This window comes from Salvelinus fontinalis, chromosome 21 (genome assembly GCF_029448725.1).
Source record: "Salvelinus fontinalis isolate EN_2023a chromosome 21, ASM2944872v1, whole genome shotgun sequence".
NCBI lineage: Eukaryota > Metazoa > Chordata > Actinopteri > Salmoniformes > Salmonidae > Salvelinus > Salvelinus fontinalis.
Window position 1 is genome coordinate 32190250 of NC_074685.1, and position 144179 is coordinate 32334428.

General features: G+C 43.3%; 4 protein-coding genes and 4 non-coding genes across 9 annotated transcripts; all 8 read left to right on the forward strand.

The window, feature by feature from the left end:
* Nucleotides 1-15278: 15278 nt before the first annotated feature.
* Nucleotides 15279-18211, forward strand: LOC129818679 (3'-5' exoribonuclease 1-like). Its single transcript, XM_055874823.1, has 7 exons — nucleotides 15279-15893; nucleotides 16014-16186; nucleotides 16354-16576; nucleotides 16748-16831; nucleotides 16954-17063; nucleotides 17174-17288; nucleotides 17397-18211. Exons 1-7 carry the CDS (start codon nucleotides 15816-15818, stop codon nucleotides 17637-17639), a joined length of 1026 nt encoding a protein of 341 aa, XP_055730798.1. The 5' UTR covers nucleotides 15279-15815; the 3' UTR covers nucleotides 17640-18211.
* Nucleotides 18212-21454: 3243 nt separating this feature from the next.
* On the forward strand, nucleotides 21455-60688 carry LOC129818672 (malignant fibrous histiocytoma-amplified sequence 1 homolog). The gene is made up of 3 exons (XM_055874811.1): nucleotides 21455-24815; nucleotides 58953-59295; nucleotides 59500-60688. Exons 1-2 carry the CDS (start codon nucleotides 21860-21862, stop codon nucleotides 59081-59083), a joined length of 3087 nt encoding a protein of 1028 aa, XP_055730786.1. The 5' UTR covers nucleotides 21455-21859; the 3' UTR covers nucleotides 59084-59295; nucleotides 59500-60688.
* A 5289-nt stretch (nucleotides 60689-65977) lies between these two features.
* Nucleotides 65978-72270, forward strand: LOC129818687 (60S ribosomal protein L17-like). The gene is made up of 7 exons (XM_055874836.1): nucleotides 65978-66034; nucleotides 66501-66550; nucleotides 66801-66841; nucleotides 67143-67277; nucleotides 67722-67820; nucleotides 71538-71729; nucleotides 72113-72270. Exons 2-7 carry the CDS (start codon nucleotides 66511-66513, stop codon nucleotides 72158-72160), a joined length of 555 nt encoding a protein of 184 aa, XP_055730811.1. The 5' UTR covers nucleotides 65978-66034; nucleotides 66501-66510; the 3' UTR covers nucleotides 72161-72270.
* Nucleotides 66642-66711, forward strand: LOC129819252 (small nucleolar RNA SNORD58). The gene has a single exon (XR_008754083.1). It is a non-coding gene; the product is annotated as a small nucleolar RNA SNORD58 (small nucleolar RNA).
* LOC129819191 (small nucleolar RNA SNORD58) lies at nucleotides 67541-67612 on the forward strand. The gene has a single exon (XR_008754037.1). It is a non-coding gene; the product is annotated as a small nucleolar RNA SNORD58 (small nucleolar RNA).
* Nucleotides 67931-67991, forward strand: LOC129819192 (small nucleolar RNA SNORD58). The gene has a single exon (XR_008754038.1). It is a non-coding gene; the product is annotated as a small nucleolar RNA SNORD58 (small nucleolar RNA).
* Nucleotides 71943-72012, forward strand: LOC129819251 (small nucleolar RNA SNORD58). The gene has a single exon (XR_008754082.1). It is a non-coding gene; the product is annotated as a small nucleolar RNA SNORD58 (small nucleolar RNA).
* Nucleotides 72271-85557: 13287 nt separating the features above from the next.
* nkx6.1 (NK6 homeobox 1) lies at nucleotides 85558-89121 on the forward strand. 2 transcript variants are annotated; one of them, XM_055874824.1, is made up of 3 exons: nucleotides 85558-86702; nucleotides 87037-87233; nucleotides 88071-89121. In XM_055874824.1, the coding sequence occupies exons 1-3, from the start codon at nucleotides 86150-86152 to the stop codon at nucleotides 88314-88316; spliced, it is 996 nt and encodes a 331-aa protein (XP_055730799.1). In that variant the 5' UTR covers nucleotides 85558-86149; the 3' UTR covers nucleotides 88317-89121. The 2 variants fall into 2 exon arrangements, with proteins under 2 accessions (XP_055730799.1, XP_055730800.1); XM_055874825.1 differs by having other exon boundaries at nucleotides 85595-86702; nucleotides 87061-87233.
* Nucleotides 89122-144179: the final 55058 nt, after the last annotated feature.

The window sequence follows — 144179 nt, forward strand, 5'->3', positions numbered from 1 at the left end:
GTACAGGTGCAGTAATCTATGAGCTGCTCTGACAGCTGGTGCTTAAAGCTAGTGAGGGAGATAAGTGTTTCCAGTTTCAGAGATTTTTGTAGTTCGTTCCAGTCATTGGCAGCAGAGAACTGGAAGGAGAGGCGGCCAAAGGAAGAATTGGTTTTGGGGGTGACCAGAGAGATATACCTGCTGGAGCGCGTGCTACGGGTGGGCGTTGCTATGGTGACCAGCGAGCTGAGATAAGGGGGAACTTTACCTAGCAGGGTCTTGTAGATGACCTGGAGCCAGTGGGTTTGGCGACGAGTGTGAAGCGAGGGCCAGCCAACGAGAGCGTACAGGTCGCAGTGGTGGGTAGTATATGGGGCTTTGGTGACAAAACGGATGGCACTGTGATAGACTGCATCCAATTTATTGAGTAGGGTTTTGGAGGCTATTTTGTAAATGACATCACCGAAGTCGAGGATTGGTAGGATGGTCAGTTTTACAAGGGTATGTTTGGCAGCATGAGTGAAGGATGCTTTGTTGCGGAATAGGAAGCCGATTCTAGCTTTAACTTTGGATTGGAGATGCTTGATGTGAGTCTGGAAGGAGAGTTTACAGTCTAACCAGACACCTAGGTATTTGTAGTTGTCCACATATTCTAAGTCAGAGCCGTCCAGAGTAGTGATGCTGGACAGGCGGGCAGGTGCAGGCAGCGATCGGTTGAGGAGCATGCATTTAGTTTTACTTGTATTTAAGAGCAATTGGAGGCCACGGAAGGAGAGTTGTATGGCATTGAAGCTCGCCTGGAGGGTTGTTAACACAGTGTCAAGAGAAGGGCCAGAAGTATACAGAATAGTGTCGTCTGCGTAGAGGTGGATCAGAGACTCACCAGCAGCAAGAGCGACATCATTGATGTATACAGAGAAGAGAGTCGGTCCAAGAATTGAACCCTGTGGCACCCCCATAGAGACTGCCAGAGGTCCGGACAACAGACCCTCCGATTTGACACACTGAACTCGATCAGAGAAGTAGTTGGTGAACCAGGCGAGGCAATCATTAGAGAAACCAAGGCTGTCGAGTCTGCCGATGAGGATGTGGTGATTGACAGAGTCAAAAGCCTTGGCCAGGTCAATGAATATGGCTGCACAGTACTGTTTCCTATCGATAGCGGTTAAGATATCGTTTATGACCTTGAGCGTGGCTGAGGTGCATCCATGACCAGCTCTGAAACCAGATTGCATAGCGGAGAAGGTATGGTGGGATACGAGATGGTCGGTAATCTGTTTGTTGACTTGGCTTTCGAAGACCTTAGAAAGGCAGGGTAGGATAGATATAGGTCTGTAGCAGTTTGGGTCTAGAGTGTCTCCCCCTTTGAAGAGGGGGATAACCGCAGCTGCTTTCCAATCTTTGGGAATCTCAGACGACACGAAAGAGAGGTTGAAAAGGCTGGTAATAGGGGTGGCAACAATTTCAGCAGATAGTTTTAGAAAGAAAGGGTCCAGATTATCTAGCCCGGCTGATTTGTAAGGGTCCAGATTTTGCAGCTCTTTCAGAACATCAGCTGACTGTATTTGGGAGAAAGAGAAATGGGGAAGGCTTGGGCGAGTAGCAGAGGGGAGGGCAGTGCTGTTGACCGGGGTAGGGGTAGCCAGGTGGAAAGCATGGCCAGCCGTAGAAAAATGCTTATTGAAATTCTCAATTATAATGGATTTGTCGGTGGTGACAGTATTTCCTATCTTCAGTGCAGTTGGAAGCTGGGAGGAGGTGTTCTTATTCTCCATGGACTTTACAGTGTCCCAGAACTTTTTTGAGTTTGTGTTGCAGGAAGCAAATTTCTGCTTGAAAAAGCTAGCCTTGGCTTTTCTAACTGCCTGTGTATACTGGTTTCTAGCTTCCCTGAAAAGTTGCATATCACGGGGGCTGTTCGATGCTAATGCAGAACGCCATAGGATGTTTTTCTGTTGGTTAAGGGCAGTCAGGTCAGGAGAGAACCAAGGGCTATATCTGTTCCTGGTTCTAAATTTCTTGAATGGGGCATGCTTATTCAAGATGGTGAGGAAGGCATTTTAAAAAAATATCCAGGCATCCTCTACTGACGGGATGAGATCAATATCCTTCCAGGATACCTCGGCCAGGTCGATTAGAAAGGCCTGCTCGCTGAAGTGTTTCAGGGAGCGTTTGACAGTGTTGAGTGGAGGTCGTTTGATCGCTGACCCATTACGGATACAGGCAATGAGGCAGTGATCGCTGAGATCTTGGTTGAAAACAGCAGAGGTGTATTTGGAGGGCAAGTTGGTTAGGATGATGTCTATGAGGGTACCCGTGTTTACGGAATTGGGGTGATACCTGGTAGGTTCATTGATAATTTGTGTGAGATTGAGGGCGTCAAGCTTAGATTGTAGGATGGCTGGGGTGTTAAGCATGTTCCAATTTAGGTCGCCTAGCAGCACAAGCTCTGAAGATAGATGGGGTGCAATCAGTTCACATATGGTGTCCAGAGCACAGCTGGGGGCAGAGGGTGGTCTATAGCAGGCGGCAACAGTGAGAGACTTGTTTTTAGAGAGGTGGATTTTTAAAAGTAGGAGTTCAAATTGTTTCGGAACAGACCTGGATAGTAAAACAGAACTCTGCAGGCAATCCTTGCAGTAGATTGCAACACCGCCCCCTTTGGCCGTTCTATCTTGTCTGAAAATCTTGTAGTTAGGGATGAAAATGTCAGAATTTTTGGTGGTCTTCCTAAGCCAGGATTCAGACACGGCTAAAACATCTGGGTTGGCAGAGTGTGCTAAAGCAGTGAACAAAACAAACTTAGGGAGGAGGCTTCTAATGTTAACATGCATGAAACCAAGGCTATTACGGTTACAGAAGTCATCAAAAGAGAGCGCCTGGGGAATAGGAGTGGAGCTAGGTACTGCAGGGCCTGGATTCACCTCTACATCACCAGAGGAACAGAGGAGGAGTAGGATAAGGGTACGGCTAATAGCTATGAGAATTGGTCGTTTGGAACGTCTAGAACAGAGAGTAAAAGGAAGTTTCTGGGGGCGATAAAATAGCTTCAAGGAATAATGTACAGACAAACGTATGGTAGGATGTGAATACAGTGGAGGTAAACCTAGGTAATGGGTGATGATGAGAGAGATATAGTCTCTAGAAACATCATTGAAACCAGGTGATGTCATCGCATATGTGGGTGGTGGAACTGAGAGGTTGGATATATAGTGAGCAGGGCTAGAGGCTCTACAGTGAAATAAGCCAATAAACACTAACCAGAACAGCAATGGACAAGGCATATTTACATTAAGGAGAGGCATGCTTAATCGAGTGATCATAAGGGTCCAGTGAGTAGAGGTTGGTTGGGGGCACGGCGATCCAGACAGCTGGCCGGGTAGCTGGCTATCGGTAGCAAGATAACATAGGATGGAGGTCTGTTTTTATTTTTTTATTTTTTTGTCACCTCGTTCGTTTCCGTCGGTAGATTAGTGGGGTTCCGTGTGGTAGAGGGGATCGATCCAATTGGCAAAATAGAAGAAAAAAAATTGTCCGGTATATTTATTTAGATAGCAGCCGATAAGACAGCTAATAATTAGCAGATGGGTATTCAGAAACGTCGCAATGGAAAAGCCTGTTGAAACCACCTCGGACAATTACGTCGGCAGACCAGTCGTGATGGATCGGAGGGGCTCCGTTTCGGCAATAAAGGGTCCAGTCCAATTGGCAAAAGAGGTATTGTAGCCCAATAATTCGCTGGTAGGCCTCTTCGGCTAGCCGGCAGATGGGCCTAGCTCGAGGCTAGCTCAAGGCTAACTGGTGCTTGTTTCGGGACAGAGGTATTAGCCAGTAGTAGCCACCTGGTTGCAGCTAGCTAGCGACGATGATCCGGTGTAATTGTCCAGAGCTTGCGTCAGGAATCCGGTGATGTGGTAGAGAAAAAGCAGTCCTATATTCTCTGGGTTGATATCGCGCCTGCAGACTGGCAGGTATTTGCCCGAGCTGAAGCTGGCTGGTGTCCGAGTTAAGGGCGAAGACCGCAGCAGTGGCTAACTGACTACTAGCTAGTAGCTAGTTATCTGGCTAGCTTCTGATTGGGGTTACGGTTCTAAAGTATAAAAAATAGCAGATCCGTACCACATTGGGTGAGGCGGGTTGCGGGAATGTATATTCAGTTCCAAGATGGAAAGTGAAATTAAAATATATACGAAATGTATACAAAAAATACGAGGACTATTTACGCGGGACAAGACAAGACAAGACAAACACACGTCCGACTGCTACGCCTCCTTGGAGCAGACACTGGACAGAGGAACTCTGCCTAGAAGGCCAGCATCCCGGAGTCGCCTCTTCACTGTTGACGTAGACTGGGGTTTTGCGGGTACTATTTAATGAAGCTGCCAGTTGAGGACTTGTGAGGCATCTGTTTCTCAAACTAGACACTCTAATGTACTTGTCCTCTTGCTCAGTTGTGCACCGGGGCCTCCCACTCCTCTTTCTATTCTGGTTAGAGCCAGTTTACGTTTTTCATGGTGGCGAAGTAAATACAATATAGCAAGTAAAAAAAATAACACTGGAATGGTTGGTTTGCAGTGGAAGAAGGTGCAAAGTAGAGATAGAAATAATGGGGTGCAAAGGAGCAAAATAAATAAATACAGTAGGTAAAGAGGTAGTTGTTTGGGCTAAATTATAGATGGGCTATGTACAGGTGCAGTAATCTATGAGCTGCTCTGACAGCTGGTGCTTAAAGCTAGTGAGGGAGATAAGTGTTTCCAGTTTCAGAGATTTTTGTAGTTCGTTCCAGTCATTGGCAGCAGAGAACTGGAAGGAGAGGCGGCCAAAGGAAGAATTGGTTTTGGGGGTGACCAGAGAGATATACCTGCTGGAGCGCGTGCTACGGGTGTGCGTTGCTATGGTGACCAGCGAGCTGAGATAAGGGGGAACTTTACCTAGCAGGGTCTTGTAGATGACCTGGAGCCAGTGGGTTTGGCGACGAGTGTGAAGCGAGGGCCAGCCAACGAGAGCGTACAGGTCGCAGTGGTGGGTAGTATATGGGGCTTTGGTGACAAAACGGATGGCACTGTGATAGACTGCATCCAATTTATTGAGTAGGGTTTTGGAGGCTATTTTGTAAATGACATCACCGAAGTCGAGGATTGGTAGGATGGTCAGTTTTACAAGGGTATGTTTGGCAGCATGAGTGAAGGATGCTTTGTTGCGGAATAGGAAGCCGATTCTAGCTTTAACTTTGGATTGGAGATGCTTGATGTGAGTCTGGAAGGAGAGTTTACAGTCTAACCAGACACCTAGGTATTTGTAGTTGTCCACATATTCTAAGTCAGAGCCGTCCAGAGTAGTGATGCTGGACAGGCGGGCAGGTGCAGGCAGCGATCGGTTGAGGAGCATGCATTTAGTTTTACTTGTATTTAAGAGCAATTGGAGGCCACGGAAGGAGAGTTGTATGGCATTGAAGCTCGCCTGGAGGGTTGTTAACACAGTGTCAAGAGAAGGGCCAGAAGTATACAGAATAGTGTCGTCTGCGTAGAGGTGGATCAGAGACTCACCAGCAGCAAGAGCGACATCATTGATGTATACAGAGAAGAGAGTCGGTCCAAGAATTGAACCCTGTGGCACCCCCATAGAGACTGCCAGAGGTCCGGACAACAGACCCTCCGATTTGACACACTGAACTCGATCAGAGAAGTAGTTGGTGAACCAGGCGAGGCAATCATTAGAGAAACCAAGGCTGTCGAGTCTGCCGATGAGGATGTGGTGATTGACAGAGTCAAAAGCCTTGGCCAGGTCAATGAATATGGCTGCACAGTACTGTTTCCTATCGATAGCGGTTAAGATATCGTTTATGACCTTGAGCGTGGCTGAGGTGCATCCATGACCAGCTCTGAAACCAGATTGCATAGCGGAGAAGGTATGGTGGGATACGAGATGGTCGGTAATCTGTTTGTTGACTTGGCTTTCGAAGACCTTAGAAAGGCAGGGTAGGATAGATATAGGTCTGTAGCAGTTTGGGTCTAGAGTGTCTCCCCCTTTGAAGAGGGGGATAACCGCAGCTGCTTTCCAATCTTTGGGAATCTCAGACGACACGAAAGAGAGGTTGAAAAGGCTGGTAATAGGGGTGGCAACAATTTCAGCAGATAGTTTTAGAAAGAAAGGGTCCAGATTATCTAGCCCGGCTGATTTGTAAGGGTCCAGATTTTGCAGCTCTTTCAGAACATCAGCTGACTGTATTTGGGAGAAAGAGAAATGGGGAAGGCTTGGGCGAGTAGCAGAGGGGAGGGCAGTGCTGTTGACCGGGGTAGGGGTAGCCAGGTGGAAAGCATGGCCAGCCGTAGAAAAATGCTTATTGAAATTCTCAATTATAATGGATTTGTCGGTGGTGACAGTATTTCCTATCTTCAGTGCAGTTGGAAGCTGGGAGGAGGTGTTCTTATTCTCCATGGACTTTACAGTGTCCCAGAACTTTTTTGAGTTTGTGTTGCAGGAAGCAAATTTCTGCTTGAAAAAGCTAGCCTTGGCTTTTCTAACTGCCTGTGTATACTGGTTTCTAGCTTCCCTGAAAAGTTGCATATCACGGGGGCTGTTCGATGCTAATGCAGAACGCCATAGGATGTTTTTCTGTTGGTTAAGGGCAGTCAGGTCAGGAGAGAACCAAGGGCTATATCTGTTCCTGGTTCTAAATTTCTTGAATGGGGCATGCTTATTCAAGATGGTGAGGAAGGCATTTAAAAAAAATATCCAGGCATCCTCTACTGACGGGATGAGATCAATATCCTTCCAGGATACCTCGGCCAGGTCGATTAGAAAGGCCTGCTCGCTGAAGTGTTTCAGGGAGCGTTTGACAGTGTTGAGTGGAGGTCGTTTGATCGCTGACCCATTACGGATACAGGCAATGAGGCAGTGATCGCTGAGATCTTGGTTGAAAACAGCAGAGGTGTATTTGGAGGGCAAGTTGGTTAGGATGATGTCTATGAGGGTACCCGTGTTTACGGAATTGGGGTGATACCTGGTAGGTTCATTGATAATTTGTGTGAGATTGAGGGCGTCAAGCTTAGATTGTAGGATGGCTGGGGTGTTAAGCATGTTCCAATTTAGGTCGCCTAGCAGCACAAGCTCGGGGCGACATCCGGTTTGGGGCGAGCGGTCGCATTTGCATTCGCTCTGCAGGTAGTATAACTTTTATAACTTTTCATTACATTTCATTATAGTACAACGATTTAATTTGTCCAACCTTAGCAATTTCTTCTTAACTAGCTACATAGCCGTCTGTGTATCAAAGATAACTGCGTAATTATCGTATTTCGTCGTCTCGTTGTCCACTGCTATCTGCCCAGCAGCTAGCAAACGTCCACCGTCTACCGAATAGTAGTATAACTTTTCATTACATTTCATTATAGTACAACGGTCTGATTTTCATTTTCATTACAGTACAACGGTTTGATTTGTTTGATCTTAGCTAGCTACATAGCCGTCTTTTATCAAACATAATTGCGTCGTTATTGAGGTTCGCTAGCGAGCTATTTTCGTTCGAAATTAACGCAACGTAGCCATCACTGCTAGCTAGCCAGCTTGCCACCGAAGAGCATTGTAGAAACGATTACAATACAACGGAACGACTTGTTTTGTGTAGTGTTAGCTAGCTACATAGTTTTCTTTGCTAGCTTTGTATCTAAGATAATTGTGTAACTTTGAGTAATTATCGGTTAGCTAGCCAGCTAGTTTCGCCTGCCGCGCTGCTGTCCTCCTACCTAGCCAACACTGCTAGCTAACACTGCTAGCTAGCCAACTTCTACCGAATAGCAGCACTGTAGAAACTTACATTACAACGGAACGACTTGATTAGCGTAGTGTTAGCTAGTTGTCTTTGCTGTCCTTGTATCCATGATAATTGTGTAGTTTAGAGAAATTTAGAGAAACTGTCGAGGTCACCTAGCCAGCTTCACTTTCAACAACGCAGCTACTGCTAGCCAGGCTACTTCACCAGCCAGCAGTACTATATCATTTTAGTCAATAAGATTTGTAATTTTATTGATTTTTTGCTACGTAAGCTTAACTTTCTGAACATTCGAGACGTGTAGCCCACTTGTCATTCTAATCTCCTTTGCTTTAGCGTAGCCTCTTCTGTAGCCTGCCAAATATGTGTCTGTCTATCCCTGTTCTCTCCTCTCTGCACAGACCATACAAACGCCTCACACCGCGTGGCCGCGCCCACCCTAACCTGGTGGTCCCAGCCCGCACGACCCACGTGGAGTTCCAGGTCTCCGGTAGCCTCTGGAACTGCCGATCCGCGGCCAACAAGGCAGAGCTCATCTCAGCCTATGCCTCCCTCCAGTCCCTCGACTTCTTGGCACTGACGGAAACATGGCTCACCACAGATAACACTGCTACTCCTACTGCTCTCTCTTCGTCTGCCCACGTGTTCTCGCACACCCCGAGAGCTTCTGGTCAGCGGGGTGGTGGCACCGGGATCCTCATCTCTCCCAAGTGGTCATTCTCTCTTTCTCCCCTTACCCATCTGTCTATCGCCTCCTTTGAATTCCATGCTGTCACAGTTACCAGCCCTTTCAAGCTTAACATCCTTATCATTTATCGCCCTCCAGGTTCCCTTGGAGAGTTCATCAATGAGCTTGATGCCTTGATAAGCTCCTTTCCTGAGGACGGCTCACCTCTCACAGTTCTGGGTGACTTTAACCTCCCCATGTCTACCTTTGACTCATTCCTCTCTGCCTCCTTCTTTCCACTCCTCTCCTCTTTTGACCTCACCCTCTCACCTTCCCCCCCTACTCACAAGGCAGGCAATACGCTTGACCTCATCTTTACTAGATGCTGTTCTTCCACTAACCTCATTGCAACTCCCCTCCAAGTCTCCGACCACTACCTTGTATCCTTTTCCCTCTCGCTCTCGTCCAACACTTCCCACACTGCCCCTACTCGGATGGTATCGCGCCGTCCCAACCTTCGCTCTCTCTCCCCCGCTACTCTCTCCTCTTCCATCCTATCATCTCTTCCCTCTGCCCAAACCTTCTCCAACCTATCTCCTGATTCTGCCTCCTCAACCCTCCTCTCCTCCCTTTCTGCATCCTTTGACTCTCTATGTCCCCTATCCTCCAGGCCGGCTCGGTCCTCCCCTCCCGCTCCGTGGCTCGACGACTCATTGCGAGCTCACAGAACAGGGCTCCGGGCAGCCGAGCGGAAATGGAGGAAAACTCGCCTCCCTGCGGACCTGGCATCCTTTCACTCCCTCCTCTCTACATTTTCCTCTTCTGTCTCTGCTGCTAAAGCCACTTTCTACCACTCTAAATTCCAAGCATCTGCCTCTAACCCTAGGAAGCTCTTTGCCACCTTCTCCTCCCTCCTGAATCCTCCTCCCCCTCCCCCCCCCCTCCTCCCTCTCTGCAGACGACTTCGTCAACCATTTTGAAAAGAAGGTCGACGACATCCGATCCTCGTTTGCTAAGTCAAACGACACCGCTGGTTCTGCTCACACTGCCCTACCCTGTGCTTTGACCTCTTTCTCTCCCCTCTCTCCAGATGAAATCTCGCGTCTTGTGACGGCCGGCCGCCCAACAACCTGCCCGCTTGACCCTATCCCCTCCTCTCTTCTCCAGACCATTTCCGGAGACCTTCTCCCTTACCTCACCTCGCTCATCAACTCATCCCTGACCGCTGGCTACGTCCCTTCCGTCTTCAAGAGAGCGAGAGTTGCACCCCTTCTGAAAAAACCTACACTCGATCCCTCCGATGTCAACAACTACAGACCAGTATCCCTTCTTTCTTTTCTCTCCAAAACTCTTGAACGTGCCGTCCTTGGCCAGCTCTCCTGCTATCTCTCTCAGAATGACCTTCTTGATCCAAATCAGTCAGGTTTCAAGACTAGTCACTCAACTGAGACTGCTCTTCTCTGTATCACGGAGGCGCTCCGCACTGCTAAAGCTAACTCTCTTTCCTCTGCTCTCATCCTTCTAGACCTATCGGCTGCCTTCGATACTGTGAACCATCAGATCCTCCTCTCCACCCTCTCCGAGTTGGGCATCTCCGGCGCGGCCCACGCTTGGATTGCGTCCTACCTGACAGGTCGCTCCTACCAGGTGGCGTGGCGAGAATCTGTCTCCTCACCACGCGCTCTCACCACTGGTGTCCCCCAGGGCTCTGTTCTAGGCCCTCTCCTATTCTCGCTATACACCAAGTCACTTGGCTCTGTCATAACCTCACATGGTCTCTCCTATCATTGCTATGCAGACGACACACAACTAATCTTCTCCTTTCCCCCTTCTGATGACCAGGTGGCGAATCGCATCTCTGCATGTCTGGCAGACATATCAGTGTGGATGACGGATCACCACCTCAAGCTGAACCTCGGCAAGACGGAGCTGCTCTTCCTCCCGGGGAAGGACTGCCCGTTCCATGATCTCGCCATCACGGTTGACAACTCCATTGTGTCCTCCTCCCAGAGCGCTAAGAACCTTGGCGTGATCCTGGACAACACCCTGTCGTTCTCAACTAACATCAAGGCGGTGGCCCGTTCCTGTAGGTTCATGCTCTACAACATCCGCAGAGTACGACCCTGCCTCACACAGGAAGCGGCGCAGGTCCTAATCCAGGCACTTGTCATCTCCCGTCTGGATTACTGCAACTCGCTGTTGGCTGGGCTCCCTGCCTGTGCCATCAAACCCCTACAACTCATCCAGAACGCCGCAGCCCGTCTGGTGTTCAACCTTCCCAAGTTCTCTCACGTCACCCCGCTCCTCCGCTCTCTCCACTGGCTTCCAGTTGAAGCTCGCATCCGCTACAAGACCATGGTGCTTGCCTACGGAGCTGTGAGGGGAACGGCACCTCAGTACCTTCAGGCTCTGATCAGGCCCTACACCCAAACAAGGGCACTGCGTTCATCCACCTCTGGCCTGCTCGCCTCCCTACCACTGAGGAAGTACAGTTCCCGCTCAGCCCAATCAAAACTGTTCGCTGCTCTGGCACCCCAATGGTGGAACAAACTCCCTCACGACGCCAGGACAGCGGAGTCAATCACCACCTTCCGGAGACACCTGAAACCCCACCTCTTCAAGGAATACCTAGGATAGGATAAAGCAATCCTTCTGCCCCCCCCCCCCCCCTTAAAAGATGTAGATGCACTATTGTAAAGTGGCTGTTCCACTGGATGTCATTAGGTGAATGCACCAATTTGTAAGTCGCTCTGGATAAGAGCGTCTGCTAAATGACTTAAATGTAAATGTAAATGTAAGATAGATGGGGTGCAATCAGTTCACATATGGTGTCCAGAGCACAGCTGGGGGCAGAGGGTGGTCTATAGCAGGCGGCAACAGTGAGAGACTTGTTTTTAGAGAGGTGGATTTTTAAAAGTAGGAGTTCAAATTGTTTCGGAACAGACCTGGATAGTAAAACAGAACTCTGCAGGCAATCCTTGCAGTAGATTGCAACACCGCCCCCTTTGGCCGTTCTATCTTGTCTGAAAATCTTGTAGTTAGGGATGAAAATGTCAGAATTTTTGGTGGTCTTCCTAAGCCAGGATTCAGACACGGCTAAAACATCTGGGTTGGCAGAGTGTGCTAAAGCAGTGAACAAAACAAACTTAGGGAGGAGGCTTCTAATGTTAACATGCATGAAACCAAGGCTATTACGGTTACAGAAGTCATCAAAAGAGAGCGCCTGGGGAATAGGAGTGGAGCTAGGTACTGCAGGGCCTGGATTCACCTCTACATCACCAGAGGAACAGAGGAGGAGTAGGATAAGGGTACGGCTAATAGCTATGAGAATTGGTCGTTTGGAACGTCTAGAACAGAGAGTAAAAGGAAGTTTCTGGGGGCGATAAAATAGCTTCAAGGAATAATGTACAGACAAACGTATGGTAGGATGTGAATACAGTGGAGGTAAACCTAGGTAATGGGTGATGATGAGAGAGATATAGTCTCTAGAAACATCATTGAAACCAGGTGATGTCATCGCATATGTGGGTGGTGGAACTGAGAGGTTGGATATATAGTGAGCAGGGCTAGAGGCTCTACAGTGAAATAAGCCAATAAACACTAACCAGAACAGCAATGGACAAGGCATATTTACATTAAGGAGAGGCATGCTTAATCGAGTGATCATAAGGGTCCAGTGAGTAGAGGTTGGTTGGGGGCACGGCGATCCAGACAGCTGGCCGGGTAGCTGGCTATCGGTAGCAAGATAACATAGGATGGAGGTCTGTTTTTATTTATTTTTTTGTCACCTCGTTCGTTTCCGTCGGTAGATTAGTGGGGTTCCGTGTGGTAGAGGGGATCGATCCAATTGGCAAAATAGAAGAAAAAAAATTGTCCGGTATATTTATTTAGATAGCAGCCGATAAGACAGCTAATAATTAGCAGATGGGTATTCAGAAACGTCGCAATGGAAAAGCCTGTTGAAACCACCTCGGACAATTACGTCGGCAGACCAGTCGTGATGGATCGGAGGGGCTCCGTTTCGGCAATAAAGGGTCCAGTCCAATTGGCAAAAGAGGTATTGTAGCCCAATAATTCGCTGGTAGGCCTCTTCGGCTAGCCGGCAGATGGGCCTAGCTCGAGGCTAGCTCAAGGCTAACTGGTGCTTGTTTCGGGACAGAGGTATTAGCCAGTAGTAGCCACCTGGTTGCAGCTAGCTAGCGACGATGATCCGGTGTAATTGTCCAGAGCTTGCGTCAGGAATCCGGTGATGTGGTAGAGAAAAAGCAGTCCTATATTCTCTGGGTTGATATCGCGCCTGCAGACTGGCAGGTATTTGCCCGAGCTGAAGCTGGCTGGTGTCCGAGTTAAGGGCGAAGACCGCAGCAGTGGCTAACTGACTACTAGCTAGTAGCTAGTTATCTGGCTAGCTTCTGATTGGGGTTACGGTTCTAAAGTATAAAAAATAGCAGATCCGTACCACATTGGGTGAGGCGGGTTGCGGGAATGTATATTCAGTTCCAAGATGGAAAGTGAAATTAAAATATATACGAAATGTATACAAAAAATACGAGGACTATTTACGCGGGACAAGACAAGACAAACACACGTCCGACTGCTACGCCTCCTTGGAGCAGACACTGGACAGAGGAACTCTGCCTAGATGGCCAGCATCCCGGAGTCGCCTCTTCACTGTTGACGTAGACTGGGGTTTTGCGGGTACTATTTAATGAAGCTGCCAGTTGAGGACTTGTGAGGCATCTGTTTCTCAAACTAGACACTCTAATGTACTTGTCCTCTTGCTCAGTTGTGCACCGGGGCCTCCCACTCCTCTTTCTATTCTGGTTAGAGCCAGTTTACGTTTTTCTGTGAAGGGAGTAATACACAGATCTAGTACACAGATCGCGTACACAGCTTTGCACGATATCTTCAATTTGCTTTTTTTTCAAAAACAAGGACATTTCTAAGTGTATGTAAATGTGATATTTCCATTTTTAATTTTGTATACATTTGCAAACATAAAAAAAAAATGTTTTTGCTTTGTCATTATGCGGTGTTGTGTGTACATTGAGGAAGAAAAAAACGATTTAATACATTTTAGAATAAGGCTGTAATGTAACAAAATGTGGGAAAAGTCAAGGGGTCTGAATATTTTCCGAATACACTGTATGTACAGTACCAGTCAAACGTTTGGACACACCTACTCATTCAAGGGTTTATTATTTTTTACTATTTTCTACATTGTAAAATAATAGTGAAGACATCAAAACTATTAAATAACACCAATGGAATCATGTAGTAACCAAAAAAGTGTTAAACAAATCAAAATATATTTTAGATTATTCAAAGTAGCCACCCTTTGCCTTGATGACAGCTTTGCACACTCTTTGCTTTCTCTCAACCAGCTTCATGAGGTAGTCACTTGGAATGCATTTCAATTAACAGGTGTGCCTTGTTAAAAGTTCATTTTTAATGCGTTTGAGCCAATCAGTTGTGTTGTGAGAAGGTTGAGGTAGTATACAGAAGATAGCCCTATATGGTAAAAGACCAAGTCCATATTATGACAAGAATGAGTAGTTGTGTCCAAACCTTTGACTAGTACTGTATGTGGAACAATCTCTTACAATTATGTTTAGTTATTCATTTAATTTGAGAATAATTCACATCCCACTGTTAAATCAACTTTCCATGCACAGTGAAAGCACCAGTATTCCTGCCTGAGTTGTGCTGTGACCAATGTACTGTAGCTTCACCATTATTGTATACTGAAGATCAATATTAACGCAACATACAACAATTTCAAAGATTTTACTGAGTTACAGTTCATTTAAGGAAATCAGTCAATTGAAGTAAATTCATTAAACCCTAATCTATGGATTTCACATGACTGGGAATACAGATATGCATTTGTTGGTCACAGATACCAACAAAAAAAGAGGTAGGGGTGTGGATCAGAAAACCAGTCTATCTGGTGTGACCACCATTTGCCTCATGCATTGCGACACATTTCCATAGCATAGAGTTGATCAGGCTGTTGATTGTGGCCTGTGGAATGTTGTCCCACTCCTCTTCAATGGCTGTGCGAAGTTACTGGATATTGGCAGGAACTTGAACACGCTGTCGTACACGTCGACCCAGAGCATCCCAAACGTGCTCAATGGATGACATGTCTGGTGAGTATGCAGGCCATGGAAGAACTCGGGTATTTTCAGCTTCCAGAAAATGTGTACAGAACCTTCCGACATGGGGCTGTGCATTATCATGCTGAAACATGAGTTGATGACAGCAGATGAATGGCACGACAATGGGTCTCAGGATCTCGTCACGGTATCTCAGTGCATTCAAATTGCCATCTGTAAAATTAAATTGTGGTCATTGACTAGTTTATGCCTGCCCATACCATAATCCCACAACCACCATGGGGCACTTTGTTGACAACGTTGACATCAGAAAATCTCTGGCTCACACAATGCCATACATGTGGTCTGCGGTTGTGAGGCCGGTTGGACGTACTGCCAAATTCTCTAAAATTATGTTGGTTATGGTATGGTAGAGAAATTAACATTCAATTCTTTGGTAACAGCTCTGGTGGACATTCCTGCAGTCAGCATGCAAATTGCTCATCCCTCAAAACTTGAGACATTGTGTTGTGTGACAAAACTGCACATTTTAGAGCTGCACCTGTGTAATGATCATCCTGTTTAATCAGCTTCTTGATATGCCACACCTGTCAGGTGGATGGATTATCTTAGCAAAGGGATGTAAACAAATTTGTTTACAACATTTGAGAGACATAAGCTTTTTGTGCTTGTGGAAAATGTCTAGGATTTTTTATTTCAGCTCATTAAACATGGGACCAACACTTTATATTTTGCGTTTATATTTTTGTTTCGTAAATTAGATTGGTTGCTTATTACTTTCTAGTGCCTCCTTGCTTAGATTCAACTAAAAAGAGGAGTCTGGTAGTCGATTTACTGGTGTAATGGTCTTCCATGTCAGCAAGTGGCGCTAATGTATTTTAGGCGTCAAGTTTAACCGGAACTGCAACCGGAGATTACGTTTGATTGTTTATATTTTCCCACAATTTTACGTTTTAGCTTGCTTGCCACCTAGCTATCCAAATGTATATGTAAAATGTGTATTGTCTGAATATGGTTGGAAAGATATGAATAAAGGGAAGTGTCTAATATGATGTAACGTTAACGTTGTTCCGCGACAAACTTCGGATAAATATTTTTTTTAAGCGCTGACCACTGGCACGGACACGCGGGAAGAACGCGCGGAAACAGGACATGACATGACAGGAGGATTGTTTGCTACAAGAGACATCTACCAGTTAGCTAGCAAGTAGCACGCAAACATTTTATTTCCAGTCAACATACTTGGATTAGTTGGTTGAAACAATCCTATCCCTCAATAATGGAGGAATACAAGGAGAATATTCAAGACAAGGGGGACAATGTGAAATTGTCTTCTAAACCCGAGGAAGATGACAAGGTGAGTAACTTACTGTACAGCTAATGTTAACTCTGCTACAGTAGGAATAACAGCCAGGTGATGTTTTAAACGAGTTACCTACTTGTGAGACTAACGCTATATTCCTTTCTCTATTTCAAGTCTTGCAACAAGGTGTGTAGTAACATTGGTGAACCTGTCCCTCAAGTATCTTCTACTAGTGGCGAGTTTAGTGATCCTGTTTACAAAGAGATTGCTCTTGCAAATGGACAGATCAACCGCATGAACAAGGATGAGCTTCGGTCTAAACTGGCAGAGTGTAAGCTTGACACAAGGTATGTAGGAACACTTGTTTCAGCAGGAGATTGCTACAAACGTAATCCATTGGGGTTCAGGATTTCTACGTTAGGAAATCCCAGAGCTGCTTGACATGTCACTGGAAAAAGATCTGTATCACTGAACATGATCCCAAGTGTGTCTCTCTCTCTTTCACTGTGTGTAGAGGTGTGAAGGATGTGATGAAGAAGCGGTTGAAGAACTACTACAAGAAGCAGAAGCTGTCTTTGATGCAGTCTGTGACAGAGGGTGGACCAACTGATGCCTACTACGACTTCATCTGTGTGGTGGACTTTGAGGCAACGTGTGAACAGGACAACCCCCTTGACTTCACGCATGAAATCATTGAGTTCCCAATGGTCCTGTTCAACACCCACACTTTAGACATTGTGAGTAAGTGAGGAGGGGACATTGTTAGAATCAATGCATTGTAAAGCTTGTGTGTACTATCAGATGTATGGCCCTTTTGAGTTCACATTATTAGTTGATGCAAATAATACAACTTAAACACACACACACAAATGTTTTGTTATCATGAATGACACTGGATTTCATTGTAGGAGGACAGCTTTCAGGAATATGTCAGGCCAGAAGTCAACACACAGCTATCAGAGTTCTGCATAAAGTTGACAGGGATAACACAGGTGAGACACCAGACAGATGTTGTCTAAACCAATTTTGAAGGACTAGAATACTATGATCCACAATACTTCACACATTGTAATGTAAATATAAGAGTTTTCTAACTGTGCTTTTTTTGGTCCAGAAAATGGTGGATGAAGCAGACACATTCCCCAATGTTCTTAAGCGGGTGGTGCTTTGGCTTCAGGAGAAAGAGCTTGGCACAAAATACAAATATGCCATTCTTACAGATGGGTACGTACGTGTTGTCAGAGGGTACTAACACTGCTTTTGTGTATCAATGATAACTAGCGAGATATTACATGTTCTCATTAGTACAACTATGTGCTTTGTTATTTCCACAGATCTTGGGACATGAGCAAGTTCATGAACACCCAGTGCCGTTTAAGTCGGCTCAGATATCCACAGTTTGCAAAAAAGTGGATCAACATCAAGAAATTCTACGGAAACTTCTATAAGGTTGTGATAATAAAATTATCAGAAATATCTCTCTAAATGTAGAGACATGTTAGACAGGATCTGTTGAGTAGAACAATAGAACTAGAATCCTCACTTTCTTTTTCACAGGTCCCTCGTACCCAGACCAAGCTGAGCAGCATGCTAGAGAAGCTGGGACTTCAATACGAGGGCCGCCCTCACTCTGGCCTGGATGACTCGCGCAACATTGCTCGCATTGCGCTGCGCATGCTGCAGGACGGCTGCCAACTGCGCATCAACGAGCGCATGCACGAAGGACAGCTGCGGACTGTGCCCAGCTCTGCCCCCGTGGAAGGAGCCCCACCCCCACATACTCCTCGCAGCAGAGACTAGCCCCCCACCTCGACTTCAGCTCCACATCCCCTGGCTCTGACTTCCACATTGGGGCCTTCAAGCAGGCATCCCGTGTCTGTTTTACTCCCATGACTTGAAAATAATACATAGCATTTTTCCCACTCAATCTGAGTCTACTTTTTGTCCCAAATTGTGGGACTCTGTGGATAGTTTTTTAATGTTATTAGTAGTGCAACTTACCACAATAAAAATGTTTCTGCCTTTTGACTACTTCTGTAGATTTCCACAGTAGCACTCAGACATTGTTTGTTACGAGTTTCTTTAAAGAATAATTGTTATTTCGCTGGGCTTTTGTATTTCATATTGTCTGAAAACAAAACAACCTTGCTGACCCTCAAATGTACTGTGTCTGTTAGAGGCCTGACTTCAGATTTTTATTTTACAGAGCATGGCCTTTGTACTTATTTAACTTGGGTCCACTCTAAAACAGGTTCAAGAAAATTGAGGATATGTTTGGTGTAAGCAATGCACAAACTCGTGGGCTAAGAATGTATGAGCTATTGTCTTAAACTATTTCTCGTTTAATACTAATAAATATTTCCTTAGTTTTAGCTTGTTTTCTTTACTTTCTGGGGGGATGAATATTTTAAATGGCTTTTGTGGGAAAAATACCCAATTGTCATACTTGAGTAAAAGTAAAGATACCTTTTTAATAGAAAATTACTCAAGTGAAAGTCACCCAGTAAAATACTACTTGAGTGAAAGTATTTCGTTTTAAATATACTTAAGCATCAAAGTAAATGTAATTGCTAACATATACTTAAGTAGTTAAAAGTATAAATCATTTCAAATGTCTTATATTAAGCAAACCAGTTGGCACCATTTAATTTTTTTATTTTTATTTACGGATAGTCGGGCACACCAACACTCAGACATCTTTTAAAAACGTGCGTTTGTGTTTAATGAGTCCGCCAGATCAGAGGCAATAGGGATGACCAGGGATGTTCTCTTGATAAGTGTGAATTGGACCATTTTCTTGTCTTGCCAAGCATTCAAAATGTAACGAGTACATTTGGGTGTCAGGGAAAATGTATGGCGTAAAAAGTGCATCATTTTCTTTAGGAATTTAGTGAAGTAAAAGTTGTTAAAAATACACTGCTCAAAAAAATAAAGGGAACACTTAAACAACACAATGTAACTCCAAGTCAATCACATTTCTGTGAATTCAAACTGTCCACTGAGGAAGCAACACTGATTGACAATAAATTTCACATGCTGTTGTGCAAATGGAAAAGACAACTGGTGGAAATTATTGGCAATTAGCAAGACACCCCCAATAAAGGAGTGGTTCTGCAGGTGGTAACCACAGACCACTTCTCAGTTCCTATGCTTCCTGGCTGATGTTTTGGTCACTTTTGAATGCTGGCGGTGCTTTCACTCTAGTGGTAGCATGAGACGGAGTCTACAACCCACACAAGTGGCTCAGGTAGTGCAGGTCATCCAGGATGGCACATCAATGCGAGCTGTGGCAAGAAGGTTTGCTGTGTCTGTCAGCGTAGTGTCCAGAGCATGGAGGCGCTACCAGGAGACAGGCCAGTACATCAGGAGACGTGGAGGAGGCCGTAGGAAGGCAACAACCCAGCAGCAGGACCGCTACCTCCGCCTTTGTGCAAGGAGGAGCAGGAGGAGCACTGCCAGAGCCCTGCAAAATGACCTCCAGCAGGCCACAAATGTGCATGTGTCTGCTCAAACGGTCAGAAACAGACTCCATGAGGGTGGTATGAGGGCCCGACGTCCACAGGTAGGGGTTATGCTTACAGCCCAACATCATGCAGGACGTTTGGCTTTTGCCAGAGAACACCAAGATTGGCAAATTCGCCACTGGCACCCTGTGCTCTTCACAGATGAAAGCAGGTTCACACTGAGCACATGTGACAGACGTGACAGAGTCTGGAGACGCCGTGGAGAACGTTCTGCTGCCTGCAACATCCTCCAGCATGACCGGTTTGGCGGTGGGTCAGTCATGGTGTGGGGTGGCATTTCTTTGTGGGGCCGCACAGCCCTCCATGTGCTCGCCAGAGGTAGCCTACCTGCCATTAGGTACCGAGATGAGATCCTCAGACCCCTTGTGAGACCATATGCTGGTGCGGTTGGCCCTGTGTTCCTCCTAATTGCAAAACAATGCTAGACCTCATGTGGCTGGAGTGTGTCAGCAGTTCCTGCAAGAGGAAGGCATTGATGCTATGGACTGGCCCGCCCGTTCCCCAGACCTCAATCCAATTGAGCACATCTGGGACATCATGTATCGCTCCATCCACCAACGCCACGTTGCACCACAGACTGTCCAGTAGTTGGCGGATGCTTTAGTCCAGGTCTGGGAGGAGATCCCTCAGGAGACCATCCGCCACCTCATCAGGAGCATGCCCAGGCGTTGTAGGGAGGTCATACAGGCACGTGGAGGCCACACACACTACTGAGCCTCATTTTGACTTGTTTTAAGGACATTACATCAAAGTTGGATCAGCCTGTAGTGTGGTTTTCCACTTTCATTTTGAGTGTGACTCCAAATCCAGACCTCCATGGGTTGATAAATTTGATTTCCATTGATAATTTTTGTGTGATTTTGTTGTCAGCACATTCAACTATGTAAAGAAAAAAAGTATTTAATAAGAATATTTAATTCATTCAGATCTAGGGTGTGTTATTTTAGTGTTCCCTTTATTTTTTTGAGCAGTGTATAAATAGTAAAGTACAGATACTCCCAAAACTAATGCTGTACTTTAAAGTATTTTTACTTAAGTACTTTACACCACTGGTCCTTAACATGTATCGTTTATCTGCGTTTTTTAATCAGTTTGAACTTCATGGACTCATGACTGTTCAATGTACAGTTCCAATGCCAAAGGAGGGAGAAGGATAATTGCAATACAAACTAGCGTCGCATTTGCATAAAATATAATTTACAAATGGTACATCTAACATTCCTAACATTTCTGTACTTCATGGTATCGGTTTCACGAGAAAAGCATTATGCCCTTTTTATGTTATGTACAAATCCAATCAAATTTCAACTTTGGGCTCCCGAGTGGTGCAGCGGTCTAAGGCACGATAATGTGTTCTTAACTGACTTGCCTAGTTAAATAAAGGTAAAATAAAAATGTCTAATTTCAACACATAATCCAATGTGATATGGTGACGTAATGGTTTTACCAAACCCCGTGCATTCACATCATATCCGTTAGATGGAGACAAATCACATGTAACTCACGGTAAAAAGAACACGCAGTTTCCCGTCAACGTATACCAAGAGAAAGTGGTACAGTGTTTTGTATTTGCCCCCAATGAGACATCAAATCAAATGTTATTTATCACATGCGCCGAATACAACTGGTGTAGACTTTAAAGTGAAATGCTTGCTTACGAACCTTTCCTTACGATGCCTAGAACTCATTACATCATGTACGTTTCAGTGTCTGCTACTAAAAAATACCTTTGGAAGGGGGACATTAAATATGTTGCTTGATAAAAATAACATTCCAGAAACTTAATTCTGTACTATTTGGTCTGTATTTCTTATAAGCATGTTATATCCCATCTATGACCAGAATAATTATGTGGAAAATTAGCTCAATATAGAATCATTAATTCAACTTTTTCAACTCATCAGTTGGTGGGGAAAATATATCTAAATAAAATGGAAAACATTTGTCTTCTCTGGATTAAACATACATATTCCTTTATTTATTATTATCAATTTTCTTTCCAATCAATAATAATAGCTTTTCCTCATCATGGTCAATAGAATAAATAACTTAACGAATAAGGTGTGCTCAAAAGCTGACGCAGTGTGTTCTAGGCGTTGGTGCTCTTTCCACACGTCCCTGAGCAGGAAGGACTGCAGTTCACGAGAGAACACGGGCAGAGAGAGTAGCAACTAGCGAGACAAAAGGAGTGACCGTTCCCGTTGTTTGATTTCATGAATTGTTTGTTTGAATAAGGGACGCGATTGGATGCTACGATACCAGATAATGCGATGGAGGGGCCAGCCGAAACGCATGGGTTTTAAAATAGACTTGAAATTGCGGTAGGTTTCCCTTTTCATTGTGTGGTTCGCGGCCGTAGATAAAAGATGCGTGAAGCGCTGCTGCCCAGGTCCAATCGTCTTGATAGGATTGAAAAGCATGTTTTCTTGCTCCTACTCGAAATGGAGTTGTCGTTTTCCCCGTTGTTTGTATTGTTGATGATAAGAACAATAAACGATGAAACAAGCACCTAGACCACCATGCGACCAGGATAACAAGGAGGGGTCGGTCTGCAAAGCCATGGAGGACAAGGAGAACAATCTCAAAACGGCTACGCTGTGGAGAGATGCTGCTGTCCGCTCTAGGAAGCTGCGAAGCAACCTGCGTCAGCTCACTATCTGCTCCAAAGACAGGGAGAGGATAATTCTACCTGAAAATATAAGCGAGATAGAGGTGCTCAATCTGGGCAATAACTCGCTGCACGAGCTACCAGAAGGATTGGGGGCTACCCTCACAAACCTGCGTGTCCTTATCCTCCGCAGGAACAAATTTGTCACAGTTCCTTTTGTGGTGTTTGAACTAGGTCAACTTGTGGAGCTGGACATGAGCCACAACTGCTTGAGCCACTTCTCTGAGGATATAGGCCTGCTGAAGGGGCTGAAAAAGCTCTGCATCAGTCACAACAAGATCCAGTACCTGCCGTCACAGATTGGGGCACTGCAGTGCTTGGAGGAGCTGGACATAAGCTTCAATGACATACGTGATTTCCCCAGGTCCTTCTCACAGCTCAAGAGGCTCCGTACTCTGGATGCCGACCACAACAACCTGGACCAGTGTCCCCCGGAGATTCTTGCCTTCAGTGACCTGGAGGAGCTCGACTGCTCTGGGAATACGTTTGCGTGTCTACCAGGGGACATCATGAAGCTGCAGTTCATCAAGATCCTGTGGCTCAGCAGCATTCACATCTCCACGTTACCAGACACCTTCTGTCAGCTGCACAACCTGGAGAGCCTGATGCTGGACAGTAACAACCTCTCAGCTCTGCCTCGTTCCTTTGGCAACCTGCAGAGACTTAAAATGGTCAATCTTTCATCTAATGAGTTTGAGGAGTTTCCCCAGGTTATCCTGAACATCACAGGACTAGACGAGCTTTACCTGAGCAGAAATCAACTGTCTTTTGTCCCAGATGAGATAGGCCAGTTGCATAGGCTGGCAAACCTCTGGTTGGACAATAATAAGATTACTTATCTGCCTGACTCTATTGTGGAGCTAGAGAGATTGGAAGAGCTTGTTTTACAGGGTAATCAAATAGCCATACTTCCAGATAACTTTGGAAAACTCTCCAAGGTAAACATTTGGAAGGTGAAGGATAACCCCCTCATCCAGCCTCCCTATGAGGTCTGTATGAAAGGAATCCCCTACATCGCTGCCTATCAAAAGGAACTCGCACATTCCCAGCTCGCTGTGAAGCCCAGATTAAAACTGGTCCTGATGGGAATGAAAAATGCTGGGAAAACACGGCTCAGACAGAGTGTGGTGAGTGAGCAGCAGGATGCCAACTCTGCTCAGGGGAACAAAGGGATTGATGTGACTAACTGGGTAGCGGACGCCGATCGCAGTCTTACATTTTTAGTGTATGACCTGTCAGGGAAGCCAAATTATGACCTCATCAAACCGTTTTTTCTCTCACCCGGTGCTCTGTATATCCTTGTTGTGAATCTGAAAACGTACTCACCCAAGAGCTTTTACGCCCACGTGGGGTACTTCCTCCACCTCCTCAGTGCCAAAGTGCCCCACGCTGTGGTCTGCATGGTGGGCACACATACAGACCTGTGTGGAGACATGGAGGTGGAGGAGAAGAGCCTGGATATTCACAGACAGATTGCCCTGCAGGAGAAGTGGGACAGCCATTGCCTGCGGACCCTCGCCCACCAGGTGGACCAGGCCCTGGATCAGGGCTACAACATCCGCACCTCCAGCCCTCACATCCTCTTCTACGGCGTCACCGACAAGAACCTGAGGCGGAAGAAAGCCCAGCTGCAGTACATACTGAACCACAGGCTGCAGCTCCTGTCCCCTGTCCTGTGTGTCAGCTGCACGGAGAGCCAGAGGAACATCCAGAGGCTGAGGGAGAAGCTCATGTCAGTGGCTGACCATCGTGACATCTTCCCCAACCTCCACCGCTTGCTGCCCAAGTCCTGGCAGATGCTGGAGGAGCTGCACTTTAAGCCCCAGGACCTGTGGCTCTCGTGGTGGGACTCGGCCCGCTTGGGCCTCCAGGCAGGACTCACAGAGGACCGCCTGCAGAGTGCCCTGTCCTACCTGCACGAGAGCGGGAAGCTACTCTACTTCGAGGACAGTCTGACACTAAAAGAGTACGTCTTCCACAACCTGCCACGCATCATCGCCATCCTCAATGTCTTCTTCCAGAGTGATGAGTCCACGCTGCTGGAGAGGCTACTGTCAGATGGGGAGAGGGGGGACAAAAGGAGGGCCAGTGTGGTTATGGAGGGGGAGAAGGAAGAGGACCTCCGGGCTACCCATCTACAGCACCATGTGGAGGGCTTCCTCAGCCACGGCCTCCTGCCTTCCAACGTCATCCGGCTGCTCCTGAGACCTCTCATCCAGACCCAACAGGACCTCCACCTCATCATGGAGCTGCTGGAGAAGATGGGGGTCTGCTACTGCATCAACAAGCCCCGCAGCAAGCCTCTGAACGGGGCCACCGTCTGGTACAAGTTCCCCAGCTATGTCAGCAATGAGGAGCCCCATGCCGAGGCCTGGGTGAACGGGAGCTCAGTGGCTGCTAGTCCGTTCTTCTCTGTGGAGCAGCTGAAGATTGAATACAGCTTCCCCTTTCTCTTCCCACCTGGACTGTTTGCACGCTACAGTGTGCAGATCAACAGCCATGTGGTTCAGAGATCAGATGGGCGGCACCAGATATTTGCCTACCGTGGTAAAGTGCCTGTGGTAGTCAGCTACCGTCCGGCTCAGGGCAGACAGCGGTCCGAGACACTGTCCATAGCCAGCCATGCCTCCCTGCCAAATATCTGGACTGCTTGGCAAGCTATAACACCACTGGTTGAGGAGCTGAATGTCCTTCTGCAGGAGTGGCCCGGGCTCTACTACACTGTTCATGTTCTGTGTTCAAAGTGCCTCAAAAGAGGGTCACCCAACCCACACACCTTCCCAGGTAAATATGCTTTCCCCTCTCTCTGACTCTTTGATTCTCTGTCCCTCTCTTTCTCTATCGAGTCCCTTGTCAAGCCTCCTAGAAGTAGGCACATTTGCATTGGCACCCTTCTAATTTAGCAAAGATGTGTAAAGGACTTTAGTTTGCATTGCCCCACCCTAATTTTCATTATTTTAATGACAATATTGAGGGTTATATGTGGTGAGAGCAACTGGAAGTGTAAAACTATACTCAAGTATATCAGTTACCAGTGGTTTAGAATCATCATGGCATTATGGAAATATCTCATGGAGGGGACATCTGATACAGGTGTTTTTCATGACATACTCCTCTCCTGGGATTCATTTGAATGGATGAAAGAGAATAATGAACTGCTGATAACAACAGATTTGAGTCAGCATCACGCCGTGGAATTACCCAACAGTAATATGTTCTGACCTATTATGAATGTGTCTAACAATCTTTGGAGGTTTGAGTGAGAAAGTGAAAGCCGTTCTGTACACTCATTCACTGCTCTTGTGCTATAGTCAATCAAAATAGGGGTTTATTGCTGTGTTTGTGTGAGGATGACTCATTAGGTTTAAGTTCAGTCAGTCAGTGGGGGATGGAGGCTACACAAAGGCTACAGTGCCGCTGTAGGTGACATTAGCTCAGCTAAAAGAGGGAGGAGGAGCTCCGTGGGCTCAAGCCCCACCTCTGATACACAAATTGACCTCGGAGTTGTCTATTCTCGGCCTCTGGTTGAGTCCATGGACAAGTTCTGACGTGGTGTAGACTGACGGTTGCCATGGCAACACACTGCCTTTATTGTCTTGGAATGTGACTATAGTAGATGGATCATACAGCGCGAGCAAGCCCAATGTCGGCTCTTTTGTTATGATGCACAATGCCATCCAGACATCAGTAGACCAGTGCAAGCTCATATGGTGAAATCAGTAAAGGTCTCCCTTCATGCGTTCAGTGGGAAGAAGTGTAGGCCAACAGTACATTCTCGTTACTGCTGCTAGTATGAGATTGATTTTGTTGTGATGTCATTATATTACCACCTCGAGTGCACTCTTTTGTATGAGAATCGAGCGCCTACTCATTTTCCAGCTCCTATGAATGACAGAAAATCTGCCAGACTGATATCTTTCCCTTTTTTTTAAATAGTGCTTTTAAATGGGCCTTTTCATACTGCAGATCTTGTTTGTATCTTCTGCTGAAGCAGTCTGTAGTGCTGGAGCTATGCGCCAACCAGGAGTGTTGATATCGTAAGTTAGGTGAGGTCTGGAATTGAGCAGACAGCTGGGTCTTGGCTGGATGGGTAGCTACCCCAATCCCTGGCCCTCCTACCCTCATTTTATTTCTCCCTCTTTTCTTCTCTCTGTGTCAGTTCCCCACACTCGTGTTTTCACGCTTCAATCCCCACATCCACCTCTCCCTCTCTGGCCCAGGGAGGGCTTTGGTGGTCTTTTGTGGATTAGTTCACGTCTGTGGCGTGGCTGGTTTGAATCATTAGACATGAGACCGTGCTTTTTCAGAGCTGTTTCACTGGCATGCCTAGGCTTCCGGAGCAACCGTCTGTCTGACATTGCTCGGGAGCCGGGACACAGACCAGCGCCTGCTATACTAATACACTGGAGCTTAGCTAGGCACAGAAACTGGCCGGTAGATCAAAATAAGGCAGTTCTCTGGCAGATAGACTAATGTCATATACTGTAGTAGAAACCTAGGAGGAACATAGGAGCTGTTGTAGTTTGCCACATTTCGGAAGGCACAACATATAGGGATTAAGTTTAGCAAGGTGATTGTCCTGTAAATACCAACAGTTTATTTAACTGAGTAGTAACTATATGGTGACTGCTTCGTGCTTATGTAAATCTGTCACATTTCATTGCAAGCGTCATTCTAATTTCTGCTAGATAGGAGTGAGTGAGTTACTCTACCACAAGCTCGTCTTTCTGCTTGGGTATTTATTGAAGCAAGGCTGGATGTGATATCATGCTTGGGAGACTTTGACAAATTGAATGGGGTGGGAGGGAAGGGAGGAGACGGTTTTGTTTGCGTGGGTGGGGGATGTAATGTGTTGCAGGTTAGTGATTTGGAATTCAATTAATGGAACTTTAGCCCTGTGCATTGTAGCCTCCTTCTGACCAACCCCAGCTGTGCGCTTCTTAATTTCGACTGGCCAATAGCTGAACTTGAACTACTCACTCAAGTAGTTACTTTGCAGGTGACTGGCTCTCAGCTGCACCTGCCTGTTTCCATGGGAATGTAACCTCTTGTTGTGTTCACTGGAGCAACTCAATGGTAGCTATAGGTTTGCTCTTCTGTAAAAACATTGGTGATTCAACTCCTATAGAATGTCCTTTTACCCCTGCTTTGTCCTTGTAGAAATGAAAATGTTCTACCTTTTTCCACAACCTGTGTTCCTCCTCCATTTAGCTGCACAGCTTTTCATATGTCCTAATATGGCCATGTTTTTGGCTGCTGCAGCTTGTTGACTCGGTGTTGGGGCTCCTCTCTTTCCGGCAGACTAAACATGGAGGACTCTTGAATATAATCTTTCTTCTGTGGAATCTAGGGAGAAGACCTCCATCACAATAATCTTTTCCTTGCATCTGTTTTGGCCTGACATCTCTGAAGCAAAGGCATGTACTCCCCTTTTTATTCAAAAATCTCAGCCATGCAGACCAATTTCCCCCCTACACGATGCAACCCCACAAACCTTGTATTGTGTGTGTGTTTGTGTACGTGAGAGTCTGTTTGTGCTTTTGCTTGTGTTGAATGTATGTGTAAAGTGATAGCGGATGGTGAGTGAGTAATTACTAATGTGCAGTTAATTGTCATTTCCTCTTCTACACACATCCAGATTCGTTTGTTGCCTTCTGCTGATCTGACAGATAATGACACTTGTTGTAAGCAGAAAGGATGTGATCCTTCACGTTCCACAGGGGTTAGTCACACAGGTTATCCTTAAAATTGATGTGCCCACTCGCTCCTGACCACACAAATGGTGTTTTTAAAATACTGTTCAAATAGCCCTCGTTTTGGTGGAACTCTTATTGACCTCTTGAGTTTTTTGCGGGGGTACAGTACATGTTCCTGAAAATCGTCTCAAAGCTGCCGTCAGTCGACCCTGCGTGGAAGACGTGTGAGAAACCAGAGCATGATCTCTGGCTGGGCGCCCAGGGTCTGCCCTTCTCCTGTACTTTGCTGTACCTCGTGTAGCAACCTTCTCCCCTGCCCAGTGCTTAAGCCTACTCTGTGAATTGCAGTACAGTAACAGCACAACAAATAAACCTGCTGGCCCACTGGCCTATATATCTGGTTAATCAACCTGTGAACTTTTAAACATGCTTGGTGCAATTTACATTCCAAGTTGCTAAGTGCATTAGATATATTTCAGGTGCCTACCAAGATGCCTTATCTCACAGATCATTCGTGCCCATCATACAAGTTCAAAGGAACAGGATAGTATTTTGTCTACATCTGCTCTTTTCAAATCAAATTTGATTGGTCACATCCAAATATTTAGCGGATGTTATTGCGAATGTAGCGAAATGCTTGTCTTCCTAGCTCCAACAGTGCAGTAGTATATAACAATACATACATCTGAAGTAAGACAATGGAATTAAGAAATATATAAATATTAGGACGAGCAATGTCGGAGTGGCAATGCCTAGAATACAGTATATACACATGAAATGAGTAAAACCGTATGTAAACATTCAAGTGACCAATGATTCCATGTCTATGTACGTAGGGCATCAGCCTCTAAGGTGCAGGGTTGAGTAACCGGGTGGTAGCCGGGTAGTGACAGTGACTAAGTTCAGGGAAGGATACTGGGTGGAGGCCGGTTAGTAATGGCTATTTAACTGTCTGATGGCCTTGCGATAGAAGCTGTTTTTCAGTCTCTCTGTCCCAGCTTTGATGCACCTGTACTGACCTCGCTTTTTGGATGATAGCGGGGTGAACAGGCCGTGGCTCGAGTAATTGATGTCCTTGATGATCTTTTTGGCCTTCCTGTGACATCTGGTGCTGTAGGTGTCCTGGAGGGCAGGCAGTGCCCCCGGTGATGCGTTGGGCAGACCGCACCATCCTCTGGAGAGCCCTGCGCTTGCGGGCCGTGCAGTTGCCATACCAGGCGGTGATACAACCCGACAGGATGCTCTCGATTGTGCATATGTAAAAGTTTGTGAGGGTCTTAGGGGCCAAGCTGAATTTCTTCAGCCTCCTAATGTTGATGAGGCGCTGTTGCGCCTTCACCACACTCTGTGTGGGTGGACCATTTTCAGATTGTCAGTGATGTGTACATGAGGAACTTGAAGCTTTTCACCTTCTCCACTGTGGTTCCGTCCATATGGATGGGGGTGTGCTCCCTCTGCTGTTTCCTGAAGTCAACGATCAGCTCCTTTGTTTTGTTGACGTTGAGGGAGAGGTTATTTTCCTGGCACCACTCCACCAGGGCCCTCACCTCCTCCCTGTAGGCTGTCTCTACTGTTGTGTCGTCTGCAAACTTGATGATTGAGTTGGAGGCATGCATGGCCACACAGTCATGGGTGAACAGGGAGTACAGGAGGGGGCTGAGCACGCACCCTTGTGGGGCCCCTGTGTTGAGGATCAGCGTAGTGGAGGTGTTGTTTCCTACCTTCACCTGGGGGAGGCCCGTCAGAAAGTTCAGGACCCAGTTCCACAGGGTAAAGTTTAAACCCAGGGCCTGAGCTTAATGATGAGCTTGGTGGGTACTGTGGTGTTGGAAGGCTGAGCTGTAATAATCAAAGTATCTGTTGTTGAAGGGCAGAGATCTAGGGAGTGGTGTCCAAAGCCGGCTTTGATTCTTAGTGTCGAAGGCGAGTCCTCCAGCACTTTCCCTCTCTGTGTGCATCCTCAAGTCCAGTTTGACTCTGTACCACTGGACAAACCCCTCTAATCCAGTTAGGGGATCTGCTAGGATCAGGCTGCTAGTGATAATGGTCATTCAGGGGACTGGCCTAGAAGGCAAAGCTGAGTTGGTTAGATTATCACAGAAACACAGACGCATAGTCACACAGACACACGACCAAACACATTCATCATTTCACTTACCCTCAAGCTCCTCACAGCCTCATCCACCCATATCTTTAGAGGTATAGTAGTTACATTGAACTTTACCCAGTTTTTCCTGTATCATTTCATCGTTCTTTTGTATTCTAAAAATGAAAGGGGTGAGATGACTGAAAGCTCACGACTTTAGGCTACCTGCCCAGCAACGACGGTATGAAGACATTTCATTTCACTGGAACATTTGTTGGGACATGTTCCCACATAATTTTAATTTCATTCTGACTTTTTAGTGAATAAGAAACTGACTTTTCACTGTGGACGAGCTGCCAGCAGCTTGCTGAGGAATTGGATGAGTAGCGGTGAGCCGTAAGTGCCCATAGGGCTCCCTGCTTGCTAGTTATTACAGTCGGTACAGGCAGTCTATCCTCTTCCTCCCAGTAAGCCATGGATATACTGTATCAAGAAGGAGCATAGATCAGTCATACAATCATGTATTGTTTTCTCACCACATGGCGGTCAATTTAATTGGACTCCTTAAATGTTATTTAGATCCCCTGGGGAATATCTGGAAAATTCTTAGGCCAACTTAAGATAAATGATTGTGCTTTACCCCAAGAGATAGAACTGGTGGGTGCTCCAAATATAGCCAAAGGCCTCCAAGGCTAACTTTGCGAGAAAGTAAGACGAGCCACTACATTGATACCTGTCACAGGAATCACAGAGAAGATGTCTATGTGGTAGTATCGGCTAAGTTTCATTGTTTAAAAATGTAGCAAACCACCTTTCGAAGTCTTGAGCAATATGGAGCTGTCATTACCAGTAATTGAGTACAGAGATTGGCGATGAAGTCTAAATGAGGAAAAAGTTGAAAACCTGTCAGTCTGTCTCTTGCAGCTCTTCAGCTGGAACTTCTCTGTCCGGTTATGACTGCGTGTTTGGCCCATTAAAACATTCCGCTGGTGGAAGTGCTGGGAAATGACGCAGCTTAGACGTTCTGGCCAAGGACTGACTGCAGGGTCAAGAGGAAACTGAGAGGCTGGTGATGATTGTTACCTCAGTAACAGCCAAGCACAAGGAACTCTGGAAGAATGAGCCAGAATCTAACAACCAAAATAGAGCTGTTTTCAGGAACGGTTCGGAGACTGGAGATCTGAGAGGCACAGACTAAACTACAAATGCAGTGTGTTGATTAATACAAACTTAGTAAGCTGTTGAAGGGCTTGACTTGTGGCTGTATCTAGTGAATGTGGGCCAGTCACAACTGTTGAGGCAGGGAGAGAGTTATCATATTAGTGATTGTGGCAGGAAACCTGGGGCTGGTTCTGTTATAAGGGAGAGGTTCAGATGTCTTGCGTTTCCTGGCTCAGGGACAAGGCTGGAAGTGAAAGTGATAGAGCTCATATTGCCCCTCTGACTGATGTGCTGCTGTGGCCTTCTGAATTGTCTGTCTGTTCAGTACAGTTAGCCTAAAGTGTTCTTCTCGGTCGTGTATGTCTGTGTTGGTGACGTGAATGAGCCGTTGACCTGAAAGAAGGTGAGCCTAAAGGGTATTTTGTTTTGTTTTTAACTCTGTGGATATCACATGGGAAATGGTCTTATGGATGTGACCCTCTGATGACCTTATATGAAGTTAAATAGGGCTGCATAGGCCTACCTATGATTGTCTTCCTGTACAGCTCATGCTGAAATGGTTTTATTTTCTACCTGTGAATTCTAATTCTTGCTGTAGTCTGAGGAATTACTCCTGTCCGCACCTACCTGTGTACTCTTAACCACACACTAACTACACTTAGGTGGATAAGACACCAGTGAGCTAAATTCGTTTTCAGAGTTGCTGTGGGTTTTGGATGGTTTGGTCTGCTCTAAATGTTTTCAATATCACCTACTTGTTTTGTTTTTTATTGCGCTGTATGAAATCTGTCCTCAACGCAGCCTAGTAGTCTCTAAGAGAGGACGTCAATCCTGTTATGTCACCAGTTGGCTGCCCAACGAGTTGTGTGCAGTAAGCCTGTCCACTGTATTATCTCTTAGACGTGACAGACAGTGGCTGTCGGGTTTGGATGGGTTCATAGCTTCTATCCCGTGGGAAGGCAGAGTCAATGGTCACTTGGCCTCTGCCGAGTCCCCAACAATCGTCTGTTCAGGTTTTGTTGCTGTATTCATAATGTATGGGTTTTGCAAGCCTGGTCACCAGCCTTCGTTTTGTGTGATTGAATTATATCAAGCCCTTTTCAGCATAGCTTTCCCCTTTTGCCCGCTAGCAAATAAAATTAGGGCACTCTCATTTATAGTTCTTCACATTCAGGCCTTTCCTCCGGTCAGCGCACACTCCTTTGACGTGGTCAGATGTCTAGAGCTGATAGCAATGGTGGAAATGGGCTGTTTTGGTCACCGTTGGACAGTTCACGTCCTGGATGAAGCATGAGCACAATGTTCCTCTAGGCCAGGGATAGACAACGTTGATGGGGGATGGAGCCATAAAAAATCTGAACTGATCATGAGGGGCCGCAGTTGCTCACGGATTTGCCTATCCACCCCCCCACCCCCCACTGCGAGCAAAACATTTTAGTGACCCCCTTTTTTGCAATTACACACATTTTGCCATGGGGTGTCGAAGTGTTTGGTTTACAGCTAATTTCCTGCAGTTCTACACATTTTGCCATAGAGTGGATAGAAATGTTTGCAGTTTTTAATACGATATCAGAGTCAGACTAACAAAATCAATAGGGGCCCCCTAGCTGGTAATTCAACCATGCTAACAAGGAGAATGAACCTGTCCTCCGATCATTTCAGTCCCTGGCAGAATTACTCAGCTCCGCCTGAGGAATGATACATTTATCCACTTTAAACCCAACCAATGAGTGTACGTATTTATAGTATGTGGGTTGTTTTTTGTGGGGGGGGGGGGGGGGGGTGATGAGCCGGCTGTCTGTTTTAATGACCATGATAACCTAGCTATTACTGTTAGCTGCTAATTAATACACAGGGCTGTTCAGCAGCATCCTGCCCCAAGGAAAGGACAGCTATTTTAGGAGCCCCTCTTTTGTTGATTCTACTCTGGGTTTATTTTCACCATTGGTGGACATAAACAGTTGAAGTCGGAAGTTTACATACACCTTAGCCAAATACATTTAAACAAATTTTTTCACAATTCCTGACACTTAATCCTCGTAAAAATTCTCTGTCATAGTTCAGTTAGGATCCCCACTTTATTTTAAGAATGTGAAATGTCAGAACAATAGTAGAGAGAATGATTTATTTCAGCTTTTATTTCTTTCATCACATTCCCAGTGGGTCAGAAGTTTGCATATACTCAATTAGTATTTGGTAGCATTGTCTTTAAATTGTTTGACTTGGGTCAAAGGTTTTGGGTAGCCTTCTACAAGCTTCCCACAATAAGTTGGGTGAATTGTGGCCCATTCCTCCGGACCGAGCTGGTGTAACTGAGTCAGGTTTGTAGGCCTCCTTGCTCGCACACACTTTTTTCAGTTCTGCCCACAAATTATCTATGGGTTTGAGGTCAGGGCTTTGTGATGGCCACTCCAATACCTTGACTTTGTTGTCCTTAAGCCATTTTGCCACAACTTTGGGAGACCGAACGCGTCTCCTTCCTGAGCGGTATGACGGCTGCGTGGTACCATGGTGTTTATACTTCCGTACTATTGTTTGTACAGATGAACGTGGTACCTTCAGGCGTTTGGAAATTGCTTCCAAGGATGAACCAGACTTGTGGAGGTCTACCATTTGTTTTCTAAGGTCTTGGCTGATCTCTTTTGATTTTCCCATGATGTCAAGCAAAGAGGCACTGAGTTTGAAGGTAGGCCTTGAAATACATCCACAGGTACACCTCCCAATTGACTCAAATGATGTCAATTAGCCTATCTAAAGCCATGACATAATTTTCTGGAATTTTCCAAGCTGTTTAAAGGCACAGTCAACTTAGTGTATGTAAACTTCTGACCAACTGGAATTGTGATTAGAGGTCGCCCGATTATGATTTTTCAATGCCGATACCGATTATTGGAGGACAAAAAAAGCCGATACCGATTAATCGGCCGATTTATAAAAATAAAAAAACTATTTTTTAATATATATATATATATATAGATAGATAGATAGATAGATAGATAGATAGATATAGATATCATACACACACACATTTTTGTAATAATGACAATTGCAACAATACTGAATGAATAATGAGCACTTTTATTTTAACTTAATATAATACATAAATACACACACGCACACAGCTCTGAAGTGACAATGATACTGAAGAGTCTGCTTAGGAGACAAATACTCTCAACTGTTTGAATAAAAATAGAGTTTAAGTTACCTGTGATGAATGTTGAAAACAAAAAGTTTAATTTCTATATGCAGGAAATCCTATTTTAATAATGAGCATGGTAAGAATTGACAACCAAAGTGCGAGTCATAATTCCCATGACACCTCTGAAAAGCGGTTCCTTCATTTATTCCATAGGATATTTTTAGATTCACTTAAAATAAGGTCTGTGTTTCGTGTAGGCTTACATCACCGTGCCAATTTTATAACTGTGTAGATATCCATAGGACAAGGTAACTCTGATCAATATTGGCTAAATATAAGCTAAGACTAAAAAAAAATTGTAGCGTGGATTTATGAAAATATGTTGACAAACGTTACCTTATCCTAGTGAGATTTACACGGGTATCAAAACGTCGAGGCGGTTTAAGCCTGCACGAAACACAGACCTTATTTGAAGTAGATCAAGACATTCTCTATGGAAGAAAAAACGGTAAAATAACGAAGGAACCCCTTTCAAGTTCAGCCGCAAGTTATTACAGGAATTATAACGCGTCGAATATTTCTCTCTAAACCATATACCTTTGACTAATCCGGAAACTACCACCTCGAAAACAAAACGTTTATTCCGTTCCGTATTTTATCTAACGGGTGGCATCCATGAGTCTAAATATTCATGTTACATTGCACAACCTTCAATGTTGTCATAATTACGTAAAATTCTGGCAAATTAGTTCGCAAAGAGCCAGGCGGCCCAAACTGTTGCATATATCCTGACTCTACGTGCAATGAACGCAAGAGAAATGACACAATTTCACCTGGTTAATATTGCCTGCTAACCTGGGTTTCTTTTAGCTAAATATGCAGGTTTAAAAATATATACTTGTGTATTGATTTTAAGAAAGGCATTGATGTTTATGATTAGGTACACATTCAGTCATTGACAGTCATTGATTGATTGTTTTTTATAAGATAAGTTTAATGCTAGCTAGCAACTTACCTTAGCTTACTGCATTCGCTAACAGGCAGGCTCCTCGTGGAGTGCAATGTAATCAATGCAAGATTGGATCCCCCGAGCTGACAAGGTTAAAAATCTGTCGATCTGCCCCTAAACGAGGCAGAACGTTCCTAGGCCGTCATTGAAAATAAGAATGTGTTCTTAACTGACTTGCCTAGTTAAATAAAGATTTAAAAAAAGAAAAGGCAAATCGGCGCCCAAAAATACAGATATCCGATTGTTATGAAAACTTGAAATTGGCCCCGATTAATCGGTCGACCTCTAATTGTGATGCAGTGAATTATAAGTTAAATAATCTGTCTGTAAACAATTGTTGGAAATATTACTTGTCATTCACAAAATAGGTAACCGACTTGCCAAAACTATAGTTTGTTAACAAGATATTTGTGGAGCGGTTGGAAAACGAGTTTTAATGACAGCAACCTAAGTGTATGTAAACTTCCGACTTCAACTGTATCTGGTTCTCTCATGTTGTGACATTACCGTGTAATTTAATGTATCCATGCTCAAGCTGATTTTTAAGAGGATACTGGACTGTCCATTTTCAGTGTTGATATGGGCTACATTTGAATGTGACAGATTTTATGAAAGACATTTACACACAGGAAAAAAATGTTATTGCTCGAGTGGACAATAATTGCATGAATTTTGCTGTGGGGAATCTTATTTATTTATTTATTTTTAAATATCCCCCGCTCTCTCTCCCATTTCCCTGAGGCAGACTGAGGCATATTTGCTAGTCACATCACATGGTGTATTTTCCTGCGTTATACAGTCGCCAAGTGTTACAGGTGTTACCATTTAAACCCATATTTAGTAATTTTCTTGTTTGCATATATGACCTTGCTACAACAACCCGATATACAGCACACAGTGTTTTTAAACGGATATCCGTTTAATATGCATTACTCTATATTAGCATTCCTTTAGTTAAGCCCAAGGATTGTCTCATTCAAAATGAACATGATTGTGATGTAGGGCCTTAAGTCATCCGCACCAGCCAGGCCCATCAGTGTGAGTGGGCTGATAATGTGATTGGACAGCTTCAGTGTTAAAGGGAGAGGAGGGCAGTGGGGCTGGGGCTGTTTTTGACTGCTGTGCTGCATCAGGGTGATCATCTCATTATGCACCAGATGTTAACATCTGGCCCTGCAGCACGCACACACGTTCGCTCGTGCATGCACACACCACTGTCCGGACAGATGAGCAGCAGCTGTCTCTGTGCGCACAATATACAGGAGAGAATATAATGGTCTGCTAGTAGTTATTCCATATCCTGCCCTGGTTATGATAGGAGCCTGTCTGCGCTATGTTACTGCCCTGGTTATGATAGGAGCCTGTCTGCGCTATGTTACTGCCCTGGTTATGATAGGAGCCTGTCTGCGCTATGTTACTGCCCTGGTTATGATAGGAGCCTGTCTGCGCTATGTTACTGCCCTGGTTATGATAGGAGCCTGTCTGCGCTATGTTACTGCCCTGGTTATGATAGGAGCCTGTCTGCGCTATGTTACTGCCCTGGTTATGATAGGAGCCTGTCTGCGCTATGTTACTGCCCGGGTTATGATAGGAGCCTGTCTGCGCTATGTTACTGCCCGGGTTATGATAAGTGCCTGTCTGCCCTATTCTACTGCCCTGGCTGTGATAGGAGCTTGTCTGCGCTATGCTACTGCCCTGGCTGTGATGGGAGCCTGTGTGCACTATGCTGCTACCCTGGCTATGATGGGAGCCTGTCTGCACTATGCTGCTACCCTGGCTATGATAATGCAGACAGGCTCCTATGTTACTGCCTCCTCTCTCTCTCTCTCTTTAGTGCAGATGTGTTCATGTTCAGGATAATGCCGCTGTGATTAAACTCTCTTCTCTCCCTGCCAGGATTAAGCTCCACTTTAACCACAGCCATCTTAAACACACAAGTGCTGCTGGCTGGTTCTCCCGTCTTCACCTCTTCATCCTAAATTACCTCAGAAGGCTGCCTTTGACACTGCCAGATTCTCGTCTGGCCTACTTGCTGTTTGCCAGGCAGGCCCAACTCAGTCTCCAAGGCAACCCACTGTGGCATGGCCAGAATGGGTTATTTTTGTGCCATCTCCTCTGGCAGAGAAATAGGGCACACATTCCTCAGGCTGTGGGCCTGTCCGTGTCAGGAGGCAGGAGCCACTCGCTGTTCAAAAGGGATTAGTCTAATTTAACGTGTTTGAGAGACTGGTCACGATATCTTCCCGTCTCTTTGTTAAGCTGCCTCTAAGATAGTCATGTCTCCAAACGAACTCCCTCTGTCTGTGTACTCTTATCAGACTAGTCAGCGAAGTGTTTCTAGTGTTTGTTTTACCCCACATCTTGTTCTATAGCGGACTACAGTGCTTTATATAACTGATAGGAGCAACTATTTTATGATTTGGTCAATATTTCCCTCCTTTGGGATTTATGGAGTTTGTTAGAACTAGACTAGAATGCCAAGCAGCAAACTCTGTGTAATTATCCTCCCCCACTTTCTGGCAATGTGCATTGTTCATAAACAAACAGTCAGTTACCTCATCAGACAAATTATGATCTCATCGAGGTGGTGGTCCAAAGTGATGCAGCAACTAAAACTGGAACACTTACATTTGCTGGCCAAGGAAAGCCACTCCAACACTCAAAGCCAATCAAATTGCAGGATTTTTGTTGTTGTTGTGGAGACTGAGTAGGTCTTGGCTGAGGCTACCAAGACCAAAGTTTATGCTCCACACCAGACGTCACAGACGTAGGCTAGTAACAACAGAACGTTGAGTGATTTAAAACCCTTGTTATGCAGTACGTGTAACGTAACGACCCTGGTGATCAAAATGTGTGTTACTTAAAGTAGAAAGAAAATGGTTTTCGTTAGGACATTTTAAATGGCGTTCTGTTTGGGCCTCGTCCTCGGCCTCGTCCTGGGCCTTCTCACCTGCACAGCACAGAGTGGGCAGAGCAGACAGCTGCCTGTGTGGAAATCTCATTCGCACCCAGCCCTGACTCAACTGCATCTGACCACCAGACGGCTGCTGAACTCTGTGTGTGTTTGGGTATATGTAGCACTGCTATATGTCAGTCTGTGTCAGTGAGACAGAGTGAGTTGTCTCTGGCCATGTTTGTTGTTCATGACCGGCTGCTTCATGTGATGTGCTTGGCCTGACTGTTGTTTTAACACACTGTGGTGTTAATCCTCTGACTGAGCTGCTGGCCTCTGGATCTGAACTCAGAGCAGCTACCTCTGCCCTATGTCTACCACTGACTCACTGCTCTCTCTCTGCCTGCCCTGGGCACTACCACGTGGTCTGATGCTGCACTGGTGGCAACCTGAGCGCTGTGTCTACTCTACTGTCCAAGATGTCTGATCTGTTTACTAGAAACTCAAAGGTCAGAGTATGCCAGTACTCTGGCATCCAAACATCCTGAGGTCCTGACTGTACGAGCGACACTGTCTTTACTCAGTCCGATCAGTTCAGGTTCTTCCTATGTACAGGCAAGCTGAGCTCTCTTTCCCTGTACTAGTGTAGATTTCCGTCACTGTTCTCTGTGAGGGGTCAAATGATAGGCTGCTGATGAGGGACATATAGTTGAAGTCGGAAGTTTACATACACCTTAGCCAAATACATTTAATCTGTTTTTCACAATTCCTGGCATTTAATCCTAGTAAAATTCCCTGTCTTAGGTCAGTTAGGATCACCACTTTACTTTAAGAATGTGAAATGTCAGAACAATAGTAGAGAGAATGATTTATTTCAGCTTTTATTTCTTTCATCACGTTCCCAGTGGGTCAGAAGTTTACATGCTACCAAATACTAATTGAGTGTATTGCCTTTTTAAAGTGTTTAACCTTTCACGAGCCTCTACCCCGGGTCCGGGAGCACCCCCCCCCCCCCCCCCACACTGATTAGCATCGCTAGCATAGCGTCACAATTAAATAGTAGCATCTAAATATCATTAAATCACAAGTCCAAGACACCTAATGAAAGATACAGATCCTGTGAATAAAGCCACCATTTCAGATTTTTTAAATGTTTTACAGGGAAGACACAATATGTAAATCTATTAGCTAAACACGTTAGCAAAAATCACCATTTTTCTTTGTCCACCATTTTCTCTCAACACCAGTAGCTATCACCAATTCGGCTAAACTAAGATATTGATAGCCACTAACCAAGAAAAAACCTCATCAGATGACAGTCTGATAACATATTTATGGTATAGGATAGGTTTTGTTAGAAAAATGTGTATATTTCAGGTAGAAATCATAGTTTACAATTGCACCCACCGTCACAACTAGACTAGAATAAATACATAGAGCAACGTGTATTACCTAATTACTAATCATCAAACATTTCGTAAAAATACACAGCATACACTAATCGAAAGACACAGATCCTGTGAATACAGACAATATTTCAGATTTTCTAAGTGTCTTACAGCGAAAACACAATAAATCGTTATATTAGCATACCACATGTGCAAACATTACCAGAGCATTGATTCTAGCCAAAGAGAGCGATAACGTAATCATCGCCAAAATATATTAATTTTTTCACTAACCTTCTCAGAATTCTTCAGATGACACTCCTGTAACATCATATTACAACATACATAGAGAGTTTGTTCGAAAATGTGCATATTTAGCCACCAAAATCATGGTTAGACAATGACAAAAGTAGCTCAGCTGGTCAGAAAATGTCCTGCACCATATTAGACAGTGATCTAGTCTTATACATAAATACTCATAAACTTGACTAAAAAATACAGGGTGGACGGCGATTGATAGACAATTTAATTCTTAATACAATCGCGGAATTACATTTTTTAAATTATCCTTACTTTTCAATACAGGTTGCGCCAAGTGAAGCTATAGCAAACAAGATGGCGGCATAAACGTTTAACATTTATCGACAGAAACACGATTTATCATCATAAATTGTTCTTACTATGAGCTGTTCTCCCATCAGAATCTTGGACAATGAATCCTTTCTTGGGTCTAATTTTCTTTTGGTCGAAAGATGTCCACTTGTCCGTCGAAATGCCCACTAACGTACGACCGGGACCCCGAAACGTGCCCGGAGCTTCAAAGTCTATTACAAAGCAATGCCTCAAAATCGCACTAAACGGATATAAATTGCTATAAAACGGTTTAAATTAACTACATTATGATGTTTCTAACACATATAACAAGTAAAAAGATGACCGACGCTATATTACTGGCTAAACCAATGCTTGGAAAAAGGCCAGTCAGATATCCTTCTTGCGTTGAGCGCAGTGTCCAAAGGAAGGCTACTTCCGGTATTTTGTCATTTATGATTGCGCAATCGACTCCATTCAAATTGTCACCACTTACTGACATCTAGAGGAAGGCGTGGGCAGTGTTTGTATCTCATAGGATTAACAGAGACTTTTAAAACTGATCTGGAACCAGAGGCCAAGATGTCTAAATCTCACACACTGGGAGGAAAAGTGCTGTAGAATGAGTTCTGTTTCACTCAGAGACATAATTCAAACGGCTATAGAAACTAGAGAGTGTTTTCTATCCAATAATAACAATAATATGCATATTGTACGAGCAAGAATTGAGTAGTAGGCAGTTTAATCTGTAGAGACAATTATGCTAATTTGAAACAGCACCCCCTATAGTTGCAAGAAGTTAACCTGGGCCAAATGTTTTTGGTAGCCTTCCACAAGCTTCCCACAATAAGTTGGGTGAATTGTGGCCCATTCCTCCTGACAGAGCTGGTGTAACTGAGTCAGGTTTGTAGGCCTCCTTGCTCGCACACGCTTTTTCAGTTCTGCCCACGAATTATCTATCGGTTTGAGGTCAGGGCTTGGTGATGGCCACTCCAATACCTTGACTTTGTTGTCCTTAAGCCATTTTGCCACAACTTTGGAAGTATGCTTAGGGTCATTGTCCATTTGGAAGACCCATTTGTGACCAAACTTTAACTTCCTGACTGTCTTGCTTCAATATATCCACATACTTTTCCTCCCTCATGATGCCATCTATTTTGTGAAGTGCACCAGTCCCTCCTGTAGCAAAGCACCCCCACAACACGATGCTGCCACCCCCTTGCTTCACGTTTGGGATGGTGTTCTTTGGCTTGCAAGCATCCCCCTTTTTCCTCCAAACCTAACGATGGTCATTATGGCCAAACAGTTACATTTTTGTTTCATCAGAACAGAGGACATTTCTCCAAAAAGTACGATCTTTCTCCCCATGTGCAGTTGCAAACCATAGTCTGGCTTTTTTATGGCGGTTTTGGAGCTGTGGCTTCTTCCTTGCTGAGCGGCCTTTCAGGTTCTGTCGATATCGGACTCGTTTTACTGTGGATATTGATACTTTTAAACCGGTTTCCTCCGGCATCTTCACCAGGTCCTTTGCTGTTGTTCTGGGATTGATTTGCACTTCTCGCACCAAAGTACGTTCATCTCTAGGAGACAGAACGCATCTCCTTCCTGAGCAGTATGACTGCTGCGTGGTGTTTGGTGGTGTGCCATGGTGTTTATACTTGCGTACTACAGTTTGTACAAATGAACGTGGTACCTTCAGGTGTTTGGAAATTGCTTCCAAGGATGAACCAGACTTGTGGAGGTCTACAATTTTTTTTCTGAGGTCTTGGCTGATTTTTCTTTTGATTTTCCCATGATGTCAAGCAAACCGGCACTGAATTTGAAGGTAGGCTTTGAAATGCATCCACAGGTACACCTACAATTGATTCAAATGATGTCAATTAGCCTAACAGAAGCTTCTAAAGTCATGACGGAATTTTCCAAGCTGTTTAAAGGCACAGTATGTCCTAACCGACTTAACAAAACTATAGTTTGTTAATAAGAAATTTGTGGAGTGGTTGAAAATTACGTTTTAATGACTCCAACCTAAGTGTATGTAAACTTCTGACCTCAACTGTATGTGTATATATAGTTGAACTGTAGGACAGAGGACACTCCAGCTGAATAAGTAAAAGGAAATCTTCTGAAGTAATCCGAGGTTGTTGAGATACAGGCAAGTCTACTGTCATGATAAATCACCCTGAAAATGCCACAATTATTTAGGCCTGGTGCTGTTTGCCTCAGAAAATATGTCTCTCTTCATGATCAGTGTTGGCTAACTGTGAGCTGAATTTAGACAGAAAATTGTTTGAGCAACTGTATTCCAGTCATACATACGGTACAGCTGTTTGTTGTGTCCCTTGAACACTCAAGGTACCCTCTGTAGTACCTTGCGGTCGGAGGCCGAGCAGTTGCCTACCAGGCAGTGATGCAACCTGTCAGGGTGCTCTCGATGGTGCAGCTGTAGAACTTTTTGAGGATCTGAGGACCAGTCTCCCGAGGGGGAAGAGGCGTTGTCGTGCCCTCTTCACGACTGTGTTGATGTGCTTGGACCATGATAATTTGTTAGTTATGTGAACACCAAGGAACGTGAAGCTGTCAACCTGCTCCACTACAACCCCGTCAATGTGAATGGGGTTGTGCTCGGTCCTCCTTTTCCTGTAGTCCACAATCATCTCCCTTGTGTTGATCACGTTGAGGGAGAGGTTGTCCTGGCACCATACAGCCATGTCTCTGACCTCCACCCTATAGGCTGTCTCATCGTTGTCGGTGATCAGGCCTAACACTTGTGTCATCTGCAAACTTAATGATGGTGTTGGAGTCGTGCCTGGCCATGAAGTCATGAGTGAACAGGGAGTACAGGAGGGGACTGAGCACACACCCCTGAGGGGCCCCCGTGTTGAGGATCAGCGTGGCGGCTGTGTTACCTACCCTTACCAACTGGGGGAGGCCCGTCAGGAAGTCCAGGATCCAGTTGCAGAGGGAGGTGTTTAGTCCCAGGTAGAGGTCGACCGAATAGGATTTTAACGCTGATACCGATTATTGGAGGACCAAAAAAGCCGATGCCGATTAAAAAAAAAAAAATGTCTTTGTAATAATGTAAATTACAACAATACTGAATAAACACTTATTTTAACTTAATATAATACATCAATAAAATCAATTTAGCCTCAAATAAATAATGAAACATGTTCAATTTGGTTTAAATAATGCAAAAACAAAGTGTTGGAGAAGAAAGTAGAAGTGCAATATGTGCCATGTAAGAAAGCTCATGTTTAAGTTCCTTGCTCAGAACATGAGAACATATGAAAGCTGGTGGTTCCTTTTTAACAGGAGTCTTCAATATTCCCAGGTAATACGTTTTTGGTTGTAGTTATTATAGGAATTATAGGACTATTTCTCTCTCTACCATTTGTATTTCATATACCTTTGACTATTGGATGTTCTTATAGGCACTTTAGTATTGCCAGTGTAACAGTATAGCTTCCGTCCCTCTCCTCGCTCCTACCTGGGCTCGAACCAGGAACACATCGACAACAGCCACCCTCGAAGCAGCGTTACCCATGCAGAGCAAGGTGAACAACTACTCCAAGTCTCAGAGTGAGTGACGTTTGAAACGCTATTAGCGCGCACCCCACTAACTAGCTAGCCATTTCACATCGGCTACACCAGCCTAATCTCGGGAGTTGATAGGCTTGGAGTTGATAGGCTTGAATTCATAAACAGCAGAGCTGCTGGCAAAACGCAGGAAAGTGCTGTTTGAATGAATGCTTACGAGCCTGCTGGTGCCCACCATCGCTCAGTCAGACTGCTCTATCAAATCGTAGACTTAATTATAACTTAATAACACACAAATACGAGCCTTAGGTCTTTAATATGGTCGAATCCGGAAACTATCATCTCGAAAACAAAACATTTATTCGTTCAGTGAAATACGGAACCGTTCCGTATTTTATCTAACGGGTGGCATCCATCAGTCTAAATATTCCTGTTACATTGCACAACCTTCAATGTTATGTCATAATTACGTAAAATTCTGGCAAATTAGTTTGCAATGAGCCAGGCAGCCCAAACTGTTGCATATACCCTGACTCTGCGTGCAATGAACGCAAGAGAAGTGACACAATTTCACCTTGTTAATATTGCCTGCTAACCTGGATTTCTTTTAGCTAAATATGCAGGTTTAAAAATATATACTTCTGTGTATTGATTTTAAGAAGGGCATTGATGTTTATGGTTAGGTACACGTTGGAGCAACGACAGTGCTTTTTCGTGAATGCGCACTACATCGATTAAATGCAACGCAGGACACGCTAGATAAACTAGTAATATCATCAACCATGTGTAGTTATAACTAGTAATTATGATTGATTTGTTTTTTATAAGTTTAATGCTAGCTAGCAACTTACCTTGGCTTCTTACTGCATTTGCGTAACAGGCGGGCTCCTCGTGAGGCAGGTGGTTAGAGCGTTGGACTAGTTAACTGTAAGGTTGCAAGATTGAATCCCTGAGCTGACAAGGTAAAAATGTCGTTCTGCCCCTGAACAAGTCAGTTAATCCACAGTGTGTAAAAAGAATAAATAAAAATCGGCTTCCAAAATTTCCCATTTGTTATGAAAACTTGAAATCGGCTTCCGATTAATCGGTCGACCTCTAGTCCCAGGGTCCTTAGCTTAGTGATGAGCTTTGAGGGCACTATGGTGTTGAACGCTGAGCAATGAATAGTATTCTCAGATAGGTGTTCCTTTTGTCCAGGTGTGAAAGGGCAGTGTGGAGTGCAATTGAGATTGCATCATCTGTTGGAGCGGTATGCAAATTGGAAGGGGTCTAGTTTTTCCAGGATGATGGTGTTGATATGAGCCATGACCAGCCTTTCAAAGCACTTCATGGCTACAGATGTGAGTGCTATGGGTCGGTAGTCATCTAGGCAGGTTACCTTAGTGTTCTTGGGCATAGGGACTATGGTGATCTGCTTGAAACATGTTGGTATTACAGTCTTGGGACAGGGAGAGGTTGAAAATGTCAGTGAAGATATTTGCCAGTAGGTGAGCGCATGCTCGGAGTACACGTCCTGGTAATCCATCTGGCCCTGCGGCCTTGTTTATGTTGACCTGTTTAAAGGTCTTACTCACATCGGCTACGGCGAGCGTGGCCACAGTCGTCTGGAACAGCTGATGCGAGCGTAGAAGTAATTTAGCTCGTCTGGTAGGTGCATGTCACTGGGCAGCTCGCAGCTGTGCTTCCCTTTTTGTAGTCTAATAGTTTGCAAGCCCTGCCACATCCGACGAGCGTTGGAGCCGTTGTAGTATAATTCAATCTTAGTCCTGTATTGATGCTTTGCCTGTTAGATGGTTCTTCGGAGGGCATAGCGGGATTTATTATACATTTCCGGGTTAGAGTCCCGCTCCTTGAAAGCGGCAGCTCTACCTTTTAGCTCAGTGTGGATGTTGCCTGTAATCTGTGGCTTCTGATTGAGGTATGTATGTACAGTCACTGTGGGAAAGACGTCATCGACGCTCTTATTGATGAAGCCAATGACTGATATAGTGTACTCAATGCCATCGGGAGAATCCCGGAACATATCAAATAAATAAAAATATTTGTCACATACACATGGTTAGCAGATGTTAATGCGAGTGTAGTGAAATGCTTGTGCTTCTAGTTCCGACAATGCAGTAATAACCAACAAGTTATCTAACCTAACAATTTCACAACAACTACCTTATACACACAAGTGTAAAGGGATGAAGAATATGTACATACAAATATGTGAATGATTGATGGTACAGAACGGCATAGGCAAGATGCAGTAGATGGCATAGAGTACATTATATACTTATGAGATGAGTAATGTAGGGTATGTAAACATATAAAAGTGGCATTGTTTAAAGTGGCTAGTGATACATTTATTACATAAAGATGGCAAGATGCAGTAGATGGTATAGAGTACAGTATATACATATGAGATGAGTAATGTAGGGTATGTAAACATTATCCTGTTTGGGCTGCAAGCCCGAAATCGGACGAAAATGACAACAGCTGCAGGGCGCGAAATTCAAAATCTATTTTTTAAAAATATTTAACTTTTACACATTAACAAGTCCAATACAGCATTTGAAAGATAAACATCTTGTCAATCCAGCCAACATGTCCGATTTTTTAAATGTTTTACAGAGAAAACACCACATATATTTATGTTAGCTCACCACCAAATACAAAAGTGGACAGACACGTATGGATATGATTATGAAGTATGAATTATGATTGAAGTAGCATGCACAAGCCAACCGAAATAAACTAAAACCAACCTAAAGAGCCCAGAAAAAACTACCTCAGATGACAGTCATATAACATGTTACACAATAAATCTATGTTTTGTTCATAAAAAGTGCATATTTTAGCTATAAATCAGTTTTACATTGATGCTACCCAAAAATGCTAACACATAGCTAGAGTCTGAATCCAGACGGGAGTAGCCAGAGAAAATACATACACCAACGTCGGCTACTAATTACACCTCATAAAACATTTCAGAAAAACATATGGTGGATAACTAATGAAAGACAGATATCGTGTGAATAAAGCCAACATTTCCGATTTTTGAAGTGTTTTACAGCGAAAACACAATATATCGTTATATTAGCTAACAACATAAGCTAGCATAAGTCAGCAATAGCATTGGTCAAGCGCTAGCCTAGCACAGTTAGCCCACTTAGCACAGCACAGCTCAACAGATATATGAAAAAGCATCCCAAATTGGGTCTTATCTTTCTTGATATTCCATCAGAATGTTGTAACGGGGTCCAATGTCCAGTAGAGTCTTTAGTTGGGTTCCAGAACGAATTATTTCCCTCTTTGGTTAGCTAGCACAATAGCATTGCGGCGCTACACAGCGTTTCTTCAAAAAACTCTTCCGTCGTATCACATCTAAAGTCCAGAATAAATCGCAATAATATAATTAAAGTATATTGAAAAAACATACTTTAGGATGATTTTGTGACATGTATCAAATAATATCGTAGTCAGACATCCTATTCACCGTTATCTAACTTGTTCCAGAAGCCGAGACCAAATTATACTTCGTGCCCGGAATTTTTTTTTAACTGCGCAGGTCTCACAAGAAGGTGTGTTATTCAGTCCATGGACGAGATATTCGACTCCTTTCAATTCTCACTTCCGCATTACAGCCTGAGGAAGGCGTGTGAAGTGTCCCTATGGTCCTAAGTCAAAGGGCCTTTTATAGAGAAGGTCTTAAAGAGACACATCGCATTTTGAAAATCTCAATTCGGCTGGGAAAATGGCTGTAAAAATATTTCTGTTCGACTTAGAGAAACAATTCAAACCTTTTTAGAAACTATAGACTGTTATCTATCCAACAGTAGTAAATATATGCATATTGGAAAATAAAAAGTTTCTTAGGAGGCCGTTTGAAAATGTGCACACATTTTCCAGTTTTTTCAATATTCAGCTTGCAGCCCAAACAGGTTATATTAACTTCTCTGGGATACTGTAAAAAGTTTGACGCTAACGTCCCACTTGGCCAAAAGCCAGAAAAAATGCAGCGCGCCAAATTCAAATATATTACTATAAAAATCAATCTTTCATGAAATCATACATGAAAGACACCAAATTAAAGCTACACATGTTGTGAATCCAGCCAACATGTCTGATTTCAAAAAGAATTTACGGCGAAAGCACACCAAACGATTGTTAGCTCAGTACATAGCCACAGAAAAACACAGCCATTTTCCCAGCCAAAGATAGGAGTCACAAAAAGCAGAAATAGAGATAAAATGAATCACTAACCTTTGATGATCTTCATCAGATGACACTCATAGGACATCATGTTACACAATACATGTATGTTTTGTTCGATAATGTGCATATTTATATACAAAAATCTTAGTTTACATTGGTGCCATGTTCAGAAATGCCTCAAATATCTGGAGAAATTGCAGAGAGCCACATCTAATAACAGGAATACTCATCATACACTTTGATGAAAGATACATGTTTTACAGAGAATTAAAGATACACTTGTTCTTAATGCAACCGCTGTGTCAGATTTCAAAAAGACTTTACGGAAAAAGCACACCATGCAATAATCTGAGACGGCGCTCAGATAGTGGGGCAAAAAAGTATTTAGTCAGACACCAATTGTGCAAGTTCTCCCACTTAAAAAAATGAGAGAGGCCTGTAATTCATCATAGGTACACTTCAACTATGACAGACAAAATTAGAAGAAAAAAAATCCAGAATATCACATTGTAGGATTTTTAATGAATTTATTTGCAAATTATGGTGGAAAATAAGTATTTGGTCACCTACAAACAAGCAAGATTTCTGGCTCTCACAGACCTGTAACTTCTACTTTAAGAGGCTCCTCTGTCCTCCACTCGTTACCTGTATTAATGGCACCTGTTTGAACTTATTATCAGTATAAAAGACACCTGTCCACAACCTCAAACAGTCACACTCCAAACTCCACTATGGCCAAGACCAAAGAGCTGTCAAAGGACACCAGAAACAAAATTGTAGACCTGCACCAGGCTGGGAAGACTGAATCTGCAATAGGTAAGCAGCTTGGTTTGAAGAAATCAACTGTGGGAGCAATTATTAGGAAATGGAAGACATACAAGACCACTGATAATCTCCCTCGATCTGGGGCTCCACGCAAGATCTCACCCCGTGGGGTCAAAATGATCACAAGAATGGTGAGCAAAAATCCCAGAACCACACAGGGGGACCTAGTGAATGACATGCAGAGAGCTGGGACCAAAGTAACAAAGCCTACCATCAGCAAGGGCATTGAAGATGAAACGTGGCTGGGTCTTTCAGCATGACAATGATCCCAAACACACCGCCCGGGCAACGAAGGAGTGGCTTCGTAAGAAGCATTTCAAGGTCCTGGAGTGGCCTAGCCAGTCTCCAGATCTCAACCCCATAGAAAATCTTTGGAGGGAGTTGAAAGTCCGTGTTGCCCAGCAAGAGCCCCAAAACATCACTACTCTAGAGGAGATCTGCATGGAGGAATGGGCCAAAATACCAGCAACAATGTGTGAAAACCTTGTGAAGACTTACAGAAAACGTTTGACCTCTGTCATTTTTTTAAATTTATTTTACCGTTATTTTACCAGGTAAGTTGACTGAACACGTTCTCATTTGCAGCAACGACCTGGGGAATAGTTACAGGGGAGAGGAGGGGGATGAATGAGCCAATTGTAAACTGGGGATTATTAGGTGACCATGATGGTTTGAGGGCCAGATTGGGAATTTGCCAACAAAGGGTATATAACAAAGTATTGAGGAACTTTTGTTATTGACCAAATACTTATTTTCCACCATAATTTGCAAATAAATAAATTAAAATCCTACAATGTGATTTTCTGGATTTTATTTTTATTTTTTTTGTCTGTCATAGTTGAAGTGTACCTATGATGAAAATTACAGGCCTCATCTTTTTAAGTGGGAGAACTTGCACAATTGGTGGCTGACTAAATACTTTTTTGCCCCACTGTATAACAACATTTCTCCGCCATGTTGGAGTCAACAGAAATACGAAATTACATCATAAATATTCCCTTTGATCTTCATCAGAATGCACTCCCGGGAATTCTAGTTCCACAATAAATTGTTGTTTTGTTCGATAATGTCCATAACTTATGTCTAAGTAGCTACTTTTGCTAGCACGTTTAGTGCACATGTCCAAACGCTCGCGCAGATGCAGGCGAACTCGGACGAAAACTTCAAAAAGTTATATTACAGGTCGAATAAACTGGTCAAACTAAGTAGCGAATCAATCTTCAGGATGTTACCATAACTATCCAATAACGTTCCAACCGGAAAATTCCTTTGTGTCTCTAGAAGTAATGGAAAGCAAGACAATATCGTTTGGCATGCACATAGCCAGGAACTGGCATTCTGCCAGACCAATGACTGAAACACCTCCAATCCGGCGTAGGAAGTGCAAACAGATCCATATCTTACAGGGAATTGAATAGGCGATGAGTTGAACATCGACCAGCCTCAGAATTGTCACTTGTTGTTTGGATTTTTTCTCAGTTTTTTGCCCGCCATATGAGTTCTGTTATACTCAGACATCATTCAAACAGTTTCAGAAACTTCAGTGTTTTATATCCAATAGTAATAATAATATGCATATATTAGCATCTGGGACAGAGTAGAAGGCAGTTCACATTTCCCAAAGTGAAAATGCTGCCCCCTATCACAAGTTCAGTGGCATTGTTTAAAGTGGCTAGTGATACATTTTTTACATACATTTTTCCATTATTAAAGTGGCTGGAGTTGAGTCAGTATGTTGGCAGCAGCCACTCAATGTTAGTGGTGGCTGTTTAACAGTCTGTTGGCCTTGAGATAGAAGCTGTTTTTCAGTCTCTCGGTCCCTGCTTTGATGCACCTGTACTGACCTCGCCTTCTGGATGATAGCGGGGTGAACAGGCAATGGCTCGGGTGGTTGTTGTCCTTGATGATCTTTATGGCCTTCCTGTGACATCGGGTGGTGTAGGTGTTCTGGAGGGCAGGTAGTTTGCCCCCGGTGATGCGTTGTGCAGACCTCACTACCCTCTGGAGAGCCTTACGGTTGTGGGCGGAGCAGTTGCCGTACCAGGCGGTGATACAGCCCGACAGGATGCTCTCAATTGTGCATCTGTTAAAGTTTGAGTGCTTTTGGTGACAAGCTGAATTTCTTCAGCCTCCTGAGGTTGAAGAGGCGCTACTGAGTGGTACCTTCTTCACCGCGCTGTCTGTGTGGGTGGACCAATTCAGTTTGTCCGTGATGTGTACGCAGAGGAACTTAACTTACTACCCTCTCCACTACTGTCCCGTCGATGTGGATAGGGGGTTGCTCCCTCTGCTGTTTCCTGAAGTCCACGATCATCTCCTTTTGTTTTGTTTTGTGTGAGGTTATTTTCCTGACACCACACTCCGAGGGCCCTCACCTCCTCCTTGTAGGCCGTCTCGTCGTTGTTGGTAATCAAGCCTACCACTGTAGTGTCGTCTGTAAACTTGATGATTGAGTTGGAGGCGTGTATGGCCACGCAGTCGTGGGTGAACAGGGAGTACAGGAGAGGGCTCAGAACGCACCCTTGTGGAGCCCCAGTGTTGAGGATCAGTGGGGTGGAGATGTTGTTACCTACCCTCACCACCTGGGGGCAGCCTGTCAGGAAGTCCAGTACACAGTTGCACAGGGTGGGGTCGAGACCCAGGGTCTCGAGCTTGATGATGAGTTTGGAGGGTACTATGGTGTTAAATGCTGAACTGTAGTCGATGAACAGCATTCTCACATAGGTATTCCTCTTGTCCAGATGGGTTAGGGCAGTGTGGTTGCGATTGCGTTGTCTGTGGACCTATTGTGGCGGTAAGCAAATTGGAGTGGGTCTAGGGTGTCAGGTAGTGTGGGGGTGATATGGTCCTTGACTAGTCTCTCAAAGCACTTCATGATGACGGAAGTGAGTGCTACGGGGCGGTAGTCGTTTAGCTCAGTTACCTTAGCTTTCTTGGGAACAGGAACACTGGTGGCCCTCTTGAAGCATGTGGGAACAGCAGACTGGGATAAGGATTGATTGAATATGTCCGTAAACACACCAGCCAGCTGGTCTGCGCATGCTCTGAGGACGCGGCTGGGGATGCCGTCTGGGCCTGCAGCCTTGCGAGGGTTAACGCATTTAAATGTTTTACTCACGTCGGTTGCAGTGAAGGAGAGTCCACAGGTTTTGGTAGCGGGCTGTGTCAGTGGCACTGTATTGTCCTCAAAGCGAGCAAAGAAGTTGTTTAGTCTGTCTGGGAGCAAGACATCCTGGTCCGCGACGGGGCTGGTTTTCTTTTTGTAATCCGTGATTGACTGTAGACCCTGCCACATACCTCGTGTTTGAGCCGTTGAATTGCGACTCTACTTTGTGTCTATACTGACGCTTAGCTTGTTTGATTGCCTTGCGGAGGGAATAGCTACACTGTTTGTATTCGGTCATGTTTCCGGTCACCTTGCCCTGGTTAAAAGCAGTGGTTCGCGCTTTCAGTTTTGCCCGAATGCTGCCATCAGTCCACGGTTTCTGGTTTGGGAATGTTTTAATAGTTGCTGTGGGTAAGACATCGCCGATGCACTTGCTAATAAACTCTCTCACCGAATCAGCGTATTCGTCAATGTTGTTGTTTGACGCAGTGCGGAACATATCCCAATCCACGTGATCGAAGCAATCTTGAAGTGTGGAATCATATTGGTCGGACCAGCGTTAAACAGACCTGTGCGCGGGAGCTTCCTGTTTTAGTCTCTGTCTATAGGCTGGGAGCAACAAAATGGAGTTGTGGTCAGCTTTTCCAAAAGGAGGGCGGGGGAGGGCCTTATATGCATCGCGAAAGTTAGAATAACAATGATCTAGGGTTTTACCAGCCCTGGTAGCACAATCGATATGCTGATAGAATTTTGGGAGTCTTGTTTTCAGATTAGCCTTGTTAAAATCCCCAGCTACAATGAATGCAGCCTCAGGATATGTGGTTTACATAGAGTCAAATAAAGTTTGTTCAGGGCCATCTGTGTCTGCTTGGGGGTGAATATATGCGGCTGTGATTATAATCGAAGAGAATTCTCTTGGTAGATAATGCGGTCGACATTTGATTGTGAGGAATTCTAAGTCAGGTGAACAGAAGGACTTGAGTTCCTGTATGTTCACACCACGTCTCGTTAATCATAAGGCATACCCCCCCGCCCCTCTTCTTACCAGAAAGATGCTTGTTTCTGTCGGCGCGATGAGTGAAGAAACCAGTTGGCTGTACCGACTCCGATAGCGTGTCTCGAGTGAGCCATGTTTCCGTGAAGCAAAGAACGTTAGTCTCTTATGTCTCTCTGGAATGCTACCCTTGCTCGGATTTCATCAACCTTGTTGTCAAGAGACTGGACATTGGCGAGTAGTATGCTCCGGAGCGGTGCGCGATGTGTCCGTCTCCAGAGCCTGACCAGAAGACCGCTTCGTCTGCCCCTTTACGGTGACGTTGTTTTGGTTCGCTGGCTGGGATCCGATCCATTGTCCTGGGTGGTGGGCAAAACAGAGGATCCGCTTCGGGAAAGTCGTATTTCTGGTTGTAATGATGGTGAGTTGACGTTGCTCTTATATCCAGTAGTTCCTCCCAACTGTATGTAATAAAACCTAAGATTACCTGGGGTACCAATGTAAGAAATAACACGTAAAAAAACAAAATACTGCATAGTTTCCTAGGAACGCGAAGCGGCCATCTCTGTCGGCGCCGGAAGTACCGGAATATTCCAGTCCTGTAGCTTAGCATCTGCTTCATCTGACCACATTTTTATTGATCTAGTCACTGGTGCTTCCTGCTTTCGTTTTTGCTTTTAAGCAGGAATCGGGAGGATAGAATTATGGTCAGATTTGCCAAATGGAGGGCGAGGGAGAGCTTTGTACACCTCTCTGTGTGTAGAGTAAAGGTGTTTTTTCCCCCTCTGTTTGCACATGTAACATGCTGGTAGAAATGAGGTAAAACGGATTTAAGTTTCCCTGCATTAAAGTCCCCGGCCTCTAGGATCACCACCTCTGGATGAGCATTTTCTTGTTTGCTTATGGCTTTATAGAGTTCGTTGAGTGCGGTCTTAGTGCCAGCATCGGTTTGTGGTGGTAAATAGACAGCTACGAAGAATATAATGAAAACGTCTTCGTAAATAGTGTGGGGTCATCACAGTATCATGTGATACGCTACCTCAGGCGAGCAAAACCTTGAGACTTCCTTAAATTTCATGCACCACCTGTTGTTTACAACTATACATAGACCGCCACCCCTTGTCATACCAGAGGCTGCTGTTCTATCTTGCCGAAAAAGTGTAAAACCCGCCAGCTGTATGTTATTCATGTTGTCGTTCAGCCACGACTCGGTGAAACACAAGATTTTAATGTCCCGTTGGTAGAATATACTTGCTCGTTGTTTGTCTATTTTATTATCCAGTGATTGTACGTTGACTAATAGGATTGATGGTAAAGGCAGATTACCCTCTCGCCGTCAGATCCTTACATGGCACCCAGACCTACGTCCCCGATATCTCCGTCTCTTTCTCCTGCGGTAATGAGTAATGAGGGCCTTGTCGGGTGTCTGGAGTAAATCCTTAGCGTCAGACTCGTTGAAGGAAAAAAAAGATATATCTTCCAGTACAAGGTGAGTAATCGCTGTCTTGATATCTAGAAGCTCTTTTCAGTCATAAGAGACGGTGGCAGAAACATTATGTACAAAATAAGTTACAAATAACGTTTAAAAACATTCACAATTGGTTAGGGGACCGTAAAATGGCAGCCATCTCCTCCGGTGCCTTTCTCAGATTAACATAATGTGTTTAAGTTACACGTGACGTGGCGAATTCAGTGTTTTAGGTCGATTCCCTGTCCGAATATTCTGTTTGTTTCAACAGAAAACTGCAGTCAGTCCCGTGTGACTAATTAGAGCACGGGAGCTGGTGGAAATCCTCCTCTGGTGTGTGTGCATGCAAATGATGGTGAGTGTGGATACAGCGGCGGGGGTTCCAGGATCTCTCACACACAGCCCCACCCAGTTGTAGCTCCATTGTGTCCACTCAGCCACCCCCCCCCCCCCCCCCCCCCCCCCAACAGGACTGAGGCTGCAGGGGTGTAGCTTGAATACAGCCACTGTCCTCCTTTGTCCCCCTGCCTCAGAAAGGCTGGTGCTTCCTCCCTGTTTCAATCCACTTGAGTCCCAGCGGTATCTTTGTGTGCACAACACACACACACACACACTAGTTATACATCTAGAAGGCTAGACATGTGGGGCATGTTGTTTTGTGAAAGGGGCATGTTGTTTTGTGAAAGGGGCTGGCAGTGGCAGGCTGTAGGCTGATAGGAGGTTGGTAGTGTTGTTCTGTTACCCTTTGTATGGATATGCTCCAAGAGCATAATAATGTAATGCTGCAGTAGACGGGTGGGGCTGGGACATGTGCAGATGCTATCACGAGGACCATCATCCATGGGGTTGGGGATTAAACTGTGGAATTGGTTCCTAAAATCCCTTCGCTGTGACCTAAGCTGATTTTTAGTATTGAAACCAAATATGATCTTTTGTGCTTTGTCCAATCCCCCCTCTGCCCTGTTTAGCCTTAAAGGTGATTATGAATATGGCTATGACATGCTCACTGTGTTTGTCCTGTGTGTATTCTTCTGTTTAGTGTAGTGTATAGGAGTTCTCCTCTTTACCCTTCATTAATATGGAGTAACCTAATGTAGTAGGCGTAAAAGAAATGCCTGAGCGGGGTCGTCAGAACCCGTACACATCCGGTTTTCAGGCTTCACCTCTACTCTCATTTCCCCCTGAACTGGATGCTTCCGGCCTCAACCAACCCCCTGAGGGTGAGTGTGGATACTGGGCAGAAGGCAGCTAGCTGCCCACCCTTTTTGCTTTAGGCCAGACCTGGGCACATTGCCAGCTTTGTCACGGCATTGGCTGTTAGTCTGCGAGGGAAAGTCGCCTCTTCTCGGTGGCATTGCCTTTTCTTCACAGCTGTTCTAACAGAAACTCTCTGGCTTTTTATCGATCTTCTCAAACCCCAGTGTGAGTTCTCACCTTCCAGTGTGGAGCGTGGCAGATGTGGAAAGAGGGAGGGACCCCTCCTTTTTGTTGTATAATGAATGATGTAACCTGAGGAGGAGTAAGACGGAATTAGTGTGTAAGAAGACGATGATTAAAATTTTGGGAAATGTTGATGTTGTGACAGAATGGAAGAGGGACGAGGCCTGTAAAATCAGTCCTGATTGGATGCTGAGGGTCATTCCCTTTGCAGGGGATGGAGGCTGACTACAAGTGACCCATTTGATCTTCCTACAGAAACATTGTGTACAGAGAAAGATGTATGAACGAGAAAGTCATTGAGTCCGACACCCTCACCAGGCCCTTTCATGTGTTCACATGCCCCTCCTCCATCCCTCTGAGTGTGTGTTGTTATCGATCATTGTCAATAGCCTTCTTTGACATGAACCCCCTTCTACGACCCCCCCCCCCCCCCCCCCCCAACCCCTCTTCGCCCCTCTCCCTCTCTTTCCAATGATGCCCAAAGCCAGGGAAAAAGGGGAAGTAGAAGCGAAGGACTCAGTCTATTGTGAAAAGACCAGACGTGGACATTCTCAGCTAGACTCCTCCTGTGTTTTTCCAAACACATCCAACATCCTACTGGGACATTCTTGGAAACAGGGAAAAAATATATATATTTCTAGCAAGCCTGGAGAAATATCAGTTTTCCTTTTCTGGTGGCAGTGGTAGAGTTCAGTGGAGAGGAAAAAGAGCAGAAATGGACAACCTGGCAGAAAATCAAGCCTAGCAGAGCAGGGCAGCAGCACAGGAATGTACATGCTCATTATCCTACCTGCTTGCTGATGCTATTGTGAGGGGGGAGTGGAGGTGAATAGCACATTCCTAGTCCTTGATGTCAGGGCCAACAGAGTCCTCTGTCCATCTACATACTGTATGACTAGTCTACACGCAGTGAAGGAGGTGAGACTGGAGTGAGTGTTTTTACTGTCCTCTGTCTGACTCTCTGACCCAGATGAGGGGAGCGGCAGAGATAACTAACTGGCTGTGTGATTCGGCACGTATGCTTCCTGTAACAGACTCCCCACTGTTTCCACACAGAGCGATCTGGTGCCAGCAACATTCTCAGGAATGAACCACTAATACATCACGTCAGGACGTCGTGTATAGCAAAACTGTGATGTTATACATTCCGACTGTATTGCAGTGAACGGCAGCACTACAAGCACAATACTGTAAAAATCACATCTTTTTACCAGGACAAAAAACACCATGACTTTAACTTGTATTCCAGTCTGTCTGTTTCCGGTGCTAAACAACTCCAGCATGCTAGTTGGACCCCCTGCTTTGTCCTGGTGAGAAGAGAAAATCAATAGGTTAAGTGCTGCTTAGGACAGGCTATTAGATTGGGTGTGTAGAGCAGTAGCCTGAGGGAAGAACAGGCATTGGGATGAATCCTATACATTGTGTTGAGTGTAGGGAAGAAAATCTGTGTGAACTAAGTTTTCAGGACTAAAGACACACAGAGAAATGAACAGCGCTTGAAATGATTAGACATACCAAGACCAGAGCAAATATCACCCATGGTAACAAACTAGCCATATCCTTGGTAACTAAAAAATCCCCATTGCCTTTTGGATAGGGTTGCTAGGAGGGTTTTAGTTTTACAGCATGGTGACAGTCATGGTCACACAGCCTCGGAGACAGTACTGGAGCTGAACAGTATTGATCCAGCAGGTCATGACGATATGAGGTGCAGATAGTAAAACCAGGTCAATCTTTTACTGTAGCAGATAAGCCCAGATCAGACCCTGCCGGTGATGGGCCAGTACAATATTAGTCAGCTATCTAGGCAGACTAACAAAGACAAACAAGAGGGGTGCATCATTGGTTAACCAAGGAAAAGGATCATCGGGCCTAATTCATTCCTATAGCTAAACCATTCAAATCATGTGAGCTCTGAGCATGGTACAAGCCAGTGAGTATAGATGATTCTGTCAAAGTAGCATGCAACATCTGTCTCTCTCTCCACCCCCCAACAACATATTGATTTGGTTTGCCTTTAAATCACACAACAGAGATTTTATAATAAAACCATTAATGATAGAGAATGTAGTGACATAGTATTACTGATGGGATTTAACCACAGTTTGTCTCATGGACTTCCAAGCACTATGCGAGTACATTATCCAGTTGGCTATAGTAGCAGTGCGTGGTCAGACTGTCTGTGTACAGACAGAGCATGTACTAAACCCACTCGCTGTCTGATGGGTGTAGTCTCGTGCTGCACTGCATTACTGTCAGAGGCAGCCAGCCAGCCAGGCAGGATGACCGTAATCTTATTCAGTGACGGATGATGTAACAACATTGTTTCTGCCTGCCTCAATCGGACCGATACCCCGCCATCATCACAAACAGACCTACGCACAGCATCCCACCATGCCCTGTTAGTTGCGAACTGGCTGACAGCGTTTGGAGGAACCCTGGCTGTGCCACACAGGACTTCTCTTAGAACCACAGTCTCTTTCCATTAAGGATGCAGCAGAGAATGAAGGAGAATTGGGATGTTTGTTTTTACCTTTAGCTGGGTTTCTGATTCTGTTCGTGCTGCACCTGCTCCGTTTCCTGCTATTGTTCTGAAAACAGAAAGAAGTCTTTTGAAAATGTTCTGCATAGATCCCTCCATTCAAACAAACTAAGGCTTTAAGGGTAATATTTAAGGTTTAGTTTTCTAGAAGATGACGAGTAAATCTACCAACAACTGAAGTCTGTTTTACATGTTGCTCGTTCGATATGAAGTGGTCCTGGATAGAGAATGAAGTTCAGGCATGTTTTTCTGTACATTCACGATCACACAACACAGTGGTTAAAGGCCTGCAGATGGCCTGTTAGTGAGACAAATGGGGCGTTTTTGTTTTTCCTATAATTAGAAGGCCATAACATGTGACGTACAGCCTGTTCTGTGCCGATAGTCAGGAAACGGCCTTGGTTACAGAACATGTGGTGATAAACACCCATGCACGCGCATATTCAAACACACGCACAAGCTCTTTCTCTCACTAACATACATTCCCCAACAAACTGCCAGTACCTTGTGATTTTGCTGACGAAGACACACCCTTTGAATATGAGGGGATCTGCAGCTATTAAACAAAGCCTGTTGGAGCCCTCCACTCCAGAGGTCTCAAGGGAAATGAAGATGCAGTTATTTTTCTCTGTAGCAGCCTCTGGCAATCAGTGGTAATGCAGTGAAATTGCCATCTAGTGGACAAATAAAGAATTATTTTGTTACAGCTCAAATTTTGGATCTTGTACAAAATCCACTATATCCTGATATCATTGGATAAATCATCTCTGTTGGTTGGATAATTAGAGTATTATTTTTAAACTAACTCTAACCCCCCCCCCCCCCCCCCGTCTTGCTCTTTCTTAGGTGAGCTTCTAAGCCAGCCGCGCCCTGAGGGGCTGACTGAGATAATCTGCCCAAAGAATGGTTTGGAGCGGGTCGACGTGGCGCTGGTTTACCCACCTACGCCCACTGTGATCAGCCCCTGTCTCAAATGAGCCCTGCGGCCTGGCCTCTACTGTCCTGTCTGACTGTACCCTCACGCCCGACTCTCTAGCCAACACCTGCTGCACACCTGAGTCTGAACCCCACACCCCAGCTCTCCCTCTGAATCCCCTCAACCCACCCAGGCAGCAGCCAGACTGGACACATAGCCATGCAAGGTCACAGGGATATGCACCGTCAGCTGGATGGAGTAGAGCTGATAACTGTAAGTATCTTCCAGGAAGGGTCATAGGTTGGTAACTAGAGGGTTAGATGCTTAGAAGCTTCTATATACCGGTACTGTGTAAATGGATCGACATCTAACCTTTTATTTGAATATACCTGATAGCATTGATGATAGTGAAGCCGTACTACATATGACAAAGTATATAAGTAAGAGTATGTTATGTTCTTTGTATTTTATTTGCAGGTTATCCAACTGTTCGTACACTGCCTCACTATGATGACAAAGACCATATTACAGGACTTTGGCTGAAAGCAAACCTTCACCTTGGTCGTTTTTAAGACCCATCAACAAGCAGTCTTTTTTCCCAACTCTCTTACTCCACGCTGCCCTCCAGATCTATGACAAACCTCTGCCTACAACCTAACCAAGACGAAACACAGGAAATCCACCGTATCAACTATCTATCCATGCTATCAATTATACAATCGAGAGACGAGGGGGCAAAGACTTGGACGGATTTCTCTCTTTACTACTTGAAATGTTGGAGACCTCTTGGCTGGACTGCTACCCCATTCTAATTTCCTGTAATGCTCATTTTCCTGTCCACGTGTAAAGGCTGTGATTGGAAGAACATAGGAAAGAGAACTGACTGAACCTCCTACTATATCATGCTATGACTGACAGGTGTGGGGTTCTATCCGCCTGTCTGTTTCTATGTCTGTAAACCAAATATAGTCTTGTATAGCCAAACACATGAATACCACCTACTCTTAAAGAACACAACACACGTTACCCCTGTATGGACCTTAACCTTTGCTTTAACTTGCGAAGGGGCAGATCTATCATATGAAGGAAATGCTGGGATTACATATTATGTGAAGTCAGTGGACTGTGTTTATGCCAAGGAAATTCCACTTCAGCTGGACTTGTTTCATTGTAGCATATCCTGACTATGGTGTGACGTATTTTGTGATTTGCCATTTCAGCTTCAGTAAGAAAAGTACTCAGTTTCACTTTAGACTCGTTCAAAAATGATCATTGTGTGTAAATAAAAGATGATCATGTTCTCTAAAGGAAACAGAAAAAAGATGTCTGTAGGTATTGAGTTTGAAGTCTTCATAATCTTTGGTCATGTTGGAATAGAGGAATTTATTTCAAGATGGTTTTCACTGGTATGGGGGAGATACTGCAATATGTTTAAAACATGCAAGAAAAAAGTTTAACTTTTGTATATATCTTTATTTTTGTATATTGACACAAGTTGTCACCACCCTCTTTCAACATTATTTGCAGTGCAACGTTGTGCATGGCTCACTTAGCCATTGTGAGAGTAAGGCTACATACAATTTTATAAGTAGCAGGTCCAACTGTCTCACAGCACAACATAAAAAGCACCAAATACAAAATAAACCAACTACTGGTTTAAATATGACCACGTTGTGTCTTTTTCATTTGTCTTTCTCTACACACTAATACTGATTATACATTTTATGGGAAAGATACTTTGATATTGGTCGCTGTGTTTAAATAACTTTACATAGAGGCCGATAAGTCATGACTGATGGCAGCACACTGTCTCCCAGCACTGTGTATATCACATGTTTGATTGATTAAAGTCAGGAATGTAGTCTCTGTATGCTCTCTCAGTAAAACTGCTCTAGCAGTAGAGCATGGGCGCTTAGTTGAAACGCCATGATAGTGGGTTTAGTTCCCAGGACCACCCAATATTTTCAAGTGTATGAGCACAACTACGTCACTTTGAATAAAAGCGTCTACTAAATGGCATATATTATATTGAATGACCACTCTCATCTCCGCCAACCACACACACCCAGTTTAATTAGCTGAGGTCACGTTCCTGACCTGGACTCCCAGTTCAGGCCAGAACGCAAGGATATTACACTGATTAGATTGACGAGAGTTTAAAAAAAGATGACCTGCCATTTTTGAAACTCCTAATCTATAATCTACATTAGATCTACTTAGAGGGGGCACCTCCACTGCAAACTGATCAGGTCAGAGATCAATAATGTTCTAGCTAGGGCAACAAGAGAAGAGGGGATGAGATACAGGATATTGTGCTGCTAAGGTGAGTTATTCCACAAAACAACATATGCGCTGAACTCATATAGGTGATCGAGACAGTCTAGAATCAAGGGAAAAAATACAACATGCTGCATAGACCATCTATTTTACAACCTGGATTTCACAGACTAGTTCACAGCACTTTCTGATAAAAAGGAGCTCTCGTATATCAGTTACTTACGTCACAGCTGGTCCAATGTTGACTATTTGCCAAGGTGGCAGCATCACAAAATCAGAGACTCCTACAAGCATTTGAATGGTTAGCCCCTCTAGTGATAAAACAGACCTCAGCTGCACACCTAATCATTTGAGGTGGAGATGAGTGGTCCCAAAAACTCAGCGGTGGAAAAGGTACCCAATTGTCATACTTGAGTAAAAGTAAAGATTCCTTAATAGAAAATGACTTGAGTAGAAGTCACCCAGTAAAATACTACTAGCAAAAGTCTAAATAATTTCAAATTCCTTAAATTAAGCAAACCAGACAGCACAATGTTCTAGTTTTTAAAATGTATTTACAGATATCCAGGGGCACACCAACATCATGAAGCATTTGTGTTTAGCAAGTCCACCAGATCAGAGGCATGTTCTCTTGATAAGTGCATGAATTGTACAATTTTTATTTGAACCTTTAATTAACTAGGCAAGTCAGTTAAGAACAAATTCTTATTTACAATGACGGCCTACCCAGGCCAAACCCGGACGATGCTGGGCCAATTGTACACCACCCTATGGGACTCCCAATCACAGCCAGATGTGATAAAGCTTGGATTTGAACCAGGAACTGTAGTGGCCTTAGACCACTGCACCACTCGGGAACCCCAGCATTCAAAATGTAACAAGTATTTTTGAGTGTCAGGGAAAATGTATGGAGTAAAAAGTACATTATTTTCTTAGAGGAATGTAGTGGATTAAAAGTAAAAGTTCTCAAAAATATAAATAGTAAAGTAAAGTACAGATACCCCCAAAAAACTACTAAAATAGTACTTTGAAGTATTTTTACTTAAGTACTTTACACCACTGCAAAAACTCCAGTAAAAGAACATGATCTTATATTAAATACATATAAAGGTAGTTAGAGAAATGTGTGGTTTATGAAAAACAAGGCAACAGGAAGCATGTTGTCCCCCACGAATGATGCAGCCTCTCATCTTGTAGCCCCCGCCTTGTACCAATCAGTGAAATTTAGTAAATGCCAGATCTCTATGGCAAGATGCATCATTCACCCAAGTTTCGTCAAAATCCAGCTAGTGCTGTCTGAGATATCACATGTGACTAACGTACAAACGTACTAAAGAACGGAGACAGATGCACAGTTACCTCCCCGATTTCATCGTGGGGGTTAATCATTGAATTACTTACAGTATATGATCCCATCAAAATACTAGACTATTGGTCCCATCAGGCCTTTATTCTTATATTGATTTAGACAGGGGTCCTGAACTGCTCTGACTGAAAAACAGAAACCAAAATATATATTTTTAAAGGCAACAGTAAATATGTCGTCCCCCCACAAATGATGCAGCACCCCCCTTGGGCCAATCAGTGTAATTGTCTAAGTGATGGATCCCCTTGGCAAGACGCATCATTCACCCAAGTGTCGTCAAAATCGGGCCAGTGGTGTTTGATATATCACATGGGATAGCTAGACTCGTATCCCTGAGAATGTGTGCCAAATTTCAACACTCTGAGTCAAACAGATCAAGCAATATAAACATGTGCCCATTATAGCGCCACTGTGTGGTTGATATTAATGTTCTTTCGTGTACTGAGTCTTCACAGTGTTTGCAAGATGTGTACCAATTTTTTTGACAATACGAATATCCTTGACTGATTTATATGCATTTATGTGCCAGACCACGCCAACTGGAATGTTTATTGGTCAATAGCGGCCATGTTGTTTTAGGTACTAGTCTGTAAAATATTGCGTTGAGAGACCTTTGTGCATAGATGACACAGAATCAAGTTTAGTGCAGATCGATTCTTTGGTGCCAGAAGATTAGTGTTTAAGTGTTTTTTACAAAATAAAAAATCCATCATGGCGGACCTGATGGCTCACTGAGGCAAATTTGTTCCTTGTGAGGGGAGGGGGCTATGTATTGAATTTCATGACTTTAGGTCAAACGGGGTGAGGGGCGTGACCTTTGAAATAATTTTAAATATCTTGTTATAGTACCACCATCTGGCCAATTAGTGTATTTTAGTAAATGCTGGATCTCTATGGCAAGACCCATCATTCTGTCACGTTCTGACCTTAGTTTCTTTGTTTTGTCTTTTGTTTTAGTATGGTCAGGGCGTGAGTTGGGTGGGTTGTCTATGTTAGTTTTTCTATGATTTTCTATTTCTGTGTTTGGCCTGATATGGTTCTCAATCAGAGGCAGCTGTCAATCGTTGTCCCTGATTGGGAACCATATTTAGGTAGCCTGTTTTCTGTTGGGTTTGGTGGGTAGTTATTTTCAGTCTTTGTGTGTCTGCACCAGACAGAACTGTTTTCGGTTGTTTCTTTGTTGTTTTGTTATTCAGTGTTCAGTTTTGATTATTATTAAATATCATGAACACTTACCACGCTGCACCTTGGTCCGACATTTCTTACTCCTCAGACGAGGAGAACGAAGACTATCGTTACACATTCACCCAAGTTTCGTCAAAATCTGGCCAGTGCAGTCTGAGATGTCACGTGTGACTAATGTACAAACGCACTAACAGACGGAGACAGATGCACAGTCCCCTCCTCGATTTAATCGTGGGAGACAATAATATGTCTCTGTTGATGGTGGTACTGTACTCAAAATAGTCAGAGAACATAATTTTCCTGCTCTTTGAGCCCATCTAGTCAGGGGGCGACTTAGTGATTTGGAGGGCTCAGGCAGAGGATGGAGAGTAAAGACGTAATTTAACTATAATAATGTATTACCTTTTAATGTGCCATGACAGTCATGATGTTTTCATCTGATTGTCAAACAAATCACTTAAAGTAAGTTACCCTTGCACGTTCATCCAAAATAATTCCAGCATCCGAACAGTGCACTGTGCATAGTGCACTTGCCAACTCTCCTTCAATTCGCAAGTGGCTGAAACTATCTCACTGGAGAAAGCATCCGAGCGAGCGTAGCAGCGCCCCTCTGTCTTACTACACAGTATGTAGCCCATGTATCTGAAGCAGTCTGGCCAGAAAGAGTATGATATGCCATAATTTTTTTTTGACCAGACAGCATCAAGTACATGGGCTACACATGCATGTCCTCTGCGTATTGTATCCCCCTAGAGTCTAAGGGCCTAGGTCTGGGGTTTCTACTATTTTATTTGATCTTATTTAACCTTTATTTAACTAGGCAAGTCAGTTAAGAACAAATTATTGTTTACAATGGCGGCCTACTAAAAGGCAAAAGGCCTCCTGCGGGGGCGGGGTCTGGGATTAAACATCGAAATAAATTAAATAAAAATATAGGACAAAACACGACAAGAGACAACACAAGTGTAAAGGAATGAATAAGAATATGTATATAAAAATATATGGATGAGCGATGGCCGAACGGCATAGGCAAGATGCAGTAGATGGTATAGAGTACAGTATATACATATGAGATGAGTAATGTAAGGTAAGTAAACATTATATAAAGCGGCATTGTTTAAAGTGACTAGTGATACATTTATTACATCCATTTATTACATATATGAGTATTTCCACGATAAAACAACATTCAGAGCTTTCTTATGCTGATTGTATCTCTCAGATATAGGACTACAGGTACTTCAAAACATACTTTCTTTTGTTCCTTCTGTTTTTCCATGTATGCTCTGTTATTCAATGGATTTCTATGGACTAAGGGGTAAGGCCAAATGTTTCATAAAATATATATATTTTTTATACATATACAGGTATTGCTAAATTATCCTTGGTATGAAAATCTTAAAACAATTCCATATGTTACATGCCATGTTGTGTTGCTACCATGTTGTTGTCATGTGTTGCTGCCATGCTATGTTGTTGTCTGCCATGCCATGCTATGTTGTTGTTGTCTTGTCTTGTCTTGATCTAGATGCACTATTGTAAAGTGGCTGTTCCACTGGATGTCATAAGGTGAATGCACCAATTTGTAAGTCGCTCTGGATAAGAGCGTCTGCTAAATGACTTAAATGTAAATGTTAAATGTTAGGTCTCTCTTTATGTAGTATTGTGTGTAAAAGGTAGTTGTTGTGAAATTGTTAGATTACTTGTTAGATATTACTGCATGGTCGGAACTAGAAGCACAAACATTTCGCTGCACTTGCATTAATATCTGATAAACATGTGTACGTGACAAATAAAATTTGATTTGATTTGATAACTTTTTACGACGAAATTCCCTATTCAATTCCATTCATTTTTCAGCCCGGTATCGGTTTACCTTCAGACGAGTCCCGTGACACTTGTTTATTTTTATTTTTATGCCCAGCTCATGAGGCCTCGTCTGCCTAATGTTAAGTCCGCCAGTGCATCTAGTACATAAACGTTTCACAGTGCTTGTTCAAAACGAGAATGTAATGTCTTTGTAATACAACAGGTGGCGGTAAACTCTGTGTATTGGAATAAAATTACACTAAAGAAGAACACCTAATCCCGTTCAAAGATCTCTGAATATATCGCGAGACGACATTCACGATTTCCACTCCCAGAATGCTTCTTTCTACCTCTTCCCTTCCGCGGCCTTAGAAAGTAAGTGAGACCATATTCAACTGCTGCCGAGAATCCATGTAATCGCTTTAATATCTATGGCATCCCGATTCTTAAATGTTCAATTTATATGTATTTAAACCACTAATTAGAAACGTCGGTGTCCAAGTGTGTATCGGTGGCTATTTTCACCAAAAGTCATATTTGTGATACGCTTGGCCCCCAGCCACTTTTAGCATTGCTAACGAAACCATGACCATAATGTCGTTCCCGGCCCTACGAATGAGTTTTGATGAAATACATAGTCCCAGTGATGTAGTCTTTTGTGATTTGCTCGTTGTTTTGGGTTGTAATTACCCTACAGTTGCTAGTTTAACGTTTGCTAGCTATCAACTAACACGTAGCGCTTCCTCCAAGGTGTCTGACTTGTTTCTCAGTCAAGCAACACACTAACACGTTCTCCGACTAGTTTTAGTTAGCTAGTTAACAACCCGTTTATCTTTTGCAGATCTCTGAAAATGGTCCGCTACTCGCTCGACCCCGAGAACCCGACTAAGTGTGAGTACCGGTGTGATTGTTTCCCTGGCTTTATTCATTAGTTCGCTAATGCAAGTTAGCAATCTAGCTAGTTTATCAGACTTAACCATGGTTGCAATGATGACTTTCTTAGGACACCTTTAGATTACCCATGAAAATGAATATGAACGAGGCTGAGCAACCACACATTTGCACATAAATGGTTTATTCGCCATGTAATGTTATTTCTGTCTTGTGACCTCACTGATCATTGCTGTATTTTCTTCTGAAGCATGCAAGTCGAGGGGTTCTAATCTCCGGGTTCACTTCAAGGTAAGGTGTTCTCTCTTCTGATTCACATGAGAAGTTGCCTTCAGACATTTTGTCTACTGTAGTTGTATCAGTGTGGGAGTTAGTTGCTGTTATGTATTGGTAGTCATAAATGTGTGCAGACTGAAAGGTATGATGCATTGCTTTGATGACAACTTTGGAGACCTTTGGAATCAAATGTGACAATATCTAACAAATAACTGAGCAATTTTGCATTCATGCCTATCAAGACAGTTATAACAATCTGTTATTGATATAACTAGCTACTACAGTATATGGATGCTTCTTGTTTGTTTCCCATCAGAACACCCGTGAGACAGCTCAGACCATCAAAGGCATGCACATCCGCAAGGCCACCAAGTACCTGAAGGATGTTACCATCAAGCACCAGTGTGTTCCCTTCCGTCGCTACAATGGGGGTGTCGGCAGGTGTGCCCAGGTAAACGCCAATCCAATTACATTTACTCTAGCCTCAATTTAAATGTGTATAGGGGACTTTGGTTGGTTATCTTCTGGCAATGTATACGCTTTATTATATTTCCCATGTAAAAGTATTGGGATTAGCAGGTATGAAAGGGATCTTTAAATAAAAACATACATTTGTTCAACATGGGCTTTGGAGAGGGGCACAAAATTACTTAAAATCTTTCTGGCTTATCACACCTGGCACTTATGGTTTTAATGCATGTCTGTATGAAATGGTTGCAATGATGACTTTTTCTTAGGACACCTTTGGATTACCCATGAAAATAAATACGAACGAGGCTGAGCAAACACAAATTTGCGCTTATGTCTACATACATTTTCCCCGATGTTGACCAGAAATGAGGGCACCTATTATGTCCCCGTCTTGTACACGACTGACCCAACTGTTCCTCTGCAGGCCAAGCAGTTTGACTGGACACAGGGCCGCTGGCCCAAGAAGAGTGCAGAGTTCCTTCTCCACATGCTGAAGAACGCTGAGAGCAACGCTGAGCTTAAGGTAAGGTTGGTAGTTTTGTTAGGCCTGCCTCTCATCGTGGCAGAGAGTTGTGAAAAGTATGATGCTACCAAGCTTGTTGGGGTTCAAACTGAAATGGGCACAATTCACGATTGCAACGATGACCATTTGGGACACCTTTGTATTAACCATGAAAAATTACATCTGAGCCACCGTGATGCTTGTATGAACAATATAATTTAAAGCTGGAATCCTTCATTGAGAAGATTGTTTTGGTCAAAAGCTGCGGGATGGGCCTGAAATGTTAACCCTTTCAAGTTCAAAGCGAGAGCTTTGAATGCATGGACTGACATCCATGATATAAGCATTGGGTTCAACCATGTTTTGAGGCTATAGTATTTGTTTAATATACTTTTTCAAACATTGGACTATAACAAGCTTATTGTGGGTTCTGATGGGGTACAACAGTTGAATTAAGCTCATGAGGCATTTAGAAATAATTTTCTTCCCGAATCAATGAGTACATGTTATTAATCCTAAAATTGACGTAGCAATTAAGGATTCTAGCTTTGCCGTTTTCAACACTTATATGAGTGTAAAGAATTAGATTTGTATGCTGATACACCCCTAAATTGGATCGTTGTGGCTGTACAGTGACATGCGATACATGTCAGAGTTCTGGCTCTGCGCTGAATGGGTTTTGACTGATGGCCGTTCTGAACTTGAGCACCACGAATGACAAGTTGCTCCCCCCCCTCCCGCTGTTTGAGGAACTTTTGCAAATTTTGCTTGAACGGGGGAATTGCTGTAAACTAAGATGACTATGTATTTTGACAGATGAGATGTTGAGGATTATAATAAATACCGCTTTGATGTAGCAAGCCAAACAGATGTCCAAATGTGCACTTCACATGTCCAAATCATAAAACTCATGTCATGGTGTCAACGTTTATGATCACATTTAGCTGTAAAGTTACAAAGATGACATGTCTTTGAACAAAATGAGCTTGTTTATTGAGAACAGAATTCGCTGCAGCACACGCACCTGAATGCACTCATGACTCCTTTCTACTGTGCATTCGGGAAGTATTCAGACCACTTCACTTTTTCCACATTTTCTTACGTTACAGCCTTATTCTAAAATGGATTACCTCTTTTCCCGTCATGATTCTACACATAATACCCCATAAAAAATTGTTTTTTATTATTTTTTTACCGTTATTTTACCAGGTAAGTTGACTGAGAACACGTTCTCATTTGCAGCAACGACCTGGGGAGTAGTTACAGGGGAGAGGAGGGGGATGAATGAGCCAATTGTAAACTGGGGATTATTAGGTGACCATGATGGTTTGAGGGCCAGATTGGGAATTTAGCCAGGACACCGGGGTTAACACCCCTACTCTTACGATAAGTGCCATGGGATCTTTAATGACCTCAGAGAGTCAGGACACCCGTTTAACGTCCCATCCGAAAGACGGCACCCTACACAGGGCAGTGTCCCCAATCACTGCCCTGGGGCATTGGGATATTTTTTAGACCAGAGGAAGGAGTGCCTCCTACTGGCCCTCCAACACCACTTCCAGCAGCATCTGGTCTCCCATCCAGGGACTGACCAGGACCAACCCTGCTTAGCTTCAGAAGCAAGCCAGCAGTGGTATGCAGGGTGGTATGCTGCTGGCTTGCTTCTGAAGCTAAGCATGACAAAGCGACAACAGGTTTTTAGTGCTCCGGTGCATCCTGCTCCCGTTGCTCATCCTCGATGTTTCTACAATTTGATTGGAGTCCACCTGTGGTAAATAAAGTTGATTGGACATGATTTGGAAAGGCACACCTGTCTATATAAGGTCCCACAGTTGAGGATTGTGTCGAGGCACAGATCTTGGGAAGGGTACCAAAACATTTCTGCAGCATTGAAGGTCCCCAAAAACAGTGGCCTACATCATTCTTAAATGGAATAAGTTTGTAATCACCAATAGTCTTCCTAGAGCTGGCCGCCTGGCCAATCGGAGGAGAAGGGAGCTGACCAAGAACCCGATGGTCACCGACAGAGCTCCAGAGTTCCTCTGTGGAGATGGAAGGACCTTCCAGAAGGACAACCATTTCTGCTGCACTCCACCAATCAAACCTTTATGGTAGACTGGCCAGACCAAAATTGAACTCTTTGGCCTGAATGCCAAGCGTCACGTCTGGAGGAAAACAGGCACCGCTCATCACCTGGCCAATACCATCCCTACGGTGAAGCATGGTGGTGGCAGCATCATGCTGTGGGGATGTTTTTCAGTGGCAAGGACTGGGAGACTAGTCATGATTGCGGGAAAAGATGAACAGAGCAAAGTGCATAGAGATCCTTGATGAAAATCTGCTCCAGAGCACTCAGGACCTCAGACTGGGGTAAAGGTTCACCTTCCAACAGGACAATACCCTAAGCACACAGCCAAGATAATGCAGGAATGGCTTCGGGGAAAGTCTCTCAAGGTCCTTGAGTGGCCCAGCCAGAACCCGGACTTGAACCCGACCGAACATCTCTGGAGAGACCTGAAAATAACTGTGCAGCAACGCTCCCCATCCAACCTGACAGAGCTTGAGAGAAGAATGGGAGAAACTCCCAAATACATATGTGCCAAGCTTGTAGCGTCATACCCAAGAAGACTCAAGGCTGTAATTGCTGCCAACGGTACTTCAGCAAAGTACTGAGTGAAGGGTCTGACTACTAATATAAATGTGATATTTCAGTTGTATTTTTAATCAATTTGCAAAAATGTCGCCTTTTTTGCTTTGTCATTATGGGGTATTGTGTGTAGATTGGGGGGGGTGGGGGGGGGCATTTTAGAATACGGCTGTAATGTAACACATTTGGAACTCGCGAAGGGGTCTCAATACTTTCCGAATTCACTTTATGCCCACCAATTACGATGTTTTTTTGAATGACCTTGTAAAAGGTTAACAATGTAAAATTGTATTTTATTACTTAGCTAGTCATGTTGGTAATAGAACAAGCTTTCAAATCATGCCCACCTGACTCAGATTGGGACTTAAAATGGACCGTTGTTGTGTTCCAAAAGAAACCACTACAAGTGTGCCTGCTCTAGTTCAACGGCACAGCTAGGATAGCTCAAAGTACTTCATAAACTAGGTTCCTATCTAATTGGTGACAGATTTTTATGCAAATATTCTCATCTGCTTAAAAACAATATCTGCAATTTCCCTCCAGAGATGTTTCCATCAAATTGACCTGTTGCGGATAAAAGGCTGTGAGTGATGACTTAGTGAACATAGAAATAAATACAAGTGAAATGGTTTTGTCAAAAACAAAAGTTCTATTGCGACTGTGCCCAATCTGGTCTTGGCACGTATGCTCTAGCCGACAGCTCACAGATACAGTGTGGGTAGGATGACCTGCATGAGATTATTATGGAAGAGTGAGATTTTTTTTGTCGTCGAAGGGCAGCCACGCCTCGAGTATATCTCCAGAAGAGTACCCTCTATTTCCTGGAGAGGAACATTAATCACTGTGCACTTTCACCACCTTGGGAAGTTCATCGCTTATTTCATTTGTAGCCTAATAAACTGCATTGTGTCAATTGCTACTTTGCATGTACTTTTCGTATTTATTTTGTAAAAAACATTGTAATTTAGCCCTATACACACGGGCCAATTCCCACAAGTGTCAAGGTTAAGTACTGTATCCCACAGACAACTGGTCATGTAAATGGATTATTTGACTTGTTAACCGGTTTAATGTTTGCTCTATTCTGACAGGGTCTGGATGTAGACTCCCTGGTGATCGAGCACATCCAGGTGAACAAGGCCCCCAAGATGCGCAGACGCACATACCGTGCCCACGGTCGCATCAACCCCTACATGAGCTCCCCATGCCACATTGAGATGATCCTCACAGAGAAAGAGCAGATCGTTCCCAAACCAGAGGAGGAAGTCGCCACTAAGAAAAAGGTACGCATGCCAACGCCTTTTGCAGAAGACTGCTTGGTATTTTTCTGAAAATATGCACTTGTTCCCATATTTCCCATGTAAAAGCAGTGTGATTAGAAGGTACACGCTCTTGTTGAACAAGAGCTCTGTAGACTGTAACGAAATAGTTTACTATCCTTCTGGCATTACTCGTTAAATCTTATCAGACCTTTCACATAAGTGTGTATGAAATGGTTGCAATGATGACTTTCTTAGGACACCTTTGGATTACCCATGAAAATAAATGTGAAAGAGGCTGAGCAACCACAACTTTGCATTTAAGTCTACATCATTCTGTCCCTATGAGGGTAGTATCAGAATCAGTATAGTGTATGTTGGTCTAATACAATTTCTTTGTCCTGCAGATTTCTCAGAAGAAGCTGAAGAAGCAGAAACTCATGGCACGGGAGTAATGTAAATTAAATGGAACCATTCGTACCAAAATGGAATGTCTCTGTCTTTTCATGCTTCTTCATAAGTATTATGAAATCCCTACTGCTCATGTAAAGTTGGCTTTAATCCATCTAAAGGCTCCGGGTTTTTTTTTTTTTTTTACCGTTATTTTACCAGGTAAATTGACTGAACACGTTCTCATTTGCAGCAACGACCTGGGGAATAGTTACAGGGGAGAGGAGGGGGATGAATGAGCCAATTGTAAACTGGGGATTATTAGGTGACCATGATGGTTTGAGGGCCAGATTGGGAATTTAGCCAGGACACCGGGGTTAACACCCCTACTGTTACGATAAGTGCCATGGGATCTTTAATGACCTCAGAGAGTCAGGACACCCGCTTAACGTCCCATTCGAAAGACGGCACCCTACACAGGGCAGTGTCCCCAATCACTGCTCTGGGGCATTGGGATATTTTTTAGACCAGAGGAAAGAGTGCCTCCTACTGGCCCTCCAACACCACTTCCAGCAGCATCTGGTCTCCCATCCAGGGACTGGCCAGGACCAACCCTGCTTAGCTTCAGAAGCAAGCCAGCAGTGGTATGCAGGGTGGTATGACCCAAATAGATAGGATACATGATTCATGACTAAGATCAATGCTGTTAAAAAGTTGCAGGTGAGACGGGCTATTTGGGTTACTTACTGAAATGTCACGTGCCGAACTAATTATATTCCGGCTTTAAGAGATATCTATTATTCACATCAGTATGTACATTGTAAAATCAAGCTGTTGGCACTTGTGACTCCAATGCTGTCTTTCATATGAGGGGCAAAGGGATTTATGTAAAATTAGAGGTGATAGGCCACAATGTGCTATGAGGATTACATTTCAGATTAGTGCACATGACATTTCAACCTCATTTTCATTATTTCTAGAACATTGGGAAGGTGTTTTTATGTTTAATAGAAAAAATGTGTTAAACATTTCTACTCGTCATCAAAAGTTTAAACATTTTAACCTCTACGTGATCTCCAGTCCCCCTCGCTGGACGGTTGAGCTAAAGGGATTAGCATGACGTAAGTAACAATAATTTCCCAGGACCTAGACAAGTCTTATACGGGCAGAAAGCTTAAATTCTTGTTAATCCAACTGCACTGTCCAATTTACAGTAGCTACTACAGTGAAAAAATACTGGGCTATTTTAAGGAGTGCACAACTTTTATTACGGTAACTGGTATGATGTATTCGTCTCTGAAGGTAAATAATGTACTTAAGTAATCTTGCTCTGATTTGTCATCCTGAGGGTACCAGAGATAAAATGTAGCACAGTTTTGTATTAAAATGTAGGAACTGGGTTCTACAGTTTGAACCCATGCTGTGTCTGCACCCCCCTGTCAAGGTTGGTGTATTTTCTGTAGGGAAGCTAATTATCCATCATTTATCATTTACAATTGGCTCATTCATCCCCCTCTCCCCTGTAACTATTCCCCAGGTCGTTGCTGCAAATGAGAACCTGTTCTGTCAACTTACCTGGTAAAATAACGGTTAAATAAATAAAATAAAAATAAATTTATGACATTACTGAGTTTGTAAACTTAAATGTATTACCATATCATATTTGTGTGTTATGTACTTAAATGTATCAATTGACCATTTTGGCAGACTTGATACATTTTGAACAGTAATGCAATGGTTCATTAGATTAGTCTAAATCTTTGCATATACAGTGCTGCCGTCTAGTGGCCAAAATAATTGGGTCTGGAGTCCTAAGTGATATACTGGTGTACTCTTGCATTTCAAAGATGGAACAACTAATAGAAAATGGATGTTTTTTTTGTTTTATCTTATACCTGATCCAACGTGTGTTATTCTACATTAATTTCACATTTCCACAAATTTAAGTGTTTACTTTCAAATGGTATCAAGAATATGCATATCCTTGCTTCAGGTCCTGAGCTACAGGCAGTTAGATTTGGGTTTGTCATTTTAGGTGAAAATTGAAAGAAGGTGATGTGGGGTGTGAGGAAATACCCTCCCTTGCTCTAAAGTTGTTGCAGGTTATGAAAATGTACTTTTAATCCTACCCTGTGATGTGAGACAAGCATTGTTGTAGGACCTAATCCTTTTTAACCACAGATCATAGAAAAGCTCTGTTCACTTGTAGATACTGGTTTGGTGCTGGAGTTGATGAATGAGGTTAGTGGCAAAATTTGCCTTTAATACATTGACTTGGAAAGGGGTTTACACCAATAATTTATTTATACGAACAAAAATATAAACACAACACGTAAAGTGTTGGTCCCATTTTCATGAGCTGAAATAAAAGATCCCGGGGATGTTCCATATGCACATAGCTTATTTCTGTCATTTGTATTTCTCCTTTGCAAGATAAACCATCCACTTGACAGGTGTGGCATATAAAGATGCTGATTAAACAGCATGATCATTACACAGGTGCACCTTGTGCTGGGGACAATAAAAATCCACTCTAAAATGTGCAGTTTCGGCGCAGAATACTGCCACAGATGTCTCAAGTTTTGAGGGAGTGTGCAATTGGCATGCCGACATCAGGAATGTCCAACGGAGCAGTTGCCAGAGAATGTAATGTTAATTTATTTACCGTGAGCCTCCTCCGATGTCGTTTTAAAGAATTTGGCAGTACATCCAACCGGCTTTGCAACCGCAGACCACTTGTAACCACTTCAGCCCAGGACCTCCACATACGGCTTCACCTGCAGGGTCAACGGGGGAAGGTGTGTGCTAAGAGTGTTTCTGTTGTAATAGCCTTTTTGTGGGGAAAAACGTATTCTGATTGGCTGCCCTGTTATGGAAAATCCATAGATCAGGGCCTAATGGATTTATTTAAACTGACTGATTTCCTTATGGACTGTAACTCAGTTGCAATTATATTTTTGTTATGTGTGTATATATACAGTGCCTTCAAAGTATTCAGACCCCTTGACCGTTTCCTCATTTTGTTAAGTTACAGCCGTATTCTAAAATTGAATCTTGTTTTTTCCCTCATCAGTCTACAGTCGTGGCCAAAAGTTTTGAGAATGACACAAATTAATTTTCACAAAGTTTGCTGCTTCAGTTGTCTTTAGACATTTTTGTCAGGTGTTACTATGGAATACTTACGTATAATTACAAGCATTTCATAAGTGTCAAAGGCTTTTATTGACAATTACATGAAGTTGATGCAAAGAGTAAATATTTGCAGTGTTGACCCTTCTTTTTTAAGACCTCTGCAATCCGCCCTGGTATGCTGTCAATTAACTTCTGGGCCACATCCTGACTGATGGCAGCCCATTCTTGCATAATCAATGCTTGGAGTTTGTCAGAATTTGTGGGTTTTTGTTTGTCCACCCGCCTCTTGAGGATTGGCCAGAAGTTCTCAATTGGGATTAAGGTCTGGGGAGTTTCCTGGCCATGGACCCAAAATATCGATGTTTTGTTCCCCGAGCCACTTAGTTATCACTTTTGCCTTATGGCAAGGTGCTCCATCATGCTGGAAAAGGCATTGTTCGTCACCAAACTGTTCCTGGATGGTTGGGAGAAGTTGCTCTCGGAGGATGTGTTGGTGCCATTCTTTATTCATGGCTGTGTTATTAGGCAAAATTGTGAGTGAGCCCACTCCCTTGGCTGAGAAGCAACCCCACACATGAATGGTCTCAGGATGCTTTACTTTTGGCACGACACAGGGCTGATGGTAGCACTCACCTTGTCTTCTCCGGACAACCTTTTTTCCGGATGCCCCAAACAATCGGAAGGGGATTCATCGGAGAAAATGACTTTACCCCAGTCACCAGCAGTCCAATCCCTGTACCTTTTGCAGAATATCAGTCTGTCCTTGATGTTTTACCTGTAGAGAAGTGGCTTCTTTGCTGCCCTTCTTGACACCAGGCCATCCTCCAAAAGTCTTCGCCTCACTGTGCGTGTAGATGCACTCACACCTGCCTGCTGCCATTCCTGAGCAAGCTCTGTACTGGTGGTGCCCCGTTCCCGCAGCTGAATCAACTTTAGGAGACGGTCCTGGCGCTTGCTGGACTATCTTGTGCGCCCTGAAGCCTTCTTTACAACAATTGAACCACTCTCCTTGAAGTTCTTGATGAGATAAATGGTTGGTTTAGGTGCAATCTTACAGGAAGCAATATCCTTGCCTGTGAAGCCCTTTTTGTGCAAAGCAATGATGACGGCAGGTAACCATGGCTGACAGAGATAACAGAGTGATCTCCAGCCTTGTCCTCGTCAACACTTACACCTGTGTTAACGAGAGAATCACTGACATGATGTCAGCTGGTCCTTTTGTGGCATGGCTGAAATGCAGTGGAAATGTTTCTTTGGGATTCAGTACATTTGCATGGAAAAGAGGGACTTTGCAATTAATTTCAATTAATCTGATCTCTCTTCATAACATTCTGGAGTATATGCAAATTGCCATCATACAAACTGAGGCAGCAGACTGAAAATGTATATTTGTGTCATTCTCAAAACTTTTGGCCACAACTACACACAATATCCTATAATGACAGCAAAAATAGTTGTAGAAAAATTAGCAAATTTATTGCAAATAAAAAAACGGAACTATTACGTTTACATAAGTATTCAGTACTTTGAAGCCCCTTTGGCTGTGATTACGGCATTAAGTCTTCTTGGGGAGAATGCTACAACTTTGGCAGACCTGTATTTGGGGAGTTTCTACCACCGTTTGATATGAGACTTGAAAATGAGCTCAGGTGCATCCTGTTTCCATTGATTATCCTTGAGCTGTTTCTACATCTTGATTGGAGTCCACCTGTGGTAAATTCAATTGATTGTACAAGGTTTGGAAAGGCACACACCTGTCTATATAAGGTCCCACAGTTGACAGTGCATGTCAGAGCAAAAACCAAGCCACGAGGTTGAAGGAATTGTCCGTAGAGCGCTGAGACAGGATTGTGTCGAGGCACAGATCTGGGGAAGGGTACCAAAAAAAATGTCTGCAGCATCAAAGGTCCACAAAAACACTGGCCTCCAACAATCTTAAATGGAGTTTGGAACCACCTAGACTCTTCTAGAGCTGGCTGCCAGGCCAAACTGAGCATCTTAAATAAGCATGCCCCATTCAAAAAATGTAGAACCAGGAACAGATATAGCCCTTGGTTCACTCCAGACCTGACTGCCTTTGACCAGCACAAAAACATCCTGTGGTGTACTGTATTAGCATCGAATAGCCCCCGCGATATGCAACTTTTCAGGGACGTTAGGAACCAATATACACAGGCAATTAGGAAAGCAAAGGCTAGCTTTTTCAAACAGAAATTTGCATCCTGTAATGCTAACTCCAAAAAGTTCTGGGACACTGTAAAGTTCATGGAGAATAAGAGCACCTCCTCCCAGCTGCCCACTGCACTGAGGCTAGGAAACACTGTCACCACCGATAAATCCGCGATAATTGCTAATTTCAATAAGCATTTTTCTACGGCTGGTCATGTTTTCCACCTGGCTACCCCTACCCTGGTCAACAGCTCTGCACCCCTCAATGCAACTTACCCAAGCCACACCCATTTCTCCTTCACCCAAATCGAGATAGCTGATGTTCTGAAAGAGCTGCAACATCTGGACCCCTACAAATCAGCAGGGCTAGACAATCTGGACCCTCTCTTTCTAAAATGATCTGCCGAAATTGTTGCAACCCCTATTACTAGCTTGTTCAAACTCTCTTTTGTATCTTCTGAGATCCCCAAAGATTGGAAAGCTGCTGCGGTCATCCCCCTCTTCAAAGGGGGAGACACTCTAGACCCAAACTGCTACAGACCTATATCTATCCTACCCTGCTTTTCTAAGGTCTTCGAAAGCCAAGTTAACAAACAGATCACCGACCATTTCGAATCCCACCCTACCTTCTCCGCTATGCAATCTGGTTTCCGAGCTGGTCATGGGTGCAACTCAGCCACGCTCAAGGTCCTAAACGACATCATAACCGCCATCGATAAGAGACAATACTGTGCAGCTGTATTTATCGACCTGGCCAAGGCTTTCGACTCTGTCAATCACCACAATTTTATCGGCAGACTCAACAGCCTTGGTTTCTCAAATGACTGCCTCGCCTGGTTCACCAACTACTTCTCAGACAGAGTTCAGTGTGTCAAATCGGAGGGCCTGTTGTCCGGACCTCTGGCAGTCTATGGGGGTGCCACAGGGTTCAATCCTCGGGCTGACTCTTTTCTCTGTATACATCAATGATGTCGCTCTTGCTGCTGGTGATTCTCTGATCCACCTCTACGCAGACGACACCATTCTGTATACCTCTGGCCCTTCTTTGGACACTGTGTTAACTAACCTCCAGACAAGCTTCAATGGCATACAACTCTCCTTCCGTGGCCTTCAACTGCTCTTAAATGCAAGCAAAACTAAATGCATGCTCTTCAACCGATCGCTGCCCACACCTACCCACCCGTCCAGCATGACTACACTGGATGGTTCTGACTTAGAATATGTGGACAACTACAAATACCTAGGTGTCTGGTTAGACTCTAAACTCTCCTTCCAGACTCACATTAAGCATCTCCAATCCAAAATTTAAATCTAGAATCGGCTTCCTATTTCGCAACAAAGCATCCTTCACTCATGCTGCCAAACATACCCTCGTAAAACTGACTATCCTACTGATCCTTGACTTCGGCGATGTCATTTACAAAATAGCCTCCAACACTCTACTCAGCAAATTGGATGCAGTATATCACAGTGCCATCCGTTTTGTCACCAAAGCCCCATATACTACCCACCACTGCGACCTGTATGCTCTCGTTGGCTGGCCCTCGCTTCATATTTGTCGCCAAACCCACTGGCTCCAGGTCATCTATAAGTATTTGCTAGGTAAAGCCCCGCCTTATCTCAGCTCACTGGTCACCATAGTAGCACCCACCCGCAGCACTCGCTCCAGCGGGTATATTTCACTGGTCACCCCCAAAGCCAATTCCTCCTTCGGCCGCCTTTGCTTCCAGTTCTCTGCTGCCAATGACTGGAACGAACTGCAAAAATCACTGAAGCTGGAGACTCATATCTCCCTCTCTAGCTTTAAGCACCAGCGGTCAGAGCAGCTCACAGATCACTGCACCTGTACATAGCCAATCTGTAAATAGCCCATTCAACTACCTCATCACCATCCTTTGCACCCCAGTACTGCTGGGGTGCACCCCAGTACTTGTACACTCATCTTCTGCACATCTATCACCCCAGTGTTTCATTTGTAATTTGCCATACTGTAATAATTTCGCCACTATGGCCTATTTATTGCCTCAAACTGAAAATAGACCAACTATTACAATTTTTGGACCAAGAAATGGTCGAGCGATTTCTGCGTAGTGCAGCTATAATCTCAAGTACTAATGTTACTGTTGCCACTACAACAAAATACTGAAATTTTATTTTGTCCTTAAATTTAAATTAAATGCTGTAGAATTACGTATTTTTGTAGGCACTAACTCCGCCATGGTTCGTTGGACAAAGCGTATGGGATAATAAATGGCGTTTGATAAATGCCGGAAATGTCTGGCAAACACAGGTTTAGGAGATCTTATTTGTTTTGATCTACGAGAATCTTAATCTGCTAACAACCTTTGTTTGTGAATTTTGACAAATTTATGTTTAAAAAAAAGCACAAAGGCTTCATAATTCATAAAGGTTGTAACTGACTGCTATTATCGTATAGAACGATCTTATTTTCTGCATTTATTCCAAACCCTATTCTTTCCCCATTCATTTTTCCCATAGGGATGGATTCACGAACCAGAGGTAACTAATTTCTGGGTTTTAGAACTACAAACTAAAGAGCTCTATAAGGCTGACAGGTGGCTTCAAAGCCTCTTTGGTCAATAGAGCCCCACAGTGGAGGTGTCATAATATCCATAAAACCTAGCGGTCAACAGGGAAATGGTTCCAATTGTTTTTCCACCATTCATTTTTCCCATAGGGAATTTTAGTAACACAAAATAAGGTCTGTGTTTCATGTAGGCTTACCCTGGAGTGGCATTTTGATTACCATGTAAATCTCTCTCGGACAAGGTAACTCAGTATATTCGGCTCTATTTTCTCTGATTGGAAAATGCTAATTAGCATCAAAGTAGACATCATGCAAGACTACAAGTTTCTGCAAACTCGCATCTAATCTCTAGCTGACACCTTTGATAACAGGTACTGTGTCAATTTAAAACTTGCACAAGACAGTTCACAGAATTTTCAATTTAAAGAAATGTAGCCAATTTATTCATTACTAAATGTAGCTAACATTAGATAGTTAATCCAGAGATTCTTATCCTTGCCTCGATTTGGGAGTCTAGTCCAGATCATCATTACATTTATAGTTCTTTATGATAGCCACATTAGCAGCTAATTAGCAATTCATTTTTGGGGGGTGAATACAGGTGTTTTGGTAACTGTGTAATTCTCTCTTGGATAAGGTGAGTTTTAACAATATATTTGCCTCAATTTACTCTCAAATTCGAAATGCTAATTAGCAACAGAGAAGACCCCAGCAAGACTATACATTCCTACAGGAAGCTCCTGCACGTCATCTCTAGCCGACACTGTCAGCTACCATTCGCCAGTTCAATCAAAGAGACCTGTGCTCAATCCATGATGAATCCATGTGCTGTATTGAAATTAACTGAATAAAGTGTTGGAATTCCATCCCCTGCTCTCTTATAGCATCAGCAATCCAGGGTTTACATCAGAGATCTATATATAATGACGAGATGCTCATGTCTCTGCCCTAAAATGTGAGTCGTTGTCCCAAAGATGAGAAGGCAGGCGACAAGCGCTACCTCTCGCTTCGCCTCTTCCTCTCCGTTTATATACATCATTGGTCTACACTGGGATAAAATCTAAATTTGGTTGCGCCCATGTCCAGATTTCTGATCCCTACACTGGATGTAGGCTTCAATACAGGTTTATCATGGCAGAATTGTTACCTTTTTTTATTCAGAGAATAAAGGCACTTGAAAGAGTCACATCACATGAGTAATAACTGCCCATGTGTAAATAGGTCTAAACCATTTCTACATTTTGTCTACAATTAGTTTTCAACTTCTCATGAATCTGTCAGTTTATCTGTTAACTGGCCTCTGTAAAATGGTATAGAATCAGCTTGATCCCCTCTGTCAAATGCACTTAGACCTTTTTTTTTAAAGGAAAATGAGAATTAAAAAGAGGTTCAGCCCCTGGTTCGACCATGATCTTGCAGAGTTACTCCACCTCAAGAATTGCATTTGCGAAAGGCTTGGCACACGCATACTCAGGATGACTGGCTCTAGTTCAGGCAAATTAGAAATAAGTGCACTCAGGCTATCCGGAAGGCCAAAATGAGTTACTTTAAGGAGCAGTTCTCTCTCTGTGGGTCTAACCCAAAGAAGTTCTGGAAAACAGTTAAAGACATGGAGAATAAACCCTCCTCACAGCTGCCCATGTTCATTAATGTTGATTATATGGTTGTTACTGACAAGAAGCACATGGCTGAGCTCTTTAATCACCACTTCATTAAGTCAGGATTCCTATTTGACTCAACCTTGCTTCCTTGCCCGTCCAACATTTCCTCATCTCCCACCCCTTCTAATGCGACTATCCCCGATGCTTCTCTCTCTTTTCCCCCTGCCCCGCTACAAAGTTTCTCCCTGCAGGTAGTTACTGGGCGAGGTGCTAAAGGAGCTCCTGAAACTTGACCCCAAAAAAACATCTGGGTCAAATGGTTTAGACCCTTTCTTCTTTAAGGCTGCTGCCCATATCATCGCCAAGCCTATCTCTGACCCTTTTAACCTGTATCTCCTTTCTGGGGAGGTTCCCATTGCTTGGAAGGCAGCCACCGTTTGTCCTTTATTTAAAGGGGGAGATCAAGCTGATCGTAACTGTTATACGCCTTTTTCTATTTTGCCCTGTTTTTCAAAAGTGTTGGAAAACTTGTCAATAATCAACTGACTGGCTTTCTTGTTGTCTATAGTATTCTCTTGGGTATGCAATTTGGTTTCCGCTCAGGTTATGGACGTGTCACTGCAACCTTAAAGGTCCTCAGTGATGTCACCATTGCCCTTGATTCTAAGCAATATAGTGCTGCTATTTTTATTGACTTGGCCAAAGCTTTTGATACGGTAGACCATTCCATTCTTGTGGACCGGCTAAGGACTATCGTTGTCTCTGAGGGGTCTTAGGCCTGGTTTGCTAACTACCTCTCTCAAAGAGTGCAGTATATAAAGTCAGAAAAACTGCTGTCTCAGCCACTGTGTTGCTACCTTGCTATGTTGTTGTCTTTAGGTCTCTCTTTATGTAGTGCTGTGTTGTCTCTCTTGTTGTGATGTGTATTTTGTCCTATATTTATATTGTGTTTATTTTGCATTTTGGTAGGCCGTTATTGTAATTAAGAATTTGTTCTTAACTGACTTTCCTAGTTAAATATAGGTTAAATAAATACATTTAAAAACTTGTGGGTAATTGAACGCTAGTAACAAACTGCCTAGTCAAGACTGCCACCTAAAATGAGGCCATGGGGGACTACTGTTCAGTCGTGTGGTCAGGTGTCACAAAGAGGGACTTAGGAAAATTACAATTTGTTCAGAATAGGGCAGCACGGCTGGCCCTTAAATGTACACAGAGTGCAAACCCTTAATAGTTGTAAGGGCTGTCTCTCTCCTCATCCTCGGACGAGGAGAGGAGAGAAGGATCATCAGACCAAAATGCAGCATTCGGGAAATAAGCCATCTTTTATTATTAACGCGACGATGGCAACACGAAACTAAACACTTTCAAATATACAAAACAAGAAAACGACGTTGACGAAACCTGAACATAAACTTACATAACTAAACGTAAACTCACGGACAGGAAACAGACGACATCAAAATAAACGAACAGCCAAACAGTCCCGTATGGTACATACATTCGACGACACAGGAGACAATCACCCACAAACAAACAGTGAGAACGCCCTACCTAAATATGACTCTTAATTAGAGGAAAACGCAAACCACCTGCCTCTAATTAAGAGCCATACCAGGCAACCCAAAACCAACATAGAAACAGATAACATAGACTGCCCACCCAAAACACATGCCCTGACCTAAACACATACAAAAACAACATAAAACAGGTCAGGACCGTTACAATAGTATTTGGTATTTTATTAGGATCCCCATTAGCTGTTGCAAAAGCAACAGCTACTCTTCCTGGGGTCCACACAAAACATGAAACAAAATACAAAATGAAATAATACAGAACATCAATAGACAAGAACAGCTCCAGGACAGAACTACATACATTTATGCTTGTCAATCTCTCATGGCTCAAAGTGGAAGAGAGATTGACTTCATCACTACTTGTTTTTGTAGGAAGTGTTGACAAGCTGAACGCACGAAGCTGTCTGTTTAAACTACTAGCACACAGCACGGACACCCCATGCACCCCACAAGACATGTAACGGCCCTGAATTTTTCTGAACCGTCTCAGTGCTTCTCCTTCCAATAGGGCGCTCCCCCTTTTATTCCCAATTAAATAGCCAGTATTAGCTGCGCAAAGTGGGGTTGTGATGGAGACGTGTATTTCCATCCTGACTTTTACATAAGTCCTTTGTATTGGTGTAGACTTGACAAACCAGATGCGACTCATTCCCTCCCAAACCAAAAGGAGAAACCAATGTTTTCTCTGGTAGGCACAACCTACCTGGCACCTCTATAAATAATAACCTCAAGTCAAACCGTAACAATGTGGCCAGAGGTCTCTTCACAATCCCCAAGTCCAGAACAGACTAGGGGAGGTGTACAGTACTACATAGAGCCATGGCTACATGGAACTCTTCCACATCAGGTAACTGATGCAAGCAGTAGAATCAGATTTTAAAAAACAGATAACAATACACCATATGGAAGAGCGGGGACTGTGAAGAGAGACACACACACAGGTACAGACACACGCATACGCAGACTGTCGCTAGCACACGCAATCTACATACACGTATATGGTAATATTGTTGTATGGTGGTATTATACATTTTGTATTGTAGATATGTAGTGGTCTAATATTGTTATGGTGTACAGTTTTATCTTTTGTTTTATGTGTGATGTAAGTGCTTTAATGTGTTTGGACCCCAGGAAGAGTAGCTGCTGCCTTGGCTAATTGGGATCCCTAGTAAATACAAATACAGGGGTAGCCTACTCAAATCTGAGCCTGGAGTTCTGGATGAGCCTACTGCTTTCTTTTCTCCTTGGTAGTTAGTTAGATGAATGTCATTGACTGGCCAGACATCCCACTCACCCAGAGCCCTATATTTCTGAATCAGTGTCAGGTTAGAGGGGGGGAAATTACAATCATCAGTAGAGGTAGAGGTCCAGATTTGAGAAAAAGTCATGTAATTGCAAGAAAATATTGGGGAAATGCAGCATTCCATTAACTGCAGTATTAGGTTCTACCACTGGGTGTCACTAGTGTCTGTCTTGCAATCCTTCAGTCGTTCTTTAGGAACAGCTTGCAATGTGGCATAGGGAGGCCTACTTAAACATTGATCCATATATGAGCCATATAACTTTTTTTCCAATACAGAAGAATATTATTGACATCCATTGTTCAAGATTTTTAAATCGTCAGTAGACAATTTATTTAATGGTTATTGGTGCATTTGATTTTGTCACTCTGAATTGATAGCCTATGCCCAGTCTTTCAGCCTATGATTGATTTCAAGTCAATACCGGATAGTTACCAAAAAACATCTGATAATGATATAGCCTGTTGAACAATATCGCAATAGATAAATGTACAATTCTGTTGGCAGAAAGTCATAGTATGAATTCATATTCGAATAGTGGAAGTGTTGTACTCAATTGATCTAATTAGTCTGATCACAGACACAAACGCACACACAAATTAGTACCCTATTTTCTCAAATAGGAAGCAATCAAATAACCTATTGTTTCAAAGTAGTTTTAAACCTAAATAAGTGGGCTACAAAACTGGATGAAAACGGCTAGGCTACTCAAGGCTGTATTTATTCCAAATTTTGTTTGGGCTTCAATTTCACGATGGACCTCCAACATAAACGAAAACGTTAGGGCTAGCCTACTATTTGTCCTTGTTGAACGGACAATAAATATGTCATGAGTCATATTTAGGTCTATGGCTGAAAGCATTTCTCAATAGCCTAAGCTACAGCTTCTTTAAAATGAATGGGTATGGATAGACAAAAGTTACATTTGGATATAGTTACCTAGGCTACTAGGCTATGTCACATGATGAGCACATGCAGATGTCCCTTTATCTAAAAAGTAGATCTAGAATTGACTGGATTGATTCTGTTCCTTTTGTGTTTCGGCTAATAGTGGGTCGGGTGGCAACTCTTTTAATGTGCAAATCAAAGCTATGATGGAGAGCCAATGAGGACACACTCCTAAATCCTGTTGGCGCTCACGCTTGACACACCGCCTACGTCACCGTTGGGTTACCCAATCGCAACAGAAACACCCCGTCTACTTTCTGTTTTCTACTCTCAAAGTTTTTACTTTTGCGGTAAAAGACAGCGGAAAGTGATGATAATGTTTTATTATCTCAATGATCGTCTTGTGCATCGGAAAGAAATGGTGGCGTTTTATCAATAGATTTCAAACATTCAATAATATCATCTCTAAAGCAGTCTGTCCAAGTTAGCGAGGACGACGTGGGAAATTCATCCTATTTGAACGACTTTATTCTCAAGATTTGCAAGGTTGAAGAAGCGGAGTTATCCCTGTAATAATGGGTATTGGATCTCGGCTAAATTAATCTGGGATTTCATCTAGCATGGTTTCGTTTTAAAACACGACATTTTCATTTTAGAGACAATTTTTCAGGCGCTCAGTTTGCAAATGTTGAAGTTGGGCTAATATTGGCCTACCTCCAAGGAGACTTTTATTATTTTGTCTGTTTGATGAGAAAAACTTTCCATTATCACTTGAGAACGTGAGCATTGCGGGTATTTTTGTTGTTGACATAACCGTCGCATTTACCTATTCTCGGTTATGTTAGCCGTGGGGCAGATGGACGGGTCCAGACAGAGCGCTTTCCTCTTAAGCACCCCACCTTTAGCAGCTCTGCATAGCATGGCGGAGATGAAGACCCCACTCTACCCAGCCTACCCGTTATCTTCCACCGGGCCGGCCTCTTCTACCTCACCTACTGCCACCTCTCCAAACCCCGGTGGCATCCCGGTGTCCTCACCGGGGATCAAACCATCCTCCGGAATGTCATCTCTCGGATCCCCCCATCAATGCAGCGCGCTAGGAACACCTCATGGAATAAACGACATCCTCAGTCGTCCCTCGATCCTTTCCCCAGGAGCTGCTGCTGCCGTTGCTGCGTCCTCTTCTGCCGGAATCTTGTCCGGAATGCCCCGCTTCAGTAGCTTGAGCCCCCCGCCACCCCATGGGCTCTACTTCAGCCCCAGCGCTGCAGCAGTGGCAGTGGCTCGCTACCCCAAGCCGTTGACAGACCTTCCAGGCAGGACCCCGATATTCTGGCCAGGAGTCATGCAAAGCCCACACTGGAGAGACGCCAGGTTCGCATGTTCACCCCGTAAGTAACTAGTCCACGTTTTTGAGCTATCTGAACTTCAATTTAACTTATTTTTATGGTTAATGTATAGGCTACAGGGGATATTAGTAATTCCCCAGTAGCTTATGGTATTTATTCCTAAAAACCGAAGCTGATCTGACTTGAATGTCTAGCTGCAATGTGCATTATTAAAATGGACCGAACAAAAGTTTATATTATAACAGCTCAAATTCAATTGATTATGATATCGTATGAGAATATTTTAACATTATGCCTATTCTAATATCATATAAATATGAAATAGCTTACTATTGGCATATTCTATCAATAGGCTACATTTAGTTTAATGGACTAGATGCTTTATGTTTTACATTTTCAGATCAGAATTCTGTACTGCTCGACAAAGATGGAAAAAGAAAACATACACGTCCCACCTTCTCTGGACAACAAATATTTGCCCTGGAAAAGACTTTTGAACAAACGAAATACCTCGCTGGGCCAGAGAGAGCACGACTGGCCTATTCGTTGGGAATGACAGAGAGTCAAGTGAAGGTAAGACATATTCTGAAATAGTCTTTATAAAATCCAATGCATAATAATATTGTTTAATAAGTAGCCTGTAGTTAACCTGCAACTAAAGGGGAGCACACTAGCCTCTTGTAGCCTCTGCTACTCAATTTGACAATTTCTCACGCTTTCCATTTGAAGTGCCTCGTGTATTTTAGACAATGCTTTGTCTTTCGTTTCAATATTTCTAAATAGAAAGATATAGCCTACACTTTCAGTCGAATAACAGTGGTCAAACGAATCTAAATAGAAAGATATAGCCTACACTTTCAATCGAATAACAGTGGTCAAACGAATCTAAATAGAAATGACTGTCTATTGCATTTCATATGAATGAATCGTTAAAGAGAATTCTCAAATAGGGCTAATTGTGGTTATAGTCACAACTATAAATATTTCTAAAATATTAGTATGTATATTTAATAAATTAATAATAAAGTAAACTACAATTTAACGAAGCATTTTGTTAATTTATGTCATGGAAATAATGGTAGCAACGTTTTGCAGTGCAGAGCAGCATGTAGATGTTTGCCAACAACATGGAAGGACGTAAATTAAAACTATATTTTCTCTTTAAAAAAATCTTTTGTCAATTTTTCTAAACGAACGATTAGAATGGAATATAACCTACTCTTATTTGAACATGTGGTGACTTCACGTGACCTAGACATATGCCTTTTTCATTTGGCATATTAGCAACGTTTGTAGGCCCAGGCTACATAAATGATATGCAAATTATGTCTGATGGTTGTTAATCAATATCTTTGCAATAGATTAAGAGGTCCTTTGTTTGCATGTAATCAATGAATATCAACTTTTTAGGTGTGGTTTCAAAACCGAAGAACTAAATGGAGAAAACGGCACGCGGCTGAGATGGCTTCGGCAAAGAAGAAGCAGGATTCTGAGACCGAGAGGCTGAAAGGGGCTTCGGAGAACGAAGATGATGATGATGATTATAACAAGCCGTTGGACCCTAACTCAGACGACGAGAAAATAACACAACTACTGAAAAAACACAAACCAAACTCCTCACTCCTTATTCATACGTCAGAAAACGACAGTTCGTAGACAGACACGGGGGGGAAATACTTTTGACGCAACATTTCAAAGTGGAACTGGTGCAGGTTGTCCCTTTTCTCGTCCAAGTTTTGAAATTAATAAATTTGCACGAGGACGGAGGACGCATGCCAGATCAAAGGACTAGACGCAATTTTGTAGTCTGGATCATTGGCCAAAACATGGACTCTTCAATTTATAGAAGTTTCAGCATTAAGAAGATGGTACTTACATGTAAATAGAAACGTGAGTTGTATTAAATAGAAATTATATTACTGTGAATATTTATGTGTAAAAAAAAAAACTTTTTTTTGTATCAAGTACTGCTGAGTCTCTTCCTCTCAGTTCTGACGTCTGACATTGTTCTAGCTTTGTCAATTGTTAAAAGCGTAGCCTATATTCTCATCTTCATTTTCGTTTAGTATTTGAAATTTACATTACATTTCATAGTGAAGTAATAAGATACACCTGTTTATAGGACCCAATTTTCAACCTTTATGGACTCCGAAACAATATCAGAACAAGCTTACCTAAACCTATTCGCTTTGTATACTGAGTATAAGAGAAAAAATAAATTAAATTGGCCACATATTTTACGTGTGAAAAATACTGGTTGTGACACAATTGAAGTACATTTGTAATATACATGAATACTGTTTGTCTCCCTATTGGTAAAATGTTTTTTCCCCCACATGTTACTTAATTTATATAATGTTTTAAGTTTGTAACAGTGATTGAATCCTGCATAAATGTGTAGGCCTAACGTTACCGCAGGTTCATATGTAATGCACTTTTATTTAATAAAAGATAAAATGCATGAACGTTGCTTTACTCTGGACATAAAACAATTACATGTTGTTCTCGGCAGAATTAAGCTAATGGAGAACATAATGGAAAAAGCATAGGGGGAGGGTCAACTAAATTATTTAATTTAGTTTTATTTTATCTACCTATAGGCCTACATTTCTATTTGTGTACATTAACGAAAGACATTTGAAGATATAAACAGGCTTTTGAGACACTGTTACTATTCATCTTAATGTAGGGGTAATCTCTTTTTGCAGGGCAGCGTAAAGTTTTACATTTGTTTATGTAAACAGTTATTATTATTGCTGGTGTTGTCATGCCACGTTTCCTTGCTATGATATAGCACCAGCAATATGCACATCTATTGTTGTAGGCCTATAACCACGCTATAATAATAATAATAATAATAATTTATAGTAAATCAATAACAGTATATTCACTTTGCAGTGCTTTTATAAAAAATATTCTGCACTCTTTCCCTAGATTACTGGATTATAGAATAGATTTTTGAATATCGAATCGAATAAGTAAGCCTAGACCCCAGAGGGTACAACTAGTATGGACTTGCGTTCACAGTATCGTATGAGCCGATATTAATGAATTATAATTGTCTATCTGGCTGAAATTGTTCCTCGTGCGATGGCGTGAAGATATAGTCGATGGGCAGAATATTCCAACAGTCACAGACAGTTAAAACATGGCCTGAAAAGTTCATAATTTATTTATCTGTCGAAGAATCTAGAAATTCACTCCGCAGTGTCTATGCCTCTTCAGGTTCGCATGATTACATCAGCATGTTCTTTTAAAATTGGAAATCACTCAACCGATTCACAGCGCTAGTAAATATTTAATTTATCAGATGTGGATATAAGTAAGTAGAGGCATTTGCCAAGTCATTTTGGAGAGACTCACTGTTAGTAAATGCTAGATTTAAGACTTTAGCCTTTTGAGAAGGGTATGTGATAGTGTCATCAAAATTTGGTATAAGTTATATAGACTAAGTCTAGAGATAAATGCACATTTTAAAATCTAATCGGCAATTTTATTGTACATTTGCAATATGGTAGTCCTAATAGCAACCTACATATCTACAATGAACAGTTTGAAATAAAAGTAAGTTCAGGACACTGAAAGAACACAACGATGTCTCTCAGTTAGATATGATTTCGAGTGCAGAAATGGTTAGCTACTCCGATGTAAGCCTCTACGAAATATATGCTACCAGACAGAAGGACCTGTAGCTTATGGGTGGACAATGAGGGCAGTTATACAGTAAATGGTTTGTAGAGTTGAAAGGTAGGCCAATGCGTGCCAGTAGAGGCTGCTATTTGTATAACCATTTGAGATTCAAGCTATTACCTACTAAGTAACATTCTCAATTAACATGTTAAAAATGTGGTGGCAGTGTATTTTGTTTGACCACTTTTTCTGTCCACTTTCTCTTTGAATATGCAGCACAACTACAACTGCAGGATTTCAATAAATACATTTTGATCTGCCATTTTGCCTCAAGTCTACACTGCCACCACATTTTTTAACATGAAGTTAATTGATAAAAGTATGCAATGATGGAGAACAACAGCGGACAATGAGGATTTGTATGTCTTACATTATAAATATTATTGTGGCATATTTTCGAACGTCATTAGCAATTTTTTTGCCTACTAATTCAGGCGATATATTTGATGCCATTTATAGACCGCACTAGGGCCTAACAGGAACGTCATAGTTCCGACCTTCATGTTGCACAGCGTAACGCATGCGCCTCTTCAGGGTTGAAACTTTTTTTTATAGCTGTCCGGTCACAGTGGCAGAAAAGTCGAATGAAAACTGCACAGGTAAGCATGTTTTTATATTTTCACAGACATTATGTGAGCGTCAAATGACAAGATCATGAACACGTGAAACATCCGACCGGTTCAAGTTAGATATTTGGGCAATAGGCCCACTGTAGGCTATTGTCGATCCTATAGTCCTATTCAGAGCATCATGTTTGTAGGCTATGCCAATATGACTGGAATGCATTTTCTATGTGTACTGGAGTAAAATGCTTACCATATTATACTTTTTTGTTTGATGAAAAAGGCAATATTTGACGTGTATCCTTTTTACTCGGTTCCTCCTATTGCTCCCATGCTGCTTCTGTTCACACTTGCAGCGAACATGAATCTCTCTAGCACAAACCAGTGATTAGTTCCTTAAATTAAAGGCATCCATCCCAATAAGGGAAACTAATTCCAACCTAATCCATTCATGGACGCTCACTACCTTTTGCGCCTAACGACGATAGTATCTTCTGTCCGGGGGTGTTTTGTTAAGAGACCCGATACTCGTTCAGGACATTAAAACGCATCGCATGCAACAAGGATTTGGAAACATAAGGACAGTATATTTTATACCAGCTATAAATAATTTTCAAAAAATAAAAGGTTCAATTATCTCACACCTTTATAGGGTTAGAGTTAGTGTTCCCACACGGCCATATGACGACTACCTACTCCATTATTATTACATTGAGTAGCTAGGTCCTTTTCAGTGGCCACACTCAATGGAAGTATTTCAGATTGGGGGCGGTATGGCGATGTCAAGTCATGGCGTTTGGGGATAGCTCCTCCATATAACTGGCATCTCACACTGCCACAGGGGTCAGTGCAGCCACTGCATTGTGTGCTACTTGTCATTCTTAGCGGCTGCTTTTCAATTTGCTGCCTGTGCTATAATATCAGTCAGCACCAAAAGCACTCAACATGGGCTTTGTCCCGTCCACCTCTTCAAATGGATTTTGAATGAGGAATTAAATACAGACTCACTCTGGGTGAGATCTAAAGAGTGCATGTTTGATGACAGAAATGGAGTTATGCTGAAAAGCGGCAACAACAGTGGTTATCACTGGACATGGTTTTCATTTTGTCACGATAAGGCCACAATATTCTAACACTGGGGATTTTATTCTTGTGAGATTTTGATAAAATGTGATTTTTTAGCACAGATAGTTTTATTTGGGGGAAAATACTATTTGTTGATGCACCAGATAACACTGGTTCTGTGCATTCCAGGTGCAGGCCTAGTGAACACTGGTTCATTGGTTTGCATTGTGGGTACCACCAGACCTAGATTATTTAGGGTATTTCAATTACTTTCAAAGTATTTAGATGTGTTTTATTTGAAAAGACAAGTAGGCCTAGTTGAATATTGGAATCTATTTTTAAAATAATACTTATATACTCAAGTACACTCGCATGCATTTAACCCAGGTATTTGAAAATAGTATTTGAAATAAGTATTTGAAAATACGTTCAAATAGTTGGCTATTTATAGGGAATTATTTGAAAATACTTCAATAGAAGTAGTTGATTTGGGCCACATTATTTGAAGATTCTCAAATACACAGAAAATAAGTATGTAAATAACAAATAATCAAAACATTTTGAACCCAGGTCTGGAGAACACTGGTTCGGTGGTTTCCAGGTGTGGAGAACATTGATTCTGTGGGTTCCAGGTGTGGAGAAGACTAGTTCTATGAGTTCCAGGTGTGGAGAATGTGGGTGGTGTTCCTCGGGGACTGGCAGCAGCATCTGTTGACCAACTGCTCTGCCAGACTGCCAGCCAGCATGCTTGCTGACAATGCTCACCTACACCATTCTGCCAACCACAGCTATCCTGCTACATCTACCCAGATGCTACAGAGTCTCCAGCTTCCCACATGAAACACATCCTGGAGGAGAGGTTAATTAGTAGATAAATACATGCCCTGCTTATAAAAAGGGCATTTGCACTGTCTCACCTGCACAGTCTCGCTATGCCTCAACCCTTCATGTACATTGTTATATACAATAGTGTTATTCTTATGCCACATAGTGAATTTCTGGTATTTTGTCTTCAAAAACATTTAGCTTGAAGCAATGTAATGGCAGGATGACTAACTGCATGGTGTTGAAAATAACATGTTTTGGGGAAAGTGTTGCTGAGGTTTAACAAAACCCCCAAACGGATTCATCATAATACCCCAAATATACAATACAGCTGAAGGTTTTAACTCTTGCTTCATATCCCTGCTTGTTGAATTCCCAATCGGCCAAAATAATTAGCTATTTAGTGGTGCGACTAATGTGCTAGCCTTACCCGGCTATCTTTATAAAGAGCCCATTGATTGGGCTCTCAGTTGACCATGTACTACAAGAGATTACGCACAACGACATGTGTCAAAGGGGACTGGAGATCCCACACTGTGAATTGTGGCTCACATTTGCCTGCAGCCTTATCTCTCCCCTCTCCCGTTTGGAGGCTTGTGATAAGGAGCGCCTTGGGAGCCCCCATTATGAAAACCTATCCGGCCACACAGTAATTGACTGTCAGAGAGGAACAGAACAGGGGCTTTTCACAGTGTTCACATTAGAGACTGATTCCCTTCTTTATGTTGTAACTTTTCCCCTGTTTCTTCCCATGTAGGCTTGAATAAAAACTTTGTGTGGTCTAGAGCTCTGATTGCACCTCGTTCCATAAGAATGTAACTAATTCATTCTTGCAGTGTTACACTGCTCAGTGAGCGTAGTAATCAGTGGCCCATAGGGCCTGGAAATAAAGTAAATGTTAATTGCTCTGTCTGCTTGAGCAAATAAATTACAACTTATGTTGATGATTAACTCAATCCTACAGTGGATGAGGGTTTATGCAGGTGACAGGTGCTTCTGGAATCTAGAAGAATTTACCTGGTGTTGTGTGTGTGTGTGTATTTGGTCAGTCAGATCAAATCTACAGTCTTTAGGCTTTGTGGTGTTGTCACCATGTCCCCCGACTGTCCCCTGCCTCTGTTTTTGGGGAAGACACCCTGGGTGGGAGGTTCTCTCAAGTATTTATTCTGAGATAATCTCCCCTAATGATGTCTCTCCTCTCTGCTTCTGTCAATGTCACCGCTCCTTCACAGGCTTATGAACAGATGTAGATGCTCAAATATAGAGTTTTGTGTCAACATGATTATAACCACACTTCAACCTAATCCTTACACAGAGACACCAGCACAGTGACTGTACACGCTTAGAAAAAAAGGTGCTATAGGAGAACCCCCTGAAGAACCCTTTTTTGGTTCCAGGTAGAACCCTTTTGGTTCCAGGTAGAACCCCTTTGGGTTCCATGTAGAACCCTATCCACAGGGGGTTCTACATGGAACCCAAAAGGGTTCTGCCTGGAACCAAAAAAGGTTATCTTATGGGGATATTGTGTACGTGTACTAGTAATAACAAATTCTCACTTTGTTCTGTCTGTGCACAGCTTCCCATTGCTGTAATGTTGTTTCTTATTAAAAAAGGGACACAAACTGCTGTGATTGATGAGGAGGCTAAAGTTTGTTATGGCCTTATTCAAAGGGCTCTGCGCAGACGCTCGCTGCTTGGTGAAAGACTGTGTCATTTCTCCTGCTTTGGAATAGGGGAAGGAGGGCAAGGGTAAGGCTGGGCTAAGTAATGACAAAATGAGCACCTTCAGTAGACTCTGGCTGTGAAAAAACCTGCCCTCATCACCCAAGTATTTTGTTCTGAATTTTATTAGCACTAGCCGTGCTAAAATAACCTGTTAATACGTATCATAGTGCAGCAATAATAACCTCCTCAATCATATTTTAAAAGTCACGTCAAGCCGGCCCAGTATAATTCATCTCTATGCAAATACATCAGTGTCAGCCCATTAATGTATTGCAAAGGGGATTTAATAAAATGCATTCTTCCTTCTTTTTTTACTCAGGAACAATAAAACACGAGCCCTGTTGCTCAAGAATTATAGCAACTATTACAGTAACACATGGACAGCATGCACTCTGAAAATAAAAACCAACAGATAAAGTGGCAGGGTCATGGTGGGGTGCAGACACTTAGGAAAATGGCAGTGAAGTAATAGATTGCGCCCTGGCTGTCTGAGGAGGCCTTAGCCTCCCTTGGAAATCAAAGCCTGATTATACATTCATTTGGGTCTGGATCCCCGACGTAGGATGCATAGCCCTCACTCACCAAGGTGGAGTTATTGCCAGCACAAAGTATAGTGAGGGTAATGAATTAAGGAGGCAGTAAAAAGGTGATGAAGTGCATTCAGAATGTGTTATGCCCGTAATGAAATTAAAGCAGCAGTGTGGCACGGGATATGGAGTGTATAGGCTCTAGCTATAGAGAAGGTAGGAAGGGAGGGAAAGTGTCCACTGGTTGGTGTAGGTTGAATAATGGTCAAAAGCTTACATGTAGAGTTCCCAGTTTGGCGTTGTTAATAGGAGGTGATATTTTATAGCAGTAGTTGCTAAGTCGTGTTGGAGGAGTCCAGGTCGGGAACTTTTACCTTCTGTCTGTCTGTTGTATTGCTCACACCATGCTGTCATAAGACTGCTCTTTTCTTGTTTCATATACATAATGACTGATGCTCAGTTAAACTATCAAATGGCATGACCCAGCCCAACTGTACTCCAATTGGTGATGGAGTTTCAGTGATTTAGCATGTGTTGTTCTAAGAAGATCGTTGTATGTAACCCTAGAATAGCTTCACAGCATGTGTTCTCTGACTTATATAGACAGCAGCAAGTTTCTCGTTCAGAATTTTGACTTTAATAGTGTGTTTATCTTAGGGGGTGGTGGGGCGGGAGCGTAACCCCCCCCCCGTACGGCCTGATGATGAGGCGCCCCATCCCCTGATTATCTGTCATTTAACGGTTTATCAAAGTCCCAAGATCCTGTCATGGCTGTGTGAACGGTGGATTTCTCTTTTTTATGGAGTCATTAATTTCATGTGGATCATTAGCTTCTATACACATCCTGTGTTTTGACAAATGCAGCCTGGGAATTATGTACATAATGTCCCTCCCACGGCCGTCTTCATAGGCCCCCCTTCCCATCCGGCAAATGCATCACGTGATAAACAGGGAAGTGCACCCCCCCAAATGTGTTTCGAGGGGTGTCTCTGCTCAGGCCCATCACTCCATTTCTGTAGACGGCTCATTCAATAGCAACCGCGGTGTCGCTGTGACACATGTGGCCATTGACAGCATTTTCATTGTGACTATTGGTGCGTTTGGGGGAAACGGGATTAAATATTAGGTCTGTATGATAAATGATGAAAAGGTGAACATCTGTAGCCACAGTAATATTATGATCACATCTGATGTTGCTTTACTGTGACCAGTGATGTTTTGGGGGGAATAAGGGGTGCACGTCTCATTCAAGATGCATTTGGTTGGTTTTAGAGGATTGCTCTGATTAGTAATTTGTCTGTGGTCCCAAGGTTGTCGCTTCTGCACGAATAACTGCATTTGAAAATAGTGATTTTAAAACTTTCCCCCTGAAATTCACTCTGTCCCGAAAGTATTAATGGGCTAATGTCTTTAAAATCCCTTTACTGTGAATAAGTAATTGCAGCAAGTAATGGAATTTTCAGGATGAAAATGGAATTGAAACCATTGCCTCTAAACACCTCCACTATGTTATTGAACCTGGGGTGGAGATGATTGTTCTAATGTTATATTTTTTGGCGACTCATTGTAAATGTGGACGATTCACCTATATGTTCTCAGAGTGTATTGCTCTGGTGAAAGCTTAAGTGAGAGGCAGGAGCATGAACTCCAGACAGCCTCACTTTGTAAAGCGCTAATATCTAAAATGCTTCTTATGACGTACTTATGAAGTCAATCTGGGAGAATCTATTGATCTGAATGCCAAATCATAGGATGTCTGTCTATGCCAAATCAGGCCGGACCAAGGAGAGAGGGGTACTTAAGTGCATGGTCCTGACCTGGCTCTCCTTCCTGCGACCCTCATGACTACTGCTCCAGACGCTCCCCAGTGTCAAAGGGCAAAGGTCAAACAACCCGCCCCAAGGTCACCCGACATCAACATTGCTGGGCATTTCATTTCATTTTCAAGACAACATAGTGTATACACAAAAAATGAAATCCTTTTTAACAGTGGTGATTTCGTGCAGTGAGGGGGAGAGGCTAATTGAATAATACTCTGATTTAACTGCCAAAGTATTTTCTCTGTTGTATTTAATCAATACTTAAGACTCATAATACCCCAGGTCATCGGGAGAGACATTTCCATAATCAATGATAAGAGGCTCTCAAGTTCATCAGGTTATTGTGCTCTCCCTCCTTCCTCATCTTTCATATACTTATTTATTGTCAGGCTGCCTGTCAGATAGATAGGGAAAACACTCCATGAGCCCAGGAGGTATCTCAGAGGACTCTCAGCTGTGCCAGTTGCCTGGGTAACCAACCACTCTCACTCTCTCTCTGTGTGGCCCTCTCACTCAGAGGTCAGGGTGAGATCACTGGTGCTGTGGACCTTGGTTCAGGCCTGACCTGACGTAGTAAAGGCTCTTTCTGTGAGAACTTGTGATGACCTCATCTGACACTGTGCTTCTATGACCCCTCACTCTGGGCAGAGTGGTCATTTTGGTGGGACAGTTTTCTCAGACCAAGTAGCAGTAATGGAAAGGGGTTTGTTGTCAGATGGTTAATGGTACCCACGTAAAGCCAGTCCTCTGTTAGGCACTTGAAGTGCTCAGTATAGTGTACCTTTTGTAAAAATGGAAGAATGTGTAAAATATGTAACGTTTTGTAAGATGGTAATGGTGGCATTGTAACACAATGTTTTCACACAAAGTGCATATTCACTTGTTACGCATGTCGTTTCAGGTATGAATTGTAGATACATCAGCATATACGGTATATCAACAGCAGCTATGTATTCCTGTTGTAAATCATCACATAGTGTAAGCCCCATGTCCTCTCTGTCTGTTTGTTCTCAGTGGACGTCATGGCATGACTGTTGTTCTTTAAATTTTATTTAATTTTGTTTTATTTTTACGAGAGCCAATAAAACACACATTGATGCCCCGAGCTGTTAAACTCGTAAGAGCTTCAACAAAACTCCTCAGTCATTGGCCTGCCAATAAAAAATGAAAACCCATTTAACCCAGTGGAGGTGCTGTGGTCAGTCAATAAACCAAACAAGGCGGAGTGCAGGTTGGACCGGGCTGCGCAGGCCTCTGGTGGAGATGGCAAGGTCAGAGAAGAGATTGTAGTGAAAGGTTCAACAGACAACAAAGAACAATCCGATTCTAATATGGATATGTGCGGACCTAGTAGTGTGTCAGGGGAGTGGTGAGAGAAAGTTGGGAAAGTCATGCTTCTCTTGCAGTTACAGAAACATTTACGCATATCCTTTTGGTGTATGGTGTGTTGTGTTCGTGTGTTAATGTGTGGGCGGGAAGGACACTAGAGAGATCAGTGAAGTTGATTCGGATTTGCATTTTCGAAAATCAACTGCAAGCCCAAATGACTTCGTTAATAAAGACCAATAGCAATTGTTCCTCCGTACATACAGAGAGAAAAAAGCACTGGGCTTGGCTGTGGTCTTTAGTATACTCTCTGAGGTATCTAGGCTAATGGGGCCTGCAGCTTTTCCTTCCTCATGTATGAAAGGAATGAGGATAGGGGCATATGATCACATTCATTCACTAGTCTTTACACTATCTCTGGTATCATTGACTAGTAAACCTTAACAAATGATCTGTAGCAAGATGTGGTCACGTGTTCTGTACTGTAACTAGAAATAAGCCTCCAGGATGCTGTATGATTTCATTACAGAAGGATGTTCTCTGTTTGAGAGAGAAATAGGAAAATAGTGACAAGTTTCTATCATGTATAGTAACTTTCCCAGGCAGAATCACGTCCATATACTGTAAGGCCCTGTTCCTGTGTGTGAGGTGATGCATCAGGCTTGCGGGATCTTTCCTCTCTCTCACCTCTCTCCCAGCACAAACAACAAGCGGCCCTGCAGGTCTCTCAAGCTTGTGGCAGAAACTAGGCCACCATCTCAATCCTGCTCTGTTGACCTACTCACTTACTGACCCTTGACAGGATAGATTTAATTGATACTCTTTACTTAATATCTAGATATAAATTCACAGGTGCCTGTTCATTTATCAAATTAATTTATTCTCAAAATATCCAAAGGCAAAACCAGTCAAAAATGTAAATGGTAACTTAACAACGTCCTCTAAATCTTTATGGCATCATTGCAATACTTTTACTCCTCAAGTCAATATCATAAGAGTATACCTTAGTAACAGCATTACCAGCATTAATGTACCATTGCACGTCAGGTTTTCAAGGATCAGTTGTCCTGAGGTGTCGCCGTATGGCCTGGTCTGGCTGCAGGGTAAGGAGGGGACTGACCCTGACAGCAGTTGGCAGCTAATTCCCTGAGCCTCTTTGTTCATTAACAGCCCGTGTCTCCCTCCCTGCTGCTGCTGCTGCTGCTGCTGTCTGCTGGTTCTGGCCCATGGAGACGCCCGTTAGGGGCCCTTTTGTAATCCTATAAAGAGGAAAAATACCAATTTGTCACAATTTGTCTCACAGCTTTGTAGGATGTTAAAGAGGGGGTTGATAACGCCTCTCTCTGCCCACCACCAGCCCCCATCACACAAACTCAACATGGGATCCTAGCTGACTGTCACCTACTACAGATATATACTGGGAAAGTCATTGGAAGGGTTAAAATGGCGGTTGGTGCCGTTGAAGATGAGGGATGACAAAACATTTTTTTTATGAGCATGGCCTTATTTCTATTACAGCATATTGGATGACTGTCATTCATATTCCATTCACCCAGCTCAATGTAACATCGATATGTTTAGGCTACTATATATTAAACTAGAATTTGCTCTATACCCATCATGAGGTTGCTACAACCTAGCCACAGGTCAAGAGACAAATTGGAGAAGTCAAGGTGACAGAGAGTGACACATTCAATATCGCCTTGAACACTTTTGCCTGCATCTGATCACTCGCACACACAGTTCCTTTTCATAGCAGCCATGTACAGCACCATCACTTTGCTCACATCTACGCGATCTGCCCTTCCCTTCGCTTGTGGACTTCACAGCACAACACAACAGCTGTCTGTGACCAGGCGCAATAACCTCTCCAAGCCAAACCTTCATACCATAACCGCTAACCTCTACACAGCCCACAACATAGTTGTCACCATATTAATGCTATAGTCAACAAACTATAACTAACGTGTTAGTAAACACACAATCCAATCCATGTGTACAATCACACAGGACAGTGTACAGCAAGCAGTTTAACAGTTACACAAGCAGGCCCCGGTGGCAATACCTTAATAAAACCAAAAGCTTAACTTGACTTGAAAGAGTTTCAGTGTTGGATAGCCTTAGCCAGCTAGCTAACATAAATAGTATTCCTCTCTATTTGAGTCAGGTTGTTGAGTAGGCTAAATTAGCTGCATTACCTAGCTAAGTAAGTGAAAGGTAAACTAAGAAGAAAAAAATATGATGAAATATAGCTCTCTTTCTCTCTCACTCTCTGCTGCTTCCCCTTAATAAAAAATAAAAAAAATGTTCAAAACTGTTAAACTATTGTCTTTCTCTCTCTTTGAGCCAACTACTCACCACACTTTATGCACTGCAGTGCTAGCTAGCTGTAGCTTATGCTTTCAGTACTAGATTCATTTTATGATCCTTTGATTGGGTGGACAACATGTCAGTTCATGCTGCAAGAGCTCTAATAGGTTGGAGGATGTCCTCCAGAAATTGTCATAATTACTATGTAAGTCTATGGAAGGGGTTGAGAACCATGAGCCTCCTAGGTTTTGTATTGAAGTCAAATGTACCCAGAGGAGGACAGAAGCTAGCTGTCCTCCGGCTACACCATGGTGCTACCCTACAGAGTGCTGTTAAGGCTACTGTAGACGTTCATTCCAAAACAGTGTGTTTTAATCAATTATTTGGTGACGTGAATATATTTATTATCGTTTCATCTAAAAAGGATAACTTTTGTAATGTTTCACTATTTTTATTTTTTGAAAATTCACGAAGGATGATGGTCCTTCCCTTCCTCCTCTGAGGAGCCTCCCTGGTGTGAGGCTACTGTTGACCTTCATTGTAAAACAGTGTGTTTTATTCAGTTATTTGCTGACGTGAATATATGTTAGTATGGTTTCATCTAAAAAGGATAGCTTTTTAAATGTTTCACTAGTCAAATGTTTATGAAATTCACTGAGTTAGATGGTCCTCCCCTTCCTCCTCTGAGGAGCCCAGTGAAGGGTTATGTATGGTACAACTTTTATTGAGTACAGGCAAAGTAAGTTTAATATGAACGTTACAGTGTCTTATAAACTTTAGATCTTTACAAAATAAGCAAAATATAGAATGTGAATGAAAAAAGAAATAACACAGCACATTGGTCTGTTGGTCTTGCGAGTGAAAGAGGTCTCTGTGGAACGTTTCTGTATTTAATTACAGCCCGTGTCGTCTTTCAATGGACAGATCATTTTATATTTATTTATGTTTAATGGAGGGCTGCTTCATAGCTTTCTACTTAATTCCTGAATTCAGTAAGAAATAGAGTATACGTCACATGGAATAAGGAGTGCAATGAAAGTATATGAGGCAGGGGCTGTATTTTTAGAATTGGTCATTTGATTTCCATACCAACTTAAGGACAGATGAGGAATTTATAATATAATGATAAACAAATTATAATGAGAATGGCATAGGGAGAAGCAGAAGCAGGCCAGACAGACATTCTTAAAGTAAACCATTATAGAATTACATACTTAAGGATCAATCCATTTTCCTTCCAGAAGACCCAAGACTCGCACGCACGCACACACACACACACACACACACACACACACACACACACACACACACTGTCACGTTCCTGACCTATTTCTGTTAGTGTGTTGTATGTGTTAGTTGGTCAGGACGTGAGTTTGGGTGGGCATTCTATGTTTTCTGTTTCTATGTTGGTTTAAGGGTTGCCTGGTATGGCTCTTAATTAGAGGCAGGTGTTTGGCGTTCCTCTAATTGAGAGTCATATTTAGGTAGGTTGTTTCACAGTGTTCGTTGTGGGTGGTTGTCTCCTGTGTCAGTGTTTGTCGCACCATACGGGACTGTTCGGTTTGTTTTGTACATCGTCATTTTGTGTAGTCTATTTTCCCTGTTCGTGCGTTCTTCGTGTTTATGTAAGTTTGTCGTCCAGGTCTGTCTACTCCGTTTGTTGTTTTGTTTAGTTATAGTGAAGTTCGTGTTTTTTCGTCTTGTCTTTAAATAAATTATGTGTTCACAACCCGCTGCGCCTTGGTTCCATCACTACTCCTCCTTTTCGGTTGAAGAGGAGGAGGACTACCGTTACAGAACCACCCACCGATCCAGAACCAAGCAGCATGAGTTCGAGCAGCGGCCAAGAAATCAGGACTCGTGGACTTGGGAGGAAGTATTGGAGGGAAAAGGTCCTTGGGCGCACATTGGGGAATATCGCCGGGCTCGTGAGGAGATGGAAGCAGCGCGAGCCCAGGAGCGATGGTATGAGGAGGCAGCAAAGAGACGTGGCTGGAGACCGGAGAATCAAGCCCAAAACCGGCGTTATGAGGGGACGTGTCTAGCACGGAAGCCCGAAAAGCCCGTGAGTACTACCCAAAAATTTCTTGGGGGGGGGGGGGCTAAGAGGTAGTGGGCCAAGGGCAGGTAGGAGACCTGCGCCCACTTCCCAGGCTAACCGTGGAGAGCGGGAGTACGGGCAGACACCGTGTTACGCAGTAGAGCGCACGGTGTCTCCTGTACGTGTGCATAGCCCAGTGCGGGTTATTCCACCTCCCCGCACTGGTAGGGCTAGATTGGGCATTGAGCCAAATGTCATGAAGCCGGCCCTACATATCTGGCCACCAGTACGTCTCCTTGGGCCGGCTTACATGGCACCAGCCTTACGCATGGTGTCCCCGGTTCGCCTACATAGCCCGGTGCGGGTTATTCCACCTCCCCGCACTGGTCGGGCGACGGGGAGCATTCAGCCAGGTAAGGTTGGGCAGGCTCAGTGTTCAAGGGAGCCAATACGCCTGCACGGTCCGGTATTTCCGGCGCTACCTCCCCGCCCCAGCCCAGTACCACCAGTGCCTACACTACGCACCAAGCTTCCTGTGTGTCAACAGAGCCCTGTTCCTCCTCCACGCACTCTCTCTATGGTGCGTGTCTCCAGTCCGGTGCCTCCAGTTCCGGCACCACGCACTAAGCCACCTGTGCGTCTCCAGAGCCCTGTACACACTGTTCCTTCTCCCCGTACTCGTCCTGATGTGCGTGCACTCAGCCCGGTGCCACCAGTGCCGGTACCACGCACCAGGCATATAGTATGCTTTGAGAGTCCAGTGTGCCCTGTCCCTGCTCCCCGCACTAGGCTTGAAGTGCGTGTCTCCAGTCCGGTGCCTCCAGTTCCGGCACCACGCACCAGGCCTACAGTGCGTCTCAGCCGGCCAGAGTCTGCCGTCTGCCCAACGGCGCCTGAACTGTCCGTCTGCCAAGCGCCGCATGAACTGCCCGTCTGCCATGAGCCTACAGAGCCTTCCGCCAGACAGGAGCAGCCAAAGCCTTCCGCCAGACAGGATCAGTCAGAGCCATCCGTCTCCGCAGCGCCATCTGAGCCATCCGTCTCCGCAGCGCCATCTGAGCCATCCGTCTCCTCAGCGCCGTCTGAGCCATCCGTCTGTCCCGAGCCATTAGAGCCGCCCGTCTGTCCCGAGCCGTCAGAGCCGTTAGTCAGTCAGGAGCCGCTAGAGCCATTCGTCAGTCAGGATCTGCCAGAGCCGCCAACCAGACAGGATCTGCCAGAGCCGCCAACCAGACAGGATCTGCCAGAGCCGCCAACAAGACAGGATCTGCCAGAGCCGTCAGCGAGCCATGAGCGTCCAGAGCCGTCAGCCAGCCATGAGCGTCCAGAGCCGTCAGCCAGCCATGAGCGTCCAGAGCCGTCAGCCAGCCATGAGCGTCCAGAGCCGTCAGCCAGTCATGAGCTGTCCCTCAGCCCAGAGCGGCTATTTATCCAGAACTGCCCCTCAGTCCAGAGCTGTCTCTCTGTCCGGAGCTGCCTTTCAGTCCGGAGTTGCCCCTCTATCATGAGCTACCTCTCTATCCTGAGCTACCTCTCTAGCCTGAGCTATCCCTCTGTCCTGAGCTATCCCTCTGTCCTGAGCTATCCCTCTATCCCGGTGCTGCCCCTTGTCTCGATGTTACCCAAAGGATTAAGTGGGTGTAATATGAGGGTGATCATTTGTAGGGGGAGATGTAAGCTGGGATTGACTATGATGGGGTGGGGACCTCGCCCTGAGCCTGAGCCACCACCGTGGTCAGATGCCCACCCAGACCCTCCCCTAGACTTTGTGCTGGTGCGCCCGGAGTTCGCACCTTAAGGGGGAGGTTATGTCACGTTCCTGACCTATTTCTGTTAGTTTGTTGTATGTGTTAGTTGGTCAGGACGTGAGTTTGGGTGGGCATTCTATGTTTTCTGTTTCTATGTTGGTTTAAGGGTTGCCTGGTATGGCTCTTAATTAGAGGCAGGTGTTTGGCGTTCCTCTAATTGAGAGTCATATTTAGGTAGGTTGTTTCACAGTGTTCGTTGTGGGTGGTTGTCTCCTGTGTCAGTGTTTGTCGCACCATACGGGACTGTTCGGTTTGTTTTGTACATCGTCATTTTGTGTAGTCTATTTTCCCTGTTCGTGCGTTCTTCGTGTTTATGTAAGTTTGTCGTCCAGGTCTGTCTACTCCGTTTGTTGTTTTGTTTAGTTATAGTGAAGTTCGTGTTTTTTCGTCTTGTCTTTAAATAAATTATGTGTTCACATCCCGCTGCGCCTTGGTTCCATCACTACTCCTCCTTTTCGGTTGAAGAGGAGGAGGACTACCGTTACACACACACACATAATCTAACCTTAAGTTACCTCTATTCTCTATTAAAATACAGTAGGTCCATAATAAAGGCACAGTGGGACACAAAGCAATTAGTACTAAAGAATGAAATGCAAAATGAGCTTTCCAGAGTTATTGGAGGGGTGCTGTTGACTTATTGATCAATAGACAGACCAAAACTCCAAACCGTGTTGCAAACAGCATGGATCTCCTGGAATGATCTGCAACTGTGACACGCTGACTCATGAGAATCAAAGACATTTCATTGGTTTTTGTACCACAGAAATACTCAAAGCTGCCAATCAGCAACATGTAGAACACGGCAAAACATCAGCATAGTTAGGAGCTGTATAGATGGAGCAATCAATCTATCAATTGGTCATTCAGAGCTACCCAGACCAGAGAGGAGGTGTTTAGGCTTGTTCAATACATTGCACCCACAGTGTGATAATTAATGTGACAATGACCTTAAATAATTCAGTTTGCTGTATATGTTTGCGGGGAACGACGACAGGAGTGTTAAAGCAAAGCAATCCACAGTCCACAAAGCAATACTTCACACGTTCTAAGCAATTTCTTCACCGGATCACTCTCAGACTCTGGCCGGCTGAGACGCACTGTAGGCCTGGTGCGTGGTGCCGGAACTGGAGGCACCGGACTGGAGACACGCACTTCAAGCCTACAGTGCGTCTCAGCCGGCCAGAGTCTGCCGTCTGCCCAACGGCGCCTGAACTGTCCGTCTGCCAAGCGCCGCATGAACTGCCCGTCTGCCATGAGCCTACAGAGCCTTCCGCCAGACAGGAGCAGCCAAAGCCTTCCGCCAGACAGGATCAGTCAGAGCCATCCGTCTCCGCAGCGCCATCTGAGCCATCCGTCTCCGCAGCGCCATCTGAGCCATCCGTCTCCTCAGCGCCGTCTGAGCCATCCGTCTGTCCCGAGCCATTAGAGCCGCCCGTCTGTCCCGAGCCGTCAGAGCCGTTAGTCAGTCAGGAGCCGCTAGAGCCATTCGTCAGTCAGGATCTGCCAGAGCCGCCAACCAGACAGGATCTGCCAGAGCCGCCAACCAGACAGGATCTGCCAGAGCCGCCAACAAGACAGGATCTGCCAGAGCCGTCAGCGAGCCATGAGCGTCCAGAGCCGTCAGCCAGCCATGAGCGTCCAGAGCCGTCAGCCAGCCATGAGCGTCCAGAGCCGTCAGCCAGCCATGAGCGTCCAGAGCCGTCAGCCAGTCATGAGCTGTCCCTCAGCCCAGAGCGGCTATTTATCCAGAACTGCCCCTCAGTCCAGAGCTGTCTCTCTGTCCGGAGCTGCCTTTCAGTCCGGAGTTGCCCCTCTATCATGAGCTACCTCTCTATCCTGAGCTACCTCTCTAGCCTGAGCTATCCCTCTGTCCTGAGCTATCCCTCTGTCCTGAGCTATCCCTCTATCCCGGTGCTGCCCCTTGTCTCGATGTTACCCAAAGGATTAAGTGGGTGTAATATGAGGGTGATCATTTGTAGGGGGAGATGTAAGCTGGGATTGACTATGATGGGGTGGGGACCTCGCCCTGAGCCTGAGCCACCACCGTGGTCAGATGCCCACCCAGACCCTCCCCTAGACTTTGTGCTGGTGCGCCCGGAGTTCGCACCTTAAGGGGGAGGTTATGTCACGTTCCTGACCTATTTCTGTTAGTTTGTTGTATGTGTTAGTTGGTCAGGACGTGAGTTTGGGTGGGCATTCTATGTTTTCTGTTTCTATGTTGGTTTAAGGGTTGCCTGGTATGGCTCTTAATTAGAGGCAGGTGTTTGGCGTTCCTCTAATTGAGAGTCATATTTAGGTAGGTTGTTTCACAGTGTTCGTTGTGGGTGGTTGTCTCCTGTGTCAGTGTTTGTCGCACCATACGGGACTGTTCGGTTTGTTTTGTACATCGTCATTTTGTGTAGTCTAATTTCCCTGTTCGTGCGTTCTTCGTGTTTATGTAAGTTTGTCGTCCAGGTCTGTCTACTCCGTTTGTTGTTTTGTTTAGTTATAGTGAAGTTCGTGTTTTTTCGTCTTGTCTTTAAATAAATTATGTGTTCACATCCCGCTGCGCCTTGGTTCCATCACTACTCCTCCTTTTCGGTTGAAGAGGAGGAGGACTACCGTTACACACACACACATAATCTAACCTTAAGTTACCTCTATTCTCTATTAAAATACAGTAGGTCCATAATAAAGGCACAGTGGGACACAAAGCAATTAGTACTAAAGAATGAAATGCAAAATGAGCTTTCCAGAGTTATTGGAGGGGTGCTGTTGACTTATTGATCAATAGACAGACCAAAACTCCAAACCGTGTTGCAAACAGCATGGATCTCCTGGAATGATCTGCAACTGTGACACGCTGACTCATGAGAATCAAAGACATTTCATTGGTTTTTGTACCACAGAAATACTCAAAGCTGCCAATCAGCAACATGTAGAACACGGCAAAACATCAGCATAGTTAGGAGCTGTATAGATGGAGCAATCAATCTATCAATTGGTCATTCAGAGCTACCCAGACCAGAGAGGAGGTGTTTAGGCTTGTTCAATACATTGCACCCACAGTGTGATAATTAATGTGACAATGACCTTAAATAATTCAGTTTGCTGTATATGTTTGCGGGGAACGACGACAGGAGTGTTAAAGCAAAGCAATCCACAGTCCACAAAGCAATACTTCACACGTTCTAAGCAATTTCTTCACCGGATCACTCTCAGGCAGATTATAATGGGTCTATAAAGTCTGGTGACCTCACAGTCTCTCTCATTTACAGCCAATGACTTTAAGTGTGTCCAATCCAATCCTCAGGTATTTATTGAGAGGGAAGCACAGAGCTGCTCTCTAAGTAAATTGAAATCTTTCCTCCCCCTTGGGATATCTTTTCAACTGAATCCTATGACTTGAAAATAGCCTCAGGACTTGAGGGAGGCGGGGGATCATGCACTTAAGTGCCTGGAAATCTAAATATGTGTATATTTCTACCAATATTTGAATTATTCTATATTATTAAAAAAGTGAATATTGTCGTTTTAGGAGTTATGTGTGATCGTCTTTCGAGAAAAAACCCACAATTGAACAATTGAGATAATACTCAATAGCTAATGTGACACACATTTTGTTGTTACACATACATTTAGACCATACAAGAAAACGCAACTTGATGTATATGAGCCACTTCTCACATGATGTAAAGTCTGGGTTTGAACCATATAACTCTGTACACAAACTCCCTCAGCCGTTGGGAGTGAGTGTCCAGCTCTGTGGCCCTCCAAGGCACTCTGCTGCAGCTGTATCAATGGGTTATGTGTGAAATGTAAGCTATGCAGGTCAGAATGGGAAAGAGTCCTGCTAGGCAAATAAACAGTGTGATGTAATAACACAAAGAGACGTTCTCAGCCCTTCCAGGTTCAACCCACACTTCATTACCAATGAAACAAGTTTAACCCCATACAAGAACTCTTATGTCCCCATGGCCCCTTTCAATGATGAGGCATCAATCAAATAATGGTAAATATTCTGTTCAAAAGGTGCACTTTAGTGTGTCTATGGTGGGTTATAATGCAGAAAGATGGATCCTAAAATCAATACAGGATATTCTGTAGAAAGGTGTCAGCATTTAGTATTATGGATCATTTTGACAGATAAGCGGTGGCTATTTTAAGACGAAAACGTTATGGTTCTGTCAATCGATGAAGGGTCCACTACTTTGAGCATGGTCCCTTTTCACGGAGCATTCATCTTTTTAAGTATACTTAAACAGGTCACATCCGATTCTCTGGATAGACTAATGGTGATTTCCGAGGCAGAATTCTCTGTCCATTTAAGGCTAATTGTGGATATCTCAGTAAATGTAATATGCTTAATGCTTCGTTTTGCATTTTGTCCCCTCAACCCCTCAACCCATAGGTTAACACTCGTCCTGCTGCCATCTAATCTTTTGTCCAGGGCATTACCCTGGAGGAATCGAGAGAGAGCAACAACTAAGGGGAGAGGAGAGGTTCAGGTGGTCTGGTCCCTATCCAGAGGGTCAGGTCGTCGGTCCATATCCACTTCTCTGCTTCCTTCATCCCATTTTATCGATCGCACAGCCTCATAAAACACTTATTTTTTTGTTGGTCCTATTCTTTGAGAATCAGTGATTGCTGTGTCTATTTGACATCCTGTTTCACACTGCCAAGGAGAAAAACATCCACCAAAGCCATGGAGGATGAAGTATTTCAGCACCTGTGAATTTGATTTGACGCTGAGTTCTTGTTTGGGTGCTTGTGATCGTGCTTGGCATTTCCACACGTTGACACCGCTCTCTCTGTCTTGTGGTTTGAGAGATGCAGACATGTAGATGAAGACATTAATGGTCCAGCACCTCCTTATTGTTATATAAACCAAGTGTAGAGACAGACAAGCCAATCTCAGATTGATTATGCTGTTCCTCTCCATTGATTGTCCCACTGATGTCCTCTGAAGTGTGTAAAAAACAAGAGCGAAAGTATTATTCCGAAAAAAATGACAAAAACACTAATTTCTATTTGTATTTATTATTTTCTACCATGAAGAGAGGCGAGTGATTGAAGAATAGTTTTTTTTTATTAATTTCATGGATTATTTGCTCATTATGCATTAATCATGGTGTCCCATCTGGAGGGTGCAGGCGTGACTGTGTGAGAAACAGCCATTCTGATCTCAATTAGATTATGCCTCTCCTCTCCGTCTAGCCATAAATCACTTCTCCAAAGTGAAATTAACAGTTACTGGAGCGCATTAATAACCCGCGTCAGGCATGAGGGAAGGGCAGCCACTGGAACCCCCACCCATCTCTCACAATGTTGAAAACATCATTTTGTTTGTGAAATATCAACATTTCACGCCAAGGTTGCTGCCCCCCCTCTCTCGCTCTCTCTCGCGGCGCTATGACAGGGAAAAATGACAGTACGTAGAGCACCAGACATCCACTTACCCGGTCACCAGACACTGGCTGTGCTGTGCGTGTGCTGTGCGCAGCAGCTAAACCAGACCGCGGTCCATGTGGGCTCGTAGCTGAACACAAACTCAGCCCACATAACAACCTCTCTGGATGGAATCCCCAGGATAGGGGATGTCTTAATCCCAGTGTAAAGTCATTAAATAGATAATAATTATTTGCCCTAGAAAATAGCTAATGATTATTTGTTTCAAGCTGGAATCCATAGCGGTGAAACTGCCACGTCCATTTGCGACATGTTACTTCAAACAATAACCACTGTCATCTGCCATCATCGAACATCATTGCACGCAATAGAGCAGCAGAATATTTTTTTTAACCACTATGCTGGATTCTAATTTCCTCAAAAATTTAAATAATAATAAATGCTCCTGGGGCAGCCAGTGAGGCTGTTTTCGCCTGTGACAGATCTCAACTTTAAAGAAATAGTATAAATAATATTAAGATCGACATCAACAACACAAAAATATTATGTGTTGTCATCATTATGGGCCATATGAATAATCCTCGTGGTTGTAAATCCAGAGATAGACATTGGATGCATTCCAAACACTTAAAAGACACACCCTATCCCCTCAGCCCTCAAATTAAGTGGACACTTCTGATGACATGACGTCTGACCAGTATACACTTTCAGGGCAAAGGGCGAGGGAGGGAGGAAGGAATGATTTTTAAATGTACCGTCCTTGCCCGGAAATTCGTCACTAGTTCATCCCGCGATTATTGTGTTTTCAGCCATCAGTAGCTTGTGGGTGCTTTGTATGTGCTACAGTAAATTATGATTGCATGTCTACTTATATTAACTATATAATTATTAATATACGCCTACTGTATGATAGCTAGCAAATTAATTAGCTAATTAACGTTAGCCTACCTAGCTGGAATTTCTGAAGAAGGAAAATGTTTTATTTCTACAATTTCCAAAAGATAACCAAACAAAACATAATTACTTTTACGAGATGTATTTGAGCAGTAGTAGCACAATTTCAAACCTTTTTGCATTAGTTTTTACTTACACTCGTATATTGACTTATCCATATTGACGTTGAGGTTTTAAGTTTCGGCAGATTTTTCTTTGTGATCATCGCAAATTGAATTAATGGGGCGGTTCAGGCCCCGAAGTGAACATAACTGTACACTCGCAAACTCGATCAAAAATGAGGGCTGAGAGGCTTACGTTGCAAACTTCCCTTGTTTGGCTAATCGTTTGGACCTTTTGTCCAAGATGGTGACGGGGATTCCCACAAGGGCATAAGGCGAGGGTAAGTGGACGAGGGTGTGTCTTTTATGATTTTGAAACGCAGACATTTGTGTCTTATACTGTATCCTCTATCACAGGGGTGTAAATGAATGGCGTTTTGACAGTGAGGTATCCTCACACACTTCCAATGCCTCGGAGGCAGTCAGTTGTGGCCTGGCCAATAGTGTTACTAAACAAGGGGCAACAGATAGTGAGATATGAGGGGTAATTCTGCTGACTACCCAGGTGAAAGCACAGGGGCCCTGTGATTTATGAAGAGCACTTAAACCCTTTGTGCCGTGTACATCACATCTTTGATAGATTAGAAGTGTGACATTAAAATGGAAATTACTTCGGGGAAGCTTGACCAGGGACTGTGGACCACCCCTGACCTCCCAGTGAGACCACAAGCTGACCTTGCAATCCCTCAGAGAAAGAGTGACAAAGAAACAGAGAGAGAGAGAGAGAGAGAGAATGGAGATGGGGTAAGATAGGTGAGAGAGTGTAAATAATGTATGATAACACCTGTTTGAGATCGATGAGATTAAGACCAATCTACCAATCCACCAATGAAACCCGACACAAGTTATTTTTAGTTCTCTCTTGCTAAGAGCTCTCCCTTGCCACCACAACGGTTATATTTCACCAGCTCAACAAGAGATTACTTATTTAATTATTTTAACAAGAGCAGAGCAGCATGTTTCTATCAGATTAACAAGACCTTTCAGTCACATGGGATGAATGAGGAACAAGAGCCAGGAGCCAGGAACCAGAGACATTGTACATTACTCAGAGATGAGAGAGAGAGAGAGAATGAGAGAGAGTATGTGTGTGAGAGAAAGAGAGAATTAAAGGGCGATAAAGAACAGTAGATAGAGAGAGAGAGAGCGCTGGATTCTGGGACTGAGGAATTCCCCAAACCGCTGATTGGTCGTCTTACATCTGCCATGTGAACCAGAGGAGTGCCTTCTGTCGTTTTCTCCCAGCAGCACTCTGACACCACCATCCATAATTAATGGCATCATTTCCATTAGACTATTGACTAAACAAATACATAAATCACACAGGCCTGAGTCTATAGACGCAGACATATTTAATCATGTTCTAAATAATGATTACTGTTCCCATAATACAATCATTATTTTCAGCAGTTGACTTGAATCAATCCTCTGTCACTGTGCCATCAAATACAGAGAGAGAGGTTGAGAGCGAGAGAGGCAGAGAAAGCAGGAGAGGCAGAGAAAGAGAGAGGGAGAGAGGGAGAGAAAGAGAGTTTGGAAGGCTAACGTGTGAGTGACAGTGATAGAGAAAAAAGACATGAGAATTTGGGGGCTGCTTGTCTCTTTATGTGGAGTGGCAGGTGAAAAGTGGCTGTCAGAAATGCACTGGATATTTGCTGTTTTGTTTATCAGCTGGCTGGCGCTGAATAAAAGAGGAGGAACATGTATTGCCTGTCCGTCTGTCTTTTCATCTGTTCCCTAAATGGGTCTGGGGATTGGAGAGTGCAGTTTATCCCCTCCATTCCCCCTGACAGAGAAACCATTTAAAGCTCACCGCCAAGGAGACAGCAGTCTGTCACCAGAGACACCGCTCAAATCAACTCCTCAAACGCTGCTAGCCTGTTTAGCCATGGCACCGCACGGTGCTCTGAGTTTCATTAGGTTGTCGCCCCTGCCTCATTTTCCTTGTCTTACCATATGTGAGCGATACATTACCATGACTCCCATGGCTTCTCTCTCCATTTTATCTCAATAGTCATTGGGAAACTGTCATGACGATTAACCAAATATATTGTTTTCCTTTTAATTTATTTAATTTCCTGCTCTTTTCCCTGTGGATATAGGTAATACATTGTATTTGCTGTGAGTGGACTCTCCCGAGCACATTACAAACATGAATGGAGATTTATACAGGTTAACAACTGTCATTATCACTGTGAAGGTAAAGCCAATTTGATGAGCCCATTTCTTTCTGAAACCTCCCAAAGCTCCTGGGAATCTCCTTTTCAAACAGTGGGATGAGGAGATCACCATCCCCCAGCCTGTGATCGAGCGAGGTCAGAGGTTAATGACTTTGTGTTTACCATCCAACCCGCTCTTTGATAACAGGACAGCCCTCCCGTTTCTACTTTTCCACTGTTTTAATAAAGACGCTCAGTATAGCAACATGGAATGTGATGCCAGAAATGGCTTTGTGAGGAGAACAAGCACCCTCAAGCTGGAGGGAGAGTGAGAACCACTAATATTTATTCATGATAGAGAGAAAGTAGTGGAGTGTTGGCACAGGCTACTTCATTTACATGTTGTTATAGACTCTGTCTCCAAATAGATGAACCTGTCTTGCTCACTCCCTTTCCTTGTCATCCTGTCTTCCTGCTGGGGAAAGAGAATGTCTTCAAAACTCCTTGTCCCTCCATCCTCTTGCATCCGTCGCCTGGTTGTTGTTCTCAGTAATGGGGTTGAGACACCAAGGTGAAAATATTCTATCATAATCATATTAGATCATCACAATAGGTTTGAAAATCAGGCAATTAGCTAATGCACAAATAGTTATCGCTCAAGAATATGATTACCGATGTGTTGGAGTACTTCAACTTGAGAGCTGAGGAATCATGGGAATCTAAAGATATTTCACTCATTTCAGTTCTGATTGCGTGGGAACCAGACATCATTGACAAAGTTTCTCATGATAAATGTGATGATGACGATTGCTCTGGCTGGCAGGATTAGATTTGGACACTGAATCACTTGTGTGCGAGAGAGAGACTAGGAGGGTAGTAGATAAGGCAGATGGGAGACCTGTGGCGTTGAACGCTGGATATATTGACTACCACTGACACCAACTGCAGTGTTTCTCACCATTACGGTAGCCTTATCAGAGTCTTACGACAAGGCTGAATATCTCACTAACTAGAGGGGCAACTGGCCATAGACTAGTGAAATTTTCTCAGGAACATTTGTCAGTGTTGTGGGTGTGTTGTTTGACATGCTGTTTAAATACATTACAACAGACAGATACACAGAGCCAGAAACACATGGTTAAACATAGCCCTAGTCTTTCGATTTTTATAGGTGAAACTCTAAAATAAGCACTGTATTCGGTTCAAATGTCTGAGAAGGTGTATTTTAGCTTTTACCACAAACCTCTACCTGAACAGGGGCTACCTGAAAGGGAGCTGAGTCTGTTTGAATCGACTTTCCCTTCGCTGCATGTCAGCAAAACTCTAACCTGTGCATCCTTAATAACACATGTTTAATTTGCACCTCAAACAGGATCATTTTCTTTTTCAGCCTCAAGTTGTTAAATTGCCCTCTTCCTGGTAAAATGTATTGCCATTTAAACATGACAAAGAGGCCGTTGAGGTGATCATTACAATAATCCATCATGTCTACCACTACTGGTAGCCAGTGTTGCGGTAAATCCCATCTGGACAAGGTCAACAGTGGGGTTTCTCCCCAACATGGCTGCATGCTGTGTCTCTTTGAATGTCATCCGTTTGCTTTTGTCAACAGAAGGCCACCGGAAAATTAATGCTGCAGATGATCTGACGAGCGGCTGAGAACAAACAAACCCGAGAATACCTGTTGATTGTCAGATTAGCTGATTCAGAGACACTCTAGCTATTGCCTTACATATGCATAACATCTATTTACATGGTTAGAAACTGGCCTGCCATTAACATCATAATACTGCCATATAGCCTAGTACATACTATATATAGCATGCTTCAGTACCACTGTGTATGTGGTGTGAATTAATCATATTGTAGTAAGTACACAAGGTGTGGGCTAGAGTACCTATGCCCATAAATGAGGTATAGACATATAATGAGGAGACATATCAATAGTATGTACTAATCCCTTAAACATCGCCTTTTGTTTATGGATTGTGTGTCTTCCTATAGCATTATCAGAGTCCCAGACATCCTCAGGGCAGCCTAAGGAACCCCTGCATAGAGTTAATCATTGCATCCCAACCCCTACCCCCATTGATTACCCACATAGTAAAGCCTCTGGAACAGTCAATCTTGCCTTCGATGCAGATTGCAGTGGCAGAGCAGTCGCCTCAGCCCTTAAAAGTGCTTTCATTTTGTGTGGTTGTGCTTAAGAAGTATCGATCTGCCCATTGGTTCAACTCAAGAAGTTTGTGCCGAGTTGGTCTTCAGCACAACCGTGCTATATCAAATACTGTTTAAGCACCCGCACAGCCTTTCTTTCCAACACACACACACACACACACACACACACACACACACACACACACACACACACACACACACACACACACACACACACACACACACACACACACACACACACACACACACACACACACACACACACACACACACACACACACACACACACACACACACACACACACATTCCTATGTGAATTGAGTTTTCATCTAAGTTTAATTGACTTTTTCTTTTCTCGCTGCTTGTAAGTCTTCAGCTATCTGCTGAGACCTGTTTGTGATGTGGCCTCGAAGAATGGTGAGGCAGGATACACAAGTTTAACTGAGCCCGATGATGAACTAGATTCCCATGGCTGAAACCCTATCCCGAGGCATACGCTGTCGACCATCTAAGAATCTTTCTTTTCACAATCACAGAATCCCATTTGCATCCCCTGGAGCTGATTGGCTGTACGCAAGCATTTCTGCATGAATGTGTAAGCATCAGCACCTTATGACATCGTAGAATATCCCTATATCACATTATCTACCACTGACAATGAAATATGCTTGTTTACTTTCTTGAGAACATGAACTATTTCATTTGATCTGAAATACTTATTACTATAAGTGCCCCTGCCTTTTATCAATAATATAACTTCAGGTTAATCAATTCTGTGGAATGCCCAGCAGTCACAGACAGAGCTAGTCTTTCCTGAACGACGGCAGGCAGAGCAACATTACATTCTCCAGTTGTAAATCTGAAGGGTCATACGCATCATTCAACGCAGGGCCCTTTAAAACATGGACCAATGAAGACGCTCTAAAAAAAAACGACCCTGCTCAGACAAAAGAGAGTGAAATGAGCGTTTTACATGCTTTTTCCAAGTCAAGAAAAGCTGGCTGGTGTTTCAGGCAATAGTTAAATACTGGAGAGTCCGTGTTGACCCACAGCTGTTTAAATAGGGCCACGCCACCTCCACTCACTGAGTGTTACAATGACTCTTTGCTTAGTTTCAAGAGAAAAAGCCCCGCACTGTCTCCAAGTGCTGTGCACAACTGTCAAGTTACATCTCAATAAACTTTGACCACAGCTGCAGCTAAATGAAAAACACCCAGATAACAGAGAAAGAAGAAGAGTTGTTCCTTTTTCAAAGCAATTCTTCTGAGCTGAACGAAATGTCCACTTTCAATAATCGTAGTCAACAACGGAGGATGTATTTCTTTATTCCGAGAAAGACAACTTCACTTTAAAAGCAACTTCACTTTAATCTCTACTTAAACCACAAGAGATAAAGACCATCTCCTTTGCCATGGCATTTTCCTCCCCAACATCCTAAAAGTGATCACTGTCTGTCTGCTGCAGGAGGATTTGAGTAGCTTAGCCTTGAGATGGCAACATCTCCTTATGACTTCAGCTCCGGTTTATAAGATGTAAAATCTTTGTCATAGATGTGCTAACTCAAAATATGTTCCCCCTCCCTCCGGCTCCCTCGAGACATTAAGCAAATGTGCAAAAAGCTTAATCTGTCTTGATTAATATTTCCTCCCAGGGAATGAGTTACAGGGCTTTAAAGTCCCTGCTATTATACCCCCGGCACAGTTATAAGAAATGTTGGAGGACTTATTTAAGTCTTTTGCAATTTATAGCTCTGAATTTCTGGTTTCCTATCATATCAGCCAACTAATGTACATGCCCTGGTTTGGATGGAACAGATAATTGTATTAATATATATGTTTTATTAGGTAATTTTCTGATATGAAACTATTAAAAGTCTGATATAACAGGAAGAACAAGCTGAATCCAACATGGTAGTACAGCTTCATGAATACCCCTATTATTTGTATAGATTGTAGATTAATTGCAATGTTTGATGGGGAATTAATATTACATAGTCTCCAATAGGCTGTATGGTGAAAAAGTAAATCACAATAAAGACATATGTCAAATTATCACAAGAATAATTCTCAAACCGTACTGATTCTTCTTCCATTGGTAGTCTACCTATAAAGGATCCACACACATCGCTTTCGTCCGTTGTGGTTTATGTTGATCTCAGCCAGGCCAGCAGGGTTGTTCACCTTGTCCCTGTGCTTATCTGATGTTTACAACAGAGATGTAAAAGTGCCTGAGTAAACTCCATTTAATGTGCCCGGCTGTATCTGAAATACATAAATATGCCAAGTAAAGGAGCCTTAATAGACCTGCGTAGGCTGGTAAGTGCAGCAGTATTGTTTCTCCCTGATTAGGACAAAAGCGGTCCCAGAGGACCCCCCATCCTTCAGCAGTTTCATCTGCATTAGCTTGCTCTTCCTCTGCTTTAATCTTGTCCATGCTCAGGTATTTAGAATAAATCAATGGGAATACATGATTGTTTAATGATTTTTGGAGGAGCTCTCTTCGACCACAGCTGCATGATTTAGAATGACTAATTCCACTTTTTACCATTGATCCACCGCTATGGGAACCATGCATCCTTGCCAGGGAATGTCCGCAGAGAGAGAGAGAGTGTTTGTGTTTGTGTGATGAGATTGCTGAACGTTATGGAGAAAGTAGGAAATAATAGATTTACTTCTGTGTGTGTCGTGAGGTGAGACTGTGTGTGTCGTGAGGTGAGACTGTGTGTGTCGTGAGGTGAGACTGTGTGTGTCGTGAGGTGAGACTGTGTGTGTCGTGAGGTGAGACTGTGTGTGTCGTGAAGTGAGACTGTGTGTGTCGTGAAGTGAGACTGTGTGTGTCGTGAAGTGAGACTGTGTGTGTCGTGAAGTGAGACTGTGTGTGCGGAGATCTTTTCTCCAAAATACTAAGACACATTTAATGATAAAATTATTGCTTGCAACATACACTGAGTATACAAAACATTAAGAACACCTGCTTTTTCCATTACATAAACTGAACAGTTGAATCCAGGTGAAAGATATGATCCCTTATTGATGTCACCTGCTAAATCCACTAAAATAAGTGTAGATGAAGGGTAGAAGACACGTTAAAGGAGGATTTTGAAGCCTTGAGACAATTGAGACATGTATTGTGTATGTGCTCCATTCAGAGGGTGAATGGGCTAGAAAAAATATTTAAGTGCCTTTGAATGGGGTATGGTAGTAGGTGCCAGGCGCACCGGTTTGTGACAAGAACTGCACCTCTGCTGGGTTCTTTCACACTTGACAATTTCCCGTGTGTATCAAGAATGGTCCACCACCCGAAGGACATCCAGCCAACTTGACACAACTGTGGGAAGTATTGGAGTCTACATGGGCCAGCATCCCTGTGGAATTCTATCAACACCTTGTAGAGTCCATACCCCAACAAATTGAGGCTGTTCTGGGGGAAAACCCAGAGATTCACAATATTAGAATAGTGGGCTGTACAGTGAAGTTAAAACATATGCCATTTAAGAAAAAATGAATCATACCTACCTGCCTTGGTCATTTGTGATAAAGGGATTAATTAACTACATGTTGTTAACATGCATAGGCTGTTAATTTAATACCATGCCAGTTACAGGTTAATTCATTATTCCGGCAGGTCTGAAACGATGCTACAGCTCCAGGGGAGCAGGGCTGCAGGACAGACACTGTGACACAGTATCTTTGCTTGTTGATGGACACCTTAATTACACTGGAAGCTGATTAATTATGGGTCTGCCAGTTGCCACTCATCTCAGCCCAGGTCTGCTTTCTGCTCAACCTCTCAGAGTAGCTGCTTATGAAAGGTGCTTCCCCTGAACCACACAGTGCCAGTGAGATGAATGCAGCATATGGTGCTTCCTCTGTGTCTTATCAGTGCATTTCGCTGTGTTGAGAGAATATAAATCCACAACCCACACAAAATGAATAGAAATAAATAGATGGATGTGTTAACATTTCCAATCAGTGGCTTTGCTCTGCTTTGCTTCAAACAGCCTGCGCTGTAAAAAGTAATTAGATCTGCTAACAAGATTTTTTGGAGGAAACCCGTTGCCTAGAACCATTCGAGTAACCCAACTCAAAGTAGGCAGTGTTCAATACTTAAAGTAATAAAGTGACATCATCACCCATATGGTTTTTAAGTTGTAAATACTTTACTGTTTTGTGTTTTATGACACTAAATTCCATGATGTATTCTGAACTATAACAATTAAAGTTACTTGAACATGAATATTTGTTGTATTGAACATAAACATTTAGGGTCCCTTCTACTTAAATATTCAAGTGTAAGTCGTAAGTAGTTCTGATTAGTAACCCACCTTTTAGCCCACCTTAGCAGGCTTTGTTGAGCACAGTGCTCATTCCTCTAGCAGTAACTGGAGGTAGAGCTGTACACATGACAGGATTCTGCATTTGCCTCTATCATTTAGAGTGGTCTCCATCTTGTTGATGGTGGGAATGGCTGGTCTCATTATTTAACGTCATGATCAATTACATCTCATAGCACAACAAACTGCTTAAAACTATTTTAGAAATATACTTTTCTTTCTTCAAACATGCATACAACATTTTTTAAAAGACTCTTAAAGTCTAAGCATTTTGAATTACCCACAATCCTTTAACAACAGAGCCACGTGACACTATTAAGTATTCACAAATTGCAAAAACCTAATAATTCTATATCATCACAAGACAGATAAATTAAGTGTTTGTTACTCAAAATTCAATGTCTGACTGCTACTTTTATTATTTTCAGTAAAAACTTAAAACGTAATAGAATCAAGTAAAAACAACTTATACATGTTAGATTGACTTTAAAATATTCAATAATCATAACTTAACTCAACTTTAGATTAGCAGAAGACAAATAGATAAAGTTATACTTACTCAATAACCTAATATTTGTTAACAGTATTCAAAAATATTAAGTGATAAGAAATCTTATTGATATCTGAGTTAGTACCATTTTTATGATTTGAGTTCTACTGACCGTTGGAGATTTTATGATTTAGGTGGTTACTTTTTACAGTGTATGGATGTTATCCTATACCCCACAGGAAGCCTGTTCTCAATGTGTTACAGTGTAGTATTAAGGTGTTGAAATGAGGTTAAGTGACCTAGGCTGGTCTGGCCTGGCAAAAGTCCTGGTCTGTCATCCCTCTTTACCTGTAGACGTGCCTTGAAACTGGGGCTTAAATGGCCGCCAATGGAAACCTGTAACGTAGAAATCAGCACCTCGGACCTCCACTCTTGCCTGTTCACCTCCACTGCTCCGGGCTCATAATGCAGCCAGTTCCATGGACTGGTGGACCCTTCTGCCCTCCCACCCAGCTGCAGCTACTGTGGAGATCACAGATGGGTGTCCATGGGGAGCCTAATGAGCTGTTGAATATTCACAAGGATATTCTGGGAATTTGTGGACTGTAGTAAAGGGATGGGATTATGAGGACTTTACCCTGGTCATTGGGGATGGGGTTGTCATGTACGTCTTGGGTTTACTAAACATTAATGAACAGTAAAGATGATATTCAAATACAGTTGTCAAAGACTGCAATGTTTTAGGGGTCATTTATATGATTTAGTTTACATTAAATATAGCACAGTCATTTAAAAAGAACACCACCAAGCTAAAACAATAAATGAACTCTGCATTAGGATCAATTTAAACTCATTTGAATTCTAATTTAAAAAACATTAAAATAATTCCATCCTAAATCCTCATTATACTGCTTATACCTTGGTCTGTGGGCACAGCAAAGCACAGCACAGCACTCCCTATTCATCCTAACATTTGCTTTTCCAAAGTGGAGGGAGCACAGCATTTAAAAGTCACTTCCTCTCACCGACCAATGCTCTTAGCCCCCCTTCCCTCCCAGACCACCCCTTTCTGTCGCCTTCCCATCAGAAGAGCCCCAAGTCAGACTGTTTACCCACAGAGTAAACTTATTAAGTCAGTGATGTCAGATTACTGGAAGAATGGAGGCTGAATCAAAGCTGTTGGTATGTCAGGGCTTAAGGGACAGAGCAGCAGGAACCAGACTGTCCAGTGTTCAACCTCAGTCGTTTGCATCCGGTGAGCAGGGGGCAGTTTGCCACTGGCTGTCTTCATGGTCCTTTACTTACTCAGAATACTGTTGTGCAGTGTTGGATTCTCAACACTCTCATCCTTCTCGTGACAGGTGAAATGGAAGTTATACTTTATTTGCGAGTGCTGCCTGTGTTGTTGTATGTGTCGAATTGCTATGCTTTATCTTGACAGGTCGCAGTTGCAAATGAGAACTTGTTCTCAACTAGCCTACCTGGTTAAATTAAGATGAAATAAAAAAATAAATAAAAAATATATATATTTCTCATATTCTCATCCCACCTCCCTCACACATCTAGGAGAAGTGACAGGAACTGGCAAAACAAAGAAAGCTTTAAAGTCTCGGGTGGCAATGAAAATGTCCTTAGCCTTATTTCAGTTATTGGGCTTTAATCATAATTACTTTGTAATTGGTGTCTATGATTAGATTAGTTGTAATAAAGTCAACCTCCCCTTTTTTAAAGGATTAAGGTGAATAAAATAGCAGCCATTAAAAAGTGTTCATTCTAAACTCTGTAGAGGAGGGTGGGATGGTGGATAGAAATGCAATCTTGTAAAAAAGAAGGAAAAAAACGATGAAGAAAAAACGTTGACTTGTTGAGAATGCAAATCAGCCCAATCGCATTTTATGCTAATAAAAGGAATGGCAAAACATTTCAATGTATTCTTGTCTTGTTACAGCCAGGCTAAGAGCTTCTAAATCCCTACCATTTACCAAATTAAACTAATTTAAAGTGCTTCCAAAAGGCACATCTGTAGGCTGACGTTTGTCCCAAGCCTTGAGAGTGGGCTGCGAAAGCATTCGACATTCCATTGATCCTTGAATAGTCATGCCTGTCATGGAGCCATATCAACCATTATCATTCTAATTTTACTGCCTTTCTTGGCCCCTAATCTAATTTGCAATGATGCTGGAGCATTTCCTGAGGCCACTGCACTTTCTTCAGAATTTCAACAAGGGCATTAAAGCCCCCCAATTTACATTAATGAAGTGCACATTTAATTAAACAGTGACTGCCCCTAAAAACCAACTAATCCCTTTGAATATATATATATTTCAAATGTAACCTTTATTTAACTAGCCAAATCAGTTAAGAACAAATTCTTATTTACAATGACGGCTTACACCGGCAAAACCTAGACGACGCTGGGGCCAATTGTGTGCCGCCCTATGGGACTCCAATTATGGCCGGTTGAGATACAGCCTGGAATCAAACCAGGGTGTCTGTAGCGACGCCTCAAGCAGTTTGTGACACCTCCTCCGTTGATGCCAGTCTCCCTCGACTCCTATGAAAAGGCCATGCCATCATAAGGCCTCTGATAGTGACCTGAGTTGTTGCCCTGATCCACAGACAACTTCATCAACAATGTCAGGTAATGTGTATTATGTCAAATGTGAAAAGTTCTATAAAAAAAAATACCCGGCTTGAGAAACTAGTAGGTTAATTCCCCAGCCAAGCAGATTCAACTAGTAGTCATTTTGGTTGTGAAGTACATTAGCAAAAATCTTTGTCCTTTCTTATATCACCATATAGCTTCAATGCCATACAACTCTCCTTCCGTGGCCTCCATTTGCTCTTAAATACAAGTAAAACTAAATGCATGCTCTTCAACCGATCGCTGCCTGCACCTGCCCGCCTGTCCAACATCACTACTCTGGACGGCTCTGACTTAGAATATGTGGACAACTACAAATACCTAGGTGTCTGGTTAGACTGTAAACTCTCCTTCCAGACTCACATCAAACATCTCCAATCCAAAGTTAAATCTAGAATTGGCTTCCTATTCCGCAACAAAGCATCCTTCACTCATGCTGCCAAACATACCCTTGTAAAACTGACCATCCTACCAATCCTCGACTTCGGTGATGTCATTTATAAAATAGCCTCCAAAACCCTACTCAATAAATTGGATGCAGTCTATCACAGTGCCATCCGTTTTGTCACCAAAGCCCCATATACTACCCACCACTGCGACCTGTACACTCTCGTTGGCTGGCCCTCGCTTCATACTCGTCGTCAAACCCACTGGCTCCAGGTCATCTACAAGACCCTGCTAGGTAAAGTCCCCCCTTATCTCAGCTCGCTGGTCACCATAGCAGCACCTACCTGTAGCACGCGCTCCAGCAGGTATATCTCTCTGGTCACCCCCAAAACCAATTCTTCCTTTGGCCGCCTCTCCTTCCAGTTCTCTGCTGCCAATGACTGGAACGAACTACAAAAATCTCTGAAACTGGAAACACTTATCTCCCTCACTAGCTTTAAGCACCAGCTGTCAGAGCAGCTCATAGATTACTGCACCTGTACATAGCCCATCTATAATTTAGCCCAAACAACTACCTCTTTACCTACTGTATTTATTTATTTATTTATTTTGCTCCTTTGCACCCCATTATTTCTATCTCTACTTTTTTCTATCTCTACTATCTCTACTTTTTTTACTTTTTTTTACTTGCTATATTGTATTTACTTCGCCACCATGGCCTTTTTATATTTTTATTTATATATATATTTTGTTTGCCTTCACCTCCCTTATCTCACCTCACTTGCTCATATTGAATATAGACTTATTTTTCACTGTATTATTGACTGTATGTTTGTTTTACTCCATGTGTAACTATGTGTTGTTGTATGTGTCGAACTGCTTTGCTTTATCTTGGCCAGGTCGCAATTGTAAATGAGAACGTGTTCTCAATTTGCCTACCTGGTTAAATAAAGGTGAAATAAAAAAAAGAAATAAAAATATCACAGGCCCTCCCAGTCAACACCACCTCATATGACTGCCTGCTGCAGTTGTTCGAGAGATGTCCAGTTTGCAGCCGAACATGCAGCATAAAGAAGACCAGCAAGGGGCCCCTCGTCCGGCCAGCAACCTTCACCTGTCAGCAGCAACAGCTTTCATAAGCTCATCATTTGTACAAATACAGAAGGTAACTCACTTAATTACTTTTGATACATTCGATAACCAATTGTTGGTAATTATCTGCTTCTTAGATGCATATAATGTCCAGGGCACTACCTAGCCTGGTGGAACCAGCCTCATCGCTATTCTATTTCACTTCACATTTGATGATATCTGAAGTGAAATAGAAAGGCGATCAGGTTGGTTTCACCAGGCTATTCATAACCACCATTGATAAGGTAATCAGTGCTCTGTGTGTGTATGTGTGTGACCGACTAGCATCTTTGATGAGGGGCCAGGAGCTGATCTACGCTACTATCCATGGGGCTCTGGCAAAGACCTCACCTCCAGCCTCACCTCTTGCCGGTCGTCGATGGGGAGAACAAAATGTAGGTAGGTTTAGTCTGACTTGTTCAAACTTCAACATAGTTTATATTTGTGTGTCAGATATCACCTATCCAGAACTGCCACTGGTAATAGAACAGTGACTGTGTACTGTATGTGTTCACAGATGCATGAGTTGCAGAGAGACCTGGCGCTCAACACATCCACAATGAGGGGATTACTAATAATACAGTACAACTGTCAGCAACACACTTTTCATTCTATGTGTCACTGATGAACACTGACTCAACTCTGCCTATTTCTACAGATGGACTGGGGGGGCTTTTGCCAAACCATAATTGTGTAGTTTTTATCTGACCTGTTCAAACTTTAACATAGGATAGGTAATACAGTAAAGTACTAACTGCCATTGGTAATAAAACAGTGACTATGTGTTCACAGAAACATGTATGGAGCCAGCACATGGAGACTTGCAAGATGATGTGATGAAGTCCAAACTGACAGATGGTCTCGATACTGGTGTCTCTGAATGGAGAGATACCTATCACTCTGCATATACATTTTATTAAACACAACTTTGACATGTTTTGTCTTTTTTTAAATTATTGAATTGAATGGTATCAGTCAATATGGGGAGGGAGAAATCCTGGGATTTCTGCACCAGGATCAGGGAACTCCTGTTGTATACGGGACGCCACACAGGAAGGTATGACCACTCTGACCACTCTGTTTGCCAAGGTAGCCACATTACCACCAGACAAAATGACGATAGGCACAGTGTCTGTATCAGCTGGGAACGACAATGAAAGGTGCACATTGTTATACTAGCATGACACTGCTTCTATGGTATTATGTAAAGGGTTGTTTATTCTTCATGGACCTGTTACTACATTTGAAAGTTATCACTTAGAATATCTACATACTGTAAATTAAGCAATTTCATTCTTCTCATATTACTCTGTAGGCTACTGACCTATTTAAAGCTTCTTCAGGGATCTCACCATACATCTGCCTGTAGTTATTGAACTCAACCTGCAGGAGGTTTGTTTGTTGTGATTGAGTGGAAGGAAACAGCTGCGGGCAAGGTTCTGACAGATAGGCATGTCTTGTTTGTGACACTCCCAAGAAACATCCACATCAAACCACACCCTCAAGCCAACTCACGTTTGGCTTCTGTCATGGCTGCCAGCATTTCTTAAGGAGCAAGCAAAAAAACGAGGCCAAATCAGCAGGTGCAGTTCCCCGTTAAGGGGGAAAGGAAGGAGGAAAAGTGGTGGAGGAGAGATGGAAGAGGAGAAATGGAGGAGTTGAGCAGGTTGAGGAGAGATGGAAGATTGGAGGAAGAAAGATGGACAAGGAGAGCTGAAGGGCTCAAATGGGGTGGGAAATGATCTCATTTTCAAGTGTTCCATAGTAATGTCAATGATCTCCAGCCACTGAGGACCTCAGCGCGTCCCTATCTTCTCTCACTATGTTTCTCCAGGAACCAGATAATCCCATAGAAGGTCATTGGGGGACTGATCATCTAAAAGAGAATGTATTGTTTCATTTTTGTGTTTCTCTTTCTTCTAAAAGTATGTAGTGTCTGTCTCAAGAGTCCTAAGCAAACACCTGCTATAATTCAATATTCAAATTATTCAACGAGATAATGTTTTTCAGTACCCTTGATGAGAACATTAGCTATCCCATCCCATGGAGTTGAATAACAAATTGTTTTTAGACATTACTTCCTGTCCATTGTGATTGGCTTAACTGTGACTATTCTGTTCGATGTCTGGCATCTCCTTCAGACAGGGATTAAGAAGAGAACGCCTTGGTCAGGGCTGTCTGCCAATCAACAGGGGCTTGGACCTTTTTGGACTTCCCCCCCCCGCCTCCACCACCCTCTTCTGTGTGTCAGAATTTTCCCCCTTTCCCTCATCTCTCTCCATGATAGGGCTGGGGGGAATAAGGGAGGAGGGCCAGTACCAATGTCCTGGGCTGCTGAGAATGGGGGAGGCCAGATTCAGTTTGGGTGGTATGGAGGGGGAGAAAAGGCCCTGTTTTGAGACTGAGTGGTGCTCTCTGGACTGGAACAGGGGGGGGGGGGGGGCAGACGGGACACAATATCCTCCGCTCCACTCGCAACGTGAAAAGGCAAAAGTTATAAATTCATCTATTTGCTCTCTGCTGACCCCAGCTTTCAGGCTGATCCATGCAGGGAGTGGAGGCTCAGACACAATGCATGAGCCTGTCACAATATTGAGCAACATTGAAAAGAGTAAGAAAGACCACCAGATGCTTTATTGTCTTTGCCATTTCCACATAATTAGCTGGGAAGAAAAGTTCCTGCTCTGGTTTAATCGCGCCGAATGAACTTGAGGATTGCCATTCTTCCTGACGACACCAGAAAGGGCAACCAGTGTTCGGCCCCTGTCCTCTTCCTCCTCCTCCACTTCCCCTGTACGTACCCTGTGAGTATCCTGGGGTCTCTCTGCCAAAAATGTGTTGGTGGAAAGTTTAACTGTGCGTGACAGATGGGCGTGAAATTGGTTAACACACACACACGCTCGCACGCACACACACACACACACACACTCACACAGAGGCTACTGGCTGCGTTAAGGCAGCTGACCTGCACCATGCTGACTGTTGGTGTAGTTTAACAGATTAGGCAAATCAATCTGTTAACACCTCCCAACATTAACTTGGGCAGGCTGATTTAATGGAGCTACACTGATGGCTAGGCCCTGTCATTAGTTAAGACTTCATATGCAGCACAATCAAAGGGACGTTAGTGTATTGATGATGTATAATTTGCTTTTGATATGCGACCTGAAAGTTGTCCTCAGTTGATGATCTTAATAGTTACTAATTATGAAGAAATGATGAATAGATTAAAAATGCATTAACTTCATTGACTTAAACTACTCAATCACTCCGGCTGGCGTATAGTTCAACTTCTAAGTAACTTTGGGTTGCTGCTAAGTCGTCATCTCCAACATTGTGACCTTCCATTACGGAACTTTGCTTTGGTGTGGATTAAGGCTAGTAACCGAAAGGTTGCAAGTTCGAATCCCCGAGCTGACAAGGTACAAATCTGTCGTTCTGTACCTGACCAAGGCAGTTAACTCACTGTTCCTAGGCCATCATTGAAAATAAGAATTTGTTCTTAACTGACTTGTCTAGTTAAATAAAGGTAAAATAAAATTTAAAACATTTAAAAGGGCTATACCAGGGTTCCCAACGGGTGGCCCGCAGGTGGTTTTAAATCGCCCCCCCGAGCAAAAATATATATATATTTTTTGTACATTTTCATTGTAGGACATGAAAGACTGTAAAAACACCAGGAAATCAACTCCAAATGGTTTTAATTTCAGAAATCTGTTCCCTACTATTCCCACGCATAACAGAGATACACGTGATCTTACACACACGTAAGCAAGATGTGAAATGATTATGTTTTAGTCTAATATGATATCTGTTTCGGCTTCTTGCGGTCAATTTGCAGTCTAACAAATTATCTTTTGTGATTATGTTCCGGCCCCACGACCATCCACTCAATATAAAATTGTCCCGTGGCTGAAGCGGGTTGTATGATCCCTGGCCTATGAATTCATATACGTTGTGTTCCTCCACAGTATTCACCTGTCCTTTTGTCATATGGGGATTGTGTTTCTGCTTGCTGATGAAACGTCTATTAACCTATGAGCAATTGAGCCTATGTATTGAATACATGGAACTGGCTTGTGATGATACCAGTGGTGAGTATTCTGCACACAATGTGCTTATTTTCCATTTTCCTCTTCATTAGGAATAATATTTGATTTGATGTAGACGTTTGGTGAAATATGCATAAGAGGAGAGTAATTACCCATAGTTCTGCACCTTTTGATAGTTTGAATTTTGATAATCATGATTTAGTGACTGCAAATCAAATGTATTGATCTACTGGGATTTTTAAAAGACAGACTAACTTTATGTTTTGTCTGCTTGGACTACGGTTGAGTTAATTGTTTTGTAGGCAGTTGGGTTCTTTTGATGAATGTATTTGCAATTTGTACGGTATAATATAGTTTTGAATAACGTATTTATGTTTTGAGAAGGCAACTACATTTTGAAAACACATTGACTGTTTTGAAAAAGGCCACAGAGTGCTTTTTTTTGGACTCTGTTTTGAAAATCGACAACATTGTTCCAAAGAATTATTGCACGCGATTGAGAAAAACTGGAATATCTTATTATCTTATTGCCTAGAAACCCCAGCATAACAACATTTCAGTGAATCCAAAATAAATATGACGGTACATATTCAATAGATTTACAGCAAATTGTCAATAGATAACAAAATACAAGGGAAGATCTGCTAAACATTTGTAAAGGTTTTGCTTCGGGTGGTCAGTATTTTAAGATGCTAACGCTTTGAGGCAGCTCTCCTCCTCTGATCTGCCTGCATGGTGTTCAAGTGGTGGTGACTACTTACTCCACCACTGGAAGAGTGGCCAGTCATCCTCATAATCTCATACCACAGCTCTCCCTCTGACAATAGCAGGAGGAAGAAGAGCCAGGAAATGGGGAACAGAAAAGCCACCTTAAGATGTGTGTGCATGAATCCAAAAGATCAATTCAATCTATTGCAGCTGGCTGTGCTTTGGCACTCCATACACAAGCACCCTACCCTAAACTTCCCCCTCAGTGAGTCAGTGAAAGGGAGCGTGGGATGAATGGGCCACTTTATTACAGCGTGCCATGATCGGTCAAACGGCAGTGCCGGGCCCATTCTCTCCCCTTCAGATCCATTATTAACCAGGCTTTAGGGGGGCTTGTAAAAGTGTTCTCTCCACAGGGGGAAGTGGGGGGGGCTGCATAACAAAAATCAGTCTCGAATTAAAGCCCCCGCCGACAGACCGAGCCCAAAAGACTGTGGGTGGGCTAGCTACTGTAGCTACCCGCCTGACCTGAACCCCGTTGTGACAGAACATTCCCACCGTCTTTTAGTCGACCCTGGCCTGGCCTAACCGCCTCTATGGGGCTCTATGGGCCCGACAGCTTCATGGGCGAAGAAGATGCTAACTATTCACTAATGCTACAACTTCATGCCAGTTCTCCATTATAAAACATGCTGCATGTCTCTTCAAACTCCAATCATACATTGTGGTTTGATTACTGGTGAAAGGAACATGACAGTTTCACATTAACATATTAGATGTTTAGGACAATATTGTAGCTTTTCTGACTGATGGTTCCAGTGTGTTTAGGAACAGAGGGCTTACCACAGAGGTGAACATGGCATGAAATCAGCCACAAAAGGAGAGGCAGCGGGTGAGCAAACACCAAGCAGGCAGTGACGAGAGCGACAGAGGGAGGACAGAGGGAGACTGAAGAGACAGATGTCCACAAAAAAGACCTGAGAGGAGGAGGTTAACCTGATCAGGACAAGGATGAGCAGATACCAGGAGTGAGAGACAGAGAATAGGAACAAATTGAAAAGATGTGAGGAGCTAGAGGCCAGACAGACTGACTGACTGACAGACTGACTCTGGGAGGTCTGGATGAGGAGAAGGGGAAGATGAGATATGGTGGCTGAGTAAAAATGTGGAGGAAAGAGTGGAGGAGGGTTTTTTGGGGGGGTGAAGTTGGGAATGGAGGGTGCAGGGGGGGGTTGCATGTGTAGGGGGTTGGGGTGGTGGTGGCGGGATGGGGCAGGGTGTGTAAAGCCAATGAATAAATCAGGGCCTGGTAACAGTAGCAAAATAATAGGGCGGTGGGAGGGGACCGGGGCTGAATATGCTAAAGTGTTTTTCTTTCTGTAGAGAGAACAGGACTGGTCCTTTGCAGCTGTAACACTTAGCAGACAATGGCAACTCAACAGATGGGGAGAGTTTGGTAAAAGAAACTCAGTGTGGCTTAGTTAAGGAGAACACCGCCCCCAAGTCCTCTCCAGCCAATCCCACAGACAGACCTGCTGTGTTGTGTGTCTGCTTTGGCAGGTGTCCTCTGACGGGGAACATCACTCAGCTCAGGCTCATGCCTTTCACCCAGAAGGTGTAACAGTTTGCCTCCTGATTTCACAGGGGTGTGCCTCATTGTTTTCAGAGGCTACTATTGGTAAAGGCACTGAGGTCCAGGCAGGGGCTTTATATGTCCCTTGCTAATCCTTATCCTATTCTCTGAAGACATGTAAGGAAATGATAAAGCCACAGCTGTCTCATCATGATATTCTCATTTAGAGCACACAGAACGTTTCTACTGTGTGTGGCGGGAGGGGTTTGGAGAGACACATATCCATGGAAGAACTTTCTTTTATCTGTCGGTTCTGGAATTGCATATAAAGTGCTACAATTTTTCCATGAAACGAGGCTGGATCTGATTTTAAACATGGAGACTTAGGGAAGCTTAAATTATAGCAATTTAATCAGCACTTTTACAGTTTTACAAGTCTTCAAGCCCAGCCCCTAATCTGTAGCGTGTCATAGTGTTTGTGAACAGAATATTAATATACGAATGTGGATCATTGTACAGAATCAGAATCAAACGTTAATGTATGACTTCTTGATGGAACATGAGCCAATCTGTAATTTCACAACATAATGGATTGCTGGGAAAAAGATCTGTGAGCCATAGTTTGTTCATTTGTCTTGTGCATGGTCACACACTTACCCTACAGATGGATTGACCCAATCTGACATCCACACATTCAGGGATAATATTCTAGATCTATGTCTGAACACCTCCATAAAAGCACTTGGGATGACATACTACAAGATAAAGACCCCCCCCCCCCCCTTGATGATGTATATTGTATTGTAATAGTTGAGTAGAAGAATCAGATCCACATTTTTCAGGGTTTTTTTCTCTCCCATTTGTCCTCTACAGTGGTAGTTCACACTATGAAGATGAGAACGGTATTAAGTAGAGAGGTCTGCGCTCAAGAAAAAAGACAGCAAACCAGCAGTGGGATGAAGGGTAATATGTTTCCGGAAGGAATGTGCCAAAACTTGCAACTGGAAAAATGCCAGCGAAAGCAAAGGCCAGGGTAACATATCCAAAGATAGGGAAAATTGCAGGAAAGTGGGAGGCCTTTTATTTAATCGTGTTGTCATAAAAATCTTTTCACAGATTTGTCTTTTTTTTGCATCCATTTACAACTTATTTGTTCTCGTATTTCGAAATGATTTCCTTGCAATATTTTGTTTTGCTATCAATACTTTTGGGGTTTATGTTTTGTTTTCAATGTCATTATTTTTGTTTGTAATGCTACAAATCTTGCTCTCGACTTCACAAGTTTTGCTTGATATGAAATTTGTTTGATATTAATGACACAAAGGAAACTCACTCACTGAAGTATTGCACCATATAATAACACTATTACATCATTAAAGGTGTTTAAAGCGGCATTCCTTAATTTAAACATGAAAACTGTTCTCCACACCACAGTTTCAGTAAAAAGCTGAGGGATGGGGCTGGAGAAATGCAACCACCGTCAAATCCATAAACTACGTTACAGATGCAAGGACTGACCATCCATGATATAAAATTATAGTTTTAACCGTTTTTAGTGGTTGTTTATATTTACTTTGTTTACAAACATTGGAGCAAAACAAGTTTATATTTTGGCAGTGACCTTCATACAGGCAATGACCTTCATATAGCAGAACTACAATATGTCGCCACATGTGAAAGTGCGATTTTCACATGTGGAGTTCTCTTTTTTTATTTATTTTTTATAAAAATAAAAAAAAAGTATCCCATTTTCTCCCCAATTTTTTTCGTGGTATCCAATCGCTAGTAATTACTACCTTGTCTCATCGCTACAACTCCCGTACGGGCACGGGAGAGACGAAGGTCGAAAGCCATGCGTCCTCCGAAGCACAACCCAACCAGCCGTACTGCTTCTTAACACAGCGCGCCTCCAACCCGGAAGCCAGCCGCACCAATGTGTCGGAGGAAACACCGTGTACCTGGCCCCCCTTGGTTGGCGCGCACTGCGCCCGGCCCGCCACAGGAGTCGCTGGAGCGCGATGAGACAAGGATATCCCTACCGGCCAAACCCTCCCTACCCCGGACGACGCTATGCCAATTGTGCGTCGCCCCACGGACCTCCCGGTCGCGGCCGGCTGCGACAGAGCCTGGGCGCGAACCCAGAGACTCTGGTAGCGCAGTTAGCACTGCGATGCAGTGCCCTAGACCACTGCGCCACCCGGGAGGCCACATGTGGAGTTCTTACATGTGAACCTGCAAATGTTATTTTCATGTGATTGATTTTCACATGTAAACTTGCAATTCCATATGTGAAAGTTAGTTTTTTAATGCAATTCACAAGTGAGGCGAAAACATGTAATTCTCCTCACATGTGAAAAGGTGGCGTTAACAGGTACATTCTAAATGTAATAATTGTGAAAAAATGGTTTCATGTGTGAAATTTAACCTCAACATGTGAAAACAGCTATTTCACATGTGAAATCTGTAAATTTGTGTATTTTTTACAAGGACTCTTAAGCTCTCATGCTGCTAAATCTACATCTGTGAGTCTAGGGACGTTGAGGACATCTGAGTTAATCACTCTGTTTCTGCTTTTGGCTTGCGCCGTGCGTTCACTCGTTCCCGCTCTAATATCGCTCAAACCGATAATGATATTTCCCCTCATTGGGATGAGGGCCTCTTACTCTTCCCTGTGAAGGTTGAAATTAAAGTGTGGTTGTCGTTAGAAGGAAGGACAAACCTTCCGGTGTTATCCCCCGTTCCTCAGTTGGTGATTGTTTTTGAATGAATTATGAATGGATATTTTTTTTAACTGAATTAGCCAGGGTGCATGGACATGAAGGAAAGCTTGATTCGGAGCTTTGTAGAATCCCATTAAAAACAGCTTCGTTAGGGCGGAGCCCCGCTAATGACATGCAGAAGGCTTGGAACGGCCACAGGTCTGCTTATATTGTGGCTGATTCATGGAACTTTGATTGCTGTGTAGAATTGGATTAAAGGATCATCTTGGTACCTAAACACTGCATAAAAATAAATGGCTTATGCCCGTGCCAAACTTTGAGCAGTTGCACAGCCGCCTCCTGCTTTGCATACATCAGCGCGTCGCACAAGGAGAGGTGAAAGGCAACTTAAAGTTCACGCTTCCACTGTAAAACGGCTCTGCTGCGATGATCATGTTGTACCCCTTGTGTTGCACCTCTTGTAATGTTTGTTCCTCAAAGGTATCTTTCTTGCACTTTTTTTGCAATAGAAAATGGTATAAAATGATGAAAAAAACCACAGCATAGAAAGATAAGATGCAACTAAATGCCCAGTGTAGTCATGTCATTCAGTGGGGTTGATGAAAGTGATTATGATCAGTCCAATGGTTTAAGATACTCTCTGCTCTATGCTTTAAGGCTGGGCCCTCAAACCACTGGCCTGCCTCTCTTCAGGGTCTTGGGACTCTTTAAAACGAGATGATTATGATCAAACTCACTGAATTAATGACACATTACATACAGGCACGTGTGGAGAGTAAGCCGCACAACCACACTGGGCTTTGGCATGAGGAGCAGTATCTCCCAAGGGTCGAGGGTCAAACCAAAATCACAGATGGGTCATCAGCAAACCACCGTCCCCATTCAGAGACCCACCCCTCCTCTCTCCTATAGCCCCCACACCCTCCAATTTATGAGCGATATATTCATTACCCAGCATCCCTGCGCACTTGATTAAAGATCAGGCGTCCATGACTGTCACCCCTGCTCACCGTGACATCTCCCTCCCGGCCTAATGTCTCAACGTGGATCCCGGACATCAAACCCCCCCCCGTAACCCTCCCACCCCCACTTCCTGTGTGTCCCTGCGTGGCGGTGTGTGTGGATCATGTGACAGGGGTTATTAATGGCCGTAGTCTCTCCGCCACTTGACACGTTGCTCCAGCTGTCACTCTGCTAGTGAGGCCGTATGAGTCTTGGTCTGGGGTAGTGCCAGTGGCGGGCTGACCCATCCGTCACTGTCAGCGCCAGCCTGGTGATGAATGGTTCGGGGATCCACACCGTGGACAGAGGGGAGAGGTGTGTGTGTGGGGCGTGTGTAGGGGGTGTATGTTTGGGACGTGCGTGGATGTGTGTTTCGGTGTGTGTGTCGGCATATATGTGTGTGTGTATAGGTGGGGTGGACCCAGTGATGAATTGGTCTGGAATCCGCTGTGTGGACATTAGAAAGGTGCATTATGGGTAAACACTACCTGATAGTCCCAGGTCTTTTCTGCCATACATATGCCAAATACTGTGTGCCAAACCACTGTCCACCACGCAACATCTGTGTTGTCCACGCAATTCACTTTAGTCACTTTCTCTTCATTCAGAATCAGCACACATTTTTTTAGTTACTCATAATATTTACACTTACTTACCAAAATCCTCACCTGTTGCAACTACCTGACCGCTAACTTCCTAAACCTCACACTCTTCTCTAGCGCCATATCCAGTCCCATGTTCCATATCTGTATCCCCTCTCAGTCTCACTCACTAGCAGTGGCATGCTATCCCTGCATCTCTTCCTCCCTCCATTCCTCCCTCCCTTTCTTCTTCACTCGCGCACAAACACAAAGGATTCCATACTAATGTAATTGTATCACTAATTATGCATTTAATTCAGTTATAAGGAGCTAACAGCTCCCTCAGTGGCAGCTTATACTGCTAAAAGGCAATTAATCCCTGAGATTGAGAAATCTAATTAGGAGGAAATGCTTAGTGGAGAAATCCTTTCTGAGGATAATCCTGTTTGCTGGCATTAACATCCCAGCTGTGGCTGCTGTTTGCCCATTATGAGTGTGTGTGTGTGCATATGGGTGCATTTGAGTGTGTGTGTACGTGTATGTGTGTGTACTGATATGTCTTGTTTTTTTCAAGCAGCACTTGAATGCCTATGGGATGGATCCTCATCCCCAACACATCTGTTCACCTTATGGGTTCAGACCCGGGCTAAGGCAGGAGGTGACCTCTACAGGACCAGGGTGTTCGTACCCCTAACAGCTATTTATCGCTGGTGTATTGACACAAGCAGGACATTCAAGAGTTTCAGGCCTGAACTTCACTTACGCTCTATGAGCTGCTGATATCATCTGTAAACATTGGAGGTGGGCCAAGTATGACTATAATTTGACTATAATATGAGAGGAGAAGAAGGGAAACGACAGGCTGGAACTTAGGGATATCATGATATTGTTATTTTTGTCTTTGCCACATTCTCTCTATTCTAACCTGGATTTCTTGCACATTGTCAAATATGAAGAAAACAACGTAAGCAGAAATATTACTGCTACATTACTCAAGGATATGTAATATGCTACTGCTATATTACTCAAGGATATGTAACATGCTAATGCTACATTACTCAAGGATATGTAACATGCTAATGCTATATTACTCAAGGATATGTAATATGCTACTGCTACATTACTTGTTGATATGTAACATGCTACTGCAACATTACTCGAGGATATGTAACATGCTAATGCTATATTACTCGAGGATATGTAACATGCTACTGCTACTTTACTCGAGGATATGTAACATGCTACTGCTACATTACTTGAGGATATGTAACATGCTCCTGCTACATTACTCGAGGATATGTAACATGCTACTGCTACATTACTTTAGGATATGTAACATGCTACTGCTACATTACTCGTGGATATGTAACATGCTACTGCTACATTACTCGTGGATATGTAACATGCTACTGCTACATTACTTGTTGATATGTAACATGCTACTGATACATTACTCGAGGATATGTAACATGCTACTGATACATTACTTGAGGATATGTAACATGCTACTGCTACATTACTCGTGGATATGTAACATGCTACTGCTACATTACTTGTTGATATGTAACATGCTACTGATACATTACTCGAGGATATGTAACATGCTACTGATACATTACTCGAGGATATGTAACATGCTACTGCTACATTACTTGTTGATATGTAACATGCTACTGATACATCACTCGAGGATATGTAACATGTTACTGCTACATTACTTGAGGATATGTAACATGCTACTGCTACATTACTTGAGGATATGTAATATGCTACTGATACATTACTCAAGGATATGTAACATGCTACTGATACATTACTCAAGGATATGTAACATGCTACTGCTACATTACTTGAGGATATGTAACATGCTTAAGCGTAACTCTGTGAGATATATAAAAAGCTGTGGTATTGTTGTGTTCATCATAAAATCAGGTGGCTAGTACCAGAACAGTTGGTACAGACAGAGAGAGAGAGTCTGTGTGTTGTGGCATGTGATGTGTGCAATGCCTCCCTGCCATTAGCTTAGTGACACAGACATGCTCCCTACACACATGTTCTAACAGCCTCTAAATGGCAGCCATCCATAAGCATCCCCAGGCTGGTGGGGAGAGCACAGAGAAGTCTCACATTCATTTGAATGTGTGCTGAGCAGAGGGGGCTTATTGCAAAGTTACAGTCTGCTGTGCGTGTGCGTATGTGTGTGTGTGTGCGCGCGCGTACGCCAGTATATGTGTGTGTTTTTTCCGGAAAAGGGACAGCATGAGTAGAGGCAGAACCTCCCAAGCTGAGACTTCTGGGAACCCCCGGCCCTATTCTCCCTATCCTCTCCATCTCTGTCAACATGGAGGACCCCTTACATAATTTCATTTACTACGTGAATGATTACATAGCTCATTGCCTGGCCATTGTCTCGCTGATGGATTTAATTAAGTTGAGATTATTCACGGCAGGTGATATTTAATGTTTGGGATGAGAGAGCAGGAAAGAGGGCCCATGGATGGGGAGAAATCCACTGCACTATCATCTACCGTCTAGCCAGTCAGAGGTTGGATGGGGAGAAATCCACTGTAGTATCATCTACCGTCTAGCCAGTCAGAGGTTGGATGGGGAGAAATCCACTGTAGTATCATCTACCGTATAGCCAGTCAGAGGTTGGATGGGAGAAATCCACTGTAGTATCATCTACCGTATAGCCAGTCAGAGGTTGGATGGGAGAAATCCACTGCACTATCATCTACCGTCTAGCCAGTCAGAGGTTGGATGGGGAGAAATCCACTGTAGTATCATCTACCGTCTAGCCAGTCAGAGGTTGGATGGGGAGAAATCCACTGCACTATCATCTACCGTCTAGCCAGTCAGAGGTTGGATGGGAGAAATCCACTGCACTATCATCTACCGTCTAGCCAGTCAGAGGTTGGATGGGAGAAATCCACTGTAGTATCATCTACCGTCTAGCCAGTCAGAGGTTGGATGGGGAGAAATCCACTGTAGTATCATCTACCGTCTAGCCAGTCAGAGGTTGGATGGGGAGAAATCCACTGTAGTATCATCTACCGTCTAGCCAGTCAGAGGTTGGATGGGGAGAAATCCACTGTAGTATCATCTACCGTCTAGCCAGTCAGAGGTTGCCGTTAGATTAATGCACTTTGTGGACAGGGGTTGGAAAAGAAATGTCACCCCTGTTCTGGCTGTTAGCTTTTCCTTTTCTCTCTGAATTCTTTCCACATCATGGACTGCTGATTCCCTTCCCATCCTGTCTGTTACTGTGTGGGGATGACTTATTTTAAGTTGGGAAGAAATAGATAGGTCAGAGGAAATAGAAGCCCTTTCACACACCTCACCCGCATGCAAGCACACACACACACACACACCTCACCCGCATGCAAGCACACACACACACACACACACACACACACACACACACACACACACACACACACACACACACACACACACACACACACACACACACACACACACACACACACACACACACACACACACACACACACACACACACACACACACACACACACACACACGATTAACAAGGTCTGTAATAGACCCCCGATAGGTCCACATGGCACATGCTGCTCACACACCCACTGGAGCAAACCCACCGATCTTATCAGGTCACAATCAGATTGATCAGCTTCATGCCTGGCTGAGCCCGCCACAGCTGTATAGACGCGTTCAGGTTTGAACACAAACACAGTAGAGGTGGATCCCAGCTTTCTCTGCTCGGGGATTCCCTCGGCTTGTGCCTCATATGTTCCAAACACTACAGATCCTCCTCTGGGATGCCATCTTTGGCCTGGCAATGCTTCTGATTGTTATCTGGTAGAAAAAGCTTTGAATATGATTATCTGACCCGGGGCCTGCTATCATTAACATTGTAATAGGGCATCTGTCAGTGTTGTGACCTGCTGCTCAGGGTTGGATGGCAGGCCCATGTCTTTCTCCCTGAGCCTGGATCAGTTCATTAATTAACCCCGCTCCCCACGCTACACATTACACGCCACACGCCACACACGCGCAGAACTCATTACCTCCCCATTTGGAACCTCCAACACCGTCACCTGGAGCTCATAGCTCCAAATGTACAGAGGTACAACCTGGCAGAACCTGGCACAACCTGGCACAACCTGGTACAACCTGGTACAGCTCGACACCGTGGCTTAATACAAGGCTGTACACCATAGGGGTATTGACCTTTTTTTATACTGTCCTCTCAACTAAATTAGTCAGCCATGTAAATCAGAAGGGTGCAATTCTGGCGACAACAAAACACCTGTCAGAGTCACGCATTCATTACCAGCCCTTTAATTGAAAGAGGTGGGTCATAAAAGCACCTTATAATCAGCATAATAATTCACATTACGGGAAGTCATGAATATGCTGAGGGATAATGGTTTAACAGTGGCAGTAAGGATTATAATGAGGCAGCTTAAACAAACTAGACTCTCACCCTCTCTAGTCTCTAGCGCCTGAGAACCAATGGCTATGTGCTGAATCACATGGCGGGATGGTGATGTGGCCTTCTATTGACATAAAAGCTTTTTCCACAAATGTAATATTGTGTGTCAGTTGATTATATTCCCATATATTCCCATAAATACAAATAGAAACAAAAAAGGGAAAGAAATCCCTCAGTTTAAAATAAATCATGATATGAATTTGGTAAAGCAAAATAATCACATTGCAGTGAATAAAAAAAAAACATGAAAAAGCCTTGAACTGTACAGCAAGAAGCTACATAACTACCGTAATTGTATAATGTTCTCAACAATGGTAAGGAGAAAAACAACGGGATGGTGATGTGGCCTTCTATTGACATAAAAGCTTTTTCCACAAATGTAATATTGTGTGTCAGTTGATTATATTCCCATATAAATAATTGGTGAGTCAGAAATGATCATTAAATCATTCTGGACTCTGTTGGTGTCCAAATGAGCTGTTTTCCATGGGCCATCTGTTAGTGCTATCACCTCTGTGACTAGCCTCTGACTCACATAGACAACGCAGCATTGTAGACTCATGCAGTTTGGCACTACATCGAATCCCCCATCTCCATCACATATCACAACACAATTATACAGTACCGTATGAAATATAGGTGATATGACCTTTTTGATAGTCGTAAAGATGCCATGTTTGTGGAGACAGGATATTCACATAGGCTATATGACCCGTTGCGAGTGATTGTCTTCTATTGTGCACAACAAAATGGAAGGATACAGTGATTATATAAAACGTACTGTATATTGGCATAGTTATGCAGATGATGTTTTAACTAAGGGCTTATTCAATCCATATTGTGAAAGTTCAGCGGTAAAGCGTGAATTACATTTAAAGGCAATGTTTTGCGTTAGCGGTAAACGTAGCGTATGTCGACTAAATGGGAACTTGCCTTTCCATTTCTGTCATACTTCAGCGATACAGATTGAGTAGAGTCACTTCAACTGAGATGTTTCAGAATGTTTGAATCAAGTCAACACTGTTTTAACCTGACCATTGAGAAGAGGACAAAGAGAGGACATCCGTTCCCACTGTGTTTAAAGGAGGAACAGGACAGCGCACTGTCAACAGGACAGGCTGTGGAGAGAGAGAGCCAGGGCCAGGGGAGAGGAGAGGTGCCACGCTGGATTGCCTAAGAGATGGGACTCCAGTTAAGGTGAAGGGCAACAGAAAAAAAGTTCCCCTTACTGCACAAGAAAGAGAGTGGATACCAATTCCTGTTCCGGATTAATCTCAGAATAATTATTATGCATCTTGTATGTGAATAATTTTGAATGTGGAATAGGGGAGAGGAAGGATACATTTTGGGATTAATTTAGCCTCCAGGGCAGCCGACGGCATGCTGCGTTCCACGCCGGGGAGATGGAGGGAACCGGGAAACAGAGCATTTACAGAACAGTGGCTGAAAGATTAGAATATATGTGTGCATTTATATTGCCTTCTTTAGTGTCAGCTAAATTATTCATGTCATCCAGATCAATTCAGTCCCAATGTGTTTTCTGCCAGAGGTCATACATCTAACAGCGCTTTTCCTCTGCATTCATTTTATTTTAATATAGATCTCTTCCCTCCCAGCCGCCACCAGGCCACTAACGGGGAGCGGTATTTAAGCGACATACTGATGGCTTGACATTAATGTGTTGGTATACAGTATTTGTCATTGTTTTGCGGATCCACACGGTGATGTGTTGTTGAGTGGATGTAGACTTTAAGGGCTTTGAATTACCAGGGTATAGACATGATCATGTCAGATGTCAGGTAGGAGGTTGATTTACAAAAGGAAACATGGGGGGGGAGTATGTGATTTTTCTGGAGTGGCTTTCCCCGGTGGGAAGACTGGCTGTTCATCCAGTGGGTGAGGTTTCACTAATGAGACGCAGAAAAAGGTGTTGCAGAAGGAGACATATTTTCCAATGCACTTATAGTTACTGCTACAGTTATATTATCCATGCTTAGACAGACAACCCATTAGAATACAATATCTTTGCAGAGCCAAAGCACTGTGGTAGCTCTATGTTTTATTCCGTTTAGAAGAGATGCTTTGAGCTGTACCTTAAATGTCATCAATGATGTTATCATTAGACCATTGCAGTGGTAACTGTGCTGTGGCCTGGTCCCTGGCCCTTTCAGAGCAGGGATGCCTACCTTTACCTCTAAGCCTGTGCTTAACTATATGCCTTCAGATCTCCCTGGATGTGTTTGAATCAACTGTTAGTGTCAATCTGAGCCTGCATCCCTCCCAACCTCCGACCCGTCCCCCTCTCCCTACCCAGTCTATATCTCGGTGGACAGCCCATTCTGAGCCATACCCACACTCCTCTCTGGCCTAGACGTGCGTGCGTGGGTGTCCTCCAGGATGTGTCTGCTGACTGCTCTGTTCATTACTCTTGACCCCAGTTTGGTCATCAGTCACTTAGTAAAACAACCCAAGGATTGGACCTGACTGAGCTGCAACACGTCCAGGGCACACATGCTTCACATCCAATCGACCCAGCACCGTTCCCAGACAGACACCTGATAGAAAAACCTCCACAAATCACTCTCATCTGTCCACCTGACTTTACACCTGTTCCACCGCTTTCTCTCACCCTATCGCTTTATCTCTTTCTTTCTGTCCTCTTTCTGGGTCCCTTTTCCCTGTCCCTTCCACCTGTCTGTATCCCTCTACCCTGTCTTCTCTTTGTCTGTGTCTATGCACTGGGTCCTAATATAATGGGTCCTATTGCACAACACGTGTCCCTTAAACCTGTAATAACACCACGTATTTACATGGTGTTATTACAGTGTAGGAACACATACACGTGAACCGGCATATTAAAAAATATAAATAAATATCCAACATGAAAAGTCCAAAGTAAACACGCATGAATTATACCATTGTGCTGTTTGTTGTGGTGTGAGCTGTTCGTTTGAGGTCCTCTGGAGTTAGCCATGTATCTAATACCGATCAGAAACAGAAACAGCTTGATAGGACACCGCAACGCGTCTCTTCTCTACACGAGAACAATTGTAGGACAAGCGGTTGTTTCTCTATAAATGCCTTTCCAATGTCTTATGCACAGTTCATTAAGGGGTTTAGTCAACCCAGAACATTTGCCCTTTTGCAGAATCCCTCACTTCCAGGAAAGGATGTCTTTTTTTTCTCCCCCTTCTTTCATCCAGATATCGAGGCCTCCAAGTGATGAATTCACAATTATTGATGGCTTCATATAAGCAGTGAACTTCTCCAATCGGCCCACATGGTAATTGTTACGGAAGTCATATGCATAAAATTAATTATACTGTGCAATAAGGGCCATAAATCAGTTCACTTTCAATTCACTGGAAAATGTTTCAAGGCACATGCTCTCCTCAGGGTTCAAGGTAAAATGAAAAGATTTCCCCCTTTTCTTTTTTACCAAATCATGAAACTAATCTGGTTGAGAAGGACAAAAAGACTTGCCTTTTTTACTGTGGTTTGTAATGGTGAAACACTTTAAAATAGCCTTTATCAGTAGAATTTATATTTTTGTTATTGGGAAAATATGATTATATGATGCATTTTTCTTAGTATATTAAATGTTGTAATCCGAACAGACGCCTCAGTACAAGTCTCTGTGGGCTTTTACCACACATAATACATCAATAATCTAAATGTAAACAAATTATACACTTGTGCTTTTTGCACCATAGATATTGTTATTAAAGGCAATTGTTATGGTTATTACGTTATGAACTGTGTGCACTGTGTAATCTGGCATTCATGATATAATTATCATCCACGCTCTGTCAGAGTGTTTATTGATATTTAAGACAGGAGCATTTTCTCACATGAAGAGACTTCCTGCTCTCTGAGTCTCTTTACCTGAAGGGTCCTCAGTTCAAAAGGTTTCAAATAGGTGTGAGTGATGCGGAGCGCAGAGGGGAGGGGCGAGAGACTCCAGAGAGGCTAATTTCAGTTAACAATTACACATGCTCAGTTAATTTATTTTTCATTGGATTATTATTTGATGTGTTTATTTTAATGACACTGTGTAATTCAGTTCCTCTCAGTGCTCTAGATGACTGCTAGCTCCAATTACCAGCCAGTCATTTATAACGCTGGGAGACTAACAGGGAGGTAATTGACCAGATGGAATGCCTAATGACTGGTTAGACAATTATTTCCCCAGCTAGTGAGATTTGTATTTTTGGTTACTTAATTAATTAAACAGCTTCCATTTCAACAGGTCCCTCATCTCAACCAGGAAGCTCGAGTTGATGGAGAAGTGGTGGGGTTATTACAAAGTCATTGTGGCATTGTGTTTGAACTGAAGTACATGCACACATCATTCTGACAAATAAATTAAACACAATTTATGTTTGTGTGGCTTTTATTAAAGCCTAGCCCTTTTAAAAATGAAAAATACCCTGCTTAGAACTTGAAAAACAATGTCATTCTAAGTGATTGTAAATGGATACATTCTAATGGTATAATGGTAAATTGTTATCAATTAAAATAGTCACTCATCACATAACAAAATACTTAGCTCCCAATATAAAGTAAAAAATACCATTGCTATGGATACATTTCCTCCATGTAATGTATTTGCAACACGCAGGTCTTCCATCTGAGAAGTAAGAGTATTGTTGTCTCTGTCTTTCATGTTTTACAATAATATTAGTCTAACTGGCTAAATGGGGCCATTAATGTGAGGCTTATCAGCTAACACAAACTCTAGAGTTTAGGCCTTCAGGACTGCAGCTGCTGGTATTTTAATGAGGTGTCAGAGTATGGAGTGCCTCAGCCCTGTTCCAAGTAGAATTTAATTCAAACCAATTCAAAGAAATTCAACTGAGACATGAAACATACAGTATGAGTTTCATTCCTTTGACAAATATTTTACCAAAGGCCATCTCTTGCCACTTCTTACTGAA

Coding starts and splice junctions, on each gene's coding strand:
- LOC129818687 (XM_055874836.1), top strand. CDS start 66,511: ATGGTCCGCTACTCGCTCGACCCCGAGAACCCGACTAAGT. Junction 66,551..66,800: donor CCCCGAGAACCCGACTAAGT/GTGAGTACCGGT, acceptor TTTCTTCTGAAG/CATGCAAGTCGAGGGGTTCT. Junction 71,730..72,112: donor AAGTCGCCACTAAGAAAAAG/GTACGCATGCCA, acceptor TTTGTCCTGCAG/ATTTCTCAGAAGAAGCTGAA.
- LOC129818679 (XM_055874823.1), top strand. CDS start 15,816: ATGGAGGAATACAAGGAGAATATTCAAGACAAGGGGGACAATGTGAAA. Junction 16,577..16,747: donor ACACCCACACTTTAGACATT/GTGAGTAAGTGA, acceptor ATTTCATTGTAG/GAGGACAGCTTTCAGGAATA. Junction 16,832..16,953: donor AGTTGACAGGGATAACACAG/GTGAGACACCAG, acceptor TTTTTGGTCCAG/AAAATGGTGGATGAAGCAGA.
- LOC129818672 (XM_055874811.1), top strand. CDS start 21,860: ATGAAACAAGCACCTAGACCACCATGCGACCAGGATAACAAGGAGGGG. Junction 24,816..58,952: donor CAACCCACACACCTTCCCAG/GTAAATATGCTT, acceptor GCTCTTTCTTAG/GTGAGCTTCTAAGCCAGCCG.
- nkx6.1 (XM_055874824.1), top strand. CDS start 86,150: ATGTTAGCCGTGGGGCAGATGGACGGGTCCAGACAGAGCGCTTTCCTC. Junction 86,703..87,036: donor CAGGTTCGCATGTTCACCCC/GTAAGTAACTAG, acceptor TTAATGGACTAG/ATGCTTTATGTTTTACATTT. Junction 87,234..88,070: donor TGACAGAGAGTCAAGTGAAG/GTAAGACATATT, acceptor TCAACTTTTTAG/GTGTGGTTTCAAAACCGAAG.